General features: G+C 43.2%; 1 protein-coding gene across 2 annotated transcripts; it reads left to right on the forward strand.

The window, feature by feature from the left end:
• The first annotated feature begins 14,571 nt into the window (after positions 1-14,571).
• On the forward strand, positions 14,572-67,229 carry RRAS2 (RAS related 2). Of its 2 annotated transcripts, none has more exons than XM_044425600.1 (6): positions 14,572-14,678; positions 54,909-54,996; positions 55,956-56,058; positions 56,304-56,412; positions 59,717-59,835; positions 61,201-67,229. In XM_044425600.1, exons 1-6 carry the CDS (start codon positions 14,622-14,624, stop codon positions 61,286-61,288), a joined length of 564 nt encoding a protein of 187 aa, XP_044281535.1. In that variant the 5' UTR covers positions 14,572-14,621; the 3' UTR covers positions 61,289-67,229. The 2 variants fall into 2 exon arrangements, with proteins under 2 accessions (XP_044281535.1, XP_044281533.1); XM_044425598.1 differs by lacking the exon at positions 14,572-14,678 and adding an exon at positions 15,877-16,292.
• The last annotated feature ends 40,505 nt before the right edge of the window (positions 67,230-107,734 follow it).

Below are 107,734 nucleotides of genomic sequence, written 5' to 3' on the forward strand. Positions count from 1 at the left end.
ATCATACATCAATTTGTAGTTAAAGAAGAGGCAGAGTGAATAGCCAGTTCTTGCAATTGGAAATACAAACAGTTGGATCCCTCTGGGATCTGTTTCGGAGTATTGCTTTTTTGTTCATAGATGATTTATTTGGTGCTGTGGTGAGGTGGCCAGTTTTTCTGCTGATGCCAGTTGGAAAGTGGTAAAAACAGGCTCCTAAATGATCTCACCAAACTAGGGGAATAGGCATTAAAACCGCACCGGTGGTTTGATATATGCATGTGTAAAATGATGCACTTTGGGGCAAAAGAATCATACCCCCAAATGTACTGATGGGATCTGAGCTGGTTGTGACTGGTCCTGAAGAGGATAAATAAATATTGGGGTCATGGAGAAAAACTCAGTGAGTTGTCAACGTACTGTTTAGCTGCCATAAAAAAGCCAAATTTCATTGGAGCTTATTAGGGATCTAAAGAAAAACATAATTGCTATATACATATTTATAGTGTAAGCACCACACCTCAGAAAGAATGTTGAATAACTGGGAAAGATGGGGGGAAAGGCAACCAAATTGATCAAGGAGTCAAAACAAAACTACCTTATGAGGAAAGGTTATAAAATTGGGTCAATTTAGCCTAGGAAAAGAGTCAATAAAGGTGATGAAGACATATAAACTAGGTAGGGAGACATGTTCCTCCCTCTCTCATCACAGTAGAACCCAGCGACATCCACCAAGATGAGGCAGAAGAATGCTGAGTGAAGGGTCTTTTCGGTGGTAGCACCCGGTTGCAGAAGGCTGTCCCCAGAGAGGCTCGCCTGGTGCCTCTGTTGTCTTGTTGGGTTTGTTTGGTGACAGGTTGAAGACTTTTTATTTTCTCACATTGGTTCATCGTTCAGATCTTTCATGGCAGCTGAGTTTTACTTTGGTTTTACTCTGCAGTATTAAAGGTTTTTACAGTATGTTTTATTGCAATTATTTTGTATGGTTTTAAGCTTTATTTTGTGAACTGCCTGGAGTACTTCAAGTATTAGTGCAGAATGTAATGAATGAACAGATGAACGTATCTGGATAGTGGAAACTTCAAGACACACAAAAGGAATAGCTGCCTTATGTAGAACACAGTTAAACTGTGGGATTTATTACTAGTGCAGGGCATTTCTATGGCCTCTGGAAAGCACTGAGAGGACCATAGGATAATTCAAATTCCTAGATCCTAGGTTGGAAATCTGTGCTCAGACTGCATGCCCAGCCTGCCAGCAGGCAGTGCAGAAAGAGCCAGGCTGGCTATGCCTCAAAGGCTGTAGGAACAACCCCAGAGAGGCCACTGAGTGGCTGGGGAGGAGGGCAGGAAAGGAGGGAGCCTGGGCCACCATGACGTGACCTATCTGGCAGTGCTTCAGCCTCCTTCCCAAAGTGCTTCAACTAGAAGACTGAAAGCAGCCATCCAGGAGGATTAGACGCATGCAGAGAGAATGGGGCTTCCAGTGGGAACTACACATTACTCCAACAGCGCAAGGTGTGTTTGCCTCAATACCAAAAGCTGAAGAAAGCTAGTGTACTCATGTGTTGCGTGGTCTTCCCATTAGGACATCTCTGGGAGCAGAATGCTAGACTAGATTGTGCTTTGGTCTGATCCTGAGGCTCTCGGGGCAGGTAGGAACTTGAGAGGGGTGCATTGTTTCTGTAGCTGCCCACAAAGTGCCTTAAATTTCAGCCTGTGGCACAGGCTTCGCCCTGCTTCATGATGAGGCTGCCTTTCGCAGTGTACTGCTTTGATTCTCTGAACTCACATTAGCCTTTTGAAAATGAACTCCATTAAGATCTCATTTTGCAGGGACAAAAATTTCAAGTACACCCTTCAGAAGTAGAGAAATGATCAATTAAACCAATTATACCAACAGATGCCATCTAGTGCTATTTTTGTCACGACTTGAATCAGAAGACTTTCTGCCAGTTGAGTGGGAGAAATTTAGAAATGGAAAGAAAGATGAATCATATTGAAAATATTTCTGGCTAACAAGCTGCATCTGATGTTCTAAAGCTACCTATACCGTGAAGTTTATGGAGATAAGGTGTGTTCATCAATTCAGGCAGAGCTGAAGCTGCATGCCATTTTCAGATCTATAACACTCCTGGTATCATCCAAGTTCTGTTGAAACTTCCTTCTGCTCAAATGCTAGTACAAGTTTGCATCTTTCTTGGTGCCCCTGCCCTGGACCATGGGAGGAACTGTGGCTCTTTAAAGAAGGCCATTTCCTTAAGAGACAAAACCCTTGCAATGTGTCCCTTTGAAATGATCCCTATATTTCGATCTGTCTATAGGTTGAGCAGGGAGCAAGGAAGTGTGCAAGCAGTGCTAGTCCCTAAGCCGTATGGCATGCAAAATAATGGCAGCCCCCAGTGGGAGTCCAAGCATGAAACTGCACTTTTTCTCTTTTTCTGGCCAGATTTAAACTTCACAGTTCCTACTATGTGGCTGCAGGTTGGTGCTGCAGAATTCTGGCCACTCTAAGATTCGGTGCAGCTTGCTTTATGGACGTGCATTGGAGCAAGGCTTTCAGCTTCCTCTCAGCTTCTGCCCAGTGTGATTGCATGAATGGCGAGTCCGGTTGTGCAAATAAAGGAGCTGCTTTTTCATTTCTGTGCAAAAAGGGGCTCCAACCAAAGAGTAGGGCACATTCTAGGCTGGGGATGGGGAAGGTGTGGTTCCCAGGCTGGACTGCCACTTCCACCCGCCTCTGCCAACTGAGCCGGTGCCACGGGGCGCTATCTGGCGCACCACCCGTTGCCCATCCCTGATTACAATATCCCAGTGCCCATCGCAGCCCAGGGATGAACCGTTTGATTCGCCGGGTTTTAGGAAATCTGACTCATTTTGCTCAACAGGAACTTCTGCTGGCATGGAATTAAGCCGCTGCTTTCAGCCAGCTCGTTCCAACTTCATTTGGCATGAGCCTCTCCTATTTTTGCCTGATTCCTTTACTATCACACAGCTATGTTTCTGGAGGAGCGGGTCGGATAATTGTGAATGGCCTAGCAACCCTGTGGGATGGCCCTGTTGCATGCCTTTCCCGGACTGGGGGCAGAAGTGCAGGAAGAGCAGCATCAGCAGAGGAAAGGGAAACCCAGTGACTGGGCACTTTTAATGCTTCCTGCAGTTCTTGTGCCCAGGAAAGATACCAGTCATAGCTCCTGTTGCTGGGCTGGGTGAATTCAGCACTGGATATTCAGTGAGACATTTCTTATTGGCCCTCATACAGCTTCTCTCATTGCTAAGAGAAGGGGAGAAATAAAGAAGAGACATTAGCTTCTGGATATCATTGCTCTGATTGTGGTATCTGATTACACAACATGTGGCACAGTTACTTTCATTATTAGTAAAGGAAAAATGAACATTATTCAAGTGCTGGTGTCAAGAAGCAGCATACTAAGATATACCAATGGGTTTCTGTGGCATTCAACATTGTCCTCACTGTCTTGGTCCATTGAATCAACTGACTTTCAAGGATTTACCTGCAGCATGGCTAATTTTAATGTAAAATAGATGAAGCAGCTGCTTCTTCTTAAACACCTCTCTGAGCTAAGCATGAATTTTCACTTTTGCTCAGCAGCAGTCATCATTATTTACACTGACTTGTTGCCTCCTCCTGGCCTACTCTTTTTATGTCTTGCGATCCAAGTCCGGGCTTTTTCACATCTTGCCACAAGTCCAGAGACTATCATGGCACTCCCCAATTTTTATGACATTCTTACAAGCAAAAATGGGCTGACCACTTCTCATACCAGTATACAACTCTGGTAGCAAACCACCTTGCTGTTCTTTGTTTCAGTTGTGCATTACTTCCTGGGTGTTTTAAAAAAGCTAAGGATCTTTCTGCCATATGTGTATGGGACCTTCGCTATTATTTATTTATTTAGGCATCTTTATATCGTTCTGATTCCCATTTCGTCACTGTTTCAAGCAATGCTTGTTTCCAATCCAATTCTTCTCTGAAACTCATCACAAACATGTCCTGAGCAGTTGAACTTTTCGCTGGGTTGAACCTTTGAACCTTTCAAACAGGCCAGAGGACAATAAAGAAGATTCTTTAACATAGCAGAGATCTTCTAGGAAGGACTGGAAGCCCCATGCAGGCCAGCATCAGCCTCCCATAGCGTCCAACCAGATGCTGCTGGGAAGTGCACAAGTGGGACACAATCACTGCAGCACCCTCTGCCTCTGAAATGCAGAAGCAAAACACCTCTGGCCCTGGAGGTTATAAATGCAGCCATTCTGACAAGCAGACACCCACTGGGTTTGCTTGACATGACAACCCATCACCCGTGACAAGCCATGGGGAGTTGTCAGGTTGTGTGAACCCGGACTACTTCCTGAAGGGTGACTTGTTTGCATGTAAAACAGTGGCTTCATTGCAGGGATTATTATACCCACAGAGGGTTGTTGGGTTGTCACTGAGGGGAGTCAGGTCCAGCCAAAAGGCTGGCTGGAGGATCTTGCCACATAGGGGGTGAGCTACCTGGCCACCCCATTTTCCAAACAAAGATCACTCATGGCTTCCCCTTTGACAAGAGAGTAACACAAAGTAAAAAATTTGGCCTATTTCCAACCTCTTTAGGTCAATGCTCAAGGTTGGCATTGACCTGTTGGACAATAGATGCCTGAGCAAAGCCTTCCATTTTGGACCCCCAGAATTGCTCGCTGCTCCTTGGAGGGGCTGTCACAGGCTGTCAACTTGCAGATCATGGAAAGCAATTCCCAGAAAAGAAAGAGAAAGGGGGAAGCCATGGTGAGTGAAAAAGGCCAGTGGGGAGAGGAGGCAAAGCATCTTTAAGGATCATGGTAAGATGGGGACCCCAGTGAGCCTGATGGTTTGTCAGATGCTCCATGGGTGGTTTTCCCAATAACCAACCCACTGTTCATGATTGGCAGGGTGGCTTAGCATGACATGAAAATGCTGGCAGTGTTAGCTTTATTTCCATGGATTTGTCCAACCCCCTTTGAAAGCCATCTCTTTGGTGGCCACCAGCACCAGCACATCCAGCTGAAGTACCCTTTACAGGAGGAAATACTGCCTTTGCTCTGTCCTGAAACGTCTCCCATGCACCTTCATGGGATGACCCCAGGTTTTTGTATTACAAGAGGGAGAAAAACTCTCCTTATCCACTACCTCCACACCATGTTATACCCCTCTAGCTTGTCCCCCATGTCTTGCCTTTTTCCTAAAAAGCACAAACATAGTAGCATTTCCTCATAAGGAAGTTGCTCCAACTCTTGGTCATTCTGGCTGCCCTTAACAAGAACTTTTCCAGTTCTACAACATTCTTTGTGAGGTGCAGTGACCTTACCCCATTCTTGCTTATCACGTATTCTGTTATGGTTTTTTCTGAAAGGAAGTTGGGCACATTTACTTGAAAACAATGCCCATTAAAGAAAGTGGGAACATCCAGGTAAATGCTGAAAAATGCAGAAAGGGACTGTAACTCAGTGTCAAAGTGCACACTTTATATGCAAAGGTCCATAGCTTGATCCCTGGTATCTCTGGAAAGGGCTAGGGAAGAGTGTAGACCTGTTAAGCATGTCAACAGACAATCAGGCAATATTAAGGTTGATTGGCCAACAGTCTGACTTAGTACAGGCAGCTTACCATCTTCCTAAATGCACTGAGGATCAGCATGACCTGGCTTACATGTGATGACACCGCAGAGTATGGCGTTGGGAATGGGCTATCGCTGAATTATGGGTTGTCACTACATGCTGATTGTATGCTGTGGTTTAACTATGGGTTGTGAACCACAATGAGCCAGTTTTCTTTCTTTTTTTCTTCTTGGGATCTTTATGGTTAATAACCCATATATTGCTAAGCATAGAGCAGGGTTCACATGTAATGACACCTCACAATTCAGGGGCAACCCATACCCTGGGTTGTCATGGTGTGCAAAATAGGTCAATGTCTGACATCAGAAAGTAGCCCTGTCTGTAGTGCAAACATGGAAGCCACAGGTGATGGATGGATGGAGCACCTCCCGTCTCCTCCTTTGGAGTAACGAGTAGTTGTACACTTCTGGACTACTGTGGAACATGCGGCTAAGTAGCAGAGACCCACTGCAGCCCTCTTCATTTTCTGGCAGCACTGGATCCTTTAACCCCATATTACAAACTTAATCCAGTTTCGGGCTGAGCTAAGGCAGTGGCAAGTGAAAGTGCAGACAAGGCTTAGGGTGAAATTACGAATTAGGGTGTCTTTTCTTACTGTTCCAAAGAGCAAAAGGTGGGAGGATGAGATTGAAGAGTGCAGGCTGTTTTTGTCAGACATCACACTGTGCTCAGTGGAACTTATTCTCTATTGTGTTTAGGACTGAAGCCCTAACCAATCTTCCGGGACGGAGAGTATGCAGTATAAACTGGCATGGCAGACTTCAAGCTTGTGGGATCTATTTTGTTTTTACTGGCCTCTGCAGCAGAGCTTGATGCAAAAGAATGAAAGGATTATTTCTTTGGGGCAGCACTGCAGGCTTACATTACAGAGTCAGAAAGCCTGTCCTTGCAAACTTGTGTTCAGTTGTGTCCTGCCCTGAGGTATAAGTAGAAAAAAATCAGTGGCCCGTTGCCCCAGGAATCAGCCCCCAGCAGGCCCAGCAAAAGGAAGCAGGACGAAGTCGCTGCCCTGCATTCCTGTGCCCTATCTGTTTGCTTGCTTATCTCCTTTGGTATTTCTGGGCCTGATTTTGACTTGCTTGTATTTAGGACAACATTCTCCCCGAGACTTTATTCCACCAAGACTGAGAGCTGGCATGGATTTCATTTGAGCCCTGTCCCTTGTTTACCAAGCATTCCTGTCTCTCACCCAAATACGTCGACTGTCTCTATTAAATGTTATGCCTGACTTGATATCAGGTCATCTGAAGGCTATGATTAATCTTTCATGACTCATTTGCACACGTGAGCTACAGCCTGATGCTACAATCAGCACGAGGGGCTATTACACGTGAACCAGGCTTTACTTTCCAGCCGTTTTTGCCTGTTCCAGTCAGCCTCTGGAAGGATGCCAAGCCTGTACACATCAAATACTTTCCCACATTCCACTGGGGTCAGTTACAAAACTCATTATTTATAATGGTCCATAATTGTGCCAAAGAGAGATATATATGTTGCTGGGGCATGGCTGGAGGCAGCCAGGCCCCAGTCTATTCCTGCACAGTGTGTTCTCCAGCTGAGCAGGATCCTCAAGGCCGGCCCTTGGAGACCGAGGCAAAACAGGCAAAAGGCTGGGGCCAGCTCCCAGGACTGGGGCCAGGCCTGCGCCCCCAGTATAATTACTGGGACATGCAAGGTCTTTGAAGGGATATCCCTGCCCTGTTGACACTAGCTCACAAGACTACAAATTTGGCTGAATTTAAAAGATTGGACAAATTTGTGGTGCATAAGGCTATCAACAGCTACTAATTCTGATGGCTCATGCTACCTCCAGTAAACCAGTAAGCAGGAGCATGCTGTTACATTCATATTTGTGGGTTTCCCACAGGCAGCTGGGTATGAACACAGTGACCGCCGTATGAGCAAAATGCTGGACTAGCAGGGCCCTTGGTTTGATTTTTCTTGTTCTCATTGCACTGTCAAAAAAAAATGTAACTAAGAACCCTGTGAACCCGCTCATGTTTATCAGGAATGCAAGCTTACTTGGCTGCATTTTCCCATTGGTCTTGTTTTGCTGCACTTGCCTTTACATTCACAACATCATTGTTAACACACCGCTGTACTTTCCATTCTCTGTAACTATTCTTAGTTCATAAATTTAGGGGTGATGATCTTCTTGTCTTCTATGCTTGCTTGTATACATTCTTTCTTGTTCCTCTTGCTGTTTTTTCCAGTTCCTAAACAAGCCTGAAACTTTTGCACAGTCACACAGGTATTTCAAAATTAATGGACACACTAGCTGGTGGAACAACAGCACTTTCTCCGCTACAAAAGAAACTGCATTTTTTCAAACTGAAACAGAAGCCCAGAAAAAGTCATTTGGATCTGCATGCAAATGATGCAACAGTGCTGGGGACCCAAATGGCCTGTGGGCCCAAATGGCCTGAACCAGGGTGGGTTTCCTTTGTGGATCTATGGGCTCATTTGGCTATTGTCAAGGGCACCACCAAAAAATGACTGCCATGGGGGTGGGGTCGTCACAAAAGCTAATCAGTGTGTAGTCTAGCAATATTCACAGGAAAAGAAGATGAAAGTTGCTGAAAGCCCTCACTTGCCTTGCAGGGATCCCAACTGCCAGGAAGAAAATATGAGAGGGTCTCTTGGTGGATGCCAAGAAAGGTATCCAAGGACACATGAGTGCCTGCAGATGCCATGTTACCTACCCTTTCCATGTTTCTAAAAACTGTCTATTACCTTTAGAATTAAAAAATTATAATGAAAATTAATAGATTTCACTAACTTGCCAAGGCACTATTATCTTCAATGTGAGTTGAAACGGTCATCTAGATCCAAACCTAACATGCTAGTCACTGTGAATCTTTGTCCAAAATTGGTCTAGTATTTGTGATTACCTGAATGAAGTACTGTTTTACTTTATTGTCAGTTGATTACCAAACCAAGAACTAAACCTTTCACTAAGGATTAGACAGTTTTTAATTTTGAGTGCAATTGTAGCTCCCTTCACCAAACATCCACTTAAAAAAATATTAAAACTGATATAAGGCGCGTATATTATCACTAAGCTCCACACAATTATTATCTTATCTATTTATTTCATTATTTTTATTTATTTGGAAGACTCAAGGCACTCCTTTAAAGGTTCTCAAAATAAAGTATTAAAAGCAAGCTATAGGGTTGAGGAACGGTGGTGGACGAACAAACAGACCCTCAAATATTGTTTTTACAGCTATTATACATTTTTAATTCTGACCCTGCATCTATCTATCTATCTATCTATCTATCTATCTATTGATGATCTAGTTTCACAAAGACATTGATGTATCTCAGATTTTTTTTTTTAAATGAGCACTTGTGGCATGGGGAAGTATGGAAGGAGTGTTTATTCTCCTAAGAAACCATAAATCACCGAGATAAGATTTACATGTTGCAAAATCTGGCACTGTCCCTGGCAGCCTCCCCCCAGCTTAGTGGCACCCAGATGCTTAGCACTGTAACTCCCAAAATGCCTGCCCAGTGGTTGACGGGTGATCAGGCTGGAAAAGTTTGCTTCAAGGAATTATAAGTAGCCTCTCCAATATGGAGATTCCAGCGCAATAATAACTAATTCACTTGCTCTCATCGATGCATGAAGCTCCAGTTTATATACATAAACAGCTGATCGTTCCAGTGTGTCACATTCTATGCCTTGCATTCTATTGCAGCTGACAATCCACTCACATATTCTTGCTTAGCCCAGGTACAGCTCCCCATGAAGTAATTGGAATTTTAATCTTAGTGGGGCAGAGCAGACTACCCAGAGAACTGCAGCACCTTCAACTGGAATAGGGTGCAATCCTATGCATGTTTAGATAAAGCCTTACAAGTCCCAGCATCCCAGCAAGCATGGCTGGCTGGGAAACAGTGGCACTCCTAGAGTATGAACTTCACCCTTAATAGTAGCATAAACTTTCACAAGGAACAGGCTACATCACTGCAGGCACGCATGGAATGAAGAATGCAAAACAACAATGAGCCCTATTGACAATCCAGCTTAGTTGAAAGATGGAGATTTAAGCTGATTTAAGGGATTTCTGACTATCACAGGTGAACTGCCTCCTTCACCCCAAATATAGGCTCACTTGCAGTTATTCTAAACAAAATTACTGAGATTTAGAAGTGCACTAAAGATTCTACAGTGGTACCTTGGCTCACGAACTTAATCCGTTCCAGGACTCTGGTCGTGACCCAATTGGTTGTGAGCCAAGTCAAATTTCCCCATAAGGTTCAATGTAAATAAGGTTAATCCGTTCTGTAACTACAGTGGCATGTTCGGGCAGGGAACACGGGCGTAATCGTGGCCATCTCCCCCCACCCCCACCTGCAGCACGACGCAATTGCTCCTGTGCAGGGAAGGCGGTCACGCTCTCGATCGTCACCCAATGCAGAGTTCATGACCTGTGGCAAAATTTTTATGAAATTTCTGTTTGCGACCCAATTTAGTTGTGAACTGAGGCGTTCGTGAGCCGAGGCACCACTGTACACTAACCCAAGCGTGCCACACTGCAAACATGCTCTTCATGTCTCCTGCTACTGACATTTGCAGCGATGCTGCTGCTTATTATGTAGATCTAAAACAAGGGGATAGCTGCCACCTTGAAGATGCACCATTTGCTTGGAGGTTCTGCACGGGGTTCTGGAGACTCCAGTTATCACAGCTGCAGGAAGGGATCTGGGGCCCCGCAGAAGCTGTTCTCAGTGTCACTAAGCTCCACCATCAAAAGGTCAGTTGAATGTAGACCAGGCCTTGTTTCTCTGAAAGTACTTGGGATCTCAGGTTTAGTTCTATTTAACCTAGGGTTGGCAAAATGTGCCCCTTTAGATGTTTTTGGACTGCAGCTCCCATCATCCTTCACCATGGCTGTGCTGCCTATTTTATTTTATCATCTTAATCTATTTTTTACCATCCAGTAGCTAAAGTTTTCTGGGTTGCCAAGGTTATCTAGGCATTGCAATCCAACAATCGTACAAGCCTGATTTAAGCAAAACCATTAACATCCTATACATTGCTATAATTGCACAGTGGGGACATTTGTAGGACACGAGGAGCCATGGTAAAACCTTAGCACGGTGGGCCTGTTGCATCATCCGGACCCAGTTCCAGAGTTCCTCCATAGCAGGATTACTTTTCTGAGAGCAAGAAGAGACTCGTTTGTCTATTGCAAGGCTTCTATGCTTCAGCACAGCTTCTCTGGTTGTATAGACCCAGACTTGCCATTTTACCACTGTTGGTATGGAAACACCATCAAGTCCCCTGGCAAGGGCAGCTGTGGAAGTGGCTGCTTCTAACCTCCGATTTCTACTGCCCTCAGCTCCCTAGCAAGACACATCACTGCTCGCTTTATTCCCACTGACAAAGGGATGCATCCGTCTCCCTGTTCACATTTGGAAACAAGGGGACAGCTCGACAATACACAGAGGGAGAAGGGAGCGATTGGAGGGGAAGGTAATCTACCTTAGGATCACAGCAGACCAATCAGGAGGAGGCTGCTTCAGTCCCTAGGTAAGCACAGGGGGGGGAAATAGTGATTTCACTCACGGGAGCTGCTGTAATGCATGGCAAGGACAGGAGGACAAGGCAGGGAGTGTAGAAATCACATGATTGTCTGACTGGTAAGCTTGGGCAAAAAGCTTCTTGTGGAAACAGTCATTTGCTGTGTCGAGTGCCACTGTGTTACAACGCTGCTCTTCCCACAGGAACGTTCATTGTTAGGTAAGAAAGGCAAACCAGCCAGATGGTTCTTTACCCCTCCCACTCCAGTCCACTCCACCCTTATTCAAGTCACAGCTTTTATCGCATTAGCCCAAATCCACAAGTTCTGAAGCACAAACCTAGGCAGGAGGTGTCCCCACTGCCGTGCCTTCCCCTGCTATACCGAAGTTGGGTCCTGCTTGCAGTGACCATCTGCTGGGGAGGGGAAGAAGAAGGGAGGCTCTCTCTTCCCCTTGATAGGTGTTGTGTACCGTTTGAACTGACATCACAGGCCACCTGTTCAAGGACATGTGCTGAACACTCAGCCTTGGTGCTGAGCCTTTCCCCAAGACAGTCTTTTTCCTTTTCTCCTCAAAGCATCTCTAAATGGAAGCTTGCTTCAGCACACTCAGCGCCCTTCTTGGATTACTGGGATGTCAGCAACTTCTGGATTTGCCGGGTTGATCCTTTACTTCATAAGGGCCTCCAGAAACAGAACTGAGACACAACTTATTCCCCAGTTATTATGTTTCTAGTTGACACAGATTTTTTATTTTCAGAGCTTAAAGGCCATCAGAAATTCCAACAAAGCTGAGCAGGGAGACTGTGAGTGGGGAAGTGAAGTCAAGCTGCCACTACTACACCTTGCCAGGGGAGGGAGCTGCTGACCTTCTCTCTGCTATGTTTCAGCATCCATGGCCTGAGGATGGCCACAGAGCAGAACTGTGGCCCAGAAGGGTTCGCAAGTGGCCAGCTGGGTTCTGCCTGGTCCTAATTCCTGGCTCAGTTTGGTCCTGCTCCTGGCTCAGGTTCTGAAACTGACTGGTCTGACAGAGTGCCCCCAACCTGCTGTCCACACTTTGCCTCCAGAATCCATCTCTAGCCCTGTCAAAGACGAATTATTCATTTATTTATAAAGCACCATAGGTATGCAGACCTTTTCAGAAGACAGGAGGAAAGGACCCTGCCCCAAGGAGATAGCTAACAGCCTGGGTGTACATTATGCTTATTTTAGAAACTTTTATGCCATTTTGCTGAATTAAGTGGGTTTCTTTTCTTTTCTTTTCTTTCTTTCTTTCTTTTCTTTTTTTTTTTGAGGCTGCTCACAGTAAATAATCTTTAAACGTAGACCAAAATATCACTGTAATGATAATCAGTAACTAAAATATTATGAGTTTTAGATCTTTTTAAAACAAGCACAGACACACACGCATGCCATATGCACTCGGACTTGCTAGGTCTGTCTCAGTGGTTTAACAACACATTGGAGAGAGAAGCATTGGACAGTATGCTTTGCTGCAAGGCCTGAGAGCTGCTGGCAGCTCCCAAGTATCTCAAGAGTACGCCTTGCTCCCCCTTTCCTTCCTTCTGTCTATCTCCCATGGCAATAGCTGCTCTCTCTCAGCAGGGCTTCTAGCTTTGCCTTGCTGATTGCTTTAGCAGTGGCCAGTGGCTGTGATCTGCGCTGCCAGAGGAGACTTCAGGGGTGGGGAGTCAGAAGAGCTGCTGCTCACCCACTCTAAGGGGGCAGAGGGAGGAGGAGAAGGCAGCAGCATTTAGCTAATTGGCTGTGGGGTGAGAGGACCCCCAAGAGGCAAAGAGTGGCATGATTGGCTACCTGCAGCCACTTACTGTGTAGGTGTTGGAGGGCAAATTAAATGTGCTGGTGAGAGACAGCAATGTGGACCTGCGCTGGGGGATTTTGCAACACTGAGCAGAACAAAGCAGAGCTTAATAATGAGAAACAGACCTGCTGTAGTTCAAGGAGCAAGCAATCTTGATGGAATTAGCTCGCCTAGTTAATCAACCTGCAGAATTAACTTGCTTGGACACTCAGTCCTTGGAGTGGGATGGGGAGGAGAGGCCTGAAAGGGTCTCCAGCCAAGTCTGGTGGGTGACACCACTGTAGGTTTGCTTGGGGAAAGAAGACACCCCCTGCCCCAATCACCAGGAAATGCCTCCAAGGGCAGTGTCTGGAGCTAAAAGTGAAAACACTGAGAATCAATGGTCCCAATAGGGAGAGGAGCCTCAAAGAGAACACTGTCTGAATGATTGTCAGGGAAATTTAACTCAAACATTGTGATCGTTATTCTTGTTACTGGTGTGGTATAATGACTGAAAGGGAGATGTTCAGGAACCAAGGCTGTCTCTTTTTGTTTGGATGTCTCCTGTAAAGGACAAGAAACTGCTACATTCTCTGAGACAGGGGCAAACCCAAACCTGCATTTAGGACCTCAACTGAGGGAGACCAAGGGACAGTGTTAAAGGGGCCACCCCAAGCCAAGTCTCAGGCTTCCCAGCCCCCTCAGTCCCTTCTCACAGTCTGCTCTTGGCACACCAGTTTAAACAGACACTAGCATACAATTAAGTATGGCCAGATAGGCTAGGATTTTTGCATCTGTATGAGGACAGAGAAGCTTTGAAATACGCATTTATTTTTTTACAAGGTATGAGAATTCAGGGTACAACATGGAAGAACGTGGTGCTTGTGCTGCTTCCATCTGCTTTCCTGAATTGAACGGAGCTGTTGTGAGAACCAGAAGGAGGGTGCAAGAGGATGCTGAGGTTGGAGTGAGCATTCCCACCTGCCACATGCAAGAGCTTGGAATAAAAGCCAAACATTTCAAGGCTCTTGAATGAGGATTCCAAATGCAAACGTTAGCACTCTTGCATGCTTCCAGATGAGACTTTTACTGTGCAATCACAATCAGTGGCATAGCTAGCTAATGGTGGGGGGGGGGGGGGTCCAGTGGTGCAGCAATATTCCTCTCCCCAGTCCTTCAATGACCATTTCATACTTTAAAATTGTATTTACATTCCTAATAATTATGGGCAACAATAAGGCTTTTTGTCAATTAAAAATGTAAAAGATTTGACAAAATGCTGTGAGCATGTGAAGTATTGCATTTTAAGTTCACATAGAACTTATGAGTCTCTGAGTCACAGTTTGGGGCTCTGGACTTTGACCCCAAGATCCAGTCTTAGCTGCATCACTGATGCCAGAATGTAAGTGTGTGGGGAGACATTATCCTCTTCCATTTACAACCCTCCCATAATTCTTACTGGATTTCCCATCTTTTTCCTATCAGAGAAAGTACATTAAGGAAGAAAGGCATTGTTAGCAGCACATCTTTTGAGTTTCTCCACAGAACCACCACTAACATGAATTGTTGGCTTTCCTTCTAGAATGGTTTTCCTTTTGGAATGAGCTTCTATCTCTGAGGATAAGCAGGCCAGTGGCTTTGTCTGTACCTAGAATGGATGCCATCACTGGGCATGGGAGCAAGCTGCTGGAAGGAAAAACTGACACAAAGGTAACAAATAATATACAATCCCGTCTTATGCCCTGGGTCTGGCTGTTTACAGTTAAAGCAGGTTCTGGGCTAGATTTTCCCTGGTGAACCTTGACTGAACTAAAGTACAGGTTGGGAAAAAAAGAATTGCAATGTCTGTTAAATAGCTATCTACTTGGAAATAAATGTTGCGGTCCAACTTGGAAATAGGCATACAGTGATACCTTGGCTCACAAACTTAATCCGTTCCAGGACTCTGGTCGTGACCCAAATTGGTCATGAGCCAAGTCAAATTTCTCCATAAGGTTCAGTGTAAATAAGGTTAATCCATTCTGTAACTATTTTTTTAAATCAGAAAAATGTGAAGCAAAGTGACAAAGGACAACAAAGATCGCAGCCATCTCCCAGCCCCTCAGCACGACCACAATCACACCTGTCATCCCGGCACGCTGGTGGGGGTGGGGAGACGAGTGCAATCGTGCTGGGCGGGGAGATGGCAAAGATCGTGGTTGCGCTCCTGCAGGAAAGATAGGCACAAACATGGGCACGATCGTGGCCATCTCCCCACTTGGGGCGGGGGGAGACGGCCGCAATCACGGTTGCCACCCAATGAGGAGTTTGCAACCTGAGTCAAAATTTTCGTTCGCGACCCGAACAAAACAGTTTGGTCATGAACACAAACCCGAACAGTTTGGTCATGAACTGAGGCGTTTATGAGCCAAGGTACCACTGTACTTAAAACCCATTCACCTCAATGGACTTAAACAGGTCTTATGGCTCCATGTGGCAGAGACTTGCACACTTGTTCCACTCCACGTCGACCAATACAAGGTTTACCACTCACTCAGGGCCCCCAAACTGCAATGGCTTCAGTTAGACTGGTGAAGTTTAAGAAGTTGGTCCAAAATAAAACCAGGCGCTGCCCAGGCTTCACTTTTTGATCACAATATTTGTAAGATCCATACACGCAGGCACGCCTCTCTCATTTATCAAATGCCATGATTCGGTGTGAATACAGGGAAATGCGATGCTAGAGGAAAGTAAGTGCGCGCCCGTGAGGGAAGAGGAAAAGTTCCCGCCTCGGCCCCCTGGTGCATGTGTAAACAAGATCGCTCTTACCAGGGCGCCCTCCGCTCTTGCAGGAAAAGGAAATCCCCGCCCAACTGATGAATATTCATCTCTACTAGCATGCCTACCCCTCCTCCCGACGGCCATTTGTAGCCGAAGTAGGACCACTGGTGCTTTCACTCTGCTAGCAGGCGCCGTCGCTGCGCAGGCAAGGACGAGCGGCAGCAGCCTCCCGGTCGCGGACTGCGTGGCCGGCGCCTCCCTTCGCCCGTGTCCGCTCGCCGCGCAGCAGCGGCCGGCCTGCGGCGGACGGGGGCAGTCGCAGTCGCCTCAGCGGCGAGGCGGCGGCAACCCCCCGAGCCGGGCAGGGAGCCGCGGAGCCAGCCAGCAGCAGAGCCGCGGTGCGCCTCGCCTCGCCTCGCCTCGCCTCGCCTGGCCTGGCCTGGCCTGGGCTCCTCCTCGATGGCCTCGGGCTGCAGGGACGGCCCAGGGCAGGAAAAGTACCGGCTGGTGGTGGTAGGCGGCGGCGGAGTGGGCAAGTCTGCGCTCACCATCCAGTTCATCCAGGTGAGGGGCCCGGAACGGGGCGGCCGCGCTCGTCTTTCTCCGCGAGCTCTCCAAGGGTGGGGCAGCGGCTCCGCCGGGCGGCTGGAGCCCCCTCCTCTTCCTCGCCGGGCGCCAGGGCTGGCCGCGCCGCCTGTGGGTGGGGTGTCTCCCGGGCAGCCGCGTCCCGCCGCGGAGAAGGCGCCCGAGCGTGCGCTGGCGGCGGCGGGCTCCCTCCTCTTTCGATGGGGAGGCCTAGCCGGGGGGGGCGGGGGTCTCCCCCTGCGCCCCCATGGGGGGCGAGGAGCTGCGAGCTCTGGTCTCCGCCCGGGGAGCGACAGAGGGGATGAGAGGGAGGGGCTGCGACGCTGCTGGGCTCTGGAGGGGCCCTCTCCCGCCGAGGTTTGGGGCCGGGGCGCGGGGGTCCTGCCTGCTGCGGCCGCCGCGATGGGTCTGGTGGGCGCGCCAGAGATGCGCTCGGAACCGTGTGTGCTGAAGCGCGGTTCTGCGCCCGGGTTTGGCCCCCCCCCCGCCCCTCCGGTTGGGTCTAGGGCTGCACACGCCTGCACCTTTACTTGGAAGTAAGGCTCTGGTTTACTTCTGAGGAAGTTTGCTCGCGTGATCTCCGGTGCAAGAGCGGCGCGCGGATGCCTTTTTGTAGCTCCCGGCTCCAAGTCTGTTGGAACGAAATGTCTGCTCTCGGATGCCTTTCCAGGAATCTTGGCTTGCAACAGGTCTGATCCTTAATTGCTGCCTAGAAACCAGCAGCATTTGTAGCCGGCGAGATTTTTGCGTGCACGGCTTCATAGATGTTTTTTGCATCTCTACTTGAAAAATGCAACGCGGTTTAAAGCGGGGGGGGGCTCTTTTAATGCTGTTTCTTGCACTGAAGGTGAGCAGATGACTTGTGCAGGAACTTGTTTCCCCGGTGAACTTGGCTTATGGGAAGTACTTACCGTGCTCTAATTGAGCAATGGGATAGGAGAGTATTGGAATCTGGTTGAGATAACATACAGTATACAAGATTTTTATGTTAAGCCCTGTATCTACCTGTTTGCAGTGTGCGTATGGCTGGGGAAATTTAACACCATTTCTTTAACTAAAATCTCATAATCTGAATGGAAGTGCAAATCCAGGTGTGGATTTTATAAAAGGAAGGAGGCTCCAGTTCATGACAGCTGTTTGCCTTTTTCTGTATACCTCTCCTTATACCTAGTGTTACTAAAGAACAATTCCTGTTGAAAGCCAGGTTCTATCTAATGAAATGGGAGAAGGATTAAGATTGTTTCTTAAACTTGCATGAGAGATCACTGAGCCAATCTGTAACTGTTTGTTCTAAAACCTGTAGACTAGAACTACTTTTGAAGACTGCAAGCCAGTGCACATTTCCAAGGAGTCAGCCCCATTGAACACAGTGGTACTTGCTTGCATAGAATTGAGCTGTAAATGTATCTGACAGTTCTTGTGTTCTGGTTCTCTTCGGATGTCATTTTCAATGCCAGACTAATAAAGCTGAAAATGAAAGCCAAAATGCAGTCATAAAAGTATCCATTTACAACTGGGTCCTGCTTTGAGTTAAAGGACTGTTTATGGCTATCTACACATAATGTTGGACTTGTTTATCAGTTTGAATGTCTGCTGTCTTCTGCTACTGTTGCATGGTAGTGCCGATCTGAATAGCCTGCCTTTTCAGAAATGCTGGAGTTAGAATAATTGTAATCCTATTCTGTTGAGTTTACTGGCGGATCTTTGCCAGTGGATGGAGATAATTAGTTTATCCTTGCATGGCTGAAGCTACAGTCCACAGATTACCATTCAGACTTTGTATAGCTTCCATAGATGGTACTGTCTGGATGCTGACTATGGTTGTATATTCCCGGTGTGGTTTTTAAAGATGGTAATGTTAGTCTGTTGTAGGAAAAACTGCATTCTGTGGCATCATACAGACTAATGTGCGTGATATAAGCTTTTGTGTGTTAAAGTCCACATAAATCTATGACCTGTCTCCTAAGTTGACCTTAACCCATTGAATCCAAAAAGTCATAGGACAGTGGTGGGTGTTTCATTTTCATTTCATTAGTCTGCTGCATAGAATGGACATCTTTAAATGCAGATAAATGTAAGAGAGGAGCCATGGTTGTAGACTTAAAGTATAGTTTCAAAACAGTGCTAATGCTTTTCTTCAGTGCTTTGGCATTAAGCCAACCAAAGAGTAATGCAATTGTTAATCACCATCAAAGCTAGTTCCTGTAGGAAAAGAGAAGGATATGGGTGCACATAAATGGAAAAGAGAAAGTCCTCTCCTGTTCTTAGTCAGCAGTTGTCATGATGTGTGCTTTTAACCTTTCTGTGTGTTTCCTCGTTCATTTAGTAATACAGTGTTCATATTCATCTTCGCAAACACTGAGGTGGTTCTTAACTTTCACGGATTGGAAAACAAATTCTGAAAAAATCAGACTTCTGTCCAAAGCCATTTAGGGCTGGGCTGGGAACTACTTTTCTCTACCCGATTGACTGCTTCATTATGCTCAGGCATTCTTTCTTTCCCTTGTGCAAGTAAGTTAGAATAAACATACTAGTTCCAGCCTCTCTCTTATGCTGTTCTCAGTCTCTTCTGGTGTTCAGGGCAAATTTCTGAAGAGGGGAACCTTCTGTTTCTGTGGAAACTCTTCACACAACCTATAAGCTCCACTGCACTCCACCTCCTGTAGACCTGGCTAGAAGAGTCAGCCATGTATGCTTGAGGCAATCTTCCTGTTGTGATGTTCTTGTGTTATGCATCTTTCTAGGAGTGTGAGGCAATGTTTATCAATAAAATAACCACACTCAAGAGAAGACTACTTCTGTGGAAGTAGGAAGAAAAACTCATAGGCCTAGTTCTCATGTAATAACAACCCAGAGTATACCATGAATCATGATTGTCATTGGTTTATGGTTTAATTACGTGCAGAACCCATGATTTGTTGTTACATTATGAACTCAGGGTTGTTTGTGGTTAAAAATATAGTCAAATCATAGTACTGGGTTTGTGTGTAACAACAGCCCACAATTTAGCAGCAACCCTTCCTCATTCTGTACTCTGGTGGTTGTTACCTGTGAACCAGGACCTTCGTTTAGGTCCTACTGCCTTCTCTGCTGTTGGTAAGCCTGTTTCTAGACTGTGCTATTTCGGACTGGAAATGGGATGCTCACATGATGTAATGCTCCTACTCAAAAAAAACCGAATGTGTATGTGGAGGGTAGAGGCAAAACAGGAATCCATTTACCCAAGATGTAGAAGGGATTTTGTTCCTTTTTGTGCACATGACCATTTAGTCCTGTGAGGGAGAAGTAAATCATAGAAGGTCTTCCCTTCTGTAGCCAAAGTGTCTTTAACTGATTCCTGTAACATCTTGGAAGCATATGTAACTATTCAGCTATCCCAGAACAAGGTGCAATGCTCTGGGGCAATCTGCTTATTTTCCATATATGCTTAAAACGTACTCCAGGGTTTCTTGAAATATGCCTTTATTACTGTGCCATTAAAATCTCTAATCTACCAGCCTGCGTATATCAAGGCACATATGATTTTAGATAGTCACAGCAGCTGTCTAGTTACTAAGAACATTATTTGTGCCAATTTAATGATTGACTTTTTGAGCAAAACAGTTTCAAAAACAGTAATTACTTTGCAGCTAGTGCTGAGAGGAAAGTGAACAACTCCATCCCTTTGCTTTACTTGACTTTATTTTTAAATGGGGAATCAAGCTATGTTTTTGTTTTTAGTACATGCTCTTCTTGGCTGTGTTGAATTGGCCCCAGATTCTTTGAGACATCAGAATTGATTTCAAATTTTTCTATGCCTCACCTTAGGCAGTTAAAGTACTATAAATAACATGCACTCTGTCTAGACTTTAATGTGATTAAATGTGTCTGATCTTACAGTTGACGTGACTTCAGGTAGCATATGATGCAAGTGGAAGGTGTGAGTTCATGTTGCGGTGCTGTGAGAACAGGTGTAGTGTTGAAATGTTCTGCCTTGCGCTAGGGTAGTTCTTACTGAGGTAGCTGGTTTTATTGGCAAGCTCGTGGAAATTCACCCTCCCTCCATAACGGCTTGAGCCAGGCTCTGTGAATGAGGCTTGTTCACATCAACTGAAGAACTGCAGTAGTTAGTGGATGCCTCTTCTGATCAGCTGTGACGCAATATGTCCTCAAGTGCCTTTCTCTTGTGCCTTCCTGATGAAGCACTGTGGGTATCTATCAAGGTCTAATGGAATGTGATGAAAATTCATGTTCAAATTTATTCACACAAGCCAAAATAAATGGTAAAAACGAGGGGTGAGTGACAGCTATTTTGGACTATAAATCTCATAACCACTCATCATTGTCAATGCTGTCTGTGGCTGATTGAAGCTGTAGTCCAAAAAATGCTGGAGGATATCAGATTGCTTCCCATTGGTATGTCACTTGAATTTGAGTAAGTTTCAGGGGCGTACTCAGATACTCAACCCCAGGGGTATCATGGCTATAATCCTGTGTACAAAAATTGGCAGCACATAAGCCAAACCTGTACATTTTAAATGAAATAATTCTTGTAATGTCTCAGCTAAAAATCTTTCTCTCTCGCCAGACACTGCCCTTTGTAGCAGTCAAAAACTACTTCAGCATTGGAAGGAGAACCAGGCAGGGTGTGGCCTGAACAGATAGTGGTAGTAGAGAACCTAGATAAAATATAAATATTAGTAGTTGATTTTGTAACAGTTTAAACATTCATTTTATTGTAGCCATAAGCCAGGATCATTTTAGAGCCAGATAAACTTATCACTACTTACACAAACTGACCCCCTCCTTTCCATAGGAAGAACAACTTCCTGTAGAAAGGGATGAAGGAAAGAACCACTGTCATCTTCTTGGCAAGGAAAACAAGAATGAACTAACCATGCAAAATATCTTTAGAATGAGTAAAACATGCCATTCCTTGAGCTGTGTTCAGATCCGCATTACAACCTCTAACAGTGTAAGGGATATTCATCATTGGGTAAAGATAGTTCTTGCTCTTGGATCCAGATGCAGAGAAGCTCTTTGTATATGAAAAGACGCATGGCTTGCATATTTCAGTTGCTGCTATTCAGCATATGTGTGCAATTTGTATTAGAACTGTATCTCTCTGGCTTTCAGATTGCCCTGGACATACTGGATTGAAGTTCCCATTAATTTCTGGTGAAATGCATGCAAATGTTCTTCCTGTTCAAGGGGGTGGAAAATGGCAAAGACTGAAGAAACTGAGAGGAAATACTCAGTAATTCTCAATACCTAGAGAATTGTACATTTTTGTGGGTGTTAACGAAAGGTGCACAACCATTTCAGTCCTGAAGATTACACATGATGCTGGCTTGGGAAGTCGGAGACTGCATGTGTGCATACCCATTTGCGCACACTCCCTAGTGATCTAGGTACAGCTCTTTCCTTCTTGTGGTCTACATCAGGATTTCTTGGAGTGGAGAGCTTTTTCTCCATCAGCTCCCCAGGGATCACAGCAATCCTGTCACAATTGTTCTTTCCTTGCTGTTGCCACCAGTGAGGAAAGAGCCACCTAGGGAGAGAGAGGGCTAGAGATCAGCAGTGGCAGAAGTTTTGGCAGCTGTTACTGAGGGGCACAGTCAGTGGGACTTGAATAGCAGGGGGTAAGGGCACACACAGGGAGCATAGTTCAGGCCTTCAGAGGTCACAGGTTCCACCCCACTGGTGTCACAGTAGCTTCCAGCATGCTTTCTTTGAAACAGCAGTGGTTAGGAATAGTGGCAGCAACTTGGGGTTTATTTTACTTAGATTGGTACAGCACCCATTTTGTAGTGTTCTTTTTCAACTGCTATTTCAATAGGTTTCAGCATTCTCAAGGTTTGGGCTGTTATTGTCCAGTTCATTTGCACAGGTACATTAATCAGTTATGCTTGAGGTTGTTGATACTATCTCCCTTATAATAGACTTATGTAATATCTCATCAGATCTGTGTAGCTACTTCTACTACTTTCTCCTGTGAAGAGCAGGAATTTTTTTTGGTGCACAGCATGCACTCTAAAATCTTGCTATGGTTGAAGGATTGTGGTTGTTGTAAAACAGAAGTTTGTTTTGTTCTTGTTGGTAGCAAGTTAAGCCCGAAAGATTCTGGAGATATGTAGAACCTTGTATATTAATAAAGCCAGTATTTTCCGCACTAAGGCTCCAGTGCAGTTTTAATTGGGAAGTAAGCCTTGACTGGCCTCCGTGGGGTTTACATCTGAATAAATGTGTTCAGGATGGCATTGTGTTTCTCCTGTGAGTTCAAACTACCCCACCCACAAAGGAAGAAAGCTGCAAGAGCTTCACTTCTGATTTAGCCTTATTCCAGTCAGGAAGCACATTTACAGCAGTGACACATGAGGAAGCGCAGGGGATGGGCTCCTTTGAAGGCAAGTAAATCTTAGTCTTTTCCTTGCATCCACTCTGTATTTCCGCAGCGTGCCCTGTGGGTCCCAGTTTGATTCAAGAAATGCTGGATTAATACCGCCGAGAAAAGGTTAGCCCTTTCAGCTTGAGGAGCTGAGTGCAAAGCTGCTGAGATGCAACTAGCTGCTGAACTTCTTGAATATCCAAATCCCAGCAAATTGCTTGGGAAAGCTATCCAAATAAACTGTTTGCTTTAGCCTGGAATAAGATAGAAATGTGTTGCTTTTTGTCATGAGTTGTATAGTAGAATGTGTGCAGCTGCTGCTACGGAGCTTTCCCCCAGCTGTCGCAGGCCGGCCCGTCACAATGTGTGCTGCATTCTCTTCCCACTTGACACCCCCCCACATGTTCTGAGTGTCTGTGCCCAAAGGAATGAAACTTAGTGGATCCATCGCTCTTTAAAATATTAGCAGTTGTGCGCTTTCTTAATCTTTTAGGCTTATACTGAAGAACAGTCTGCTGCTATTAATTATACTTAATATGCTAGAAATATACTGTGAGCGTATAAACAGTGCACAAATAGGTTGCTCCAGGTTTCATTTTTTTATATGGCATGTAAACAGAAGTTCAAGAAAAAGGCCATTGCCCTTAGTTTATTGAACAACTGTAGCTAATTTGGCTGTACATAAAGTGAATCTACTTTTGCCAGGAACCAGAACATTTCAGGTATATGAAAGACCTGTTTAAAAATGGGGGTGGGCTTGGTGATTTCAGACATTTATTTATCATATTTCTGCTTCACCTTTTTTCCTTCAAGGAACTCAAGGCAGCTTTCGTAATAATCCTCTTCTTCCTCAACTTGTCAATCTTATCTTCACAACCACTCAGTGAGGTGGGTTAGACTGAAAGTGCCTAGCCAGTTTAGATTATTAAAATGAGATGCTATTCAGCTCTGTTTCTGAAACACCTTTCTTGTATTTAAGAACATATTGAATGCACGGCGTTTTATTTAAAAAATAAATAAACACTTCAGAATTGAACAGTATTACCCTTTGCATATGAAATGGGTTCAAAAATGGAGAACAACTTGATTTTCTCCTAGATGCTGGTTGGTAAGCCCTCTGTTTCCTCACACCAGTGGTGATCCATTAATTCTCCTGTGAATATTGCTTTATTTATTAAAATAATTAACGTTATCTTTATGAACACTGGGGTTGTGTACAATAAGTGTTATCACAAGCATATAAACGTAAAATACCAAAAATGCAGTCATCAAAATAATTAAATTTTTCATTTTTGAGTGGGTGGCAGCTGTGGACTCAGTGAAGAAAAACAAAATGCTGCATGTGGATAGTGAGGGGAAAGCCAGGCCAACACCCTTGACACTGTGAGGGTGGCTCAGTTTTCATCCACAGTGAGTGCATTGTGTATCTACCCAGAGATGCCTTTCCCCCTTCCCTAATGCTTCCTACAGCTCATAGCTCTCCCTCTACACACCCTGCTGGCCATTCCAGCCATCGGCAGGGAAATCGTAACCAAAACGCACTGCACAACTAGACAAGGAAGTAATGCTACACAGGCTTGCAGTCCTTTGCACACTTACCTGCAGGTAAGTTATTGATGCATGGGATTGCTTGGCTTAGCGATACAAACACATATTGCGAATCTATCGGTTCCAGGCGCAACCAGTGAAAAGGATCTTGCATAGTAGAGAGAAATGTCTGCCTAAGAACTTGCTGAATAGGAGCCATACAATCCTAACCTAGCTGGATCAATGCTGTAAGGTGGTATATTGTCCTTTAATAGATTCATACCTGCATTCATGAGCTCCCAGATTGGTAACTTCAGTATTGATGTTCGAACAAAGGAAAATTTGTTAGTTACAAACAGCGCAAACATTAACTCATGAGTGAGCTGCTTTATGGAGCAATGCTACTAAAAGTGCAGTAATCACATTTAGGACAAACCCTTATTGGAAAAAAATAATACTGATGCCACTAAAAGGTAGAACACTGGATAATTTCAATGGAAAAGGACCTAAAATATTTAAGGGAATAATTGAAGGATTAAAACAAACAGTTTAATGGGTGGTTGTTTCTTGGCATTCTCTGCATTCCTGCTGCTTGTCTGTTACTGTCACAACACATTCTATATATGTTTCAGAGATTTTACTTATTTTACAAAACTGCTTTTGTGTCCCATGGAAATAGGATGGATTACAGCTAAACAGAGCCTTATTCTACCAGGGAGGGTACTTTTAATGTCACATGATATTCTGCATGATGTGTCAAACTGTACTAACATAGTAAATAGAAATTAGTTGCACACAACACCACAATTTCTATTTCAGAACATGAATTGCTTTCTTTCTGAACACCCGAGTACATTAAGCCAGGCCTTTTACTTGTGGATCAAGTGCCTTGTGCTTTTCAGAAGCAAGACAGAATAGACAGAACTGTTTTTTTATGTAATGGGAGAAAAATCATATCTTTACAGTGAAACTCTTTGCATGCTTGCTTGGAAGTAGTTTCCTCTGAGTTCAGACCAAGTGTGCATAAAATTGTGGCCTTAATTGAACTGAGAACACTGTAGAGCATTAGCAAACCCTTTGCATGTAATGACAGTCATTTGGTTTAAGAACTGATGGGTTGTAATGCTCAAGTGGGAGGAAGCTGGTGCCTACAGAATGCCTGCTTCTTCCACCTTTACTCCAGAATGCACAGTTGGTTTCTTCATAGGTTATGGAATGCAGCATCCAAATTCTTTTGGAGTTGTACGGGGCTGAGCAACCCAGCAGTTATAATTCAGCAAGCCATAGGTTAATACTTTTTTGCCTCTAAACAAACCAATAGTCTGGGTTTACACACTGCGCTCCACAACCTGATGGAGTAGATTGTAGGTTATGGAGTAGAAGTAGAAGAGATACTGTGCTCATGCCAGCAACCTCTTTGGTTTTTAAAGCAACGGCATGTCCATTATGTGCAAACCAGGTTATAGCTGGAAACATGAAAGACAAGTATGAAATTGTAATGTAAAGCTAGAATCCAGTGAGATTCAGGATACCTGAAGAACTGGTTGCTAGATTGCAGGAGATGTGATCTACTTCCAAGCCCTTTACCTCCCACCAAGCATAAAGCATATGGTTATCTTTCCCTTCATCCTTTTGCAAAGTAATAAATTAAATATCCGGAACTTACTGGATGTTTTGTTAATCCTTGACTTCAAAGAATATGTATTCACTTGTTTACATAGAAAATCAGTATTTATCTCCAGATTGCTGTAGGCTCAGCAGGCATATTCTTTATTATCTTGAGTACAACTTTGTATAAAAAACAGGACAAATTATTTCAATAATAGCATGGGACAAAGAAGGAAAGAACTTGTTGCAAGCCAGTTCCAAATGGGCATTTACCTAGACTGGTTTTCCCCCAACCACACCCTGCAGATATTTCAAGTTAAAAGTCTCATCAGCCCCAGTCAGCACAATCAGTGGCTGGGGATGATGAGAGTTGCAGTCCAAACCATCTGCAGGCCGCCAGATTAAGAAGTGTTGGCCAAGGCACAGGCAGAAATATTCTAGCCAGTATAAGAATAGAACTGTCCAGTAGCAGGAAAAACTATAGTCTGAACATAGCCAGAGGAAGTACATGACATAGACCTTTGGTTACTCTGATCTTCTTCAAAGGTTCATGCCCAGGTAGCTTGGGTTTTTAGGGAAATGAGATTTCAGGGATTTGAATTTTGAGATTGTGGTATGATTTTTAGCAAGTCATGAGTTTTAGAATGATCCTTAAATTCCAGAACAAGTGATGTGAAGAAACCTTTTCGGAAAGTAGACAGCAGACTGCGATTGTGGGAGCCAACATTGAAGTGGGAAAATAAAAGGCTGCTGCTTTTTTGACTGACCTTGATAACCACCAAAATGTGTGGCTCACGGGGCTGGGTTTATCCAACAGTGGTGATGCATGCAGGGTCTGAAAGTTGTGCTGAATTTAGGAGGCTTTCAGAGCATCGCCAAAGCATAGTAGAAGAGTAAAACGTCACCTTCGCAGCTGCAAGCTAAGGAGAAAGGACTTGTGCTTGTCCAAAACATTAGAATGTCTTTGAGGGGGCTGGCAGGGGGGAGGGTGGAAGGTAGTTTTACTATGAATATGAAACATGGCATATTGAAAACACTTGGTTTATCTCCAATCTTGCCAGGGCAGCACATTCCATGAATTTTACAAATAAATGTCATGTGTCCTTCCACTGCTGCTTTAATATGTATTTCAGAAACTTTGGAGGCCTGAAGATCCTGCCTTCTTAAAGAGCTCTTTTATTAGGAGGAGGGAATTGATAAGGATAGAAAAAGAATGCTGCTGGAATCTGTGTTACTTCATGAGATGTTCCTTGTGGCTAACCATCATCAACAGTATAGAAAGTAAATTCCTTAATGTTGAATTTGTCACACAGCTCTAAATGTGCCCACATTAACTCTCAAGACTAAGTTTGACTTAAACTATTACTGCAGACGGTTACATATTCTTGAAAGCAATAACTTTTTTAAAGCATTATGTTAAGGTGATTAAGAGTCATTTCTGAAAGGATAAATTGGAATTGTCTTTTTACTAGCCAATCTGGGAAGCTGTATAGGGAGCAAATCGGCCATGCTACCTAGAGCCAGATTGATGATCAACTTAAATAACTGAAGAGTGCACTAAAATATGCTTGGCTGCCATTCAAAATGAGACTTCAGCACACACATATATGTGCTGAGTTGCAATGGCGAAATCAATTGTAGACTTGGTTATACAGATAGTAGTGTTTATCCTCACAGCACTCATCAGAATACGGCGGGGGGGGAGCTGTTGCAATGCTTTAGCAGTTTGTTTTCATGGCCTATAATTACTGCAAACCTGCTGTTAGAGGACAGCAAGAAAAACAATCCTCTTCTTCCCCCAATTCTCCTTGGTTTGCTTATGGAAGATCAGTCTGTCAAGAGGGTCAGCTTCTACCAGCATTTATTAGGTAAAGATATACTATAGCATTTCTTGACCCTCTTTTGGAATATCATAGTATGGAAGTGGCTGAAATTTCCTTATTCTAGTGTGTTAAATACCTTTCTAAAAGGTGCTATGCATAGAACCAAGAATATTTTTGGATAGTGGCCTTGTAGGAGTTTTCTGGTAGTTGGAGAGAAAGTGGATGATAAAGATAGAGATTGTGGAAAAGGTGAAAAAATGGAAACAGAATAACCCAGTTAGCATGTAATGATGACAGATCATAAGTTAAGTAACCTAAGATTTGCCTGTTTGCATGCTGCACATGCAACAGTGAGAACTGGACACGGAACCACTGATTGGTTCAAAATTGAGAAAGGAGTTCGGCAAGGCTGTATACTGTCTCCCTGCCTAGTTAATTTATATGCAGAGCACATCATGAGAAAGGCAGGGCTAGATGAATCACCAGTTAGAATTAAGATTGCTGGGAGAAAGAACAACCTCAGATATGCAGATGATACCACTCTCATGGCAGAAAGTGAAGAGGAACTAAAGAGCCTCTTGATGCGGGTGAAGGAGGAGAGTGCAAAAGTTGGCTTGAAACTCAACATTAAGAAAACTAAGATCATGCATCCAGTCCTCTCACTTCCGGGCAAATAGATGGGGAAGAAATGGAGGTAGTGACAGATTTTATTTTCCTGGGCTCCAAGATCACCACAGACTGGGACTGCAGCCAAGAATTTAAAAGATGCTTGCTCCTGGGGAGGAAAGCTTTGGCAAATCTAGACAGTATACTAAAAAGCAGAGACATCACCCTGCCAATAAAAGTGTGTATAGTCAAGGCTATGGTTTTCCCAGTTGCAATGTATGGCTGTGAAAGCTGGACCATAAGGAAGGCCGAGCGCCAAAGGATTGAGGCCTTTGAATTGTGGTGCTGGAGGAGACTCCTGCGAGTCCCTTGGACCGCAAGGTGATCAAACAGGTCAGTCCTAGAGGAGATCAACCCTGACTGCTCTTTAGAAGGCCAGATCCTGAAGATGAAACTCAAATACTTTGGCCACCTAATGAGAAGGAAGGACTCCCTGGAGAAGAGTCTAATGCTGGGAAGAATAGATGGCAAAAGAAGAAGGGGACGGCAGAGGATGAGGTGGCTAGCTGGAGTCACTTGAGCAGTTGGTGTGAGCTTGAGTGGACTCCGGGGGATGGTGGAGGACAGGAAGGCCTGGAGGAATGTTGTCCATGTGGTCGCACTGGGTCGGACACGACTTCGCGACTAACAACAACAACAACAACAATGCTGCACATGCGTTGCTTCTGCTTTGCACAATTAACTTTCAGTTGGCCTAATCGTACATTGTTGTATGATGTGAAAGCCGAACACTGTAGATTATTCATGGGTTAAACCATCCAATGTTAATTCGTGTTTAGTTCTTAAGTTAATTTTGGATGGTTTGGCCACAAACAACTTGAGACTGCTTGGGTAAGTATGCATGAAACACCTTATGATTCAACTGATTGGAGCTTGATTAAGTAGAAGTAGCTTGTGCACAATGTGGAATGGAAAAAAATCACTGTTCAGCAGAGGATATCCTTAATTCTGCTCTGTCATATCAGCTAACAGAGACTGAGAACAACTGCTTGGCATTAACATAAAATAGCACCTTTTGAGATAAAATTATGCCTTTTGAACCAGAATTCATTCTCCAAATACATGCTTCCCATCTTGGGGTCCTCCCAATGTTTTGAAGTACAGCTCTCAATATTCCTGAACTATTGACTCTACTGGCAGGGCTGCTGTGAGACATGAGAATAATTGTGTTGACAACACAATAAAACAGTTTCAGTCAATTAAAACTGTTTTAAACTCTCCTCCCATATATACCCTCCCAGATTGTAAAATCATCTTCAGCAGTCCTTCTCCAGGGGTGCCAAAGGAAGTAAGGTGGGTTTTTTGTTGTGGTCCTCTGGTTATGGAAGGAACTCCCAGCCGAGGCTAGTTTGGTGCCTACATGGTGCCTTTTATGCCGGATGGAGACCTTATTTCTGCAGGCGATCTAGGCTTTCAAATTCTGCTGTTTAAAATGTGTTACCATATGTTAATTTTTAGTACTGCTGCTAGGTTTTGTTTTGTTTTTAATTTTTAATTTTTTTAAGGTTTATATGTTGTGCTGTATTTTATGCTTTTGAATGTTGTAAACTGTCCAGAAAGTTTTGACTATTGAGTGGTACAGAAATGTGATAAAGAAATAAAACTTCCTTCAGCATTGGATCCACTTACATGGCAAAGGTTTGCCTAAATTTAAAAAGAAATAGTTTTCCCCATCAGCAGAAAGGGAACCTAGCTACAACTCAGCAGAAAGTTCCAGAGTCTGGGAGGGACCAACAAGAAGTTCCTCTTCCATGTTCCACCAAATGTGTCTCTGATGGCAGTACTACTAAGAGTGGGGCAAGCTTCCCAGGAGAGATCTTAAAATTCAGGGATGCTCATATTGGGAAGAGGGCAGTCTTTCAGCTTGCCTAGTCCCAAGCTGTATGAGGCTTCATAGATCATAACCAAAACTTTGAATTTTGCCTGGAAGCTGCTGCAACAGGAGAATCATAAGCTCCTTGTAACTGGCCCTGGACACAGTCTGGCTACAGCATTCTGGGCTAGCTGAAGTTTCCCAGTGGTTTTCAGAGGTAATATACCTGGTTATATGGGGATGGTGGTGAAGAAAAGCCCATCTCTAGACCACACTGCACTGGATAATTTCCAGACTGTCTCTAGTATTCCATTACTGGCAAGCTGTTAGTGCTCCAGGGGTTTCTGGATGAAACAGATTATGTAGATCCACTTCAGTCTGGCTTCAGGCCTGATTTGTTTTGATGACTTTGGTAATAATCCATACCAGGAACAAGAAGGCTGCAGGGAGGGGGTATCTCTGTTGGTTCTGATAGATCTTTTGGTAGTATATACTTATGAAGTGTCTGTGTGAAGTGGGATTGGGAGCAGCTGTTTTAAGTGGCTCCAGTTATCCTTGGAGGGTACCTGATTTCAGCAGGGGCTGCTGTGGGATTACTGTTTGACACCTGGAGAACATCCTCTTGGGAAAGGCATCTCTAATACATGTAACTGCAAGGTTGACTGTTTAGTCATTTACAAAAATAAGCAAACCTAGTTTTGTGGCTTGAGTGCACAAGCTATGGTTCAGCAGATGTTTGAACAGAAATAGCACTTGAGATATATATACCCTATATGCATTTTAAAACGGATACTTCTATAGAAAGTAAACATGCTAAAAAATGGAGACAAGTGCATCTAAATTCCACACACTGAGACTCTGTTTTATGTTGTTATCTCCTGTGTAGGCGGAGCTCTGTATCTCACTTCTGTCAGGACAAATTGCATTAATTTCATGGTGCTCCAAAGAACCCGTATACCATTTGTTAATGAACTACTGCCTGGGGCAAGAACAGCAGTCCTCCTTACTGTGGTCAACTTACCTAGTTGCACTTCCTAGTAGTTATTTTTTTTCTAATTGTTATTCAGTCCAAAATTTAAATAAGGGACAGCATCATACATTCTGTCCTAAATACCACCAAGCCCCCCAGGAAGCCTATTCATTTAAAGAAATAACCCCCCTTTTTAGATCACATTAAATAAATGCTTTTATTTTCACAGATGATTGAGGAAGGCCTGCTTTGTGAACCTTCAGGATTAAATACTGAGCCTTCTTAAAAATAATTGTGGTATTCACAGCTTTCTGCATATTGTTTGTTGTTTGTCAAACAGACCATTCATATTTCTGCTTGCAGTGAATTAGGAAGGCTTTGGGGTAGTTATTTGCAACCTGAGAATGATTCTCATGTGAGAACTTACTCATGCAAATAACAAGAAATGAAAATAAGTTGGTACAGAGGGGAAGCACCTTGCTGGAAACCACCTACAGCAGTAACTATCTGCATGTGCACATGCTTTTAAGGGGTCTGCATTTTCTGTTCAAAGGCTGAACCTTTGAAGAAGGGGAATCACTAATTGAGTTTAAAGTGCAAGTTCCATATCTAGCTCAGTCCTGGGATCTAGTCCAATCTCCATATGGCTCTGAAATTGGTAGATATAGTTAACATTCTTTTTTTACTTTGCATAGATTCAGCTTGCTTGTGAAGGAATATGTAAGTACAAAGATGAAAATTAGACCCAATTTTCTGATTGGGGGCTGTTGGCACATTACCATGACAAATTTGGCAGCATATGATGGGTTAATTGACCTATGATTTGCAGGGCAGTGCAATTTTCAGTTTCTATAAACAGGCAACAAATAACTTGTTAGGTCATTAGCAAGACATTTGAACCTGGAGACTTTGGGTTATGCATGGGTCAGACAAGCCAAGGTTAACCAAAGACAAATCACATGTTAACCTTAGATTGTTTAACCTGCAGATATCCCAAAGTGTTCATGCTCAGATGTCACAGTAATGACCTGCAAATAAGCTGATTGTAGGTAGTTCTTCAAAAGTGGAAGTGGCAGGTGCACAGCATCATTACATGCAAAATAAAGTTTTAATTGTAGTGTTGTGGCATCATTGCTGCTATATTCATGCTGTAAAAATCTTACCAATACTCTTTCTCTGCAGAACTAACTTATGAGAGTAGGGGGCAAGCTATAGTCAATATAACAGTGATAGAATTTAGTGACTAATCTATTCATGGTCTTTTAAGCTGCCTTTTGAGTAAAGGTAGTATTTGACATATTTATGCAATCTGCAGAGCTGTTTATTTAATTAAATATTCTAAGGCTGCCTTTTGGGGTAAAAACCTTCTGAAAGTAGATTACATCAAACAATCCTCTGCATGTTTAACCAGAAGTAAGACCCAGACCTGGTTTTCATGTAGCAACAGTCCAGCGTTTTGGTTGATGATGGCCTGGTTTGTATGTAATGCTAACAGTTCAACAGCAGCCCGTGACTCAACAGTGACCGGTACTCAACCCATCCTGTGGGTTGTCATTATTATGAACAGGCCCTATGCTTTTTGCTTGTGCTTACTCCCATATAAGAGTACATACTATTGCAGCCTTGAAAATATAAAAGCTTTACAGTGTTCCCCTATGCAACCCAACTCAGAAGTAAGCCCAATTGAGTTCAGTGAGATTAATGTACGTAAGATTGCAGTCTTAGTTGTGTACAAGCAAACTTGCAGATATGCCCAACACTAGAAAGTGCTTTCTAAGTACATGCATAAGAAGGAAAAATAGACCTAGAAACCACTATTATGTAGTAAAATATAAGCAAAACTTTTATAACAAAATATTGAAATCTCTGTGGGCAGTCTGTGGCCCTCCTAACGGGGGCAGCTGGTGATTCATGTGTCAGTGGGGATCCTTATCCAATGCTGCTTTTATTCTGAGTTTTATAGGAGCTGCCTATGGTGATGGAAGTATTTTTGGGGGGGGGGGGTGGAGTTCAGCACCATGAATACTTATAAAGCTTAGCGGAAAAAAACTGTAATGCTTAAGGAGCCCCACTGAATAGGAGTCACCAACCTGTCCTTTCTCCAGATGTTGATGAACTCCAGCTCCCATCAATCCCAGCCAGCATAACCAGTGGTTGGAAATGAGAGAGGTTGGTTTCCAGTTAATATGCTCTATTTTATAGAATGAACAGTCATGCTATCAGTTATCTTACCCAAACTCTTTCATACTACAAATTTTGAGTGACTATAAAGCTTGTTTTAAAAGTCAGAATATTTATAAAGAGAATTTCATAGGAAGTTTATAGTGTTTCCCAGATATTAAGTTTATCAATTGGAGCTGATGGAAGTTAGGCTCAAATTACATTGCAGAGAAAGAAAAAGTTTCCTCACATTCTGTCTGAAGGCTTCTGCAGATGGGAAGCTCTTTGGTCTGGAATGGACTTTCATAAATAGAAAGGAGAAGAGAGAAGGAAGAATTTTTTTGCTGAGTTTCCCTTTTGCTTTCCCAAATCTGCTTTAGAAATATGGAGGATCCATTAGAAGCACATAGGCCTGGAATGGGGTCTGCAGAAGAAATTGGTAGCATTGCATGAACTGATAAAATGAATAATAATATATTTTTATATATTTGTTTGCTACCTTTTTATTTAGAAAGTCTCTTTGGGGACTTACAAATTTAAAAGTGACCCTCCATAAAAATAAAATATAGGTAATTTTTAAAAAAAATTCCCTAAGTAAATGGGCTTGGGATATTCTGAGTTATCAATATCAAGAAAGATGCTATCTGATTCTCAACAAGAAGAGCTGTTTTCTTCAGTGCTCCTTAGGTGATAAAATTATTTCTCAGACTTATTCTTACTCATTAATTTAGTTGAAATAAGTCACTTGCCACATGCTGTTACATTCCAGTTTTAGAAGTCCTTAGTACTCCTGCTAGGTGGTTTTTGGTTAGACTTAGTTTTGGAATTTTTAAATTATAACTTGACTGGCAATCCTGCCTGGTTCTTGACTTACTTTTACTAGATTTAAAAATGACTTGAATCATAAATCTTCATGTATATTGGCTCCATTAGCTTGATAAGAAAAACAACTTTTCAACTAAAACTTGGGGTTTTTTTTTAATGTTTCATGGTTGCTTTGAGCCTTAGGCAGTGTTTTCTTGGAAGGTTCTGAGAACAGAATGGGGGGATGTTGAGACTTCCAGTAAGTAGACCCAAATAACCTTCTCAACAGTTAAGGTCTGCCAACACCTTTGTTAAAAGCAGCATTGGTTCTCTTGAGAAATCCAGAAGTGTAAAGGTGTACTCCCTTCTCACAGCTGCTTTCTCAGTTTGAAATGCCACAGCGGTAACTAACTTCTTACCGTCTGGTTAGGCCTATTTATGGTTGAGACCTTAAAACAGAATTTCACACTGTTCAAAACAAGTTAGTACTTTCCAAATGTCCTCAGCCTTTGCACTGCAAACTTTCTAAAAAGTAAATTTCAACCATACAAAAGAACACAAAACAAAACAAAAACTACAAACTTAAAAATATAGATGGTTACCATGCAGAAAATGAACATCCCCTTTAGCAAGACAGCAGTTTACACTAAACAAGTTGCTGTATTTTATAGTACAAAGAGCAGACCCACTCCAAGAGATGTAGCAATCGAAACAGTTTTTCAGAGGCCCTGCTGTGAGAATAGCAGCTTTGGCATGGATACGAAATGACCAGCTAAGGAAGAGAGGCAACATTGTCTTTTGAAATTTTACATGCAGTATGGGCAATGTGTCTCAGGCTAAGAAGCAGGCAGCCTCCTGAACCTGGGAACCATCTGCAAATGTTTTTGAAGTACATTTTCCTGCAGTCCCAACTAGCATGGGCCAATAATCTAGGGTTATAAGACTCCTAGTCGAAAGAAGCTGGAGGGCACCAGGTTGAAGAAGAATAGAAGAGGAAATGCACTTTCTTTCATATCTCTTCAGGGGAAAACTAGCTAAATGTCTTCTCTGTGTGGAAAGAGAGCAATTAAGATTTCAGGAACCCATGGAATGCCTCAGGCGTTTCTGCTGTTCAAAAGCCCTTGCTCTTCATGCCTTGAGTGTGTTAAACTTTAACAAGCATCTACACGAGCTCCTTTTGATTCTCCTAGTGCTGGAGCAATTCTGTTACATGATGGGGACAGTTTTAAGACTTTAGTTCCAGCGTGTATTGATCCTACTGTCACCTTTGCTGGGGGAGTCCTTGGGTAAACGTTTGTTTTGAGCAAACTGGGTCTGAGTAAATTCCACTTTGTACACCCATCTTTGCTTAAAAGCTACCTCAGCAGATTCCCTGATAAGCTGAAGTTAAGCCCTGATGTTTAATCTTGGACATGTTAACATCAGAACAAAGAGTGCAGGGTTAATTCTTAATTGTATTGCTGCATGACCATGATTTCTGTACACTTTCTTTCAATGGCCAACCCTTTTGCTGATGGCTGATAGGAGAAAGAGTCAGAAAGGATCTGCCATGGTGAGCTAGCTTGCTTGCTGCCTCTCTCATTGTGGAGGGAATTTTCCTAATTTTAAAAAGCCATGTAGGAATCTTGCACATAAGCAGGTACATTATCCTAATTAACATGTCTCTGTCTCTAACTCCTCCTTTTCTGTTGTGTTTTCCAAATATTTTGCACAAAACACATCTCTTGACCTTTAAAGCAGCTAATAATTTCCAGTAATTGTTCCAAACATAATGAAAATCATTTTGAAATTATGTGACTTCTAGTTACAAGTAACATCTCAGTATAAAAGGTTAACTTGTGAACTCTGGAGGAAACACTACTGCCTTATGTTGTGGTTTGACCAGGTTTCTATTAGATGCTTTTCCCACTCCACAAACAAGTGTTGCTGCTCCCACAATAATTCGTGAATGTTACTTCTTGGAAAGAGGAAATAGAAAATGACAATGGAGATGAGGTCAGTAGGCAAAATTGCAAAATGAGAAGAAACGAGCAGGATGAACATGGAGGTACCTTGAAAATAATGGAGTTAAGAGGAGACTTCCCTCTTCCCGGTTTTAAAATTATGCTGCTAATGATTATTATTCTATTTCTGATCTTATGTCCCCCCTTATTCTCTAGCCTCATGCACAGAAATGTAGTTAGTACTGCACAATTTCACCCCTACTGCTTGAAATACATCCAGCTGTCATTAGAATGGACTCTGATTTGGACCAGCATTTTTGAAATTCCATTGAGGCTAATTGATGCTAATACAAAAGATTATAGACATAATAAAATTTTCCCCGTATGGTAAAAAAGCAATACAACCACTACCAAAAAAAGATATTTGTTTTATCTTCAAAGGAAGCAGGAAGGGCAAACTTTTATCACTAAACACTAAAAAATACAAGGATGAAAAGTTCAGTTTGCAGCTTCAGTTAGCACCTTGATCCCTAAATGCATGTGCTCCTAAAATAAAGGTTGTTTAAAAAAATAAAGTGAAAACTTAGTTCTCAATTTCTGATTTACCAAGGTTGGACTTCTGCTTTATGGGAACAAAATTTTCCTTGGCATCACTTACTACCCTGTTTCCCCGAAAATAAGACCTAACCAGAAAATAATCCCTAGCATGATTTTTCAGGATGCTTGTAATATAAACTCTACCCCCAAAATAAGCCCCAGTTAAGATCATCAGTCAGACGGACTCATTTAGTACATCCGTTGCAACACAGTTCATGATTTAGAGAGTTATGACGATGTTCCAGAAGATGACATGACTGTATTTGGATAAATGTAGAATTTTGTACATGAATAAATGTAGATTGTTGTACATGAAAAAATAACACATCACCTGAAAAGAAGTCCTAGTGTGTCTTTTGGATCAAAAATTAATATAAGACCCGGTCTTATTTTCGGGGAAACACAGCAAGAGGGCTGATGAGAGAAAACAGACTGCTTGCATAGCTCCTATTGTCAAATATTAATCTGAGTTGCGTACTTAAGGTGTGGTTTTATCTTTAATGTGTTGTGCATAAAGGAAGTGTTCTGATCCCTGTTTTAAAGGTCCACTTCCCATGTACATTTCTAGCATTTGCAAAGTGATAGCACTTCTGATTGTCTGTTGCAGCCATCCTTTCACTCTGTCCTCCTTGAGTCCAGCGAGTCACTGGCCTGATTGCACATGACAAGTAGGAATTGCCACCAGATCAGGAAGGCTATGTAAATTTGGGAGAAAACTGGTTCATCTCTTGGTTGCATGCCTAACCCCTTTAGGGTGTTGATACATTTCAAACAACATGGGCAGGGGGTCTGTTAAAAATTTGAGGAATAGTGATTCTTACGAAGTTATTTTCAGGGCTGCTCAAAAATGAATTTCGAATAAGCAGAGTACTAATTTCAGTCTTTTGAATAATACTGAATGAAACAAAATTATATGCCCATAAATATATACCTGAAGCAAAGAAAAAAATCACAAAAAGGGAACTTGAATTTGGGCAGGTATGTACATGTGTGTTGGAGTCCTTCTGCACAAGGAAGACTTTGGTTTGTGCTTTGGCTCAGTATGAGGATCAAAGATGAGTGTGAAACTACATTCTCGCCTCCAAGGAAGGACAGCATGGCAGAGGAGGGATCAACCTTATGCAGCAGCCGGAAAAGGAGCAGCTTCAGGGAGCTTGTGCCCCCTGCATAGAATATGTGTAGGAACTACATATCTAAGAACTAGTCTAGTGCCTGATTTTGCTTTATGGATCCTCTCTCCCAATCTCTTTTCTTTTTATACTATGCCCTTTTCAGGTTTATGGTTTAAGCAGTCTTACTAATTTTTATAAGCTGTAGGTGCCTTTTCTGGCACAAGAGTGGGTTAAAAGCCTTTAAGTAAATATCTGAATATGACCATGAAAATAATTGTTTACCCAAGTGCCTCAGCCTTACAAAAACCTGGAAAATGCGATCTTATATTTGACTTAGTTCATTGTTCCTGCATACTGAGTATTCAGTATTCTGAATTCAAGAAATCTGTATTCCTGGAATAAAATCCCACCTTCTTTGCAAGAACTGTAAGAGTAGCCCTAGCTGGGCAAGTAGGTGGCACTTTTCTAACTCCCTTTCCTAAAGTAGTGAGAAGTTTGAAAACACCTTGCCATTGTCTGAGTTGAGTGAGATAAGAAGCTGATATTGCAGCTTTAATGGCTATCAGTGTGCAAAATAGCAACCTTTCATTTGTTGCATTGCATAATACTAATGATTTTTTTTCCTTCTCACAAGCACATTTAGATGTTTTTTTTTAAATTATCATAAAACAGTGAGAAATGTGGACCTCAGGTAAACATGGAGTTGACATTTTTGCAATAGAATGAGTCTGATTTCCTAGAACTCAGGTGCTAAGTTGTGGTCGCTTCACTCTTGCCCTCCCTCATCTGAAAAACAGCACGAACATTCTAACAAGTTTTTTTTTTTTAGCAGTCTGCTCTCTTTTTGAAATCTGGGTGACTTTGAAGTGTGTAGTGCTTACTTCTGAAATGTAAAATTGATACAGATTAAATTATTTTGGGAGGAGGGCTATGAAATTAAATTCTCTGATATTGGTAAGAACCCTATGAAGACAACCTAATTTATTAGCTTCTGATAAATATATAATATGTAGCAATTTTATATGTGTTTTCTGGTTGTATCCTATTGTGACAGCTTTTTGAAGATGAAAAAAAAGTCTTCCTTTATGGCAAAACTCCTGGCTGGTTGGGAGGGAGGGAGGAGAGCACTTAAACATTAAAAACAGCATGGAAACTTTTTTTATCTTTCTGTGGACTTTGATCTGAGGTTGGAGGGAGCAAGTGTGAATATAGTCATTTGTTAATATTGTCATTTTCCTGAAAGTTCTGTATTTCAATCAGAGAATGTTAAAGTTGGGGCATTACTGTGGCAGTTGTAATTGGATAACATTTTAAGTGTTGGTGAGAACAAAATCTTTAGAGTAACTTGACAGAGCATGTTAAGTAGCATCAAAATGTATAAATGCTGGAAATTATTATTTGACTTAAAATCACTGTCAATTTGGGAGAGAAAAAGGAAAACAATTACTGAAATTTAAGTTCCTGCTTTCTAATCTGACTTAACAGGTTTTTCTAAAAATTAGCACAGGCTTGAAAATAAATTCACAATGATTAACATATACACTCTTGTTTTAGTAGCTTGCCTATAAATACTTATATGAATATTTAAATTGTGTTCTTGAGAACAAGCTTAGGCCAGCTTTCCCAACTGGATGCCCTTCAGATGTGTTGGACTACAGTTCCCATCACTTCAGAGGGCAGTAGATTGGAGAAAGCTGCATTAAACCTTAAAGTTTAAAACTTGAGCAGTTCTGGGATTATAAAATAAGAAGGGAAGGAAAACAGGGAATGTCCTTAATGTAACTTCAAAAGAACACAGAGGCATAGATAGAAAAAATTATGGCCTCAGATTTGCATAAGACTCATTACTTATTTCCATGGTGTTGATTTTAACTGAACAAAAATGAAACAAATGCTTCATTTGGTGTGAAGAGCTTTGTAAGTGAACTGGTATATCTCACTCTTTCCTTGAGGCATTCCATCACCAATTTTGCATTCAAAGTAGGGTTTGCTGGAACTCAGCCGAACTTTGATTTTATTGCTAGGGAAAGCTCAAGAAATTAGAAGTTAATAATCTCTGAGCATTAATAAAATGCCTTTTCTTACCTGCAAAATTTGACAGTAAGCCATATTCTTCTAAGACAGCTGCAGCTTGTACAGTAAATGCAAACAGCTGTTAAGAGTTTGTGTCACACCTTTCTCTGTGATTCTGCCTGAGGGCAAAGGAAACACAAGCTGTTTCCAAAGATGGGACTGCTACAGTGTATGCTGCAGTCTTTTGACTAAACTCTTATCTTGCTTGCTGGTTCCTGATCAGCACAAAACATCTGGAGTACTTCCAGATGACATGTTTATTGTGCCATTGCCTGACCTCATTCACGGAATTTTACAGGGGTCCAAATGATGTCACTTTTCATTCATAACCCTCCAGTGCTTCTTTCACCACTGCTTTGCCTTTTATCTTAACATGGAAAATCTGTTAAGAACAAAAAGATGGAATAAATGCACGGAGTCTTCTAATTGTTGGTGCTAGAATCCCTCTTTCTAGAAGCATGCCTGTACAAAGCAAGAGGCTTGCAGTGACTTTGAAGAGACAAATACCAAACTATTGCTGTAAAAGCATGATATCAACAAACTGGGATGGTTGATAATTATTGATCTTCAAATCAGGAGGTAGAGGAAGATATGGGAGAAGAGGCCCATTTCCTGCCTTTTGCACATGAAGAACTGCATGGTTGTCAATTCCACACCTTTCCTCAGGGTGTTGTATTTCTGCTTGAGCCTAAAGACTGTAGTAAAAGTCACCTGAGCATTGTGTGAGGTGGGTTCCAGGACCAGCTGATCAGTCCTTGCCCACCCATTGTACAGGAGCCCTTACCCACCTAGGGGAGCCCCTCCTATTTCTTGGTTGCTTAAACAGGGGAGCATCTGTCAAGATTATGGCCTTATTTCTCCCTCCCCTCCATTACTGCCTCTCCTGCAGTGACTGAATTAAGCATTGCTGGAATTTCATTTTTCAGGACTAGACCCGTGCTGGGAATGTGCTGTAAACTGAGAAATTTTAGAGCTACCTGGGTCAAACTTATAGCTGCTAGTTGTGCCTGGCATTGAGGCCTTTGAATTGTGGTGCTGGTGGAGACTCCTGCGAGTCTCCTGGACAGCAAGGCGATCAAACCGGTCAGTCCTAGAGGAGATCAACCCTGACTGCTCTTTAGAAGGCCAGATCCTGAAGATGAAACTCAAATACTTTGGCCACCTAATGAGAAGGAAGGACTTCCTGGAGAAGAGTCTAATGCTGGGAAGAATAGATGGCAAAAGAAGAAGGGGACGGCGGAGGATGAGGTGGCTAGATGGAGTCACTGAAGCAGTTGGTGTGAGCTTGAGTGGACTCCGGGGGATGGTGGAGGACAGGAAGACCTGGAGGAATGTTGTCTATGCAGTCGCGATGGGTCGGACACGACTTCGTGACTAACAACAACAACAAGTTGTGACTGGGGGACAAGTCTGGCCACCAAAAGGAACAAATCTGAATTAGTAGGATTCTTTCCATGTCACAAACTTAAGAAAAAAGACTTGATTTTGACACTAGTGTATACAGTCATACGGCTATTCCTGTGGCCTGCAAGGTTCTGTTCTTTTTCCTAACATGCTAACCTTTGAGGGCAGCAGTACTCAATAGCCCGTTCAGTAGTTTGTTTTCCAGTTTGAACATCTGTATTTCTGAAATATGAGGTGCTAATGCTGAAAGTACATTTTATAAGAAGTCATTGCCAGGAGATTGAGTTTAGTCAGAATAACCTATCTTGCCCATATTATCTGCTGCTTTTGCCTTTTACATGTTTCCATTACCTTCTGATTACTACTTTCTTTAATAAGAAATTCATTCACTATCACTCCACCCACTGGCCTGATCCATAGCTACTGCAGTGGCAGTAATTGCTGCATCTCCTTTGCCTAAAAATAAGTGTAAATATGCAATTGAATAAAGGGACTAAGGCTATGTATGAGCACATTTATAATGGAAAAAAAGTTAAAATGACTGTGGTGTAGGAAAGCAAGTCAAGCTTAGAATGGTTAAGCTTGGCCTCACATTCAGTTGTATGAACTGAGTATGTAGAGGGCTCAGAATTGCACCCATTCCCCCTGTCCCTAGACCCCATGTTCAGCAGGAGGGATGAAAGGAATCCTGCATGTGCACAGCTGTGTAGCGACCCTGGATGACCAGGATTCTCAATCACATGGGACAGGCACCTAGGGTCACTTCTCAAATTTTCCATGGTTTGGAAGTCATTGATAGGACCTGCTTGTTGGTTGTCCTCATACAATCACAGTGTCCTGGTTTGCACAATCAAAACAGTCCACTGTTCCGATGGCATGAAAATCCTCGGTCAGGGATTGAATATAGAAGATTCCTGCTGGCATGCTCCATGGTTCCCAGCATCTGAGACAACCTATGATGACCTGTTTGATTATGTAAACTAGACTTATATGTGTGTGTATTCATGTAGGGGAAAGTACTAGCCTCCTTGATTTAGTCTGGTATTTGGTCTTGGGAATTTGCATAACCAACATGCTTCAACAAATTAATTGCATAACTGTCATGCTTCAGTTATTCTGGCTGGATGCTATGACTGAGCTAAGTTGTCAGGCTGCTTAAACTTGAGGTCAGTGATGGACTCAAGGTGGAAAAACAAGCAGAAGTTCCTTGTAGGCAAGCAGAAAGTGGTAGTGGTTGATGTCTCTAGTGAAATGGGTTAGTTGTTTGGCTTATTAGACAGAGTTGCATTCATCCTTAAGAATCAGGCACGTGGCTTTGGAAGTGTAGCACCCTGAGGCCCTCCTGGTGCCAATTCTTCATCCTTTAAGTGCCAGGTTAAGACTGCCCTCTTCTCTGAGGCTTACACTAGCATTTAATGTCATATGGGGGTATTTGTGCAGTTTAGTTGTACTGAAATTGTTTCAGCTGCTCGAATTTTGACATTCTCTTTTGAATTTTGTGCATTGGGGCCTTCTGCTGTTTTTATTGTACTTGTGGCTTGTGGATTTTTTTACTGAATTGTTGAGAATTAGTCAGAAAGCTTTACCTGTTGGGCAGTATGGGGTGGTGGTGGTGGTGGTGGTGGTGGTGGTGGTGGTGATGATGATGATGATGATGCAGATGCATTGACATGTCCGGATCCAGCACAGATGGATGGCAACCATAGCTAGCTGGGAGTTACTTTATTGTATCTGCTTGGTGCACCAGTTACATCCCTTTCTGGTGAAACCAGGCCTAGTCACAGTCACCATACTCTAGGTGTGTCCTGGTTGGACTGTTCTAAGGTATTTTGCTTGGGGTTGTCTTCCAAGAAATGTTCAGAAACTTGGTTGAAAATATGGCTGCCAAATTATATTTCTCTTCCAACGGCACTGGTTTCCTGTGTATTACTAGACCCAATTCAAAGGGGTGTTCTGGGGCCAGAGAGGGCTAGTCTTTTCCATATGAACCTACTCTCTGCTTGGGTGCTTTGTTCAAGCAAGGTCCTTCAGAATTTTCCCATGTGAAGTATGTATGATAGTGTCTTTTGCCAGGAGTTGGTGCCCTCCATATCTTTTGGACTATCACTTTTGTAATCCTTGACCCTGTAGGCTGGAGCTCATTGTGGGAGTTTTACATCAAAGCATCCAGAGAGCACCTTTTGCCCATCCCTGGCCTTGGTCTACTTCCAAGATGTTTGTATGTCTATACCAGCTTTCCCCTACCTGGTGCTCTTCAGATGTGTTGGACTAAAATTCCCAGCATCCTCCAGCCAGCCATGGTTTAAACAGTTGTTGGCAGGACACCAAGGTATCATTTGACACTTTGGTCATCAGTGGCTTTCCACCTTTTAGTTGTTTAGGTTTTCATTGCTTCTGTCTCTTATTTTAAATTTTGATAGTATGCACCGCCTTCAGAGTTATTATTGGAAAAGTGTAGACACTTTCCATAGGATGTGCACACAGCATTCTTGCAATATTGGCATATGCACAATGTTAATAGTATTCTTAAAATTATTTTGAAATTGTAATTTGACTAATTCAAGAATTCAGCCAGCATTGCATCTCGTCAGTGCTATCCAGCAGAGCTTTTCTGAGTGGTTCATGAGGGACCAAAGAGGGAATCTACAGAACCCTCGGTAGCCTGCTGTGGTGAATTTCCACAGCATGGTCCAGGAGGATGTAAACACTTCTCTTGAAGGAGGCCATGTTCAAGCCTTTTCTGAAAAGGGCTAACCTGGACCCAGGGAACATTAATAAATATAGGTTGGTGGCCAGTATTCCCTTCTTGGGCAAGGTGCTTGAGTGGGTGGTGGCTGGGCAACTCCAGGCACTCCTGGATGAAACTGCTCATCTAGTTCCATTTCATTCATGCTCCAAGTCTGGTTTTGGAGTAGAAACTGCCTTGGTTGTCCTGTGGGATGAACATTTTTGGGAGACAGATGGGGAAGCATGACCCTGTTGATTCTCTTGAACCTCTTGGCAGCTTTTGATACCATCAGCCATGGTATGCTTCTGGATATGCTGGTTGACTTGGGAATGGGAGGCACTCCTTTGCAGTGGTTCCATTTCTACTCGACGGGCTGATTCCAGAAAGTGGCGCTGGAGGATTGTTGCTGTGTGTCATGGCAGTTATGCCATAGAGTACCACAGGACTTTTCTTGCTATTCAACATCTACATGAAATAGCTGGGAGTGGTTATGGGCTGAGGTGTCATCAATATGCTGATGACACTCAGCTCTGCCTCTCTTTTCATCTCATCCAGGTGAGGCAGTGGCTGTTCTGAATCAGTGTCTGGGCAGGGTAATGGACTCGATGAGTGCCAATAAATTTTAGGATCAGTCCAGATAAGACAGAGGTACTGTTGGTGGGTGGATCATCTGTCCAGGTAGATGGTGTTCGATTTGTCCTGGACAGGTTCACACTCCCCCTAAAGGAAAGAGGTCATAGTTTGGGGGGTGCTCCTAGATCTAGAATTGTCTCTGGAAGCCCAGGTAGACATGGAGGCTGCCCTTAAATGGTTTGGAGACTTCATTTGGTTCAAAATAGAGCAGCAAGGCTGCTGACAGGGACTGGGAGGCAAGACTGCATCATCCTGGTCCTCTTCCATCTACATTAGTTACCAGTTGAAGCCCAAGCCCGATGTAATGTGTTAGCATTTACAGCCCAAAATGGTTTGAGACTAAAGAGGTGTGCGTAGCTATGACTCTTTATTCTTTTCAGCTCCAGGCAAAACCCCTTTTTATGTCCCAATATTTTAATAGTTAAGTTATGCATTATGTTTTATATGATGTTTTATCTTGGATTGCTGGCTGTCCCCTGACTTGATTCATTGTGGATGCTTGTTATGGATTATGTGTGGGGTTGTTAGTTTTATTGTTGGGGTAGTATTATAAATTTTGTGTTTGGTTCATATGTAAGTTTTTTGGTTGAGATTATGGGTTTTTGTAGTTTTAATTTATTGTAAACCATTTCAGAGAGCTGTTTGGCTGATAAATGGTATAAAAATACTCTAAATAAATAAGTTACAGTGCAAAGAATGTGTAGCGTCCATGTTACCATATCAGTATTATTTGTAATGAGAGCTACAGTAGAAACATCTGTTTATTTTCCTGCCTATCTGAGAATTGGCAGAGCTATTCTGCCCTTCTGGAATCATTTTTATTCAGGCTGAGATCATGAAGGAAATTTAGTTAATTCTGAAAACATGCTTTAAAATGTAAGATAAAATCCCTAATTTTACTTTAAAGTGTGGTGTTCTTCTGTGTTATTCCATGCCCCCCCCCCCAAAAAAAGGAAGGTGCACTCTTACCTTCTGGTCTTAAAATCTTATTTCTGTAGAAGGAATTTCCAGTTTATAGAATGGAAGCTTCTGTAGTCATTAGCACTCCTGGTTATCCTCAGTCAAGTGTATACTAGAGAAATGTAGTATGTGACCTCTATTTTGTAGTAGTCCTAATGATCTTGTGTCACCCAAAGATTTTTAGTGCACACATGTAACAAAATATTGTGAGAACCGATGCATTATCTTGCTGCTTTCGTAGAACTTTATCCCACTGAAGTGGGTTTAGGATTGGATCACTACTGGAGATAAATGGTACATTGACATCCAAATAGTGACTAGAATTCAAACCATGATGTACAAGAGGAAATAGAGAAAGGAACAGGCATCATGATGGCTCCAAGAAACTTAGAAGAGTTTTAGATGGTGGTCTTGCATAAGAAAGTTCCTGAAACTCCTAGTTAGCAGGTATGAAAATCTGTTAAATATTTTTTATGTTTATCTGCCCAAACTCGTATTATCTCAAGGTTATAGTGAGGCCTTTAATTAAACCCCTAAGTTACTGGTGGTGGTCATGTGGATATGCAGAGATGGCAGTTTGAAGTTACTACATTTGTTATAGTTCTTCTGTGTTGTATTGAGCACATTTGTTAAAGCATAGGTCTACCATCTACAGAATATCAGACCTGAGTGAAAGAATGTGGATTTCTACTTTAGGCAGAAGATCCATTGCTTTCTCTCTGCCAGCCTATAGCAATGACTATTTTGTGGTGATGTGGAGTGGAAATTTTTCCAATGCTATAAATTTTTCTGTGAAAAGTTTTCGATACCATGTGTGTCTGCATTCATCCATAGTAGTCTGGTTGTACCGCAGTCATTCATGTTGGATGTGCTAAATGTAGGATATGAACTTCTATAAATTATTCTTCTGAAGCAAACCTTGACAAACTTTAGTGCTCAATAGCTCATTGTGGAAGTGAAAAATAAGGTATGCCAGTCCTTTCCTGGGCATAATGCACTTAGTTGGCTCAGTTTGGACCCAACCTGCGCTTTTGTTTGCCCCCTATTGCTAACTTTCCTCAGTAACATACTGAAGGAAAATGGAAACTAAGACTGTGATTACCATTTGTTTCACCTAAGAATATAAAAGTAGCTCTGCTGGATCAGTCTAGGATTCTGTTTGCACAGTGGCCAGTCAGTTGCCCATGAATTCCACAAGCATGACAGGAGTACAAGGTGACCCTTCTGCCCAGCCTGTGTCCATAGACCCACATTCATCCCTTAGTGAAATAGAATGTTCAACTAGGTGGCCTGAATCAGATTTTTTCCGAACTTGAAATGGAACCAGTAAGAGGTTCAGTGAAGCTGAAGATGCCACAGTCACTTTAACACGGGAAAATTACACTGGTCAAAGAAGAGATATCTCCTTGGGTATATATCCTAAAAGCAGCCTGTTCTCTTTTTTTAAGTGGATATTCTTGGTTAAATAGAAGCAATCACCGTAATCATCTTTACAAATGTACCAGTAAAGTAATTTCCATACAAAGCTTTTGAATGTGTTTGAATGTATCATTCCTATTATATTCTCTGTTTGATTTCATTTCCCCGTATGTGTTTCTGTTCAAATATTTTGTGACTATTAGGAGAAACTTTGATTAGTTTATACTGCACATAAAATGGACTTGAATTACATTTTTAGTACTGTTTACTCAATAGGAGATATGTATATGCTTATTGAGGGTAAATGGATGTAAGGGAGCAAAAATGCATTGGATAACATTAATCAGAGTATTGGACAAGTTTCCATTTTGGCTTTTCTGGAAACCTGTATCACTGCTTGTTCGAACAAAAGAGTACAAGTGGACCTGCCATTGTCAGGCAAGACTGATTCCTACATGTTCTGCTCTTGGTGAGAAGTCTGCAATCTAGTCTTACGAGTTTTCTGCCCTCTGTTAAATAACACATCTAATACTGCTACCTATTACACAAAAATTGAAATAATCCCCACCTGTAAGCATAAAAACTACTAGTAAAGTTAAGACATTTTGGAATGAGGTCCATCAGACTGGGCGAGCCAAGGTGTATAGCTGTATGTAAAATGGGAAAGGAGTTGAAGTGAGAGAGAGCTGCATGAAACACACACGCACGCGCGTGTGGCAGGAATAGAGAAGGTAACTTTCAGCTTAATTGGAAGGGGTGGTATGTGCAAAGTAATAGCTGCAGAAAAGCACAGAGGAGCAGATAGAGCTAGAGTAGCAAGGCTGCAGATACATCTGAATAAGGACAAAATGTTTTCAAGTGGTTGAAGCTAGCAAAGAATGACATGATTTGTCCCTCTGAGTGCCAGTTGCCAACAGCAGCATCTGAGAGGCCTGAGAGTAGAAGGAGAGAGCCTAGCAAGAGGAATGCTGTATTCAGTGCAGGAAATAAACTGACAAAAACACTGGCAGTGTCAATGGGTCAGACAAAGGAGATGAAAGGGTCCTGTTTGTCCCCAGTTATGTCCAGTGCTGAAGGTGATACTGAAGAGACACTGAGAAGTGGGTGGGAAGCACAGTTTTTCATCATTTTGCCTTCATATTGTTGAAGTTGGACTGCTACAGTCCTCCCAGACTGCCTTTTGAAGCCTGTGTGGAAGGCTTGCCACAGAGTAGAGGCTGTTTCCCAACTGCAGAAGCAACAGGTTCTGGTCTTCAGTATCGGTGCTGGTTCCTTATTGTCTACTAACCACAAAGGTGTGGATCAGTTTCAAAGCTTCAGTTGTGCCCAAACAGCCGTTGTTGTTATTCTGGCACTGTTTCGATACCTGCACAAGGCAAGCCTGCACACCAGATCTGTGGTGGGAGGGCACATCAATTAATCGTACTAGGTTCAGTGGAGCACTGTACTTTTAAAAATCTTTTAAAGGTCTTGCTGCAACTTGGAGTATCTTGTGGAACTTTCTAGAATCCTCCCTTCTAGATTCATTTGTGAGTGCAACCATCCATGAATTGGGCAGCAGGCTGGCAGGGGGGAATCAGTATGTAGTTAGATGTTCTTAAAGCTTGTTAAAGTGCATGACTTTTTGTAACATGAATTGAAAGAAGGATGGGAGGTGGGGGATAACTGACAGTCAGCCATGTTGGGAAAGCCCCTTTCTAATAACTTAAGTGCTAAACTAATTCGGTGAATAATCCAACATCTGTTCAGACTGGTTTAGTCAAACAACATTGTTTAAATGACTCATTAGCACTGATTCACTGTTTATGAAGTTGTAAAACTAAAACTGTAAAAAGGCTTCATAGTTACAGACTTGTGGTTTGGGGAGAGAGGACCACCATCTTTCCTAGCCAAGCAGCCTTAAGAGTACTTCGACCCATTCCTTTTCCACCCACCCAGTGTCCAAGTTATCAAAAGGTTCCATTCTTCTTTATAAGTTCTTCATGAAATAGTTCTACTTTTTGAGCATTAAAATGATGATACAAATAAAATTTATTTTAATGCAGGATACAATTACATCATAAAATAGAAGAAAAAACAACACAAGATACAAACAAAAAAACCCCTCTATATACTCTTAGTTGCACCCCTTCACTGGGACCATACAAGCAGTGTTAAGAAGCTAATAATCATGCCCACACAGCATAAAATATAGTATCAGATATGTGCAACCACATTGCTGCAAGAAAATAAAACATTATTTATAAAATTCTTAAATGCCTGGGAGAACGGGGCAGGTTTAGCCTGGCACGCAAAACAGAGCAGAACAGATGCCTGGTGAGCTTCTAATGGAAGAGCATTCTAGCGCTCATCTCATTTCATTACTATGATCTGCCTTTTCCTCATATTTACAGCTGTGTTTCCTATATACCAGGCATAATCACAGTTCAGATGGCTACAGAATAACTGTTCTCAGTATGTGTCATCATCCTGAAGGGTATGTTTCAAAGTTAGCATTTGTTCTTCGTCGTGGCCTCTGTGCATCACACATATGGGTGCTGCGCCAGCACAGTGCCTAGGCCAGAAGATTAGAAAGCTAATGGTTTTTTGGCGGGAAAAAGCTCCGCTCCCCTCCCCTCCCCCCATAGTATAAATAGAGCGGAGCATCCGCCATTTTATTCAGTCTTTGCAACTGCCGTTTGCTGTGCCTCGTGCCTGTTCGTCTCTCGCTTAGATTCTTGCCTCGTGCTCGTTTACGGTTCTTATACCTTGTTATACTCCCGGTTTTTTCTCTTATCTGTGTTGTAGTTTTCTTCTCTTTCTTTCTAAAAAAAAAAACAAACCCAAAAATATTATTCTTTACCCTCTGCACTATCATCTCCTTTTTTCCTTTTTGCGATGGCGCAGCAGGCGGCATTTCGCAAATGCAGCAAGTGCGGCTCCAAAATGTCTCCCGCTGACCCGCACAATCTATGCCTCCTCTGCCTTGGCGAGGGGCATAGGACTGATAAGTGTGGGCATTGCTTGGCCTTTACCAAATAGGCCAGGAAGAATAGGGAGAATCATCTCTGCAAGTTACTCTGGGACCAGGCCTTGCTACAATCAGACCAATTGGTCTCAAGGCCTACCTCTTCCTCGACTGTGCCTTTTCAGCGTTCTGCCTCTGCCTCGGCCGTGCCCTCCAAGCGCCCTGCTTCAACATCGGCTGCACCTCCGCAGTGTCCTTCGGACAAAGGCGCTGCCTCAATGGAAGCGCAACAGCTACTTTCTCCCCCGACTAAGCAAAAGGAGAAGCGTTAACATTCAGAATCTGATAAATCCTCCGGGCACAAAAAAACCAAGGAAAGATAAAGCGGCCAAAGCGGCCCATAAGGGCAAGAAGCTTGATCGCCCCAAACATCGGGGCTCGGGTTCGTCAGGGTTCTCGGTACTGACTGCCGCCAGGGTACCGACTCCCTCGGGACTGGCCCTACAATCGGCGATGCAGGTGACTCCGCCGGGATCCCCCAGGCAAATTGTCCAGCCTGAGAGCGTGTCTCCTCCACAACTGGAGCCGCCGCTTGGGGAATCGATCTCAGATGGAGAGATCAGAGACTCCCCACCAAGGGAATGCTCTCCAACCCCGATGCCTACCACCTGCAGAACCTGTATCGCCATCTAGGTACAGAAGCCATTCAGTTGACCGCCAGTTGGATGACTGGCCTATGCCTGGTTATGGTGGCTTCCCTGGCTGGAGTGGATACCAATCCTACGCTTATTATCCACGGGACCGTCACTCAGCATCGATCCCGAGGGAGGCGCTGTGCAGGACTTTGGGTCCAAGGGACTTGGAACCGACAAGAAGCGAGGAATCACATCAACTTCCTCGAGCTTCTGGCGGTTTTCAATGCTCTCAAATCCTTCAAGACCGTCCTACACCGCCAAGTTGTCCAGATTGCGTCTGACAACATCGCTGCTGTTTTTTACATCAACAAGCAGGGCGGGACAAAGTCACCCGTCTTGGCTCGATTATCGATGCAAATTTGGGATTGGTGTATCCCAAGGGACATAATACTACTGGCGGTCCACCTTGCAGGGACCAACAACGTGGAAGCAGATGCACTGAGCAGGCAGATGTCAATGACCCACGAGTGGGAGTTGGATCGGCTGATTTGCGACGAACTGTTCCCTCTGTGGGGATACCCGGACATAGACTTGTTCACTACCCGAGAGAACAGGGTATGCGAACTGTTCTGTTCCACAGGAGGTATCAGACAGGACTCGAGGGGAGATGCCTTCATGATCACTTGGAACAATTTGACTTTTTATGTGTTTCCCCCAATCCCCCTTTTGATGAGGCTTGTATCAAAGATTGTTCAAGACAACGTTACAGGAATATTAATAACCCCGTGGTGGCCGAGACAACCTTGGTTCATCACTCTCCTCATCTGGTCTAAAGGTGTACTTCGTCGGCTTCCAGCGATTCCTCATTTGTTAACACAGCACAACAGAGTGATCCGACACCCGGATCTGACTTCTCTGAAGTTGACAGCGTGGAACATCCGCTGGACTTAGCTGCTCCATTGATCCCGATGGCATCTCGACAAACGGAACACTCAGTTCAAGGGACTATGCAACCAAATCTCCCCTCGGGACCGTCAGGAATCGCTTGGGGACTGACAGTCTTACATCCTGATATCCAAGCGATTCTCAGTTCTGCACTAAGGCCGTCTACGTGTCGATCTTACACGGCGAAATGGAGAAGATTCTCATCCTTTGCCGACTGCCATTCTTTTTCTCTGGGATCAGCCTCTATTGAGAACATTTTACAATTTCTATTTGAACTACACCGGGACTTAAACTGTCATCTATAAAAGTTTACGCCACTGCCATTTCACATTACCGTGGCAACATACAGGGCTCATCATTTTTTCTCAACCTCTGATTCGCCATTTTCTAAAAGGACTACAGAACCTTCACCCATCAGTTCGTCCTGTTATGCCAACTTGGAGTCTTTCTTTTGTACTCCCAAGTGCTTACAAAGCCCCCATTTGTACCTTTGGCGACTGTGGATCTACGCTTAGTATCGTGGAAGACTGCTTTTCTTGTTGCGGTCACTTCAGCCAGAAGGGCTAGTGAGCTTTGTGCTCTTCGCTTAGATCCACCATTTTTGAATTTTTATAAGGAAAAGGTTGTCCTTCGAATGGATTCAACGATTCTTCCTAAAGTGGCTACATAGTTTCATTTGAATCAGGTCATTGTCTTGCCTGCGTTCTTTCCATCCCCATCGACTCTGATTGAACGATCTCTCCACACTCTCAACGTTCAACGCTGCCTAGCTTTCTACAGGTCTCGCACAGAATCCTTCAGGAATTCTAATAGACTCTTCATTAAATACACTGATCATGACAAGGGCTCTCCAGTCACATCTCAAAGACTGTCTAAATAGATTGTTCAGACCATAGTTCTGACATATCAACTAGCAAAGATGGACTTACCTACGCTTCCAAGAGGCCATTCTATGCGAGCAGTAGCGACTTCGTCGGCTTTTGCGGCAGGTGTTCCGATCCAGGATATTTGCAGAGCCACAACCTGGGCTGCTCCATGTACTTTCGCCAAGCATTACCAGCTTGATGTACGTGCAGGACAGGATTGTTCCTTTGGCAGAGCAGTTCTCTCCGCCATTCTTCAGTGATGACACCTCCCTCCTCCGAGTCTGGTAAGCTTGCTAATTACCCATATGTGCGATGCACAGATGCCACGACGAAGAAAAGCAGGTTGCTTACCTGTAACTGATGTTCTTCGAGTGGCCATCTGTGCATTCACACAACCCACCCGCCGGCCCCGCATGGTGTCGGTAAGTGGAATTGTTTTTTCGTCGGTTCCGCACTGATCTTACGGCACCGATGATGCTTATTGTAATACCGTCTTTAACTGCAAGGGGGCGAATGTCGGTCTTCAAGACTGAATAAAATGGCGGACGCTCCACTCTATTTAAACTATGTGGGGGAGGGGAGGGGAGCGGAGCTTTTTCCTGCCAAAAACCGTTAGCTTTCTAATCTTCCGGCCTGGGCACTGTGCAGGCGCAGCACCCATATGTGTGATGCACAGATGGCCACTCGAAGAACATCAGTTACAGGTAAGCAAGCTGCTTTTCCTTGCTTTGTTGCTTCAGAGGTAAGTAAGAGTTGTAGTGCTTATGCACAGGGGTTGTGTTGGCTGTAGACTCTTTCACATCTGAGCTCAAAAGCAATGGCAGCATGTGTAATGTCATAATTACTTGAATTAGGGATGGAAAGAGGAAATTATTTTCCCTCTCTAGGGCTCATACCAAGTCCTAGCAGCTAGAAGGGAGGCATTTCAGTTTCTTGCTAGATTTCACTGTCATATACACAGATGGAGAATGGATGGAGGCAGGAAAAGGGACTCTGAGCTCTTTCTCTTGGAATGTAGTGCTTCACTTACTCATGTGGATTCTCTGGAAAACTTTGAACTGGAAAAGTGTTTGCTGGCCTAAATTGATGAAGAGCTAATTTAGTGTGTTTACTTGACTCCTTACTAAATGTATGCTGTGTTAATTTAACATGCTTTATAAATAGATGAAGTTTGTCTAATAGTCAAAAGTATTTGAGCAGAAATATTGGGGTGAGTGGGAAAGGCAGTAAGGTGCACTTAGGGTGTATAAATGTTACGTTCAAACAAATGCAAAGCTTTACTTGGACTTTTAGTTTTATTGGAATACTTGTATTTATTAAGGCATGTCAACTGAATATCATGCACTTCCTTTACATTATTTATATTTTAAAGAAAAAATCAACAAAAGTCCTGATAACTAATAAGATAATGTGGCTGTGTGCCCCTGTATAAGTTTTTCTGAGGGTATTCATGTGGAAAGAAACACAGCTTTGATTATGCATTCAACTGGTTCTGTATTTGTTCTAGTTGTTCACCTTGACATATATTGTAGTCATTCATTCTGTTATGAAAATGAAAAACAATACAATTCATCTCACATCACTGGCTTTATTTTGTAGTAAAACTAGCCATCTCAAAAGAGAGTCTAACCTGAATTCTGAAAAAGGTGTGGCTCACTTGCTTTCTGTAGTGCCTAATTAGCATTAACCTCATTGGAACAAAAATATGTGGTAATCTGTTGTTTGGACAAGCAGGTTTATAAATTCTTCAATGGTTCTTTCTCTTATTTCCCAATTAAATGTAAAACAAACAAGTAAAACAGAAACAGGACTCAATTTCAACAAAGGCTTTCCTTTTCCACGTGAGCATAAACCTGGGATGGAGCTGCAAACTGGTTTTTGCTGAATGTGATTCTCCCACCCTTCCAAATCTTCCATATAAAATGGTGCCTCCTGCTATTAGGTGTAAAGGGTATGGTGGCTTCTTACTATATAGCAACATTTAAAAGAAACACTTCAGTGATATTTAGCTTCAGATGAATTTATCTGAACAAGTGGTGTACTGCAAAAACACTGTTTTACTGATCATTGAAGGGAAGTATTAGACATAATCTAGTTATAATCTAGTCACAGGGTTCTATTGTGTTTAACAGTGTAATGTGAATTATCCAACTAAGAATGTGCACCTAGATCACCAGGAAGTAGATTGCCAAATTCTGAATTGCTCAAGGCTTTGCATTGCCAATAAAAGTGGTGGCACAGCCCAGAGAACAGACGTTCATGAATGTTTGCAATTACCAAATGTTTTCCTGCTGAAATATAACTAGCCACCCAACCATAGTGCTTGCACAAATGAAGATGGTATTCATTCACCTGCAGACTGACACTGTTGATGAGGAAGAGTGATTTAATGAAACTGTGGCCTAGAAAATTTTTTAGCAAGGGTGAATCCAGATTTTATATTTATCTATTTATATGAGTGTTTATTTATTATGTTGGAAGCTGTCCCGAGGCTTATGCGAATGGGACAGCATACAAAAATTCCAAACAAACAGACAAACTTTGGGATTAAACTCCTCTCCTCCCCTCCCCTCCCCTCCCCTCCCCTTCCTGCAGTCCTACTTTGTTACAGATTATGATCCAACAATTGAAGATTCTTATACAAAACAATGTGTGATTGATGAAAGAGCAGCCAGACTGGATAGTAAGTTTTCTCTTTCTTTTTGGCTCACTAAAGAATTTGTATTGGTTGCAGAATGTGGGAAGGGATCCAGGGATGCCTGTGCACTGTTGCAATTGATATCACTCTGGCATAAGCAAATGTTTGTGCAGTGTTGCTTGCTAGTGTGACAGAATTCCATGGAAGCCTGTCATTCAGACAGGTGCTATAAACATTGCACTTTGCTTTGGGCTAGCACATCAGTCATTGCATCACATGGACATTGTAGGATCCTTCTCTGTGTGTTTGCACTCTCGTTCATACTGCTGCTGACTTCAGTTTCCTTAACTATTATAATATATTATAAATTCATAAACATATCATGCGATGCCTCCTTATCTTTGGTAGTAGAGGCTTCTATATCTTCACACAGCCTGAGAGAAAAAATAAAGATATGTATATATGTGTGTACTATTTATTTTCCAGTTTACCTAGTAAAGTATTCATTTAAGATTAAAGAGAGCATGCAGCAGATAGGTGTGATGCCTGTCCCCTGATCCACTTGACTTTCCTACACTTGGCTTTTAGAGCCGTCCACCTCCCTGGCTCATTTTCATTTTTGAAGTTGGTCTGGAGAAAGCACCTTAAATCAGTGAAACGCATTGGCGAGTCGGGAGAAGCAAGTGCCACTACCATTTCTTATGTGCTCTGATTAATCTTAAATAGTAAACCAAGCCTCACCCCTGCTTTATACCCAAATGATCACACATGTTTAACAGATGGTCATGCATCTAACATGCCCCATGGCACAATTGGTGACAACATGACTATATCAGAAACTTGCTCCTGAAGTAAGCCAAATTTTAAAAAAACATTTTCAACCACAACTTACATTTGGAACATGTTGTGAAGTAGCCTGTGGCATTAGGAGACCATGTAGCTTTGATTAACATAGTTCAAGAGAAGTAGAAGAGAAGTGAAATTAACTAGCCTCTTGACTCCAGTTCTAGATACAGCAGGTCAAGAAGAATTTGGAGCTATGCGGGAGCAGTACATGAGGACAGGAGAAGGCTTTCTGCTCGTCTTCTCAGTCACAGATAGAGGAAGGTAAGGGAGAAACAATATCCTCTGAAACATGTATCAGTGCCATAGAATGTACTTACTTAGCACAATAACTAGAATAAGTAGTGTAAGTTCTGTTTACCCAAGAGGACTGTGGACTTGTGTTCCTTCAAAACCATGCCACAAGGCAGACAACCTTCCTGCAGAGCCTTCAGCAAGCTGTTCTCTGAAGTTGTGGACTCATAGCACGCATTTATTATTCCAACATTTATCTTTCTTTGTTCTTGCAGCTTTGAAGAGATCTATAAGTTTCAAAGGCAAATTCTTAGAGTAAAAGATCGTGATGAATTTCCTATGATTCTAGTTGGTAATAAAGCAGACTTGGACCATCAAAGACAGGTAAGTTATCTGGCAAGAGCTACATTCTGAAAAGACCTGGGTAACCCTTTCTTATGGGTTAGGGCATAGTTCAGTGATGGAGCACAGGCTTTCCATGCAAAAGGCACCAGGGGTAAATCCTAACATCTTCAGGTAGGGCTGGAAAGATAAGTCCCTTTTTGAAACTGCTGCTGTCGGACAGTGTGGGCAACCCTGAGCAAGGTAGGCCTGTGCTGTTGACTTCTTAAAGGGCAGCTTCCTCGACTGACTACTTTAAGCAGCTTAGTATGGCCTAAGTGGAAGTTAGCCATGGCAGCATCTGCCATAATCAAATAGATTAGCCCTGGCTTGTTAAATCTTGGGCAGTACATTGCTGTGGTATACCCCTTTAAATAAAAGGTCATTATTCTCTTATGGATGGGGCCTTCAGGTGAGGAACACATTCCATTGGGAGGTGACCTTTGTCATCAAGATGCCATAAAGAAGATCAAGCCCAGACTTACAAGAATGGTTGCTATGAGGAATGCATCTTGAACTCAAAAGAAGTAGTGGATTAAAATCATAAGCGTGTGGGATAGAAAATTTTACTTATAGAAGCTTTTCTACATTAAAACAACTTCTCTGAGTAATGCCATATGAATGTGATTCAAGTCAACATCTATGAAGATGAGGCACTAATCCATGACATCATTATAAAGGCATGAATCCCTTTCCAGTTAGGTTTACAATACTTCCTGTACAGCAATTACTCATGATGTTGGACAGTACCAGAAGACCATACCCTGTTAATAGAAGCAGTTAATCCCTTTGGAGGAGAAATTAGGGTAGAAACCTACTCGAATGCGTGTATGAACAAGTATGTGGGAAGCTCCACCTCAGAGCCCTTTCCATTTATGTGGAAGTATAATTTTGTTATATATGCAAAACTCACATATCACACCTGGGGCACACATTAATGAAGACATTACCACTGAAAATGTGAATCATGTATAAATGCACTTGTGGGGAAGTAGGAGAGTTGGAAAGGGAACATGTTCAGGGAAAGGATTTTTTTAATAGTCCACAAACTAGAAGCTGTAGCAAAGGTGCAGAGACTTTCTTTGTCGTGGCCTCTGTGCATCACACATATGGGGTGCTGCACCTGGGCAGTGCCTTTGGCCGGAAGATTAACAGCTAACGGTTTCTTTTGGTGGGAAAGCTCTGCTCCCCCTCCCCCACAGCCTATAAAGAGCGGAGCGTCCGCCATTTTGTTCAGTCTGCGACCGCCGTTCGCTGTGCCTTGTGCCGCTTTCGACTATCGCTCTGACCGTTACTCGTAGCCTATTTCTTGTTCTTATTAAGCTCCCAGTTTTATATCCCTGTTATCTCTATAGTTCTTGTTAGTTCCTGTTAGTTCCTGTTACTTCTATAGTTCTATCGTACCGTTCTACCGTATTGAAGGCAGTATGATTTACTTGTGAGTAAGGCCATTGATGAGTATGTGATTTACTTCTGAGCAGACATACATTGCAGCTAGTTGCTTCGAGCAAGAGGACAAAGTAGATAATTTGGAAATCTTGAAAAGACATTGCAGACTTGATTTTTTCAAAGGAAAGGGGAGGGAAGAAAAGGAGGGAAGCAACTGTAGGATCTCTGGAGTAAGTGCTATTTTACTCAAGCCCCAGTAGGACACTTCCTTTTCCTCTCACTGCCCAGACCCCTGGAATCACTCCTTGGGGACTTAGGTTTGCACCTCAAGTTTAACATGTGTGCACATGTGTATATAGGTTCCTTGGCGCACATAAGTATGTGCCAAGGAAAAGCCACAACGTATAAAATAATCATGATATAACTGGTCTGAAGAACTCCAGGATATAATGGCAGAAATAATGCAAGAAGGATGGATTGGGGTGAGCGTCAGGCAGCATACCAGTGAGTCAGGCATTGCAGTGCTGGTAAAAGGCCAAATGTAGATTCCCCAGTATCAATTATCTGTTTGGATTTTGTAAACAGAATTCAAATACTAAGTCTATTTCCAGCTCTAAAGTACTTTACAAGGGAGTAAATTGTAAGACTCTTTCAAAATCCACGTATGGCAACACTTGAAACAATGTCTGTACTATGCTTAGCTCTGCTAAGGTGGATCGGGGTGGGCAACTTGCTGACCAGAACATCTGGAGAGCTAAGGTTCCCACCAGCTTTCACCACTGGTTGTGTTAGCTAAAGCATATGGCCGTACCAAGTTGCCCAACCCTGTGCTTGCTCAAACTTTGCTGACACATTTTGTGCTGTGGCATTTGTGTAACTTATGGACAAATTCATGTGGTTTCAAGTATAGGCATTCCCTGGGTTATGAACGAGTCCATTCTTGAGGAAACGAAATTTTGTCTTAAAGTTGAATTTCTATGTAGGTCAGGTTAGAGGTGCAGAACCCCCATGAAAGTGGAAAAACCACAGATATCTCCAACTTCCCTCCCCAAATTCACCAGTTCCTTCTCTCAGCAGGAAGGAAATGCCAGAGAAATTTCCCTCTCCAGGTGGGCCGGGCAGGAAGATATGCTTCAGAGGCCTTCCTCTCCCCTTTTTTGCTTCCTCTCTCTATGTTGATGCTTTGGAGGCCCTCCCTCTCTATGATGATGATGATGATTTTCTGAGGTAGTTTCTAAAAAAAAAAAACAGGATTTATGGCCATTTGTATGTACAGGTTGTTTGTAACTCAGGGCCTGCTTGTAATTTGATTTCAGAAGTTTGTCATTGTATTGGAGTTGCAGCAATGTAATCTTTAGGTTCAGACCTAATATGTCCCTAAATACAAGCTGCTAGGAAAAAGAACAAATGCTTGCAATCTGCTAGGGAATGACTGCTATTGAATGGATTAACATTTAATTTAATAATGAGAAACCTGTTATCTTCCTGCCCGGTTTGTGGACTTAACAGAAGCAGTGGTTTGACCGCAGTGAAGAACCTGGTTGGGCCATTGATCTGACACAACAGGGCACTTGCCATGTGCTTAGCATTCTTTCCTATCAGTGAGGCATGAGGCACTTCTGTAACAAATCCATACTCTAATTTTAATTCTAATTTTGCACAGAAGCATACTAGATACTGGTCAGTATCTTCAGTTCATTAAGCTTTTAAGGTATTTGGCTCAACTTTAAAAAAAAAACTATTTAAAGAATTGTGTTGATGAAGTCCATGACAGATCGAGAATTCGGTCTATCACATTACACTGCAACAATGTGCAAGAAATGTAGCTGATGACAGAGCACACACAAAGTAGCTCTGCCAATCAGGACACATCAGTAGATTGCCAAATATCTATTTTATCTACTACCCTTTATTGAAGGTAACACAAGAGGAAGGTCAGCAACTAGCAAGGCAGCTGAAGGTAACTTATATGGAAGCATCAGCAAAAATACGACTGAATGTAGACCAAGCTTTTCATGAACTTGTCAGAGTTATAAGGTAAGCATTATAGTGTAAACATATTAAAATGTTTTTTTAAAAACACACAGTATACATTTATCTTACTGTTCCATGATTTGTGGAGTTTATTCCTTGCTATGTTTAAATGGCAAGTGCCTAAATATTCTTCCAAAGTATAAAATTCCTTGGCTTCTGCAACCAGAGACTTATTACAGAAGCTCACAAATAGCAGAGCTATTCATGATTGGTTCATTATTTCTCCCACTTCCTTCAGAATTCTGCAACCCAGAAGCAAATTCATCTTGTCAGGTGCTTTGGTCCTGCTCCCTCTGATAGATACAACATACAAAGAGATTGTCTAGGAGACTCCACATATGGAAGCTCTGTAAGAGAGCACTTGACAAAAAACCGACAACATCTACAGTAATGTTAGTGATAAATAGTGACCCTGACTGCACATTTTTAAGACTCTCAAAGTTAAAAAAAAAATCCTTGGGAACACAAACGGGTAGCAGTCAGAGCGGGGAGGGAGCAGGACAAAGAGACAAGGTGGGTCCTGCTACAAGGCTCCTAGGATATGTGCTGGAGCTGACTAGAAGGAAAAGAACAACCACAGCAAGCTCAATAATCTGTGAATTGTTTGGAAAGCCCACCATGGCTTATTTGCAGAGTAGTTAACATGATGTGCAAACAACATCCACTGACTGGGTTCAGATAACACAATAACCCTCCCTCAAGGTTGAACTGTGGGTTGCTATTGAACTGTGGACTGTTACGCTATATGAATGCAGCTGTGCTAAGAAACCATGGTCTGTTAACCATGAATAACCCTTAGTTCACAACACAGACACAAACCATAGATCATCTTCATGACTTGTTTGCAGTCAACAAACCATGGTTTATCAGTACAGCTGGGTTCCCACAGTACAACAACCCCTAGTTCAATGACCACCCACATTCAAGCCATACTCAAACTTGAGTATTGGTTTTCATTTTGTGTGAACTCAGCCTTTATGCTGTGTGAGGAAGGAAGCTAGAATGCAGCATTCCAAGTCCTGCCAGCAACAAATTTTTCAGAAAAATCTAACCTTTAGAAACGTCGTTTTAGCTGAAACTCATTGGCACTAGAATATTTGCTTCTGTCTTGAGTACCACAATAGTCTTTTGCAGGAATGGGCAACTTACAGCTCTTCTGATGCTCCTGGACTACAGTTCCCCTCAGCCCTGACCTGCATAAGTGGGAGATGCAGACCAGCACATCTTGGAGGGCCACATATTACCAAACCCTAGTCAATTGTAACCATCCTAGACTTCACGCAAAAGAATTGATGCCCAACTGAAAGTGAGTAGTAAAGACTATTGGACTGAAGCCCAAACTTAATCTGCAGTTTTGTTCTTCCATAGGAAGTTTCAAGAACAAGAATGCCCACCTTCTCCAGAGCCAACAAGGAAGGAAAAGGACAAGAAAGGGTGTCACTGTATCATCGTCTAAGAATCCTTGGATCCAAGCTATCAACTGCCAGATTAATTCTATTCACCTACCTTTCTATGTGTCTCAGTGTTTTGTCTAGCCTTATATGTGCGTGTTGTATAAATGGTCACCAAAGTAGCCTTAGGCTAAGAGAACCAGACTGACCCAGTCCTAGAAGACATCTTAGTCCTCTTGGGGCAGATGTCAATACACTGAGGCTTCTTTTAATATTCCCAGTTTCCTTCTTCTGTTTCATAAAGAAGCTTGCACCTTGTGGAGTTTTATTCACAATAGAGACAAAACAATCCTAGACAAGGTATTGAAGTCAAGCTTTAAAGTTGCTGTATGGGTGTTCTGCCTCTCCCCACACACCACACACACTTGTGACGTCTTTGTTAATCACACTCAAGAGGGAGTCCTCTAATCACAATGTAGAGTATTTTTTTAAAAAAGTGGATTTGGAGGTTTTACCCTTTGATTAATTTAGACTTCAGAATTCAGCTTGCCTTACAGGAAGCCAATACACTGAATTTCATTGTGAGTAGTTTTGTGTCTCAGCTCTCCTTTATGCTGCAGCTTTTTTCAGTGGTCAGCAGTCTACTGTATTTATTTAATGGCTCCAGTAATAGCTACAGGATTATTACTATTAGACTAAGTGGCCAAATATCTGGGCTCATTTTTGGACTTGAGCATTTCAGTTTTAGAAGATTTTACATCATGGTTTGGAATAATAAACAGTGTCTTCCTTTTTTTATCTCCAGGTAAGGGATTCAAGAAAACTAAACCTGTAGCTTATTTTGTTTTTCGTGTAATATAAAAAGATGAATTTGCTCTTTTCATTGTCAGATGATTAAATGTTTTTTGCTATATACTTTTATACATTATTTTCTTATCAAACTAGTTAACAAGTATTTTTATATGTTTGTAAGCAAATATGCTTTCATGGCATAACTTGTGTATATGTAAAAATGAGTATTTAATTCTCACAGTACACTTTTAACTGACAAAATTAATGCAGGAGTTGCAGAACTGTGGTAGAACTTTTCCGTTCCAGCTGCATCCAGCAGTGGCCATTCATGTGCCTGCCCAATGCATCTGATCAGTGTCACGGTTTCCCAGATCCCTTTACAAATGACTGGCCATTATGTGACAATTAAATTGTACAAGCCTTTCACTGAATGTTCACTTTAGTTGTGGATTATGTCAGACTTTCAGTTATGCAAACTGTGGCTAAACTATTCAGGACTATTCTGTGACATTAAATAATGAGTGGTATTGACAGTTTGTCATCTTCCTGAAAGTGTAAAGCTGTTCTATGCAGTTTGGTTATTAAACATACCCTTGCATAAGTTCAAGTCCTAGAATTAAAGGTGTTGCTTCATGGATCCATGATGGGGAGGGGAGGAGACGAGACCAGCAGCACAAATGCCAGTATTGCAGCCTTCTCCAGCCGGGTGCTTGAGATCTCTTGGACTGCATCTCCCATATTCCCCAGCCAACATAGCCAGTTACAGGAGATGCTGCCACCATTGTTGAAGTGCTCCGGCTGAGGCAAGTGGCAATATAAGCAGCTGATACTCTTGAAAATCTTGCTGATCAAAAAGTAATAAGCTTCTTCAATGCAAAACAATATAACATGGTTTGGAATTTAAATTATGAAGTTAGCAGATACTCAGTGACTCTTACAGTGTAACTTGAACATAAGCTCCCACATGTCCCTAGCACAGATAGAGGCTGTGGATCATGGGTCTCCCTCAACTCAGTTGCAGGTGCTGAACTTACATGGCCATGTCCGGAAAATTGCACCAATCCATTATTTGAGAAAAGAGAGTAGGAGACTAGGCTTCATTCCTCTTGCTCCTGCTTGTGTGCTAGCTGATTGGAATGCCAGCATTTGCAGGTTACGATTTGAGACTTTTCCCTATTGCAAAACTCATAATCTCATTACGGTCTTGATAGAATTTGCTTGCAACAGCATTGTATGAATTGGTGTGTTACATTTATGAACGATTAATTGCAAGGCAAGAGACTTGTGATTCGGACTGCAGTCCTCCTCCATGTGCAGACTTAACAAAACATGTCTCAACTGTACACAACCACCACCCTGATTGAAGCACAGATAACTTGTTCAGTCCCTTTTTAAAAGGGCAACTTTTTTTTTTTTTAACAGAATCAATCTTTATTTCAGAGACACACCTTGTTCCTGAGTGCCATCAGATCTGTACTTTTCATTCAGCTTATGGGATGTGGAGTATTTTTCATAGGAACTATTGAAAGTTCCTTTGAAACTCGAGGCAGGAAAGATGAATGGATTGTGATAGGAAAATGACCAGGCAGAGGTTTTAGGGGTGAATCTGTTTAGCTCCTTCCCCTTCTTAGCATGGTGTGAGATGCTGTTCCTTTCCACTGGTGGTAGCAGACATGGCTGCTGTGTAGGTTGCTCACTGAGGAAGAGAGACAGATGTCTGACAGTTCTGCTTCCAGTGCTGCTTCAGCTGGCCAGAAAGAGCAACTGGAATCCCAGTTGTGCTTTTCCTCAGCAACCACAGGAACTGGCTTCGGCTCCGCTCAGTCGCTGCTTCTGGGGTGGGAGGGAGGGACAGCCAGTATCCCAGCTGCTAGTGCCAGGCAACTGCAGCAGTACAGTAAGTCAGCTGGAATGGCCTGCCTCCTGCACGTAGCCCGAGACAGTCAATTACAAGCTCCCCCACAAAGTAAATAACAAAATGTGAAGGGCAAATGGCCTTGTTTTCCCTATGTGTGCGCCCAAGGGGGAATTGTTAAGATAGAAAGCATTCTACAGAAGTGCAGCTATTTCCTCTACACCTGTCTTGTTTTCCAGATTTGGCACTGGGCCAGAGTTCACATCTTTCATTGCAGCACCAGTTGCTGCCCACTGTTTGGTTCTTAGTGCAGGCCAAAGTTGTTGGATACTTTTTTGGTATGCAAGGTACCCGAAGGCTCTGAAGCAGCATGCTGGCTGTCTATTCAACAACCTTGAAAGCAGTTATTGGGGAAAGAATAGCAGTCAGAACAGGCACCGAGAGTCGGAAGTTTGTTCAGCTGCCTAATTTCTTCCCAGTTTGCTAAGGAAGAAGTTGCCCAGCTGAAAACAACAAAGTGTTTCCCTGCTAGCTTCTGTCAGTTTTCGTCCCGCTTGCACTTGCTTCTAGGAATAACGCTGGATCCAGGCATGCTACATCTATCACTTTCTTCCCACGACAGCCTTTCGAAGCCTGCAAGCAGGACATAAGCATGTCCCATGTGTGTTTCCCAGCTGTGGTCTATAGAAGCATACTGCAGAGTAGACACAGAGGCAGTGTGCTTCGCAATTGGTAGCCACGGACAGCCCTTTCCTTCCTGAATGAGTCTAATCCTCTTGAATCCGTCCAAGCTGGTGGCCCTCACTATATTCAGCGGTTCAACTGGCATTAATGCTATCCCTTTTGCATGCCAGCTGTTCCAAGTTCATCGGTATGAGCACGATGTGGTCTTCTCCTTTAAAAGAAAAAGAGCCACAGCTATTCTTTGTAGCTTGGGGTTGACCACACATGTACAAATTAGGCCTCTCTCCTCATTCTGGAGCTGCAAGGAAGGTCAAGATCATTTGCTCTACTGACACACCACTTACATCAAAGTTTTTAAACCCAATAGAAACTTTTCAGTGGAATTCTAAATCTAAGGTGAATTTACTTGTTAAAAGTTAGGCAGCTACTGTCACTCTGTGTCCTGTACCAAGTAATTTCTAATGTGCACTTCTGCCATTATATAAGAGTCACCAGTATTTTGTGGGAATCCAAGCTGCTGGTGGTGGGGATTTCTCTGCATTTCCTACCAAAGTACACAAGGATGAATATTTGTATGTTGCTTTGAGATTACCGTGCTCAGCAGTCCAACTGTTCAAAGAAAAATACTGAGCAAAGAACTTCAGACAAACTGCACACGATAAGTCTGGTTGCAATGGTTTGGAGACTCGCCTTGCATACTATAGAATCGTTGTAATCCATTCAACAACAAGAACAACAAAGCAATTTAGAAACTTTCTTCGAATGGACAAGCACACTAACAAATCCCAAAAGAAAGTTTGTTCATGATCCACTTTCTCCCCTGTACTTATGTTATCCCAGGACTTTATGCTGGGCCAACATGCTTGTCTATATGCTTTACTGGCTAACAATCATGCTCTACATGAACAGACTTGGGCAAAGAAAATGCCTTCTATTTCTATTGGTGATGAGGAAACAAGGTCACTTTGAAGTGGGATGGTTTATCATTTGCATGTAGCATCATCCAGGTCTAATTTGAATGATGGAGAGCGCAGTCCTCTGCGTGTTTAGACAGAGAAAGTCCCACAAGTCTAACCATGCCTGGCTGGAAAATGATGTGAGTGGTAGGGCTTTTTTCTGTCTAAACATTATAGGATTGCACCCTTAAGAGCTCTATCCCAATTTATCTGAAGTCCTATCCCAGCTGTTTGTTTAGGCCATTTGCAAGCCAACAGCCACGTCCTGCATATTTGTATGCTGCTGTTCAAAGCCATGGAAACCCATTACAGAGAAGTAGAGATGCTTTATGCACATGTTCCCCCTACCAGGCCTTTTCAAGGCTGTGTACACCCACTCTGTCACCCTGATCTCTCTCCTTAGCTTAGCAGCAATGTAGGCTGCCCCAGCTGTGATGGGGAAAAACTGGGACAGTTTATTAGATAAGAACTAAAAAGGAGAAAAAAAATGTTTCGGTAGACCCACTTCTTGCCTGGAGAGCTGTTGATGCCTGAGAGTCTTTCAGTAAAAATTCTAAAGTGGCACCTCTTTCCATTGCTGCAAATGGGGTCTCTCAATTCCTTTCATTTTTTCTTTACACCAGTTGTTGAACAGGTGCTACCCTTTAGGGATTATTGTGTACAAAGATTAATCCTTATATCTGTTCCGAGATTAACAAATGGCCTGATGTATATTTCCTTTGTTTCTGGAGAAGCGTTTCCCCCTGTCCCTTAAGATGAGCTACTTCTAAAATGGAACTGGCCTATCTGACAAATTAGTTAGCTTATTAAGGGGCAGGGGACATGATGCAGCCTGTGCAGCGGCAGTTTAGATGGAAGGTTGCAATCAAAAGCTGCATTAGGCTATTTTTTATTTAAAAAGGATCTCCTACATGATCTAGTTGCTTCCATAATTATCAAATGTGTCTAACTCTGTTTACAAGAAGTTTCTGAGCCCCAAAAGTATGTGTATGTCAGCCTTTCTCAACGTAGCACTCTCGGGATGCTCTGGACTACAGCTCCCAGAATTCACAGCCAACATGGGAAAGTCCAGCATATCTTGAGGATGCCATGCTGGGGAAATCTGATGTTGAAGAACAAAAGGCAAGTTATGGATCTTTCTTTGGAGATATTTTATAGAAGACCCTGTAGACAAACGAGCAGCATTCAGAATGGACAGGTATGTCACTTGGTACCTTGCTAGTGTCCTCAAAACATGCAGCCTGGACCTGATGAATAAGTAACACTTCCTGGTACTGGTGTGGTGTGAAGGTAGGAGACCTTTTCAATAAAGATTTATGAAACTCCTTAGGAGCTGGGGAAGACGAGGAGGGGGAAAGGAAAGGTATTCTTAATAAAATGCCCTTATCCTCTACTGTCTTCTGCATTCTCCTCCCTTGCCACTCCTCCAGACCTTGCCTCCTGTGAAAGCTTTGAAACCACAAATCCAACTCCCCTCATTGAAACTGAGGTACAATACAAGCAACTACATCCATGCATATTCCTGTTACTTTTGCCTCATTCTTCCTCCTGTTAAAATGTAGATTGTAGCCTCCTTGAGGCAGGGACTTGTCTTTTTGCTGATTGTACTGTACAGCATCTTGTCCATGATGATGCTGTATAAAAACAATAAACTTAAGATCACTGGCTTGCCCGATTTTACAAAAATGCTGGTACATAAAATCCTCTTTCTCATCCCCACCCCTTTTTGGTGTTTTCATTTTGTGTATCAGCTAATCACATCTCTGGAGCAGCTAAAGAAAAACTCTGTGTTTTTATTGCTATGACGTTCAAAGAATGTAGGAAAAATCTGAAGAATTAAATCCTTGAAGGCATTAGCTATGTGGAATGAGGAGTGTTTTTCTCTTCATCTTGTTTTGGTGTTCTTTTGAATATAGAAGTTAACCTTTTTGCCTTGTCCTTGTTTACTGTAAATTTCCCTGATGGGGAATCAGGAAAATCTAAAATTGCTATACACTGAGAATAGTTGGAATTCCATTTTAGCTCCAGATTCATTCAGATACTAATAAAGAACCCACGTGAATATTCTGGGTCTCATGGTAAGTGTCAATAAGAAGCTGATACTAAGTTGTGGAAATATGTCAACCAATGAGGTCAACATTTGTGACTGGCAGTTTTTTCCTGCCTGAAACATCAGCAGGGAAAAAAACCCTCAGTTTGGATGCATACATTTGGAGACATACAAGGAGACATATATGCTGCAAGGAGACTTTACCACATGAAACATTGCTGAAGAAAAGTGGTCTTTATTACAGCAGTATTTGCAAGCAGGGAACAAGTTGCAATTAACATGAATTACATTTACACATTAATTCATATAGTATGCCATTGCACATTCTTTAAAAACTGGTTTTATTATTAAAAATTGCTTGCCTCACTGCCAAGATAGCTGGCCTCTGTTTTCATCCATATGTTCACAGCCTTCAAACGCTCCTGTCTTTCTTGTTGGATGTTGTGAGCTGACCATGTTCCAGAGCAGCTTCAGACATGAGCAGTTTCCATTCCCAGTGCAGAAAGTACACAATTTGGAACTGAGGCTACCTTCATGGATGAATCTTGTGGGGCCATCATGTGCAGAAAGGGGCTGTGGGAATGCCCCTTTCATGTGGTTCCTCAGCCCTATACCCATTAGGCATGGTGAAGAGTACTTCTCTGAGACCCATTGAAATTGAAATGAGTGGGATTTAAGTTGGACTAACAGTGAATACATCTCTGTGTGTGGACCACTACATGCACTGGAACTCTGGCTGGAAAGGGTCCAAGCTAGCACGGAAAGCTTGCTTGCTTGCTTATTTATTTATTTATTTGGAAATCTTATATGCCGCCCCATTCACAAAAGCCTTGGGGCAGCTTCCAACACAAATTCCTTACGCATGTAGGACAGCCTTCCTCAACCTGCTTCCCTACAAATATTTTGGACTTCAGATCCCCCTCATCTGCTCCATCCAGGATGGCAAAGGTCAGGAAAACTGAAAGTTGTAATTAACACTCTGGGGGGACATGAGGCTAGAGAAAGTTGATAGTTGCTTTCCACTGGAGAGGTACAGCCCAAATGTGTAGGTTCCAGGGAAGCCATGCAAGAAGGCAACCGAGCCAGTGGCCTCTGGGGGCTCAGAATCCAGGGAAAGCGGCTATCATCCTTTTGGAAGCAGGAAAGGCAAGTGATTACAGGTAGGTTTGTGACACAAGCAAGAAAGCAACTGCCAACCATGCATACTCGATGCAAGGTCATGCAAAGATGCGATCCATTTGCAGGAGAGCACTTCCTATAAGCCTACCAACCTGTGCCTCTTGTGTGAGAGATTCTTGGGGTTCTAACAGAGGCTCCAAGGCCTCCGTGACTGGGCCGGAGTTCCTTTCTCCTGCTGTACCTGCTTGCCTGAACTCAAACACTGATTTCTAGAAATGTGTTTTGATTTTTTGGGTTTGCTTTGTTGAGTTTGTAAACTTGTTTCTCGCCCTTTGGCAGAATTGCCATTCCCACAAAAGAATGAAGACAAGAATTGGCGACTAGAAGTATCAAATTGCAGTAATAAAACAGTAAAACTATGCAAGCAATAAGAAGTCACAGCAGGATAAAATTTAGTTAAGAGGTTTTGAAAGGCTTTGAGGGTGGGGAGGGTTGGCACCTGATAAGCTTCCTTGGCGAAGGGAGAGCTTCAACCTGGATCTTGGCATACAGATGGATTCATGTGGGAGATTATCCTGCCAGGTACTTGGGCTCAGATTCAGACTGGCACCAGGTAAACCTGTTTAGAACCAGTGAAGCATATTCCCATTAGCCAGTCCCAGTTAGTGGCTGTGTCACTGTGGTATAAACTAATTGTAGTTTCCGAGTGTCTCAAGTCCATCCTCCAGCTGCACTCAGATCACCAACTTGAACTGAGTAAGGAGGTCCTTCCTGAGCTCTCCAGAAGTTCATCCCTTCCCGCCCAAAGACCTTCAGGGGGAGCAGGAAACGACTTCGGAGAGTCTTTTCGAAAACGATACGTCATCTCGGCTGCAGGGCCTTACCGATGTCCCGCGGCCAGGCCCTGTCTGTACGAAGACCTCTGCTTTTGTTTGCATTCGGCACTTTTATAGCCATGAGAACAAGCAGAAGGATTAGCCAGCAGACAACACCTTTTATGTAGGCTGATAAAACAGGCTTGCAGCGACAGCCCAGTCGGGGCGGGGGAAATGAAGAACAAAGGCGAAAGAAAGGGATTGTTTCATTTAGATGAGCTTCATAAAGGTCTTGCTGTGGGTGTGCTCTGTGGATCAGACACCGATGCCGGCGACTGGGTAGAATAGGGCATTGTGAGCGGATTGGCCCGCCCCGCTTCCTTTGTCTTCTTGCTTAGCTACAGCATTCTTTGCATTGTGGAGTGTGCCGGGAACTCTGACTCAACTGTTTCCTTTAACTGCTGACAGCTGAATCAACAGTTTGTCCAGCAGAGGGGGCCTTAAACATACTGCAAGCAGCAGCATTTTCACGTAAGAATGACACGGGGAGACGAGCTTGGACGCCCGTCAAGTTGGGCCGAGCGTGCCCGGTGCTGGGCAGCCGGAGCGGGAGAGGGGGAGTGCAGGTTGGCAAGCCAGTGCAGGAGCGAGCTTGCTTGCTTGCCCATTTTTCCGAGGGCCATTTCTTTGCTCTTGGATATCTGAGGCGGTTGCGACAATTGGTGCCCTTCCTCCGTCGTACCTGTTGCTAGGGCCGCTCCTCAGGGCTGCCCCTTTGCCGCCGGGGCCCCCGAGCGAGCCATTTAGGGGCAGCGGGTGGCCGCGACAGGGTCAAGGAGGCTGCCTCACCCCCTGGGCCAACACTCCTCGCCACAGCATCCTTTCCTCCTCCTCCTCCTCCTCCTCCTCCTCAAAGGAGCAGCTGACTAGGCCTACATGTGGTTACAGGAGCTTGTTGTATTATTTCTAAACATATCCTTTATTTATTTATTGCAACCACAACTCCCCTTTGCTCTTCTTGTAATGAACCCAAAGCACCTCACACGATCCTCCTCCTCTCCATTTTATTGCTCACAACCATAAAGCAGGAGTAGCGAAGTAGGCTAAGGTAAGAGTCAGTACTCGGCCCAAAGTAACCCAGTGAGCTTCATAGCTAAGTAAGGACTAGAACCCTGATTTCCCAAGTCCCAGTCCAACTCTTTAACCGCTACACCACGCTGGCTCTTGTAATGTCCCATATACCACCCTTAGGCAAAGAGATGCTTATTCCCAAGTAAATAATACTTTTCTTAATCACCCTCCATATTCAAAGCTGTTGTAATATTGCTACTTCTTTCCAAACCCCAAGCTGCTAAGAAGGTTCTTCTCATTAATCCCAGAGCTACCTGTGTCTGCCTCATTGACAGCTTCATTCCCTAGACCATTTGAATGGTAAAGCAAGTATTTATGACAAATCCAAGCATAAAATCTGAGCCCCACAGATTTCTGCAAATGAATCAAAATGAACTATATACGTAACCTTCAGGAGTCTGGGCACGTCCATTGTATCTCAAGTCAAAGCAGCATGTTCTGGGTTGTTGCCATCAGTGAAACTGTCATCAAGGCTTTGTCCTAAAAAGTGAGGAACATGCCACAGCTCGTATAACACAGCAGGGTGAGAAGTGTGTGGTTCTGCACATGCTGTGGTCCAGACCACCACTCCCATCAACCCAAGCATGTGGTCCAGACTGGCACTCTCATCAACCTAACCAGCATAGTCAAGGGTGAGAAAATGGAAGTGGCAATCCAACATTTGAAGGCCCACCTGGTCATCACCCTGTACCCTAGAAAGGTCAGGGGCAATGGGTTGGAAAGACCATCTGCTGGGTTATAATGCTGTGTGTAGGGAAGGGTGGGTTGGTAGCTGTTTCCAGTCTTAGCCTTACAATGAGATAATCGCTGGCTTTCTCAGTCTAGTTTCACCAAGACATTAGCCATCCTGATGCTAGCTAATATGTGGGCTCATCCAGAAAAAGTCTGCTTCCCTGTCAAATTCCTTTGGCCAAATTAAGAAAGAAATGAAGATAATGTTTTTCTTAAGAGCATTACTGAATGCAAGGTGAATATTCCACACTTGCACCAGGGTTGAAATATCTGTGATTTTCCCCACAAGCTTTGTAATCTAAAGAGTACCAAGTCAAGGAGAACCTTCAGGGGAGTGTTCAGTGGTATGTAGGACTCGGGAGAATGAAGGAAACACAAGTATGATTTCATTCCTTGACAGGCACCAGTTGAAAATAATAAAAGTGTGTGTCATGTATCATGAGAAAACACAAAAGTGACGGTTGTGTTTGCAGCACAATGAATTATTTATAACTATTCCAAAAGAAATTCTAGCTCAGCCTGAATTTCATTCCAGGCTGACTGTTAGACTGCCATAAGTTTACTCCTTTAAAAAACAAGACAAACATCCCCCCCAGACCGATTCTTTAATAAAGGTACTGATAACTAATATGGAGGAACACTCGTGTGGGAAGTTTGGCCTCTCTTACATGCTTTTCCATGTCTGACCTTACTTAAGTATACCACTTCTGCAATATAAGAAAATAACTCTTGGAAGCAAGCCACACTGAACCATGCAATTTACCATCCCAAATTGAGTTGTAAAAGCTTCGTGGAGGCAGCGTTATTTGGCCTTGATCAAAATGAACCCAGGAAAGTAAACTGTTATAGAAAATAGATTAGTATTTGTATTTGCTCAGATTTATTTGTTACATCTGTATCATGTCCTTGGTTCATGGGGTTTTAAGTAATATTTTAACCTCACAATTGCCCTGCAAAGCTGAGTCTGGGCTGTCTTCATTCAAAACCATCTTAATGTTTCTAAATATATACTAAGAATATGTTTCAGGCATCATATTTTCAAATTTTATTATACTTTAGGAATTTCTTGTTTGCAAGGCAAACAAAGATCTGAGGTTTAGCAAAGTTTAATTCATCATCCTTATTCATTTTATTGCTCAAGATAGATTGCAACTATTCTGCTATTATATCTATATCATGCCCTTTTCTCTCTTGCAAGGAAAAGAGAAAGCATCCCTTGAATGCCTTTCTTTGCAAGGAAACCAAGGCAGTCTTCTTCCCTACCATTTTATCTTTACAAAAACCTTTTCATGGAAAGATCCTGACTTTTTTCCCACCCTGTCAGTCCTCAGAGTGAGGCACATTTTGTAATTTTTTTCCAAGCTTCTGGGTGTTCAAAAGAGTATTCCACCCCCACCCCCCTTTTCTGGGAAAACACAGTTTTGACAGCTAGCTCTAGGTTTTCTTTAGAGGTGCTTTTTAAACAACACAACAGAAGCTTTGAACACATACATATATGTCTGGATATGTCCCTGTGCACTCCTCCCACCCCCACAATCGTCCTGTCAAAACCTCCTTGACAGCTTGAAAAGAGGGTTAGAAGCACGCTTGCAATTTCCTGATCATCTAGTATCTCAGGAAAAAGTGCAAAAAGTGCACCAGTCTGAGAACTGGCAGGGTGAAAACAAAGTATTTTCATAAAGGGACGATCTCATCAACCTCTGTTCATACATTTTGTAAGACAGCTTGCTTTTTTTGACAAATGTCAAGAGAAAGCAATGAGGAAAAATGAACCAAGTCCTCCTCAAACCACTATCAGAGGTGGCTATCAGAGGCTGTCAAAATGGGTATTGTGAAAGCCAGATTTCTGACTTGCCTTAGGTGTGCAGGATTACACGCTAAACGATAGCTGTCTTCTAAATGACTGTAATGGCTAGAATTGTTCTTGTAAATTGAGAACAAATTTAAGCAATCCCCAATAAAAGTCCAAGGGCTAGTTAGATATTGGGAGTAGAGGAAGTTCTTGCCTGGCATCAAAAGAATGACAATGTTAGTATCAGGTAGACTTCACTGAGGAGAGTGTTCCATTACAGAGGGAAGGGCCACCACCAAACAGGCCCTCTCCCTTGTTGTCATCCTTCCAGCTTCCCTGTGGGAGCACCTGAAGGAGAGCCTCAGAGTATGAGCCTGGTTTAATACAAACACAATTTGAGACCGCTGGGCTGGAGAAGGGTGATACTGGCCGTACCGTGTGTTTTCCAGTGGGCTTTCCAAAGAGTTTGTGCAAGGTCTTACAGCCACAGGATGAAGTGCAGCCTTCTGCCAAATGGTACCCTCCAGAAGTGTTGAATTACAAACTGCATTTTCCCCAGACAGCAGGGCTGCCTGCCTGGAGAGCATCCAGTTCAGGAAGGTTGACCTACATCTTTTTCAGTCACTGTGTTCCTTAGATCATCAAACGCAAACCCTAATACTCTGCATCCTGTTGCACAGCAAGAAATCTTCCAGGTAAATAGGAGTATCTGAAACATGCTAATACATTCTTGCCATCTACTCCCTGTTCTTTGGAGCCAAGCTATTGTCATTCACAGAATGAATGTGTATGTTTGCCTTGCCTTTTTGCTGATGATATGTAAGAAAATCAAATGCCAAATTCTGTAATCTGTGTACTGACTGCCTTTGACCCCCCCCCCACACACACTTTCCATCACTCACGATTGGCAATCATCACTGACATTTTCCAAAAGGATCATTAACTGCTTTGGAAATCAACTACATCTCCATTTAAGTGCCTTGCTAGTTCTTTCCTGAACATGCCTTGGGAGAAATGTGTCTCACTATCTATCTATCTATCTATCTATCTATCTATCTATCTATCTATCTATTTAGGGAACTTCTATGCCGCCCCATTCGCCGAAGCCTCGGGGCGGCTCACAATCATAAATAAATAACATAATATAAAACAATATAATTTAACAGTATAAATTAAGTCGCCCTGGCCAAAGAATAAAATAAATAAATAATATTAACAATTAAAATAACATTTGAATAAAAAGGTCTTCGCCTGACGCCGAAAAACAAATAACGACGGCGTCAGGCGGACCTCTCTGGGGAGCGCATTCCATAGATTGAGTGCCACCGCAGAGAAAGCCCTCCTCCGAGTACTCACCCTCCTAATTTCCTTCACGGAGGGTTCCTGGAGAAGGGCCTCTCCTGCTGATCTCAGGGGGCAGGCGGGCATATATGGACGTAAGCGCTCCTTCAGGTAACCAGGACCCAAGCCGTTAAGGGCTTTATAGGTCATAACCAACACCTTGAATCGGGCCCGGACTTCAATGGGAAGCTAGTGAAGCTGATGGAGAACTGGAGTCATGTGAACATAATGCCCAGTCCCCGTCAGCAGCCTGGCAGCTCTATTTTGAACCAATTGAAGTATCCGGACCGTCTTCAAGGGCAGCCCCACGTAGAGCGCGTTACAGAAGTCAAGTTAGGAAGTCACCAACGCGTGTGTCACTGTCGCCAGGCAGTCGTTCTCCAGGTAGGGGCGCAGCTGATGGATCAGCCGAAGCTGAAAGAAAGCGCTCCTCGCCACCGCGGTCACCTGAGCTTCCAGCGAAAGCTCTGGGTCGAGGAGCACTCCCAAGCTGCGGACCTTGTCCCTAAGAAGGAGTGCAACCCCATGAACGTAGATCAGATTAGCATCCTTGATGCTCTGAATGATGCTTGGAAAGATCCAAATTGTAGTTATTGCCATGCACTTTTTGCAAACAATAACGTGTCCTTAGGTGGTAGGCAAAGAGGAGAACAGAGCATGGGTGTTTCCATTGGTAGGTCCAAATGGTACCATTATTGCTAAATGGAGGCTAGTGCATGGTCCTTTGGGACAGCACAGTGAATAGGACCTGTTCTTCTTGTACTAGTTGTTCATCTTGTCTCTGTGTTGATTTGATGCCTCTGCTGTGCACATCCAAGCTGCATTCTTCATGGTAAAAATGGTGGTGGATTGGTGTTGGTGCAGCTTAAGGGCTGAAAGCTACTTAAGAATGGATAGATTTCCATGCATAATAAAAGAAAGCAAAATCTCTGCAACAGAGGGCTGTCACTTTCTCCGAAGTAGAACAGGCTTAATCTAATGCAGATTCAGCAGGCTTAGGGCTATAACCGGTTTTTAAGTAATAACCAGTTTGAAGTAATAACTGAGGATGTGGCAGTATCCCACAACTCCTGAAAATTAGCATTTTTTGCAGCTTGGACTCTTGTAGATGTCACACAGCAAGTTAATTGGACCCTGGAAGTTACAACAGCTCATGCCAATAGCTCATGTTTTAATTATGTGGTGAGCCGCCCTGAGGCTTTGTTGCTATGGGGGCGGCATAGAAGCATAGAAATGTTTTAAATAAATAAATTAAATAAATAAAATTGGTGCCTCTAGATGGCTGGTTGTGCATTAGCTGCAGCCTGTGGGGTAGTGGGAAATTCTGCACTGCATGCGCTCATCATGAGAAAGTCCAGGCATGCAGGCAGCTGGTTCGAACCACAGCAGATCTAGCCCTTTTTATCTCCCATTGGAGCAGGTATCTTATTTTATCTTATTTATTTAATTTCTATCCCACCCAGTAGTCTGAAGGTTCTCTAGGAGATTATCCAGATGCCTTTCTTTTATATTATTATTATTATTATTATTATTATTATTATTATTATTATAACATTTCTATGCCGTCCCTTGCCGAAACCTCGGGGCGGCTTACAACATGATAAAATACATTGAAATACATTGAAATTTTATTCCTATTATTCTTTTTAAAATGGTCTTTTAATTTATTTTATGCTATTTTAATTATTTTTTAATTCTTGTTAATATTTTTATTGTTTTTATACTTTGTTGTTAATCTCTCAGATGACTTTGGCTATGGACAGCATAGAAATGAAATAAATCATCACCATGTTTACTGAAGCCAGTCACTGAAAAAGGCTGGAATAATGTACAGCCATAAGCAATGCTTTTGGCTATAGTTAAAACTTCCATATGTATTGAAAATAACAGTGCATTGTTTATTATCCTTTCTGGCATGTAGAAAATGCTGGTAACTTGCCCTGCCCATTTTCTCTAGGCTGTAATTTAAAAAAAAAAATCTGTGGATATGACTTTGTTTCATTCTATCTGTATTTCTTAGCAGTCAATACTTTATTTAGTTACTGAAGTAGCTGACATTCTCTGTCCCTGTCCTGTTCAATGGAAAAGCTTCCATGTGGCTTGGCTCATTTGCTATAAAGCACATACAACTTTTCTGGAGGAGACACCAGGGCATCATTTGCAGGTTAGTTCCAGAGAGGAAAACTAGAGCTTCTTGCCAAGATAGTCTTTAGTTCAGGAATAGGTAAACCTGTAGCCCTCAGACTAACTTCACGCAGCTCTAATTTCAAAAACCTCCTGCAAGCATCTGATGGAGATGTCTGACAAAAAAGACTTGGCAGCCTGGCCCCTGTGGCTACTGTGGATTCTCACTACATGCTAACCCGGTGGGTTTCTGAGATGGCTGACAAGCCCCTTGGAGCCCACGGGTTGTTTTAGGGTTGCAGCTGGCTTGTCAGCCACTCCAACAACCACCCTTGCTGGGTTTGCATGTATCTGCAAATTGCAGTGTGGCCTGAATATCCAGGATGCTGGTTGCCACAACAACAAAACCTCATGGGGAAATCCACCCACAGTGGCTTCTTTTTGCAGGCAAACTGGGCCAGGGAGAGAGAAAGGAGGGTGGAAGTACAAGACAAAGGGGGGGGGGGGGGGGGGGCGGAATGACTATGGTAGAAACAGAAACCAAAAAGGTATGGCCTAATCTGCTTTTGAGTGTGTCTTACGCACCCTCTCTAGCCTATGACCATACCCTGAGACAATGCAGCCCTCACTGGAAAAAACATTCCTCACCCCTGCTGTATTTTTTCTCCATTATGCAACTAAGGTGGATGCTGTTCACTCTCTGGCAGAATTGGCACAAGCTGTACCAGCAGGGTAACAAAGTTAAAAGGGTACTGAAGGCAGCCGATGATGTGCAACAGACACTCTTCAGCATGCTTAGCAACTGCTGTGCTCTTCCACCAGTCATGTCACTTCTCTTAGTAACAACACAAAAAGATGCATCTGTTCGAATGCCTGAGCATCTCTCCTGCTGCTCCGGCAACACTTTTAACTCATTTCCAGATGTTGCCTCTAGACCAGGCCAGGTGGCCTGTCACTCTCCAGAGGTCTTTGGACTGCAATTTCAGCCATGCCTTGACATTGGCCACAGAGGCCGGGGTTACGGATTCGGATTCCTCACCCCTGTCCTAGAACATGGCCAATGGGAGCTACAGGGATGGAGACCACCCTCCTTCCCTTTCCGCTCATTATTCCCACCCTGAAGTTGTAAGCAAGTGGCTTGGAGCCCTGCCATATGAAGCTGAACATCTGCTTTCAAGTCCTGGTGTCATTTTTTCCTGTCAGCACCTGGTCCCAATAAGCATTTTCAGTTAAAGGTGATAATTTAATGTCATGGATGCTCACTTACATTACTGAAGCAAGTTTATAATGAAAAACCTTGGGAACCTAAGAAGAAGAAGCATTGCCATCGGGGAGGTGGGGACAATTCCCGGCCACCACTGGCTGGCAGCTGGCATCTTGCACTCTTAGCTAGGAACATGCATCAGTGGAACATGAGGTCAGTTCATTTCCATCTGTACATCTTGGTGCTCTGCTTGCAACCAGTCCTTTTTGTGCCGAAGACAGATCAAATGAATGAATCGATGAATGAATGGGGCCACCTCCAGTCCCTTATTCTGTTCCCATGGTTGCCAGCCAGATGACCCAGTGGGAAGGCTACAAGTAGGACAGGAGTACAGCAGGCCCCTCTGACTAATGCTCCCCAGAAACTAGGATGCAGAGGCATACTGCCTCCAAACAGATTGCACACGTCCAGCCGGACTAAAAATATAATCTTGAAATCGTAAATAAATGGGCAATTTGCTGCCTTGTCATTGTTCTGCCAAACTGGCTGTCTGCATTGCAGGCAAAGTAGTTTTCTCCTGCAAAGGAGGGGTGTGTGCCCATATTCTGAGCCACAGTCAAGAAGACAGGTAACTATGGAGAATCATGTTGCTAGATAAAGACCAGATTTTCATGACCATGAAGATGGAAATCAGCCATGGTGACTTATTGATAGAAATATAGAACATCTTTAAAAGTTTAAAACTGCAAATATAAAACTAAAGGTTTTTTTAAGGCAGTATAAAGACTGGAAAATATAATAGCAAATTAAACAATGACAAATGTGAACAAATACACAGGTCTTCCTCTGGCACCTAAAAGTTCAGAATGTAGGCACGAGGTGGGCCTCTTTAGGAAGGACATTCCACAACGGGGTGCCGCAACTGAAAAGGCCCTCTCCTTAGTGGCCACTCATCACAAGGCTTTTGACTGGGATACTAGGACTTTGCAGACACCAAAATATTCACCTGTGGCTGATTACAAACTGCAGTGTGCATCCCTTCTCTGGAAAATGCAGAAAATGACCCGATGTTGGTTATAAAGCTCCATGTGGCTCTCCAGTGGAACACCTGTTTGTTCTCTGCCTGCACCAGCACTTGTGTGTTCTGCGCAGAGCAAGGAACAGATCTGAATTGCAGCAGCAGGCCTTCCTGTCTTCAGAAATGAGGGTCCACCTTGGATTTTTTCCCCCAGAATGCTTTGTGTAAGCCAATACCCACAACACCTACCTGTGACATATGCATTCAGTCTGCAGTTACCAGTTGGAAACTGCAGGTATTGGGCCCACAAGATCTGGCTTAACTTTGGAATGTTTCTGTTTCTGGTAAGGAGTGCTGGAGCACCTGAATGCATGCACAATTTTTGTTGCAGTTTGGCTGGTCCTAAGAAAGGAATGAAGGCATGATTTTCCCCGAATTTTGGCAGTTATTAAATGCATGGACCTGCATGGCTACCTTTGTCTTTTGCATGTTTTCATACTGACTTTTCTGTATATTGGAGCCCTCAGGTGTTCTCTATAACTGAAGGCGGAGAGTAAGAGCAGAGATATCAGCCAGCGTTGGTGTCATGAGTAGGTACGGTTAGGAACCTGCCAAGGGCCCAGCACATTGGGAAAACAAGGAGCAAACAAACAAATTCTACTTGCATTTGTTTTCTCCGGATTTGCTTCCGGATATGCATTCAACCTGCAATGGACATCATTTACTCAGGATGCAATTCTATGCCTATCAGCATTGTCTAAAGTAAAGGCAGGAAGTTTCCTTTCTTCCTCTATGCTTGATCTGCAAGCCCATCAAACTCTAAGGATTGCAGGCACCTTACTCTGTCTGCAGACAGGGCAGGCCCTGAGAGTTGGTGGAGGGAGCCAGCACTGGAATTCTCCTCCCTCTGCAAGGTTCAGCTTGGCCAGTGCCCAGTTCTTCGTGCCTGTCCGACCCAGCCGCCTGCAGGAACAGACCCTTGGCTGCTTCCCATCTAGCCATTGCCCTTTCAGTGAGGGGTCTCTGCTGTGCACTCTGGGGCTGGCATCTCCTCTATCCACTCACCTCTTCAGCTTGGCCTTGGTGCATGTAGAAAGGCATTTGATGTGGGCTGTGGTCGTGGGGATCTTGGCATGTCCAGTCCTTATCAGTTTTCAGCAGCCAGACAACCATACATTCTTGTTTGTTTTCCTCCTGGTGCACAGCTGAGCAAGTGCAGTACTGGTTAATTAAAAAAAAACATGGGGAAGGCTGCCATTCTAGCACACTTTCTAGGAAGCAAGTTTCGTTGTGTTGAATGAGACTTGTTTCTGAGTCAACAGGACTGTGCTGGAGGCCATGGTACAACTTTTATGGAGACATATCACCATATTCAGTGGAACAATTGCTTTACTTGTGCTTCTGGCTTCTAAAGGGCTCCACTGTGGAAAGAACCCTGGTATAATAAATGGATTTTCCTCTTACATGGAGTGTCTACAGAATTTGCCAAAATAAACAACTATCCATCACTTCTTTGTTAGAAAGTATATGCCTGCAAATGCTGTTTCATCATCAGGATGTTGCAAACCATTCTGCAGCTTTACTGTGCCACTGTAAAGTTCTGTTTACCCCAAAATAGCCCAGATCACTTGACAGGGGTATTCTTTCCCATCAAGGACCGCTATTCAAAATGGTGCCCGGAACACCCTGTAACTCACCAAGCGTGAAACAACCCAGCATATCATGCAGAGCCAGTGTGGCATCTCTTGGGTAAGGCACCAGCCTCCCTGCAACGCAAAGCCCTCTGATTGAAAGACAAGATACATGCAAAAGGTGGGAATTAACCAAGTTGGTGGCCTCTCAGTAACACCATTTCACTCCTGTGAAAAAATACACCCAAAGTGGAGTATGCCACATACAAGGGAATTGACAAGGCAGACTGCAGAAAGGCTAGTTTGCCTATATTTGTGAAGCTCCAGGGGAAAAGCCATACTAGGTGAAAATAGGAACCCATTTCTGCAAGGCAGAAAAAACAAAACGAAAAAGGCAGGTTGGGCAGAACATGGGGAAGGGCTCTGAACAGGAACGCCAATGGGCGACGGGTCGGGACAATAACTCCCACCTGGCAAAGTCCTGCTTTTGAACCTTGGACTGACACTTTGCAGCATCTTGCCACATTTCACGAATTCCCCAAGTCTCCAGGAGGCCCAGAAGTGGGAATTGATGCCCCTGCTTTTCACAGCTCCTTTTTGGAGACGGGACTGCTGCTGTTATTGTGCTTCGGTGGATTTGTACAAATCTCTTCAACATTTTTTTAAAGCCCCTTACAAGGTGGCCGCATGGGATGGAGCGAATGGGGCCCCGAGGGTGAGGGGTAAAATTGCTGGTGCAGACACCTCCGTGGCTCCGCCCTGTTCAGCCACCCTCTAAGGTTTGGGAGGGAGTGGTTAACTGTTAGGAATACTTATACTAATTTAAAGACTGGAAAATAAATGGAGAGGAAATGTGTGCAAAGTGAGAAATGGGAAGTCAACCAAGGGGGCACTGGTGCCCCTGCAATAATTGCTCCAAAAATGAGTTGCACAACAGATGGGGTCAGTCAACAACTCTGACTTCTGGAATTGCCGGAGAACAGCAAGAGAATGGTTAATCTCCTTTCAGGAGCTCTTATTTCCTACCATTTTTCTATTCAATGCGTCTGAATTGAGCAAATGGGTTCCTTCTTTCTCTTAGTATAATTTTTCCCCTCCTCTTTTGCAACCGCATGTAAATCAATCTCTTTGCAGTTTATGTTACCGACTTCTCTTGGCACTCCCCTTGACAACTGAATGTCACATAGCAAGACTACAATTACAAAGACATTCTCAAGGCAAGGATACACAAAAATTGAAGGCAGCCAGCCAGACAGACAGATCCCATTTACACACTTACAAAGCATATTTTAAAGGTGCTGAATGAAATGAGAGTTCAAAAAAAGTGGTGGGGGGACTGATCAGAGCAGGTAGGGGACAAGGATGTAGAGATACAACAGATCGCCATGCAAAGAACACTGGGATATGTGCAGGAAACAGGTAGGGGAACTGAAGGGGAAATAGGGTATTCCAAGCCACCATCTGCCCAATAATCTGTTGGGAGTCATGTGGATTGGCAAATGGACACTCATGACAGCTTATCTGCAGATTCAGCATTAGGTGTGAATGGGCTCATTGTCCCAGTTCACACAAAATGATAACTTATCACCCATAACTAACCACGGGTGGCTACAGCGGGTCTTTTAATGCTGGATGAGTCCCTGCAGAGGGGCTTTTTTGCACAAAAGAAGCCAGCATGGCAACCCATTGTTTGTTTTAGAAATTGCTGGACACCCGATGGGCATTGCAAAACTGAATGCCTGATCATGGGTGGATGGAAGTTTCGGGTGAACCATTTGCTAAGAGTGGCAAAACCTGTTTTCCACTTTGGCTGACCTCACCTGGGCTATTGCAAATGACAGCTACCCCACTGATGCCCAAGCAGTTCACTGGGCTATCACTGGCTTGGAGGCCTGCAGTGAGCACAACCCTATTATGCTATCCATGATTCCGCCCCCCCCCCTTCCACATTTCTACTTTTTTCTTTTTCAGAGATCACTTTCTGAAATCTCTGAGGACACAGCCAATGGCAGCCTATCCAAAGTAGCCAAGTAGCACAATATCAGTGGTTAACCATCTCCTTTTCTAAGTGCAAGAAATTTGCACAATATTTTTTGTTATTTTTTTAAAAAAAGTTATCTTGGGCAACTGTGGAAGTGCGTCCTTGGTGGGTATCCAAAAATGACAGCCTCATTGGAGCAAAGTCCTGGAAGGTCCCTCCTGTCAAATTGAAGTTTATTTCAATAAACTTCAAACTGAAGTTAGTAAACAAATTATGGTTTACTAACCATAAACACTGACCCAAAAAACTGCAAATAGGATTTTTTATTTTGTAGGGGTTTTTTTTACAGCTCTCAAAAGGTGCACTGTCAAGGTGAAGCAGAGCTGCAAGGGATTTCAGTTTGCAAAAGTGAGTGGGGAATAATTACCCTCTTTACAGTGAGTCTTTTCAGTTAGTTTGTTTTTATTTTTGCCTGTTGTCAGTGCCTTCTATTTTTTCATTCTTTCTGAGACTCCAGGTGCTTGGGAAAGTGGAATAGTGTGAGCTAACCCATTTAGGGGGGCTGTTTTGACAGCTATCAATACTCAGGCTTCAGTTTAAAATCTCCCTCCCTCTCTCTCTCTCTTTCTCTGAATGGGCCATTTAAAGTTTTTTGGGTGGGGACATCTACACATGTATATGCATATGTCCTTGTCAAAAAACTAATTTTAAAATAAACCTGAGTTTTGACAGCTGTCAAAAATGACAGCTCCCATAAATGCCAATACTTTCTTGGGGTACTAGGTGGAGGACTGAGGAGGAAGGAGGAGGAACAGTCCCCACAATCATCTCTTGCCTGCACCATAAATTGTTCCATGAACAACCCCTACTGTGTATCTTATTCACAGGGTGGGTTGCCATGTCATGCAAACTCACCCATGGTTTCTTAAAATACCTTTCTCCTACCTGAGTAAGGTGTTATTTTCTCTCAGTTATCCTTCTGTGGTTAAATTTTCTTACAGTGGCATCCCACACACTTTCAAGAAATTCACACATTTTATCTTAGCAACATATCTGTGAAGTAAAGGAGGAAAGAAGGCAGATCTCCAGATATTTTAGAATTCAAGTTCCAAAAGCCTGTGCCAATATGGCCATTGGTCAGAAATGCTAGGAGTTGAAGTCCAAAATACCTGGAAATCTACTTTAAGCTATCAGATAATAACTCCCCCAACTCTATTGTGGCAGGGTGTGTTTTTCAAATTGCTAATATTTGGGAGGGATTGCTTTAAAGAGACTCATATATTGACTCATCAAGTTCTGAGATAATCAGAGATTAGTATTTATTTATTTATCTATCTATCTAGTTATTTATTTATTTAGAATATTTGTATGCCGTCCTTTCACAGAGCCTCAGGAAAGCTTACATAAATAAGAAGAACAGAATAATACATAATACAAATAAAATCCAGATCCACCCTGGCTGCAGATTAAAACCTATATAGCTAATATTAAAAGTTATTAAAATATTGTTGAAATAAAAAAGTCTTGGCCTGGCGCCGAAAATCAAATAACGACAGCGCCAGGCGGACCTGGTGGGGAGCGCATTCCAAAGGCAAGGCGCCACCGCAGAGAAAGCCCTCCTCCGGATATTTTGCCTCCTAATGTCTTTCACAGAGGCTTCCCGGAGGAGTGCCTCTTCTGCCGATCTCAGGGGGCAGGAGGGCAAATATGGAAGAAGGGGTTCCTTTAGGTATCCAGGTCCCAAGCCATTAAGGGCTTTATAGGTAATAAGCTGCACCTTGAATTGAGCCCGGACTTCTATGGGAAGCCAGTGAAGCTGGTAGAGGACTGGGGTTATATGAGAATAATGCCCAGTCCCCGTCAGCAACCTGGCTGCTCTATTTTGCACCATCTGAAGTATCCGGACTGTCTTCAAGGGCAGCCCCACGTAGAGCGTGTTACAGAAATCCAACCGGGAAGTAACCAATGCATGTGTCACTGTCACTAGGCAATTGTCCTCCAGGTAGGGATGCAGCTGGTGGATTAACCGAAGCTGAAGGAAAGCGCTCCTCGCCACCGCAGTCACCTGAGCTTCCAAAGTTAGCTCTGGGTCGAGGAGCACTCCCAAGCTGTGGACCCTGTCCTTCAGAGGGACTGCAACCCCATTCAGGGCAAGGTCCAAGTCACCTACCCAGGAGCTCGAACTACCCACCAATAGACCTCTGTCTTGTCTGGATTGAGTTTCAGTTTAGTTGTCATCTGTACTAGTCTATACCAGTCTTAGAAGCTATGTAAGGGAAAGGTGAGCAACTTATGGTCCAGAGGTTGTGGTCCTAGATGTTTTGGCAGAGTACTTCCCTCAGCTCTAGCCTGTACAGCCAATGGTATAGCATAATAGGAGTTGTAGGCCAAAATATTTGCAGGGTCACATGTTTCGCACCCCTGATACAAGGTAACAATTGCATATCTACATTCTCCTTTGGAAATTATTGTTCACAAGCTAAGGAATTAAAAATAGGCTGTAGTGTGTGCACGAAGCACTGTTCTTATTCATACAAGGTTTGTCCCATGGAAAGTGAAAACAAGGTCCTGCCATGTTAAACAAGGGAAGTATTTCCACCATGTTCTCATTAGGGTGGTCATGTGTCTTACCTCACAGAGGACAGTCCTCTGCTTGAAGGCACCTATTATTTCAGGAGTAGGCAACATGTGGGCCTCTAGATGCGTTGGCCTCAAATTCCTACCAGCCCTAGCCAGCATACCCAGGGGTGTGGTAGGGTGGAAGTTGTAGGCCAACTCATCTGAAGGTTCACTTGTTGCCCATCCCTGCTCAGTCAGGAAGGGTGTCCTGTTCAAACCTGGCGTATAAAGGTAGACCCCTCAAAGGGGGATCGGAATTTTCCCATTAGCAGTAAGTACTTGGGCATCAATTTGAGCAGACACACAGGTCGCCTGGCTGCAGCCCCCTCCACGATGGAGAGATGTATCACATTGCTATTAGTGACTATTTCCTGCTACACACATCAACTAGCATATGCAAGTTTCTTGCACATCTCTGTCCTCTTCTGCACTCTTTTCAGTGGTAGATTTCTTCCCTTTGGCTGCTACATCAGAAGTCATCTCAGTTCTCAGTGGAGCAGCGAAAGCAAAGCCTTTGCTGTGGCTCTCATTTTACTCAGGTCAGAGTTCCTCGAACCAGTCCCTTGGCAGAAAACAAATCTGCATAAAGATAAACCAGGGAAGACGTTGCACTGGGCTTTGTGGTTTATTACAGAGGTACGCAGAGGACTTCATTACTGCGTGTCTATCTGAAGGCAGTGTTTGAAAGATCTAGGGATTTTTCTATTGGCCAGTGAAAAGTGATGTAAAAGAGATGGAGCTGTATCTGTGGAAACAAGGATAAATAACAAAGGAACACTCTAGCAGGAGCTGCATCCCTTAAATCAATTGCTGCAGACTCATACAATGGGTTTAGCGCACATCCGTCTAGCCCTGTTGTCTGAAACCTACACAGTGCTTCACCACACAAACTGCTGAAACTATATTCTAGATACTGGTGCAAAATGTATGAATCACAGCTCAGAAGGAACCCCTGCTCTTAGAAAGACAATGGTACATTCCCTCGATTGTGAAGCTCTACTAAATTGGTTGCTGTGCATTTAATTCTAGCCCCACCTTTCACTGCTTGGAGATCTCAAGCAGCATCCTTCCAATTGGTCTGGGTTTTCAGAGACAGGTGTCTCCATTTTTTCTTTTTCTTTCTTTTTTTTTTGGGGGGGGAGTGGGGGACAAACAAATCCCAACTCCTTCAGCTGTTCCTCTCACTAGACAACCAGGGAGACTGCAGGCGAGTACAGGCAAGCACTGAGCTGCAGAGAATGGATGGAGTGAGTGGCAGCAAGACTATGTCTTACAGTCGGTGGAGTTACGACAGGTATTGTGCCTCCTATCCATTGACATCCCCCACCACTGGGTTGGATTGGGAAACGATGAAAGGCAGTTCCCACACCGACAGTTGTCTGTTGATCAGAAAAGCTTAATGCCTCTTGCAAGTGTCTTATAAAATCAGTCTCGGCTTTAGAAACCTAAGACAGGGACACTGTCTTAGATTACCTGTTTGTTTACCTCTTATCAGTTTTCCCCACTTGTCTGTTGTAGTGCCAGGGTGGGAAAGTTCCTAGAAATGTGCTTATTTTCCTGTCTTCTCCAGAGGAGGTTTTCCTGGGACTGAGTGTAGGAAATGCTGCATCCTTAATCATGTCTTGTAGGTGGGGGCTATAAAGTTCAATTGGAAATTCAGCATTAGATACTCTGCTGGTAAATTTGGGGTGGGGAAGAAAACTGTGACAGATTTTCTGATGAGGATTTTACAATATGTCCACAAAGCATTTCGGGGGCAGGGAGGGGGGAGAAGCGAAGTTTGATAGTCCTTCAAGGATGCCACTTCTGCCCCTGCATCCTTTACCCACAGCTTATTCTCGCAACAGTTCCTATGCTAGCAAGCAACAGGGCTGCACCTAGAATGGAAAAGGGGGGTTTGGACAAGATTTGTCAAGTTTCAGTCTCCTTTTAAAAAAGTGAACCCATCTATGAGGTTGGGTTACAGCAACTGGCGAATAATCATAGAAGGGAATAATGATCATGGGAAAGCTGAGCGCTGCCAGCCGTATCTCCTCAGGCGCTGGGGTGGCAGTGTGTGTTTGGCAAAGTGAAGTGAATGACGGTCGCACGGCTGCCAGCGGCAACTGAATGACTAACCTTCTGTACAGTCTGGAAGAGGTGTGTGGGAGAGGACAAAAGCCGAAGCACGTATGCCTGTTGCCTGGTCCATCCCGCCCTGGGCTGCGATGGACCGGTTTCCTTTTGACAGAGGGCAAGCCCACTGCCAGTCGCAAAGCAGCTTTTGCCTAGCGTAAGTGTTGAGTTTCACCATGTTCATTACCTGCCCGAATGGCACAGGTCAAAAAGTCAGTGATTATGGATGGATGCCATATGTAGACAACTCTCTCCCCCCACATCTCTTCTACCACGCCATCCAAAGCTGTAGGTTGGGGCCCCACCTTTTAGTACAGTGGCTCTGTGCGGGTGAGGCAGCAAAAAGCGCTCTGGTCCCTGTCTGGCTCCACCACTCCGAACGCTGTGAGGTCGGAAAATGGTGCAGAGGGTTCGCTCGCTCGCTCACTCTTGAGAACCGGCCTCCCACATGCAGTCTTCTTGACCACGCGGCTTGGATTCTCCCTAACGTGTGAAGCGGCTCTCAGGCTGAGCATTAGAGCTGTGGGGTGCAAGGAATGTGCCACATCTTGGATAATTGCTTGGAGTGACATGTCTCAAAAGAATAAGGGTGATAGAATTAGCATGGAAGCACTCAAAGGAATGAGAAGAAAGGATGCTTGTTAAAACCTTACTTGGTCTGGGGATGATTTTACTCCTCAAGTCACTTACATGCAGAGCCTCAGGTTTGTTTTCCCTAATTTATTTGCTTAGAAAGCCACCAAATGGGAAAGTGCTGCATGCACAGTTAATAAGAGTATGTAGAATCTATGTTTGTTTATTTCTGTATTTTATTTTCTGTGTCCTATTTGTGTAAGTGATTTCCTTAAACTCAGCTGTTCTGTATAGACTGGGAATGAAGCAATCCCATTCGAATGCTCTGTCAAAACTGTTTTCAGACAGTAAGAAACAGAGATGCTGTGCATTGCACTGCATGGATTTTGCAGGTAAAACATCAGTCCATAGATTTGTATGCACTGATGTGCTGGAGCTCATGTGAAGCCCTTACTGAAAACCAGGGATTATAATTTTGGAGCTGGGGATAATAATTATTGGATACCAAGGTTGGCCATCCTTAACCCTAACCCTAACCCTAACTTAGACTGCAGGAAACATTCTGTACTTTTTCTATTCCATTCAAAAGTAGGAAACAAATTACTGTGTTAAGTAACTGGGAGGAGAATGCTTAATTTGCCAAACATTTCCTTTACTCCAGTGCTGGTTTGATCCTCTACACATTGCTTCTTAGTAGAGCCATCTTCCTTCCTTCCTTCTTCCCCATCAACCTTTTTATTCACTCTTTAGTGCACATTTCAGACATCTGCATTACGTATTCGCAAACTGAACAGAAAACACCAATGACAATGATACTTAATTTATACTGTTAATTTATATTATTTTAACGAAGTTTTTTATGTTTGTGAGCCGCCCCGAGGCTTCGGCGAATGGGGCGGCATAGAAATTTTCTAAATAAATAAAAAATAAATAAATAATGAAGTATAAGGAACTTAATCAATCCCCTCTTTCTTTATCCAAGTGTTTTCCTCATTCTTCCACCCACCTCTGCCAAAGGAGCTATAGCATAATTTTGCATGCATGCATGATTCTAGAAACACCCATATCAAGTGATATTACCTTGTGTTGGAAAAAAAGTGGTACCAAGAAAAGAGAATTGAAACATGATTGTAGTAATTTGTACCCAGTGCTGAAAATTACTGAAAGTAACTAAGCTGGAAGCAGCTTTCTCTGGACAATCACAAAAAAGAACTTGACATGAGGTTAGAGTACCCTGCAGGATAATCCCGTTGCACAGAAGTGTAACAATTGAATCATATTTAGCCAAACCCTTTTAGTGGCTCACGAGAATCCTGGGGTGGGCATGGCCCTGCTTGACAGAAGACACCTTCTAAAAGTGTGCTCTCTCGGAAGAGCAAGCCTAGTTTAAAGAAGAAATTATATTTAAGGTGCAATCCTATGCAAGGTCGGACTGAAAAAAGGCCTGTAACTCCCAGCATGCCCTCAGCCAGTTGTGCAGCATTGCTGGCTGGGGCATGCTGGGAGTTAGAAGCCTTTCTTTGGTCTGACCTTGCACAGGATTGTGCAAGTAGAAGATAAAGCATGACCGTTGAGGCCATTCCATCTGTTGTCCTTGAAGCTGCCCATGGCAACAGACAGAATAGGCACACAGGTCATCTGGTCATAGTCTTCTACTTTGGTGAGATGTACTGCATTTCCATGTAAATCATAGTACGTAAACCCACCTTTTCATTGAAAGCTATAGATGAGCAGTACAACTTTTATATAAATATGTGCCACTTCTTGTCGTCGTCATCATCATCATTGAAGGGCGCATCATACTCCCTCAGAAGTGGACTGGGCTATACCTGATAGCCATGCATGCTATACTACCTGTGGGTTTCATATTGGCCCTTGTCCTGCATTTACCCAAACAACAGTCTACACCTGGCAGAGGTTCAGGCCTATGTCTTCTGCATCCCAACTCACATTCCATAACTTGTTTTGGGGATGCTCCTGTATGGAGGCCAAGACACACAGCTGCCCACTTTGTATAAATCTACATTTCCTTTTCAAGGGTAAAAAAATAAATCTAAGCCATTGGATATACATGGAGATCTTGCATTATAGGCCATATAATGTCCGTGGTATTGCTGAGGACCACATACCTATTCTCTTACCCCATGAAACAGTGTCGGAACCAGACCTTTCTTGGAAAAGATCCTTGATGAACTCCTAGGCCTTTGCTGCTAGGTGAGTCCTTGTTTTCTTCCCAGGCCTACTTGGACTTTGTCTATGAGGCAGTTTTGGAGATAAACTGTCAGCATCTCTCCCAGTTTGCCAGAGGCATGGCATGAACCTCTTCGTTATTGCTAAGCCTACCATCTCACTCCTTAGTCCGCTTCGGTTGTTCTGTGCTGGCTCACACCTTGAGATGCTTTCTAAAACCACTGCCAACCTATCGTAGCCGGCTTTGAGATAGCGGACATTTATAATGCAGTGGGAAGACTTTTGAGGTACTTTGTAACCATCTCCTCCAGATACTTGAGGTCTGGCATACAACTTAGCTTTTAGTAGCTTACAGCATCATGATATTTGGTTATGTTAAATATCTATGGTTTTCAAATATGGATGTGACTATAATATATATTATAATGCATGGCTAATGGTTAAAATAATGAACCTGAATTGTACTGATGAATTTGAATGCTGTGAACATCTTTTTTTTTTCCTTAAAAAAAAATCTCCTCCTTTTTCTAGCAGTTAGTTACTTTTTTTGGTACTGTGTTGAGTTGAAGGAAACAATGAAACTTTACTAACTTTACACTGATGGATCTGCAGGCCTATAACTTTTCCACTGAAAATGCAGTATCCAGAGCATTTCATTTTTCATTCACATCATACTTCCTTTTGCATCATATCCTTACTGTATAGCAACATAATAATTGCAATGTTTTAAAACCAATGCATTTGGATATTTGTTGTTGTTGTGAGCCAGCAAGCCATCCTATCTATGGCAGCCCTGCTTAGCTTTTGTAAATTCAAGGCTGTGGCTTCCTTAGTGGAGTCAATCCATGTCACATTTGGCCTTCTTTTTCTGCCTTCGACTTTCCCTAGCATGATTGTCTCCTCCAGCGAGTTTTGCCTTCTCATGATGTACCCAAAGTATGTCAGCCTCAGCTGATACCATCGCTAGGCATTGTAGAATCATACTTTTTAATTTATGTTCCCTTGCATATACTTAGTTACTCAAGATAAGAGCTGTGGTGGAAACAGAATTGGGTTTTGCAAAGGCATGAATGGTATAATGAAATATGGAACATGGTAGTTAATGATAACCTGACGACAGAAATAAAAATTAAAAGGGGGTTAATGAAAGCAAATAAATATAATTAAATTTTGGAAGATTTTGTAAAAGCAGTACTGATAGAAGGTAAAGGCTGTGAACCCAGTCAAGATTGTATGAACTTCTGAAGGGGATATGGAAATAATTGAAGTATATTATATATTATTAATTGTTATGGTATGTGAATGGTGGTAGCATTAGTCTCCAGGGTGGTGGGGGCACTTTATTATCTACTTTTTATTATTGTGTTTTTGTTATGTTATATTATTATTGTTGTGATGTACTTTAATTGTTTTTTAAATGTGGGGGGGGGAGATAAGAGCTGTGGAGTGGGTGTCTATAAGACTACTGTATGATTGCGTAAGTGACCAAGGTAAGGTCTGCATAACTTGTACTGTTTAAATTTTATTCATTTTCAAAAATATTTGAAATGCCTCCAAAGAATCATGGTTTTGATTGGATCTTTTGCTGAATTAGAATTTAAGTTACAGTTGCTCATTCCTCAAAAGGGATGTTGGAAAGGTGAGTCTGGATTGTTGTTAGTTTGTCAACAACATTTATTGCCAAGGGTGCAGAGAAAGTGACAGAGAATGCAAGTTAATAAACTGTGGAACTCTGCCCAGTATTACTCATTCAAGCAGCTGTTGACTCAAAACTGATTTCACACACCATTTAAAACACATTTGTGTGCATGCAGCTCACTAGTTTTCTAGATGTGTACATGTTTGCACACTTCATATGCAGCAGCTCTCCAGTTTGATTCCCAGCATCTTCAGATGGGCTTGGAAGCACTTTGAAACCTTGGAGATCCACTGTCAGTAATGGCCAGGTGGACTAAGGGTGGGTCTGCCTCTAGGGAAGGGCATTTCCTGAATTCTTGTGTGTAAAAGACAGAAATAAGAATCTTTTCTGTAGGGAGAACTCGGAAGGAAAAAAGAACTTGTTTCTTATTAACATACAGATGGAAGCAGGCCTCAAAGAGGAGAAGCATTTATTACTTGCTGCAGCCAGGAATTATCAGGAACAACAGAATAGGAATGTCATAGCCTCGCATGATGCATTATCTTGGCCTATTCAAATTACTGAAGAGAAAAAAAAACCCTATGAGAGCAAAATGGTAATATTTGAACAAAAAATTGAAAATGAAATGGCTCCAGCTAGCTACCTTTGAATGGAGGCCGGAGGATATTTCCTTCCTTTGCTGTACTCCACCTGCTGCCTGCCCCACTCACCTCTGACCTGCAGAAATATGCTCTCCAGAGGCGGAGTTTCTGTTCCCTCGGTGCCCGCTGGACCTAAAGGATGCATGCGCCATTCAAGCCTGGAGTCAGGCAGGGGAAGAAATAACAAAGGAGACCCAGAGTGGCGTAGCACCCGGAGGTAGGTCTGCGGAGACCTGCTTGACCATGAAGCTCACAGAGTGGCTTTGGGCCAGTCTCTGATTCTCAGCCTAACCTACCCAACAGGACTGTTGTGAGGCAAAGTGCAGGGGAGGATGATTGTATATGTTCCCATGGGCTCCTTGAACGAAAATCAGAGGTGTAAATTAGCATTAGCATTCTTTTTCCCTTTGTAGTGGTAGCAGTGAGAGGGGGAGTCTAATGGGTGCAGTAGTGGCAGAAAGGAGGGTGGATATTGGCATGAGGGACCAGAGGAGGCCAAAGTAATGCCTGCAAAAGCACTTGACCTGCACTTGAGTGACTGCCTGCCCTACAGTTCACCAAGGACATTAACCACCTGATCTAAGTGAGCATGGGAAGAACAAACAGCATGGCTGGTGGCAGTGCGGTTCCCAGTTTGCATGAGGAAAGGATAGCGGTCCTCGGATGGCATTTTAGCAGGAAGACTGATTTGGGAAGGGGACTTTGATCCATATCCACTGTATGTAGTTTTGAGGGGGGGGGAGAGAGAGAGAGAGAGAGAGAGTATTAGAGGCATACAGCAACATTTGGATGACTCCAGCACCAAACTGATTTGGCTGTATTTGAGAGATGTCTGTATCAAACCAGAGCTCTTCCAAGGTATTCAAAATCTGGACACTTGTGAAGATTTGGGATTTGGAATGAAACTGGCATTTGACTTTATTATTATTATTATTATTATTATTATTATTATTATTATTATTAACATTTCTATGCCGCCCCTTGCCGAAACCTCGGGGCGGCTTACAACATGATAAAATACATTGAAATACAATAGTACATAATAAATTACTATTAAATATAAAAATACAAAAAATACATTGATTTACAAATACAAAATTAAAATTATCAGTATAAAATAAAAATATAGGAGGAGAAAGAGAAGGAAGAAGAAGTTGCCCAGGCCAGATCATATGTTTTAACAATTGAAATGATGTTTAAATAAAAAGGTCTTTACCTGGCGCCGAAAAACCAGTAACGACGGTGCCAGGCGGACCTCTTTGGGGAGTGAATTCCATAGGTTGGGCACCACCACAGAGAAAGCCCTCCTCCGAGTACTTACTCTCCTAATTTCTTTCATGGAGGGTTCCCGGAGAAGGGACTCTCCCGCAGATCTCAAAGGGCGGTCGGGCATATACGGACGTAAGCGCTCGTTCAGGTAGCCAGGACCCAAGCTGTTTAGGGCTTTGTAGGTCATAATCAACACCTTGAATTGGGCCCGGGCTTCAATGGGAAGCCAGTGAAGCTGATGGAGGACTGGAGTCATGTGAGCATAACGCCCCGTCCCCGTCAGCAACCTGGCAGCTCTATTTTGCACCAATTGAAGTGTTCGGACTGTCTTCAGGGGAAGCCCCACGTAAAGCGCGTTACAGAAGTCTAGGCGGGAAGTCACCAGCGCGTGTGTCACCGTCGCCAGGCAGTCGTACTCCAGGTAGGGGCGCAGCTGATTAATCAGCCGAAGCTGAAGGAAGGTGTTCCTCGCTACCGCTGTCACCTGAGCTTCCAAAGAAAGCTCTGGGTCGAGGAGTACTCCTAAGCTGTGGACCTTATCCCTAAGAGGGAGTGTTGCACCATTCAGGACCAGGTCAAATCCACCCTCTCCGAAACCTGATCCGCCAACCAACAGGACCTCCATCTTGTCTGGGTTGAGTTTGCGTTTCTTCCCAAGCTCTCCATAGAAGGAAAACACCAGGATGAGGTGAGCAGGGAGGGAGAAGAAGTGGTGTAGTTTTGTGACCAGTGGCTCTCGCCTCTAATCACAGCAAGTAGCTTTGCTAGGGTTCCCCAATCCCAGTGCTGAGACAACCTGTCACAGGACTGTCTTGGTGGTCAGCGATCTTTGCTAGTTCTCCCTTCCAGCAGCAGGCCTGTTAAAAGCATGTGCACCATGTGGGACTGTAGAGGGACAGCACTGACCTAGAAAATGAGGGATGCTGAAGTTCTTCAGTCTCTGCCAATGGATGCTCTACATCCATCATCCACCTCTGTCCTATTGTACTTTCTGTGACTTTGGTCCCAACTGAGCAGGAGACAGAACGCATAACAGTTTTCAATCTTAGATGTTATGGATTTTGGTGAGCTTTTGGGTGACTTTCCCTCTTGGAGGACTTCTTCTTTGCAATGGTCATTCTACACCCCAAAATACTTGCTGATCAGCTGCCACCATGGGCTGATTTTCCCCTGTAGACTTTAGGCTATTTAGAAATGGGAAGGATCTCTCCATATTGCCAAAGGTTTCAGCCCAGATGTGGGAAGGGTGGGGAGAAAGAAAGGCACGTTGGATTTTCTTGCTGACAGTCCCCCAAACAGAAAACTTAATAAAACCTTGTGAAATCTCCCAAGAGCACAAGGAGTAGCTTAGCAACCACACAGTCCTGCACGTGGAGAATATTTTACCGAGATAGTCCCCTTTAAAAAAATACAGCAAAATGGCAAGTTATAAAAAGCATTTTATTTGCAGAAAGGAGTTCAAAAAAGAACAGGGGAAGCCAGCAAACACACACACACACACACACACACTTAATAAAGTCAATCTAACTTAGCTATTTGTATGCTATTTGTACAGAATCTTGGGTTTCAGAGCAGATGCAGAGTGTATTGCAAAGAAGGTGGCCCAACAAACAGAGCATCAGCATCTTTGGCTGCTGATGAGATAATGCTAAAAAGATTCAGACAGAGCAAAATCTTCATTATTTATGGTTTTCTGGGATCAGTGGTCTGGTCAATCATTAGAAAAAATTTTATAGGCTAATTCTACCTCCTTAATTACTCTGAATATCTCAAAAGAGTTGACTGGCTCTCCTTGGCTACAGTTTTGTGACATTGAGATTAACTTCTAGATGATTTGTTATGTGCTGTTAAGTCATCTTTGACTTACGTGATCATGTGAGAGAAGGCCCTCCAAAATGTGCTGTCATGACAGCTCCATTCAACTCTCTGAAGTTCAAGGCTGTGGCTTTCTTTATGATTTGATCCATCCCATATTTGGTCTTCCCTTGCGTCTTTTGCTTTCAGCTTTCCCTAATATGATTCTTCAGGGAATCTTGCTTTCTCATGATGGATCTGAAGTATGAGAGCCTCAGTTTTATCATTTTTGCTTCTCAGGAAAGCTCTGGCTTGATTTGGTTTAGGATCCACTTGTTCATCTTTCTGTCAGTCCAGGGTATCTGCAAAGCTCTCCTCGAGCTCCATGCTTTGAATGCATCAATTTTCTTCCTGATGGCTTTTTTCACTGTCCAGCTGTCACACCCATACATTGTGACTGGGAATGCAGTGGTTTGGATGGTCTTGATCTTGGTCTCCACTTGATGATCATTTATAGTTCCTTTCCAAGTCTCAGTCTTCTTCAGATTTCTTGGCTGCAACCTCCCTTTGAATCAATGACCAAACCAAGGTATGTAAAATCTTTCACAATGTCCATTTCTTCAATCCAAACAGTGAAGTTCTTTAATTCTTCTGTAAATATGATTTTTGTTGTCTTAATATTCAGCTGCAGTCCTGCTTTTGTATTGTCCTCATTTGCTTTTATCAATCCATTGCTGCCTTCTGTAGTCATTTGGTATCATCTGTGCATCTTAAATTATTAATGTTTCTTCTGCCAATTTTCACTCCTCCCTCTGATTCTAACCCAGCTTTCCTTATACGTTTTGCATACAGATTAAACAAATAGGGAGATAAAGTACATTCTTGTCTGACAGTTTTGTTTATGGGAACCCATTCTGTTTCTCCATATTCTGTCCTAACTGTAGCTTCTTGTCCATGATAAGGTTATGCGTTAGGACAGTCCAGTACAGAGGTACACCCATTTCTTTCAGGACCACTCATAGCTTCTCATGTTCCACACAGTCAATGTTTTTGCTGTGGTCTATAAAGCATAGACTGATATTTTTCTGAAATTCTTTGGTGTGCTCCAGTAGACAACATATATTTGCAATAGTGCCTCTTCCATCCAGCTTGAATGCCCACCATTTCTTGCTCCGTTCTTTGCTGCAACACTTTGAGCATCACTTTCCGTGGAAGATGAATGTAATGGTCCTGTGGTGGCTGCTGTGTTTTGCGTCTAATATATTGAATGTTTCCAGCTAGTGGGCCATTGTTTTGTTTTCTATATTTGTTGACATATTTTGTTGGGATTTGGACAGATTCATTTTCTGCAGCTTGGACTAGTTCCATTGGTATTCTAGCTACTCCAGGTGTTTTATTCTTTGCAATTGCTTTCAGAGCAGCTTCCATTTCGCTTTCTAATATTGCAGACTCTTCTTCATATTATTCCACTTCAAAGAGGTCTGTCATCCTTTTACCTCTTCTATATAGTTTCTCTGCATATTCCTTCACCTTCTCTTTATTTTCTTATGGTCTGATGCTGTGTTCCCTTTTTTCTCTTTTAGCATTCCTAATCTAGGGTTGAATTTCCCTTTGTTTTCTTGAAACTTCTGGAGGCGGTCTCTTGTTTTTCCTCTTTTGTTGTCCTATTTCTTTGCACTGATCATTGTAATAGTGCTTTTTGGCTCTATGTGATAGTTGCTGAAAAGCTGCATTCAGGATTCTGACCCTATTTCTGTCACCTTTTGCTTCTCTTCTGTACGTTGCAACTGTGAATGTTTCTTCTGCCCCCCATCTAGGCTTTTTCTTTCTTGCTGCTACAGGAATTGTCTTTTGGGATTCTTCTCTTATATAGTCTCTAGTTTCAGTCTACAATCCTTCTGGCTTGCAGTTAATTAAACTGAACAATACAAATCTGTTCTTTAAATATTTCTTAAGGATATTTCTTAAGTTATATTTTGGCACTATGTATCTGTTGGTGTTTTTAATGTTTTTTTGGCTTGACTCTGAGTTTTGAAATTAAGAGTTGATGTTCACTACTGCAGTCTGTTCCCAGTTTTGGCAGCAAGAATGCAGCTTCTCCACCTTCTGCTTCCAGTTACATAAACTATTTGGTTTCTGCATTGGCCATCTGGTCAAGTCCATGTATACAATCATCTGAGGTTACTGTCTTACCAGCCTCACTGATGAAGGGCACTCCTTGCCATAGCTGGGCCTCACATGGCATAGCTGGATGGATCTGGGAAGACTTCCACATTGTGATGTTGATCATTTAAGAGGAATGCAACTTGAGTCTGGCAGGTAGGCAGAAACAGACACACTGGTGGACTGATGCTGATGTTACAAAAGAATCAGTCAAGTGCCATATTTGCCGATGGCCCTGTTCAAATGAATTGGTTAGTAAAGCTACTGGTGGGTACTACCTAGGATACCAGCATGGGCGGGTGGTGCCTTCTAAATCAGTGGGGCTCCTCATCGAGTGCAGCCTTTCTTTTGAGCTTTAAAGGAATTATCCATGGTGCTGAGTTCTGTCCTAAAAATAACCATCACTGTGGTACACATGGATAGCTCCTATAAAGCTCAAAATAAAAGTTGCAGTGGATGGGGAGCCTCACTAACATAAGAAGCACCAGCCTACCCTGGATATGGGATCTGGACTCACCCATTGAAAGCTACTTTAACATCATCAGATCCTTGGTTCATCTGACCCAGTATGGTCAACACTGGCTGGCAGCAGCTCTCAAGGTGGCAGGAACTGAGCCTGGGGTCTGCATGCAAAGCCACTGGGCTACTGAGCTGCACCTCTCCTGTCTCCTCAGCCGGAAAGCCAGGGGAAGTCTGGGTTTGATTTTTTTAACATTTTGAAAAATTCTTTATCTGTTTTCTCTTTTATTGATCACCACACCAACATCTCCATAACAGAATATGAAGTGGTACATAAATCATGTAAACAAAGGAAAAGTGGAAGTCCTGAACACATGGAGGAAAAACAGGATACAAATTTATTATTTATTTATTAATTAAAACATGTCTATGCCGCCCCATTCGCCGAAGCCTCGGGGCGGCTCACAACATAATCGGGGCGGCTCACAACATATGTGGTAGACAAATGTGGTAGACAAGTAAAGAAAAGGCAAGATAGGAATTCATATACCCATTCACAGATGGACCTGACTATGCTGTGCCGCATGGACTACAGTCCAGCCACATTATGGCTTTGCGCACAGACCAGATCCCTGCCACAGAGATTTGCACTGATAACTGCCAGGGATAGTCTTGTCCCTGAGGTGTTCATGCTTGGGCTGTCCCATGTCTGAAAACAGGCAGGGCCTCATGAGATGGACCGAATGTGCTGAGTGGGAGGGGGAGAAATCCTTTCACACAGAAATACGCTTGCCAGGGAAAGGAGCTCTAGTTGTGCCTGCATCCTGAAATGCTAGTTTCTGTTTCCAGGGATCACACAGGTTGATTGCATGGATCAATTGCATGGACTGATTATATGTGGAACATGCCATCTCATGGGTTTACCATCTTAGTGGCAACTAGGTCAGTGTTGCTCAGAGCGCATCTTGTACTGCAGATGTGAGAAGAACACAAAACTGCCTTCCCACACTGTAGCAATGGAATTTGGCATGTTGTGTTCATGAGTGTGTCATACAGTTTCTGCACATGAGTTTTTATCCCTTAAAATTAAGTATTTTCTATGACAAGTGCCATTCTGGGACATGTTGGCTTGTGCTATGAGCTGCCCATTCTTTCAGAATCAACATGCTGGACTTTTCCCTTGCTACCTTTGCATCAACCCCTGCAGTATCTCCTGGGAAACCTGTAGCCAGGCAATGAGATGGGTGCAGAATTCCCAGTCCTCGGCTCCGATAGGATCGGAAGAGTGAGGTGGGACCCTCCGTCCTCAGCAGCGCTGTGGAATTGGTTCCTTGAAACAAGGAGGGCAACACTTCTCAAAGCTTCTATAACATGTGGACAGAGGTGCGGTGGTGCCAGGGTTTAGAGGACGGCAGGCCTGGCACTGCCATCCTCTGCCAGTCCCCTCGGGTCTCCATGTTACCACTGAGGTTGGCTGCAACTGTTACAGTTTGCTGGATAGAGCGATTTCCCAGAATCCCTGTCTTGCTCCCTGTTGTGATACAAAGCAGCTTGAGGTGGTTTGGTCTTGGATGGGCCATTAAACCCTTTTGATTTGCAAAAGACCTGCTCCAGGGGAGAGGAAAACCAAAATGCATGGCTAAAAGGGTGGTCATGAGATGTATCTGCAGTTAAGTTTCTACGACTGCACCACTGTCTCCAGATGTGCTAGGCTTCATTCCCTATCATCCCCAGCCAGCATGGGGAAGATATGTACGGGAAAGGCTGCATCAACACAACAAGGTTTTCAGTGGCTTATGACATGACAGGGGAGCAGAGACACCTCGTCGTTTGCGTCTTATGACCTCCCGCTGCTGCTGTAACTTAAGGAAATTGCCTAGAGCCTGATAAGAATTCTGTGGTGAAGCCACAAAGTCATTTGTTCACGAGAGATACTGCTTTGTTACTGAATTAATAAAACAGATTGGAAAGAGATACATAATCACTGGGGACTCTGTGTTATTACCGCAGGAGTCCTTTAGTGCCTCTCTCTAGATTTCTCCAAGGTACTTGCCTCCTCCACCATCTTCCTCCTGTCCTCTGCTCTTCCTTTCTTCCATACCCATTTCCCACATAACAGCCTCTTGTTCAGTAGCATAAGTGCAGACCAGAAAGAAGAGTAATTGCCCACTGCATTTCAGCAACAATTACCTCAGTGCTAGAGGATAGGTTTTCGACATCCATCTACAGATCAGCTCATTTGTTCAAGTTTTTCCTACATAGGCACTGAGCTGTACACTGTGTTGTCCCCTGAATAAATGTGTGCCATTCCCAAAGTATATTAACTGGAAGCCAGCCAAACAAACGCAGACTGTTATGTGAACACACGGCCATTTCATGAAACCATGTTCCCTTCTGGCAAGGTACAGACGCTGTCGTAGCTCGGCACAAGAAGTACCTGCATGATTTTCATTCCTCTTCATTTCCTCTTAAAATAGTACACATTCTCGAACAAGCTAAGGAAAGAACGACCAAGCAAGAGTCTTAATCAGAAATATTTGAATGATGCACTGCTCTCTTTAAATCAGTGTAAACTTCCTCTAACCTTTGATGAAATATATATGGCCACTGTTCCAAGAAACAACAAAACTGAAGTTGAAGCTCCACAAAGAACAGTAGTCAATAAAAGCAGAAGAATAGGCTTGTATAATGTCTCATGCCCCCTGCAACGGGGCATGTGGCCTCATGGGAGAGGGTCTTTTCAGTAGCTGCCCCGTCTCCAAAACACTCTTCCCACATTAGGTTAGCTATCTTGTTTGCTTCTGGTAGAGCTCTTTCTTATCTCAAAGGGCCTTTGCTGCCATGGTAATTTAATTGTCTGTAACTGCTGCCAATATTTATTTAGCTGTCACTACCTGCCTATTTATTTAGGGATTGTAATGCTGTTATGCTGTTACTGTGTGTTGTAGCTGTTAAACACGCTGCTATGATATTTGCTTATTTTAATATATTTCTTAGCTGCCTTTCAACACTGAAGTCTTCCCACGGTGGCTTGTATTTCAGCACATTTAAATGTTCCTTACATTTAAACAAGAAATTCATCTATGGCTTCAGTTGATGCAAAGAACTTTTCCAGCCCCAAGCAAGCTTCGGACAGGAGGCTCATTGAGGCCAGTATGGTAGACTGCATTTAGTCTGGAGGTTCACAAGTTGTACAGACCTACAGCAATGTCACCCAACTTTATTTTAGTTTCTGGGGGTAACAGATCAAAAATGAAGTTGGCTGTTGGACACTGAAAGCTATGCCAACTTCATTCACCTCATGCTACACTCTTGAGTTCTTGTGACTGGATACTGGGGGCTGATACCGAAGTAGTCCTTGAAATTATTCTGTCTGACCATGGACCCAGTGCCGGCTACGGGCTTTAGGGGGGCAGTGGGCCAGACACATTCAGTGAGCTGCTCCCCCAGTGAATCTGCCCTTTCTCCACCCTTGTCACCAGCCCCACAGTTCTTGCCCCAGATCCTCTTCTCATCATTGCTACCACTTGCTTGCTCGACAAGTGGAAAGCCAGACAGCAAATAGGCAGCGGTATCTACCTGCCTTCCTTCCCACAACTGGGGTTGTCTGGGCCAGAGTGAGAAGCAGGCAAACAAGGAGGCTGCGAGGGTGAAAAGGAGGAGCGAGTCCAGGGAGGTCTCGTCCCTGGTGCAGGCCCTCAGTGGGGGTGCGACTGTCCCCACCCTTGGTGCCCACCCTGCTGGGCACTGCCTACCAATAAGCCAGGTTGCCTGTCATGCTGCAATTCCTTGGTTAACACAGCAGCGAACCACCAGCAACCCATAAACTTAACCCATAAATAGCTCAGAGCTTCAGGGTTCAAACTAGAAATGTGGCATTTCCTGAGCAGTTAAAAGGAGCTGAAAGAGCAACCAGGAGCATGTGGGCAGCAATGCACTTGTTGCTTCTCTCATCTCCAGCAATTGCCAGGTTAAACAATCCAGAAACTGCACATGAATCCACTTGGTGGGTCTCCAGAATTACGAACAAGGTTAAAATGAAACAGGGCTCTAGCCTAAATGTTGTTTGATTTCACTAGAGAGAAGAATCTAGATGCAGACTAAATTTAGCAGATCTGCTGCTTGCTCTTCTTGTGTTTCATTATGGTGTCATGGCCGAGTTTCTGTTTTCTACCTGGAATATTTCAAGTGGTTTGAGTTTTGTGCTATAAAGGCAGGATACAAGTCTTCTGAATAATGAACAAGAATTGCCTCAATTACAGATAGCTTGGCAGTGGCTAACCCTGCCTTGGAAGTACATAGTAGTGATCTATCTTTTCTAATGAGCTGGGCATGTGAAAATGGATGTGATTCTGTCATATAACAGCAATTGTATATATAACCCTGGACCTTAAACTGTATTCTTGCAATTGCAGAACTGTTTTCCTAACCTTCTGCCACTTTGATGTGACCAGGAAAGTTTACTAGGCTTCGGATGTCACATTTTCTCTGACTAACAAATTTATAATGGCATACCCTTTTCAGATATCTGTGGAAAAAACTCCGCACTGATACGTGATAGCTGTGGATGTGCAGGGTACAAAGCTGGGCTGAAAAGGATATGACTTGTTGCAAGTGGAATATTGCACAGTGCTTGTTGTGGCCCCGATCCAGCAATATTGATGCATTCATTTCTCCTTGAACGCCGCAGGGTTTGGTTGTACTGATTTCATTGCGCTTTCCAGCAGCTGGTGTTTTGTTTTGTTCCAATACATTACTTAGCACTGTGAAAGTAGCGCAAGCCTGCCACAGAACCATTACAGGGAGACAGAAGGTCTGGCTGTGGGTTATACCCAGGGAACCAAACTGTTTTCAGGAGGCCAAAGCTGAAGATAAATATAGGAATTTAACTTTGCATGTTCTAAGGATACAGAAAACTAGAAATGGTGGGGGAAATAAATATACAAAAAAACCCCCATGAAAACAATTTGGTTGGTGCAATCAGAGCTTGCATCCTGGTTTTTAAGAGCATCGGAAATACCAAAGCTGAAAAGAAATAGGCTGGTTTGGAGAGCTTCAGGGTACATCCTATGCACGGCTGGAGAGAAAAAGTTCCTGCAGCTCCCTGCACTCTCCAGACAGTCATCTAGACCGGAGAATGTGGGGAGGTGAAGGAGTTCTTTTTCTGTCTAGCATACACAGGATTCCTCTCTTAAGCTACAATCCTTTGTACCTGCCCGGGGGCTAAGTCCCATTACACTAATGAGTAAACATGTACAGGGTTGCACTGTTAAACAGATAACAGGGATTTGGGGAACACACAGGTTTAAACATGGGTAAGGTACTTGTCTAGTAGTTTCTTCAGGAAAGTATATTTCAGTAGGGGAAAGAGTCACATGGGGCCATCATAGAATCATAGAGTTGGAAGGGGCCATTGAAGGCCATTGAGTCCAAGCCCCTGCTGTTGCAGGACACCACGTTACACCATCCCACTCCACTCAGATGGCTGTCCAGTTTCTTTTTGAATGTCTCCAGTGTGGGAGAGCCCACCACCTCTCTAGTCAGCTGGTTCCATTGCTGTATTGCTCTGACAGTGAGGAAGCTTTTCCTGATGTCCAGCCTAAATCTGGGTTGTCACAACTTGAATTGGTTATTCTGTGTCCTACACTCTGGCATCAGCAAGAACAGATCTTGACCTTCCTCTTTGTGACAGCCTTTGAGGTACTTATAGAGGGATATCATGTCCCCTCTCAGTCAAGGCTGACCATGCCCAGTTTTCTCAGTCTCTCCTAATAGGGTGGTGTTTCCAAACCCTGGGTCATTTTGGTTGCCCTCCTCTGGACCCTTTCTAGTTTTTCTACATCTTTCTTAAATCTTGGTGCCCAGCACTGGACACCGTATTCCAGATGAGGTCTTACTAGTGAGGAGTATGTTACTGGACAATGAAGATTTTAATCCACATGCAATATATTTATGAATTTATTTATTTAAAGCATTTTTATCCTGTCCATGATCCAAAATGCCTCCCACAGCAGTTTACATAAAATCCATAACAAAAAGAAAAAAGATAGTCTTTGCCTGCAGGATTTCAACTGAAAGGACACAATACAAAAAGAAAAAGAGGAAAATAAATGGAGGTCTTAAATCTATAGTTGACATATTATCAGTATAGTTATACAGGAATTCTTAGAGTAACCAGCTGGAAAGGAAACAGTGCAGAACAGGAAAAGAATATGTACCTCTTTCTTTCACCTATCCTTCAATGCCACATTTAACTTTTATGAGTTAGCTTATTTGTCTCTTTTATGCATGCTTTTAGAGTTGTGCATACTTAATGCTCAGAGTATAGCATTGTTGGTACATAACCTGCAATATATTGAGATACTTTTTGACATGATGTTTTCAAATGTTTTCCACTAAGCCTCACAAGGTGTTCAGTATAGTATCATGTTGGAAACATACTCAGGGTGTTGCCCCATCGGTTTATGCAATTCCAATAATTTACATTTAGCGGAACACATTATTTGCCACGGAATGACTGTCAGGCCTGCCTATAGTCTGTAGACACTGCAGTATCTTTCACAGCCATATAAAAATATTGTCATTAGTCTAGAAACATACGTTTAGGGGGGAAATACTTTGACCTCTGATTCCATTGCCTTTTGCAGGCTTAATGCAACACCCTGCCGTGATGGTTTCCGAGTTCTTTGCAAACTCAGGCAGGCCTGTAGTTCTCCCTTAGAAGCTTTCTGGAGAACCTCTCTGCGCATTTGCGTCCACAGGATGATGCTCATTTGTTGGTTGACGGGGCCTGTCTCTGTGGAGGGGACTGCTGTGGCTGCAGGGACTTGGAGCTGTTTGCAGCCAGAGCGCTCCGTGTGCCATGGGGACCTTTGCGGCCCTGTGGCTATAATGCCATTGCAGCATTTCTGGAGGTCTTGAACGTGGACTGCGGTGGCAAATTGCAGCACAGCCGAAAGACCTCTGCCTGCGCCACACCGCTGGTGGGTGGACAGGGCCGTCTGAACGCATGGGCCTGATGGGCACTTGCCCGTGGGCCCCATACTAATCTGAGTATGTTAACCCTTGGAAAATTGGAAAACTTCCAACATTAACAGTAGTTGTAGCTGTCATAGGGGCCCCAGGACACTGCTTTGCCCGAGGCCCACAACGCTGTTAAGACGGCCCTGTGAGTGGAGCCGCTGCTGTGAGGGCAGAAAGCGTGGCATCAGCTGCCACTGCTGCAGGCTGCAGATTGCCCGGACTTTGGGCCTGTCCTTTGTAAGTGATAGTTGTGCAAATCCCATCTAAAGACAATGGCAGGAGAGTCAGTCCGCTTGTTAGATAAATGCAGTCTAGTAGTTATCAGTACAAAATGAGCACAGTCCATATGCTATGCTGTGCAACATGTACAATGACCAGGTAGGCAGAGTTGGGCTGCTTGCTATCCATAGAAGGAGACTTGACCGACTGACCGCTTTGGAGAGGTTCAGAATTAGAGGGTGGTAACGGGATCTGATAACTGGGATATAAAATTGTATTGAACTTTATAAAAACTTGGTGTTGAGCCTACATTGTGTCCTTGCTTCTCTCTTGAAATGGCAATTGGCACAAGTCCTCTCAGGAGAGGAATTGCTGGGTGCAGTTTACCCAGCAGGTTTGCAGTGGGGGTGGGTAGGAGTCTTGTTGAGATGGACTGTTACCTTGCCTCTTCTTTGCTTCCTTTTAAAATTAAAAGCGATGTGTATTCCAGCCACAGAATAGAGGAGCACGTGCCCCACAGAGCAAAGTACAGGAATAGAGAGTGCAAAGGGCTTATGAACTGGGGCATTACTATAGATGCCAGTTCTTAATCCATCCCATTTTCATTTATGTTTTTCCAAGAAAGAAGTCCTGCCCCCTTGCAAATACTGATTTGGAGAAGGTAGCAAAATATTTCTGGAGGAACCTATGCAGTACAAATACCTTTGGCAAAGGGAGCAAGTAAATACCCAGCATTTTTTATTGTATATTTCTTGTTTTGTAACTTGCTCAGGGAGCTTTATGGCTAATGGAGCAGGGGAAAACCCCAGTAAGCAAGCAAATAAATAAACAAATACGAAGGAGATTTGCTCCCTTCCTCACAGGCAGCTCTCTGTAGCCTGCCTTTAATGAGAACCTTGCCAGATTGGCCCCCTGAGCACAATTATGGAACTAAGCAACATTTCTTGTGCCCGCATCAGCTGCTTTGCATAGAGTCCCGGGAACATGCCTTAAAATGTCAGTCTGTCTTGTTGAGTACTTTGATCTGTTCCTCTTTGGTAAATGTGTGAGGACATTTTTTTTAAATGACCCCAGATGTGATTCTACCTTGAGGTAAATAATAGAAAAAAAGAAAGAGAGCTTCGAGACAAGTATCATTCTGTAGAATTCAGTGAGGTAAATAAAGACCACTCTGCAGCCATGATCAAGGGGACTGAGTGGTTGGTTGCCGTAACTTAAAGGAGCCAGCTGAGATCCTTCTATATATACTACAAGTAAACATATTAGCCAAATGCCCTCCTTCTCAGCAGGCTAATTAAATGGCTTCTATTAGCTGAGGGATTGTTTTCTTTCCTTCTTTCTTTGTGAGCCTATCTCAGCATCCCCAAAGGGCGCTCCCTGGTTTGTTTTCTTCTATTTTCCTTCTGTCTATATGTGTTTGTGTGTCTGTGTTTATCAACATATGTAAAAGCAAATTATAGAGGGGAAATGTTGCTTGCTTGCTTGAATGCCTCCAGCAGAGAAAATTAAGTCACCTGGGAAATACGAAGATCACATTTTCCTAATGGTAAATATATGCAATGAACGTGAAGTCAATAGATCAGGGGCCAACCAACTTGTCTGGATCCATGGGCACATCTGGGAATGTGGAGGCTTACAAGCAGAGCATTCACGGCAGGGCCAGAGGAGTGGTGAAGGAGATGTCCTCCTTCCCTCTCCGCATTTTAGCCAGATGGCTGTTTTCAGCTCTCTCGCTGGGGTGTCTTGAAGGGAGAGGAAGGAAGCTGCAGAGGACTGGCCTTTGCAGTTGCCTCTTTTCCTTCCCTGGAATGCTCCCTTTACCTGCTCTCTGAGGTTGCTTTTCCGACCATGGAGAGGCAGCTGGCGTGATTGTTTCTGTGCAGTCGGCCATAGCTGGTGGGACAGAGATCTGAATACAGATCTCCACTTCCAAGGCTGGAACTTTGTGTTGAGCCTTGGTCAGGGTATCTGAAGTATCCTATGCCCCCCACAGGTAATGTCTAGGAGCTGTAAATTCAAACCAGTACAAGCAAAATACAGCAGAAAGATGCAGTAAAACAGAAACAACCATATCTGAACAGAAAAGAACAAAGCTTCAACTACAATCATATTATGCAACACAATTCACAGCTCATAGATGAAACTGTGTCGTAACCCTAATATCACTTCTTAAAGCACGAGGACAGCAATTAAAATGCATTTTAGGATGATGTTACAGTGAACCTGGCCATTGCCACACATTACATGTCAATTCTCTCTCCCCCATTTCTTTTCCAATCCAGCTTATTTTGGTATTGGAGTAAGCCTGGGAGAAAAGGACTTGCAGAAATAGATTCAGTTTTCACACCTTCTGGTGGTGTCATTCAAGTGGTGTGCAAACTTTTTTGATGTTTAAACTGGACTGCCTGCTATAATATTGGTGGCTATTACTTTTTTTGTTATTGTATTGTAATGACTCTAATTGGATTCTGGTGATTTGGTTTTAAATAGTATTTGTTAGCTTAAATAATATTAATTATATTAATATTAATATTACTGATTTACATAATATTCATTGATCTAGTATTCATTACCATAAGCCC

This window comes from Varanus komodoensis, unplaced genomic scaffold, assembly GCF_004798865.1.
Source record: "Varanus komodoensis strain SLA01 unplaced genomic scaffold, ASM479886v1 scaffold16, whole genome shotgun sequence".
Classification (NCBI taxonomy): Eukaryota; Metazoa; Chordata; class Lepidosauria; order Squamata; family Varanidae; genus Varanus; species Varanus komodoensis.

Bases quoted from the DNA above. Each gene is read 5' to 3' on its own strand.
- RRAS2 (XM_044425598.1), top strand. From the start codon at position 16,188: ATGGCCTCGGGCTGCAGGGACGGCCCAGGGCAGGAAAAGTACCGGCTG. The intron at 54,997-55,955 runs GTAAGTTTTCTC...TCTTGACTCCAG, and splicing joins AAGAGCAGCCAGACTGGATA to TTCTAGATACAGCAGGTCAA. The intron at 56,059-56,303 runs GTAAGGGAGAAA...TTGTTCTTGCAG, and splicing joins TCAGTCACAGATAGAGGAAG to CTTTGAAGAGATCTATAAGT.